This window comes from Taudactylus pleione, unplaced genomic scaffold, assembly GCF_031769625.1.
Source record: "Taudactylus pleione unplaced genomic scaffold, aTauple2 ptg001224l, whole genome shotgun sequence".
In the NCBI taxonomy this organism is placed as follows: domain Eukaryota; kingdom Metazoa; phylum Chordata; class Amphibia; order Anura; family Myobatrachidae; genus Taudactylus; species Taudactylus pleione.
In genome coordinates this window covers 793541-937719 of record NW_028285624.1, presented here as the reverse complement: position 1 = coordinate 937719, position 144179 = coordinate 793541, and the positions used below count along the sequence as shown (strand labels likewise).

The 144179-nt window shown below is 44.8% G+C and overlaps 1 protein-coding gene across 1 annotated transcript; it reads left to right on the top strand.

Annotated features, from left to right (window-relative positions):
- Positions 1-27232: 27232 nt before the first annotated feature.
- On the top strand, positions 27233-138647 carry LOC148451006 (sialic acid-binding Ig-like lectin 14). Its single transcript, XM_088462402.1, has 9 exons — positions 27233-27245; positions 40236-40607; positions 65556-65591; positions 73602-73856; positions 115244-115423; positions 121446-121571; positions 127085-127190; positions 129407-129503; positions 138495-138647. Exons 1-9 carry the CDS (start codon positions 27233-27235, stop codon positions 138645-138647), a joined length of 1338 nt encoding a protein of 445 aa, XP_088318528.1.
- The last annotated feature ends 5532 nt before the right edge of the window (positions 138648-144179 follow it).

Here is a 144179-nt window from a genome sequence, read left to right as displayed (position 1 = left end):
ACAACCTTTAGGCATGGGCCCCTACCACTGCCTATCCCTGGTGGGCCCTTTATGCCCCAGGACGACACTGGTGGCAATACAGTATGTCTGCACTGTGCTATATAAGCTGTCTCCATAGGAGACTGCAGATTATTGGTTTGTCTACCAGAGTCCTCTGAAAATAAGTCACATCATCAAACAAAGCTTGGATCCTTCCCAGGTCATCAACAGATGATGTATAAATCATCCATTTTAAATAAAGTTCTCCAGTGATGATGGTATTAGTTAGGATCCTCTGCTTACTCTGCTTAATATGTATCGGGATGGATACCAGTGGCTTTTGAAAAAGGTATCTATACCAATACATATTAAGCAGTTTGAGTAGAGGATCATAATCAACATAGATACACCTCCACTTTCAGTTGAAGGGGCATAACTGAGCGGTACCAGGGTATTTGCACTTAGGCAATGTTTATTGAGGGTGTGTTGAGGGCGTGCTGCTGGAACTGAGGGCTATGCAGAGTTATTCCTGTTTTGAGCTGAATCATACTGATAATGGCAATGGCTTTTGGAACCAAGTGTATGGATAAAGGCAGCGTGGTCACATAGGTGTGTACAGCGCTGCATACAGACGAAGATCCGCATTGCTCTTGCGTGCTTGCAATGTTTTCACCATTGCTTTGGCCCCATAGTGTCCTCCATCACCACTTAATTAGTCAATTACAGTGCACATGTACAGCGGTGTCATTTACTACTGTGGCACCTGGTGTGGCTTGTTGTAGGACTCCCTTATGTGTGCAAATCTAGGGGGCATGACCGCATGTCACGCCCCCCATTCTCGGCACAACTACACACAGTGGGCTTGCTTACCAAGCGCTCCAGCAGCTGCTGTGGGCAGCCCACAGCCTCTCCCCTATCTCTCTCTGCTCAGTGACACCATCCGACGGGGTGACACCAAAATAGCAGAGCAACACTGCTATTTTGGTGTCACCCCCTCGGATGGTGTCACCCGTTGTAGCCCGCACCCCCCTAGTGATGCCAGTGCACATGTAAGAGTCATTCTCTAATGAATACATAAAATATAGAGATAAAATTATATATAAACAATACATACAGTAACACACAATAAAACAGCATTAATCATAAAACTATCAATATGTCAAATATGGGATAAAATTATGATTTTCATTATAACTAGGGGTGTGCACCGGCCACTTTTCGTGTTTTGTGTTTTGGTTTTGGATCTGGATCTTTCTTCGTGTTTTGGATCTGGATTGGTTTTGCCAAAACCACCCTTCCGTGTTTTGGGTTCTGGGTTTTGTGTTTTGGATCTGTATTTTTTTTAAAAAAGCATAAAAACAGCTAAAATCACAGAATTTGTAGGTTGTTCTGCTCCTATGCTATTATTAACCTCAATAACCTTAATTTCCACTCATTTCCAGTCTATTCTGAATACCTCACACCTCACAATAGTGTTTTTATGTCCAAAAGGTTGCACCGAGGTAGCTGGATGACTATGCTAAGCGACACGAGTGGGCGGCACAAACACGTGACCCATCTAGGCATGAAACTGCAGTGGCAGACAGGATGGCATTGAAAAACTAGGCCCCAAACTGTACATAATGCAAAGAAAAAAAAGAGGTGCAAGATGGAATTGTCCTTGGGCCCTCCCACCCACCCTTATGTTGTATAAACAGGACATGCACACTTTAACAAACCAATCATTTCAGCGCCAGGGTCTGCCACACAACTGTGGCTGAAATGATTGGTTCGTTTGGGCCCCCACAAAACAAGCTGGCAATTTATCTGTCCCTGCACAAACTGGCTCTACGGAGGCAAGATGTCATCCTCATCCTCCACATCCACCGATTCCTCACCCTCTTCAGTGTGTACATCCTCATCCTCACAGAGTATTAATTCGTCCCTGCAGGAACCACAGGTCCCTCTGTACGTTCTGGAGGCTGGTCTCCCTGGAAGAGTTGATAATTCATTTTATGAACATCATCTTCTCCACATTTTGTGGAAGCAACCTCCTACGCCTTTCGCTGACAAGGTTCCCGGCTGCACTAAACACTCTTTCGGAGTACACACTGGAGGGGGGGCAACTCAGGTAAAATAGAGCCAGTTTGTACAGGGACCTCCAAATTGCTTCTTTTTCCTGCCAGTACAGGTACGGACTGTCTGACATGCCTACTTGGATTCTGTCACTGATGTAATCCTTTAACAGACAGACGCACGCTTGTCGCTGCTGCTTTGAGGATTCAAGTGCGGCTACAGCCCACACAATTCACAAAGACAGAAAAAAAAAAAGAATATTTTTATTGTTTGTGGAGCACACTTTGAGGGTTACACCACCCTTTAACAGTCAGACGCACGCTTGTCGCTGCTGCTTTGAGGATGCAAGTGCGGCTACAGCCCACACAATTCACAAAGACAGAAAAAAGAAGAAGAATATTTTAATTGTTTGTGTAGCACACTTTGAGGGTGTCACCACCCTTTAACAGACAGACGCACGCTTGTCGCTGCTGCTTTAAGGATGCAGGTGCGGCTACAGCCCACACAATTCACAAAGACAGAAAAAAGAAGAATATTTTTATTGTTTGTGTAGCACACTTTGAGGGTGTCACCACCCTTTAACAGACAGACGCACGCTTGTCGCTGCTGCTTTGAGGATGCAAGTGCGGCTACATCGCACACAAGTCACAAACACATTAAAAAAATAGTTTTTTATTTTTTGGAGCACTTTGAGAGTTACACCACCCTTTAACAGACAGACGCACGCTTGTCGCTGCTGCTTTAAGGATGCAGGTGCGGCTACAGCCCACACATTTCACAAAGACCGAAAAAAAAAGAACAATATTTTAATTGTTTCTGTAGAACACTTTGAGGTGTCACCACCCTTTAACAGACAGACGCACGCTTGTCGCTGCTGCTTTAAGGATGCAGGTGCGGCTACAGCCCACACAATTCACAAAGACAGAAAAAAGAAGAATATTTTTATTGTTTGTGTAGCACACTTTGAGGGTGTCACCACCCTTTAACAGACAGACGCACGCTTGTCGCTGCTGCTTTGAGGATGCAAGTGCGGCTACATCGCACACAAGTCACAAACATTAAAAAAATAGTTTTTTATTTTTTGGAGCACTTTGAGAGTTACACCACCCTTTAACAGACAGACGCACGCTTGTCGCTGCTGCTTTAAGGATGCAGGTGCGGCTACAGCCCACACATTTCACAAAGACCGAAAAAAAAAGAACAATATCTTAATTGTTTCTGTAGAACACTTTGAGGTGTCACCACCCTTTAACAGACAGACGCACGCTTGTCGCTGCTGCTTTAAGGATGCAGGTGTGGCTACAGCCCACACAATTCACATAGACAGAAAAAAAAAGAAGAATATTTTTATTGTTTGTGTAGCACACTGTGAGGGTGTCACCACCCTTTAACAGACAGATGCACGCTTGTCGCTGCTGCTTTAAGGATGCAGGTGCGGCTACAGCCCACACAATTCACAAAGACAGAAAAAAAAAAGAACAATATTTTAATTGTTTGTGTAGCACACTTTGAGGGTTCACCACCCTTTAACAGACAGACGCACGCTTGTCGCTGCTGCTTTAAAGATGCAAGTGCGGCTACATCGCACACAAGTCACAAACACATTAAAAAAATAGTTTTTTATTTTTTGGAGCACTTTGAGAGTTACACCACCCTTTAACAGACAGACGCACGCTTGTCGCTGCTGCTTTAAGGATGCAGGTGCGGCTACAGCCCACACATTTCACAAAGACCGAAAAAAAAAGAACAATATTTTAATTGTTTGTGTAGCACACTGTGAGGGTGTCACCACCCTTTAACAGACAGACGCACGCTTGTCGCTGCTGCTTTAAGGATGCAGGTGCGGCTACAGCCCACACAATTCACAAAGACAGAAAAAAAAAGAACAATATTTTAATTGTTTGTGTAGCACACTTTGAGGGTGTCACCACCCTTTAACAGACAGACGCACGCTTGTCGCTGCTGCTTTGAGGATGCAGGTGGAATCTAGACGGGATTTGGAACCGAGGACATACTACCTCCATCAATTGTCTAAATCCCACTGCACTAATGTCGGATACCGGACGCACGTCTAACACCAACATAGCAGTCAAGGCCTCAGTTATACGTTTTGCTTCAGGATGACTGCTGTCGTACTTCATCCTCATCGCTAGGGACTGTTGGAGGGTCAATTGTTTAGTAAAAGTAGTGATGTTCCTACTTCCTCTCTGGGATGATGAACAACTCCCAGCAGCAGCAACAGCACTAGGAGGAAGTGGTTCTTGATCTTTCCCTATTTTATTTTTATCGGAGAAAGTTTGGTCCTCCATTTATGTTATATTGATATATATACGTGCGGCTAAAGCGCACACAAACACAGAAAATATTTTTTTATTTTTGCTGGAGAGTAGTGCACTTTGTGGGTTACACCACCCTTTAAGAAATGAGCCAGCCGGCTCTTTACTTATGGGACACAGGCGCACGCTTGGCGCTGCTCCTTTGTTGATGCACGTGCAGCCACAGTGCACACAAGTCACAAACACAGAAAATATATTTTTTTTTGGTTTGGAGTGTACTTTGGGGGTTACAGAACCCTTTAACGGTCAAGCCAGCCGGCCCTTTACTTATGACACAGGCGCACGCTTGGCACTACTTTGTTGATGCACGTGCGGCTACTGCGCACACAATTCACAAACACAGAAAATAATTTTTTTTTTGGTTTGGACTGGAGTGTACTTTCGGGGGAAACAGCACCCTTTAACGGTCTAGCCAGCCGGCCCTTTACTTATGACACAGGCGCACGCTTGGCACTACTTTGTTGATGCACGTGCGGCTACTGCGCACATAATTCACAAACACAGAAAATAATTTTTTTTTTGGTTTGGACTGGAGTGTACTTTCGGGGGTTACAGCACCCTTAACGGTCAAGCCAGCCGGCCCTTTACTTATGACACAGGCGCACGCTTGGCACTACTTTGTTGATGCACGTGCGGCTACTGCGCACACAATTCACAAACACAGAAAATATATTATTTTTTTAGCACTTGGGGGGAGCACCCCTGATGGACAGAGCACCCCCTGGACAACACTTCAGCACCCCTTTAGGACTGGGACACTGCACAGGACTTTGGAGTGGACACAGCCCCTATGGAGAACTGACTGCACAACACAGTCCAGCCAGCCCCTATGGACTTTGAAGTAGTGGACACAGCCCCTATTAACAACAGCAGCACAGCACAACACAGCCAGCCCCTATGGACTTTGAAGTAGTGGACAACAGCAGCACTACACTACACTACACTACACAGCCCTAACTCCCACCCTCCCTCTTCACTGTCCACAGCCGAGTGAGAAAATGGCGCCGACGTGTGTACCTTATATAGGATCCAAAACCCGCGAGACTCGGAAGGCGGGAAAATGACGTTTTGCCTCGATTTCAGATCCGAGTCAGGCGGGAAAAGTCGAGCCTGACTCGGATCGGACTCGGATCGGGGGGGCTCGGGGGGGTTCGGATATCAGAAATCCGAACCCGCTCACCCCTAATTACAACCCAAAGGTATTAACGTTTCCTACTGAAGAATCAATGATTAACCCTTTCTTACATATGGATCAGATATATTATTTAATGAAATACACAAGTCATCATCATCAACATGTAAATTTGCACCAAGCTTATGAAAGAAAGTAATCCTCCTAATGGGTGCATAGTGTATAAAGGTTTTTGCAGTTCTAAATAGGACTGATCTCAAAGGGACATGATCACCATACAAGTGCACCACCCTCTGCCTGCTCTCCAGGCACATATGTATATAACATGTGACTGTAAATACCGTCAGAAGATTTAGCACTTACACAGTGCACGGAAATGCATTGTTACTGTATATTGAGCTAATAGACCTACATGTAACTGTAAAAGTACCCAGTAAATCCATGCCAGCTCATTTGTGGCTACTAAGAGAAGATGCAGCAGATTAGTGGTGTTAAAATTCTCTGTAAATAGAAGAGGGAAATAGAGGATAGAAGAACACATGAGAAATGCTAAATGTTTCTTATAGTCAGAGGACACCAAGTAGAGAGACTCGGATCATGATCTGTGAGTACAATGTATTATAGTTTTTAGTTCCCAAATTCCAGGTATTGATTGTTATTATCATTGATGTATTTGTAGTATGTATATATATATATATATATATATTATATAGTATTAGTATAATTTATCTAGTCCTTGCACAATGTGAGGAATTATTATAACCGTTATTATATGTAACTGCTATCGTACCGTACCGTACTGAGTGCAGGAATTATGCTATAACAGGCAGACAGTGGAACATATAGATCAGCAGTGCTCTGATCAGTAGAAATAAATAAGTATATATTGAGTTTATTAAGTCAATAAACTATATTGTAATATTATAATCCCAGCAATAGAATCACAAATGCACACACAGATATATCTGAATATTTTTCTACAGACCCCAAACCAAACCTCATTATATGGGGGCACTTCTGACTACATGACATTGGACAGATTCAGGCATTTATTTTCTAAGCTACACAAGGACAACGTACAATAGTATAATTTGATTTGCCGCCATGGACAGAACCACCTTTTCCCTTTACACAAGTTTTTATAAATAGGCCCATGCAGTACACAACTAGAGATGAGCGCTGACCCCTGTGTTTTGTTTTTGTTTTTGGATCTGGATTCATCTTTGTGTTTTGGTTTTGGTTTTGCAAAACCACCTTCAAGTGTTTTGGTTTTGAATCTGGATTTTTTTTTTAAATGATCAAAAGTTTTTTTAAAAAAAGCAAGTCATGTAAATTGTGCAATCTGAAACCCAAAAATTCAGATTGAAAACCGAATTCCGAACCACTGGAAGATCAGAACTGCAACTCTTATTTATCTGGCTCTCCTCGAGAGATCAGGACCACGACTCCGATCTGTCTGGATTCACGAAACTCGGGTGGATTCGGATTTCTGGAGAACCGAACCACATGTCTCTATACACAACATAAATTATCTTTCAGGCTTGCACTTATACAGTATGAATCACTGAATTATTAGAACTGCACATGTTTGTAGAATCATCTTAATGATGGACATAAAGTAGATAAGAAAAACAATTCAGCAGGATTTAGAATATGGCAAGGTATGGCTATTTTATCACAAATAAAACCATGGTGCAATAACTTTGTTTTAAATATATATGTGCGCCGACTGTTTTGGTTTTGGATCTGTATCTCCTTGTGTCTTGGACCTGGATTTGGTTTTGCCAAAACCACCCCTTGCGAGTTTTGGTTTTGGATCTGTATTTATTTTAAAAAAATTGATAAAAACAGCTAAAAATCACATAATTTTTTTTTTTTGTTCCTACAGTATTATTAACCTCAAAAACATTAATTTCCACTCATTTCCTGTCAATTTTGACCACCTCACAGCTCACAATATTGTTTTAATCTGTGTTAGGCCCAAAATTTGCACCAAGTTAGCTGGCTGACTAAGCTAAGTGGCAGCAGTAGGAGGCTCAAACACGTGGCAGTTCAACTTCCAACATGGCATATAAGGAAACATATATTTTAATTAATCAAGAGGCTGAACAAATTTATGAGGGAGGAGGGAAGAGCATCAGTGAACAATATATCCCATGTTTTGCCCACAAAATCAATTTGATAGTACAGAATATTTTTTTAAAATTTAAAGGGGCATGCAGGAGATGCTGTCTGTGGCCATAAACTTTTCTGGACATTTTTGGCATTTAGCAACTGCTTCTCAAAGATTGCAGCAGCAGTGGCAGTTCAACTTCGAACATGGCACATCAGGAAACACATGTTTTTATTATTCAAGAGGAGTTGGAGTATGTATGTAGTTGAAGGCAGGCAAATGAAGATTTGATTAGTAGTAAATGTAATTTCATTTTTGATTCTGAAGCAAATTTATGAGGGAGGAAGGGAGGTATTTACAAAAAATATTTTACTCATTCACATCAGTCCTTGCCCCAGAAAATCCTTGAGCGCTATGCCTGCTGCTGCTGGAAGTGGATTTTCATCCCAGAAGGGGACCAGGAAGACTATGACTAGTACCTTAAAATTGACTGTTAAACAATCCTATGCAATGGGGAGCAAGTATGACAACAGTCACCCAGTTGAACAGCAGATCACTGATGCCATAACATCTATGCTGTTCTATATGCTGGTTACCTGAGCCTGTGCCATCACCCCAGATTATACCAGCACCCAAGCCGATAATGTCATCCCATTCTGTTTTGTGTATAAATTGCGCTCCCGTTAGATTGGGGATTCATAGTACACTTTCGTGGATGTGAGCTCCATTCTCATTGATATCACCGCAACCCCTACACATCTTCTGACCTGGGCTACAGGAGGAGCCACTGCACTCTGCAATATGGTTGCATGGAGTTGCCCCATTGACTTGCTGAAATTCAGGTAGAGGGGCCATGGGTAGGGACACAATATCAGAGAAAACAGTATTAGCAGCTTTAATCCTTTTGTAAAACATTTCCTTTAATTTCACCTTTTGAAAATGTTTATGTGAATCTCAGCTGAGGCATTTGTGATGTCATTATGTTTTATATATTGCTAACAATATTTAGCACTTTGTTGTGGTCTTGTAGTCGGCGTGTACACTAATCATTTATTCACGATTGAGAAAGGAAGTGAAAAGTAGCATTTTTTATTGCTAATTTTGTGTTATTAAATTGTAAAATTGTGAATATTACACTGCTGTTCCACTTACAGTGTCACAAGATTTATTCTGAATAAGAAAAGAATAACACACTGTGCTACAACTTACAATGTCACAAAATTATTTATGAATAAGAATAACACACTGCGCTGCCTTACTGTGTCACAAGATTATTTATGAATAAGAATAACACTGTGCTGCCACTGACAGTGTCACAAGATTATTTATGAATAAAAATAACACACTGCACTACAACTTACAGTGTCACAATATTTTTTATAAATACACACCATTTTCTACTTACAGTGTCACAATATCTTTTACGAATACACTGCGTTTCCACTAACAGTGTCACAATATTGTTTACGAATACACTGCATTTTCCACTTGCAGTTACGCGAGCCACAAACATTATTAGTGTCCTCTAAGGATACTACTACCTGAATGACAGCTCCGCTGTGGGATTTCAGTCCAGAAATCCCGGTGCGGAGCGCTCAGTGGCTGAGAGAGGTGAGCCTTCCGCCTCTTAGCCAATGAGCGGTTCTCACCATTGACTTCTATTGTGAGAACCAAGCATGCCCTTTTCAAAAATGGTGCCTCAACTGCATTTTTTTAATTTAAAGATAGCCACCGCAAGCCAATCATGGCTCATGACATCATCGCTCTTTGGCTGGCTTATATAAAGCCAGCGCGAGGCAATATTCAGTCACTCAGTCCATTAGCCGGGTAGCTGGAGAGAAGACCAGCTGAAGCAGGAAGATGCAGCTGAAGCCCTGGATGGGTGGTGGTGGCCATGCAAAAGAGCTTAAAGGCTGCCTCCCTCCAGGTGAAGATGCCGTGGAAGTCCTGGGGGAAGCGGCAGCCATCAAAAAGAGCGTAATGGCTGTCGCCTCCCAGGTGAAGTGTGTTTTATTTTGATTTTTTTTTTGCAGGGGTACTATTGGTACCATTGGGCCCTTAATGCCCCTCCTGCTGGTACTTGTGGTGCGGGGATGCCTGCTGGGACCTGTTGTACTACTATAAAATACAATGTTTATATATTCATATGTACCACACTACATAATCAACCCAGCACCCACCACCCAGGGGTGCCGGGGATAACCCCGGGCTATCAACCTGGGCCTGGGATGCGCTCAGGAGGGGGACCCCTTTATTGGGTGATCCCCAGTTCCCCAGGGATCCCTGGCTTGGGCTGACTAGTGGTCAGGGGTGATGCTGCAGCTGGTGGGCCTGGTGAAAGGGCTCCCCTGGCTGTGGCATCAGCCCCCACTAGAAAGGGTCCGGTGCTAGTTCTGGTAAATACAATGGGACCCTATGCATTTTTCCCCCTGTATTTCAAGAACCGGGACCAGCTCGGAGCCCATTGCTGGTTGCGCTTAATATGGGACACCCTATGTCATTTGTCCCCCGTATTTTGACAACCAGAACTGGTTCTGAAAAGCCTGGTGCTGGTTGTGCTACTTACAAGGGACGTACGTCATTTGTCCCCTGTATTTAGCACAACCAGTACTGGGGCTCCAAAGCTCAGAGCTGGTTGGTCTTTGGGGGTGGGGGGAATGCCATTTTTTTCTTAAACAAGCACAGACAGGTCTCATTGATCCTGTCCATGCTTCTGTGTTTATTTATATGCAGATACAGGTATCACAGATCGTTCAGATCTGAGCCTACATCAGTCTGCTGCTACATCCCCTGGGTCCTGCCGCTTGCACCACCACCACCACTAATGCCCATGGGTCCTGGCCGCAGCTAACGTCTGCTATCACCCGGATTCCGGCCGCAGCTTACAGCTGCTTCCTTCCCCCGAGCCCACCGCCGCTACCGCCTGCACTGACCTGCTATCTTGTGCACCCAAGTGAAGCCACAGTGAGTACACCTGATGGAGGCTCCTACTGAGGCTGCACATGAAGTTGAAACTTTGTATCTCTATAATGGTGGATTTGTGAGGGAATAGTTTAAAAACTATAACTTTCTCAATTACCTAAACCCCAAAAGCACCTACCTTGGAACAATAGCTACCTAATAAAACAAACCCAAAGTTTAAATATGCCCCCTACCCTGAGTTACAGTATGCCTACCCAAAAATCCCTAATAGAGAACTGCAGAAAAGTGGTCCTAATTGAGTGTCAGAAAAAACTGACAGTTGGAAATTTAAATTACTCCCAAGTCCTCATTTTTTATGTTTTTGCCCTGAAATTTGGCATGCAGCACCGAGCGACAGTTATACCAGTCCATGCCATATTTCAGCTCCGTACCGCCAATAGCTTTTGAGGTGTAGCCCTTTAAACACCATGCCCCATCGGAATTTCTCTTAGGGAAAATTCTGCTTTTTCCGAGAGGACCCCTACATCGCTCGTCCCCTGTATTTTGGCAACCAAGACTGGCTATGATTAGCCTGGTGCTGGTTGTGCTTAATACAGGGAACTCCTATGTCGTTTGGCCCCTGTGTTTAGCACAACCAGCACTGGGGCTCCAAAGCCCAATGCTGGTTGTGCTGTGGAGGCACGTCATTTTTTTTTAATATTACACATTAATTTTTTTAAACAATACATGGATGGATCTCACAATACGTCCATGCATCTGTGTCTTATTGATTTGATTTTCTCAGGTGCATGCCCAGCACCAGTGAGTCCCTCTGTCGCTTCTGTCGCTTCTAATGCTTCTGTGCACGCTTGTTGCTGCCACTGCTCTGCCCCCCCACTGCTGCCACTGCCCTACACACCCGCAGCCTGCCCCCACAGCCGTCTCTCCCTCTGCACCCTTAAAACACCTCCTGTGTGCCGTCTGCTCCTCCACCCATGTTAGTGTACCTATTTGTTGTCCTTCTGACCTGCAGGTGGCCCGGTTTGCTCGTCAAACCCTGATGGTTAATAAATTATAAAAAAGCTATGAAATTCCATAGTTAAAAAACCTTACAGTTTTACATGTCCCATTAAGGCTTCTTAGACATAATCTGAAATTTCAAGTGACCTTGTCCCCACCCGTCCAGACGTGGGAGAATCCAGAAGTGCCACTGGCACGTGCAAGCATGGTGGCAGCGCTGTTGTAAATAAAACAACAGCGTTGGCAAATATGCACCTGCCGCGGCTATTACAAACCCCGACTTCCTTCAGCAGGCAAAAATGTGGGTACCCATAGTGATCCCCCATATCGGGACATCTTTAGGGGGGTCCCAGGCACATTTCCCGAAAAATTCCCATTTTTTTTTTCGTAGATCCAATTTCGCCGGGTCCGGTTTTTGCTACTTTTAAATTGAATACGGGGATAAGCGGGCGCACGCCCTATAATTTATCTCCACTCTAACCTCCGATGTGGATCGAAAAGGCAAGCACAGACTTTTTGATCCCATATTGAATATGGCCCAAAGTCTGTGAGAGATCTGGGCCACCCTGCGTGCATGAATCAGAGGAAACCGCAGCATTTCACCCACATGTTGGGCTTGTTTACTTCCTGCCTGTGTCACTGTCTCTCCCCATACAGGTTTATATGAGTCATCAACCTATCCGGATATTCCACTGGGGGTTGCTAGAGTACTCCCACTAATATACAGAAAGTGCCTGTTTTCTGTAGCACAGGGTAATGATCACAGCTGGTCACCAGACAATAGCTAATGGTTGGCCATATAATTTGAAAGACTGAAAAAAGGGTCTCCCTCTTTTCAATTTGGGTGTTTCCATGGTTGCAAGTGTCATTATGGGGGTGAGAGGGTGCTCCTCCATATACGGGTAATGTTGTGGTTACATCACAAGTGATCGCCAGGCAGTAAGTACTAGAAGACCCCCTGTCATTTCAAAGAGGGGATCTCCATTGTTACGGAGGGTACTCCTATCTTTTTAATTTCTATGGTGGGGGAGAAAGAGGGACTTTTACCTCTCCTTATCTTTTTCATTCTGTTTTATTTTTTTTAAGCCTGCACCCCTAAACCCCAATTCTGCACCTTTTTGTTTCGCCATGTAAAACATGGTGAAAAATTATCCCTGTTTTTTTACAAAGACTTTTCAGGGATAATTGAAACATGCGAAAATGACATCATCAGCGATAATTTATTGCCGATTCCAACTTTTCGCAGCCAAATTGAATACCCCCCAAAGTCTTAGAAGATCATTTGGTGACTGCAAATCAGCCACGGAACCTATGTATTTCATATGTGTCCCTAATTAAAAGTAGAGATTTTTCCGTGAAAAACAAACACACTGGAACTTAGGGGTTCAGAATTGAACTAAGCTGGAGCTCCAGTTTTCCTGCCGGGTTCAAAACCCAAAGCGAGGCAATACACCATCTTCCCTGTGCAGATCTTGTGTGTTTTGGATTGCATATAAAAAGTCCCTCCCTCATGAGGGAGAGGGGCAGATTATGGTTAAATACCCCCTGGGGAGGTTTAGGCTATGGGGAGGGGGTAATAGGGTTAGGCACCCCGGGGAGGGCTAGGTTTAGGGTGCAGGTAGGGGGCGTTAGGGTTAAGCACCCCCAGGGGGAGGTTAGGGTTATTCACCACCGAGGGGGAGGTTAGCGTTAGGCACCACTAATGGAGGGTTAGAGGGGGGAGAGGGATAGGGTTAGCCTACTTACCACCCCTGTTGGCATCTTCATTGTTTGGGCTTCCCGCCTCGGGATATGAACCTACGGCTATTCAGCCACCGGGATTTCATACCCAGCCCCTCTACTGGGGCAGGGACTGATGTGAATGGCCAAATATTCTCAGAAAAGCACTGCGGAATATGTGTGCGCTATATAAATAAATGGTTATAAATAATAAATAAATAATGTGGAAACACTAATGTGGAGTGTTGGGAGAAACTGCCTGGCTGAAAATAGCCCAGTGTGGAAAGGAAGTGTATGAAGTGTCCAGGCAACCAACACAAAACACTGGTTGTGGAGTTTTAGCCAAGGTTTGTCATTGCTTTGCAATTCTGTAGTGATATGATGAAATATATGTCCCTTTTTTCTCATTTAAAGGCTTTGTTGCTCTTATTCATTCAGCTTCCTTTTCTGCCAAACTTTAGTCAAATGTCTCTCCAAATAGGGCTTTACACCAAAGGAGTTACATATAGTGTATGATGCTAGACACTACATGGTACCTGTACCTTCCTTGTGTGCAGAATGAATATGAGGAAGGAGTGGGGGGTACTTTATATATGTTACTCCTTTGTCTACATATTAGCGCCTCTAAGTTGCAATAATCTTTTCTCCACCCTTAGGTGTGTAGACTTATTTGGAGATATGTATTGCAGGTACAAAGATAGTGGAGAGGATAGCATGGTGGCATAGTGGTTGCCATTGCTCTCTCACAGCCCTGAGGTCATGAGTTTGAATCCTGTTAAAGACACTGGGTAGGATGTGCTAAATGGAAAATGCAATAAAAACCCAGTTTTGGGGGTTTTATCGCATTTTCCATATGTACTATTGGGTGGCCGCCGGAGTTCTGACGCGAAGGTTAAACGCCAGCAATAGCTGGCGTTACCGAATACTGTAGAAGCTTATGGGCTTCTACCGCATCCTGCTGGTATGAGGGATCCGATCAGTTCCCTTCCAGCATGCCCCGCAGCTGCAGCGTCATTCTACGCATTCGCAAAAGGACTCTCGGTTCATAAACCCGGAAGTCCATGGCGCAGTGCTGATCACAAAGTACAGATCTTATCGGAAGAGCTGTCCTTTGTGCTACTGATCGCATATGTTAGTACACATGCGAGCAGTAGGGATTCCATGTCTGGCAAGACGTACCGCACAATGTTAGTACATCCCGCCCACTGTCAGTGTGGAGTTTCTATTTTCTCACCATCTTTGTGGTGCATAATATGTCTGTGCTGTATAAATAAGTATTAGAAATTAATGGGAAACAGTCAGGAAGCTGACGGATGGAATCTAATCCCGGCAAGGGGTTAAATAACAGGCGTCGAAATCCCGACGCCTGTCATTTTACCTATGCCGGGAGCCTGACACTCGGCATACCGATTGAAGGTTAGCCGGGCGCCAGGCACGGACAGCCGCGCGGGGAGGAGGGTTAGGTTAAGGGTTCCTGGGGGGGATTTAGGGTTAGGCACCCCCCTGGGAGTTTAGGGTTTGGCTAGGGGAAGGGAGGGTTGAGGTTAGGCACCCCCGGGGGGAGGTTAGGGTAGGCAACCCCCGGGGGACTTAGGTTTAGGCAGCGGGAAAGGGGGGGTTAGGTTTAGGCACTTAAAGGGGGGATTATGGTTAGGCACTTGGGGCGGAGGTTAGGGTTAGGCACCCCTAAGGGAGGGTTAGGGTTATGGAGTACAATAGGGTAGGAAATACTTACCTTGGGACGATCGGGATTTTCACTGCTGCTGGGATGCCGCTGTCGGGATTTGAACCGCCAGCCAGCATATTAAGATTAACAAAAAAAAACATCAGAGCATGGCTATTTTAATGAATAGGGCAAGGGACACAAGCATACAGGCCACTATTCCACATGATAATGTAGCCTGGATAGGGAAGACTATAAAGTAAGTTCTATTGTAGCCCCTGGTGTCCAAGGGTCTGATTCTGCAAGGATGGCTAGAATAGTACGCACGGAACGCGATTGCTAATATCAGTGGTGATATGTAAATGTTTGCATTCGCAATGCGATCGCAGCCTGACATAAAGACGCCCACTTCCCCTTACTCACATCCGTATACTTTGACAACATAGTGAAATAATTAGTAACATCGAGTAACATCGGACCCATACGCACAGCTAAGGCAGGTCAGACCTCACTCAGGATTTAAGTTATACAATAAGTCACCAAGGGTTTCCTATAGCGCTATGGAAAAGTTCACAACATGAGTTTGTTCTTTCTTTCAGAAAGTGGATTCCACGTCTTTCATCTATAGAGAACTATTTCCTGTGTTTGGTGACACAGTTACACTAAAGAGTTCCATCAGCTGCTTTCTAGTGCACTGACCTATCCCACATTTTTTTCCTGTACTCACTCAGGATTTGCTTGCTTCAGCGCATGCTATGAGTCCTCAGCCGGCATCTGGTATCGCAATGGCTAATTTATGCCCATGCAACGGCGTTGAAAAGCACTGACGCGCCTGCATTTGCCCAACCACCCCCCCGTCACCACCCACAATTGGCGCTTCCTGTCAATCACTCTGACATGGGTCTGCGTAGCCTTTGCGATTGCTGTCCTGACCACAGCATCTGGTCTACGCCTGCGCAGTGCGAATTAATTGGCCGATTGCGTGTGTATAAGCAACTGCGTTCTTTGATGAATCAGGCCCCAAGTCCCCTCATGTTTAAGAGGTGCGTCTCCAAGTCTGCAAGTTGTGAGGAACCTTTATAGCATCATTTGTGAAAGTGTTTTTGACTTGAAACAATTCTGTGTTACGTTGTATGCAGTGCGTGGTTAGAGGGCTCATAAATGTTGCTCTCACTGATTATACCCCTAATAAGAGATAAATAGTGATCTATGTATTAAATATATTTTTGTACATATAATAATAATAATAATAATAATAATAATACACATGATTCTCAGTATATATAAATGTGTAGCAGAAAACATGAAAAGGGGAAGCAGAGCGGAAAGGAAGAACATAGAGATAAAATGCTGAGAATGTAAGATTGGGATTATTAAGCAGAATAGAGGAAGCGCTATGACAGAACTCGCTGCGGTTACAGTCAGTCAGTAGTATGCAAATTGAATTTTCAGTATCTGTGAATTATCAGTGAGATACGTCCAGTGACAGTGAGTACTGAGTAGGTGCTATAATATCAAGGGCTGGACTAAAGCTGTTTATCACAGGGCATCATTTCTTATCAGATGAGTAGTTTACAAAACAACTAAGGGCCTGATTCAGACCCGGATGCTAAGCCGCGGACGCACGCTATGGGCGATTGTCACCCGTCTGCGCATGCGGCAAAATACGCATGCGCGTACAAGTCACTGCGTCCGGGAATCGTGTCCTTGTAGTACACAGACTGAGCACTACCTTGAGTGACAGAATGTGCCGTTTGTGGGTGGTAACAGGGGGAGGTGCTTGTGAATGGGGGAGTGGTGCTGCGAACGCAGGCGTGTCTGGGCGTATAAACAGCGTTTTATGGGTGTGCATAAAATGTACTTGGTTGTATTCCCGGCTGCAGTGATCGCAGTGCTTGCGGTGGGGTAAGGTCAACCTCAAGGGATGCGAGCAGCTCCGATGGCTCTCGATGGTTCTGATTAATCATACACTTCCTGGAGATGACGTGTGTTAAGAAAGAATGTGGGCGTCTTTATACCGGCGTGTGTTCGCTCTTCCGTCGATCTCAAAGACATAGAGGGCGTCTTTACACCAGACAGTGCGATCGCAGAATTTGCATACCCGGCATCTTTTGGCTGCGAGAGAGCGCAGCTTAGCGTCCGGGTCTGAATCGACCCCTAAAATCTCTCTGATAAGAAGCAATTTAATTAGTTCATTCCTTGCAGTGTTTAGTAGTGTGCGGAGAAAAACTGCCCAAACTATACATATTACTAACATATTTTAGTCTTCGCTGGCAAGGTTTGTGACATTACCCACATTTTAGTAACAATACAAGACAAATATAAGGCACTTCTGGGTGTGTGTCAATTAATTTAATTAATCTAAATGCTACTGCCCAAAATAGGGGTGGCTATCCCCTAAAAAAACCTCAGGAAAAAAAAGAGAAAAAAATGGGGTCACAGGAATATTACTATAAATTAAATTTAATTGCACGAATAATATAGGTACACTTTAAAAATATATATATTCATAAAAATAGAAGGATTCTACAGCACCAAATAGTGATTAAAAAATGGAATAAATACTGTAAGCACTGGTGTCTCCTGACACTGTATCAATATTATAATCTTCCAAACTTCAGAAGATATAATGTTGCATTAGCTGATACAGTTTCACATTATGCAAATCGGAATAATAGTGCCTGTGATAAGTCTGTTTGAACAAATTGCAACATGCACTCTGAGTTTTATAATCACCCCTGTGAGACCCATATAAAATGTTCAGAGTGTATAAAAAGTGAAACCCTAGGATGGCTAGGCATACTCGCACATAAAGTGTATATATATATATATATATATATATATATATAACAGGGTAAAAGCAGCTGCTGCCCTTGGTAACCACTGGGATTAGAAATTGACCCGTGTCCTCCAAGTAGCAATTTCTCCAAATGACTGGACACAGGACCTCATTCAGAGTCTCTAGCTAGCGCTGTGCACTCACAAGCAGTCCAATGGTTTGCATGCGCGCATGTGCACGCTTCGTTCTGCGCGTTCGTAAACTACTCTTTGCGATCGCAGGCCACTCGCTCGCCCAGCAAAGACAGCCCAGTGAAATGAGTGACAGGAGAGCCTGTTTGTGGGTGGTAACAGGGGCAGGACACTAATAACGGGGGAGTGGATGTGCAAACTCAGGGGTGCCTGAGTGTTTCAACGCCATTTTAGAGGTGTGCATAATTAACACGCAGCGTCATAGTACACGTCACATGCCTGTTTTTTACACTGAAGTCCTAGCAGTGCTTGCGGTAAGGTAAGGGAACCACAAGCGCTGCGATCACTTCCGATTGTCCTCGATGTACCAATGTTTTCATACACTTCCTGGAGATGACGTGTGCTGGTGGTGGCTCTGCCTGTGCGATTGGGCGTACGCTGGCCGCTCGCTAAGACATGATGGATGTGCTTACGCCTTGGCGAGTGATCGCTTCCCGTGGTGTCACTTTGACAAATTTGCATATGCTGGGGGCGAGCGATCGCATTTAGTGAGAGACTCTGAATGAGGTCCACTGTGTGTGATTGCCTAGAAGTGCTACACTTTGATGTTGACCTAGATAGGGGTCACCTGAGAACAGGATCCGCAAATGGGGAACCTAAGTGTCGCTGTTAGCAATGTCAGCAGTGGCTGTGTCTGTGCGCATTCACTGAACAAAATCTGAATGAAAATGCCAGCAAGGTCCGCCGCGGCGGTAATTTATCCACGACACACATTTAGGCTCACAGTGTAAGAAAGGCAGCCCTAGGGTGCTTAAAAGCACTCTTGAACCCCACTAAATCCAAGAGGTGCAGCAAAGTGCCTGTACGTGTTTCTCAGTTGTAGACAAGGCTGGCCATTCTATCAGAAGGAAAGATGAAATGGCCACAGTGTTTCCATCAATTACTACTGATGTAAGGCTTGCTTCCACTTTTGTGCAGTGAGACCACATTTGTTCTTTTCCAGTCCTATAGAATGACTCCTGTAATCATTTTGTTAATGGTGTTACCAGTACCCTTTAAGCTCTCTTGGATGTATCTAATCTGGACCCATTGATTTAGCCACTTTCAGCTTTGAGAGTTATTATTATTATTATCGTTTATTTATATGGCGCCACAAGTTTTCCGCAGCGCCTTGCAAAGTACATAAACAAATAGATTGATTTACGGTGACTTACAGTACATTACAATACAATACAATACATTACAGGACATGGATAATATACATTGCTACATTCACGACCATAACACCCAGATAAGCAACAATGCAAAGCAATCAAGTGTTAGGTGCCCTGGTAGAGAGTAAGAAGTAGATGAAGGTATAGTAAGGAGATGCACAAGAGGGTAGAGGGCCCTGCTCATAGGAGCTTACATTCTAAGGGGGAGGGACAGACAAACAGGGATGACACAGATGGGGTAGGCAGGGAGGAAGGAGTATGTAGCAGCAAGTTAAGATGAGAGCTGGAAGGCTTTGATGAAATAGTGGGTCTTGAGAGCTCGTTTGAAGGATTGTAGAGAGGTGGAGAGTCTGATGGGAAGCAGGAGAGAGTTCCAAAGGTGGGGAGCAGCATGGGCAAAATCTTGGAGGCGGGAGTGGGAGGAAGTAATCAGCTGGCATGAAAGGCAGCGTGCATTTGTTGAACGAAGAGGGCGGACAGGAGAGTGAAGGGAGATGAGATCAGAGATGTAAGTGGGAGAGGAATGGCTGAGGGCTTTGTAAGTCAGCGTGAGAACCTTAAATTGGGTTCTAAAGGGGAAGGGGAGCCAGTGGAGGGCTTGTAGGAGAGGGGAGGCAGATGCAGAGCATTTTGAGAGGAAGATGAGCCAAGCAGCAGCATTAAGGATAAACTGGAGAGGAGAGAGATGGGATTTGGGGAGGCCAGATAGGACAAGGTTACAGTAGTCCAATCTGGAGATGACCAATGAGTGTATGAGGGTTTTAGTGGCATCCTGGGTGAGAAAGGGTCTAATCTTGGAAATATTTTTAAGATGAAAGCGACAGGACTGTGAGAGATTCTGGATATGTGGTTTGAAGGAGAGGGTGGTGGAGTCCAGGATAACTCCAAGACAGCGCACTTTGGGGCTAGAGGAGATAGTTGTGCCATCAATTGATAAAGAAATGGTGGGAAGTGTGGTTATGTAAGGGGGAGGGAAGATGATTAGCTCAGTCTTAGAAATATTAAGTTTAAGAAAATGCTGGGACATCCAGGAAGAAATGGCAGAGAGACAGTTGGAGACACGAGTGAGGAGAGAGGGAGAGATGTCAGGGGAGGAAAGGTAGATTTGAGTATCATCAGCATAGAGATGATATTGGAGGTCAAAAGAGCTGATGAGTTCACCTTGTGAGGATGTATGTATAGAGTGAGAAAAGGAGAGGTCCAAGAACAGAACCTTGGGGAACACCCACTGTAAGAGGCTGTGGGGGAGAAGAGGAGTCATGAGAGGAGACAGAGAAGGATCGGTCAGAGAGGTAGGAGGATAGCCAGGAGAGGGCAGTGTCATGCAGACCAAGGGAGTGAAGGATTTGCAGAAGGAGAGGGTGGTTCACAGTGTCAAAAGCAGCAGAAAGGTCAAGGAGAATGAGCAGAGAGTAGTGGCCCTTGGATTTAGCAGCAAGGAGGTCATTGCTGACTTTTGTGAGGGTAGTTTCAGTGGAGAGGAGAGAACGGAAGCCAGACTGAAAAGGGTCAAGGAGGGAATGAGAGGAAAGAAAGGTGGTAAGGCGCTTGAAAACAGCACGCTCAAGGAGCTTGGAAGCAAAAGGGAGGAGAGAGATGGGACGGTAGTTGGAGAGAGTGTTGGAATCAAGGGTTGGTTTTTTTAGTATGGGGGAGACAAGGGCATGTTTAAATGCAGACGGGACAGTGCCTGATGATAGGGAGAGATTAAGCAGGTGGGCAAGATGGGAGCAGGCAGAAGGAGAGAGGTAGCAGAGGAGACGTGAAGGGATAGGGTCAAGGGGGAGGTGGAAGGGGGGAAGGACTGGATGAGGGACATGACTTCCTCTCCAGATACAGGGGAGAAGAAAGTTAGAGTCGGTAGAACTGAAGGAGAGGGGTGATCTGGGAAGAGAGGAGGTGGATAGCAGGGGGACTGGTGGGATATGATGTCCTGACATATGGAGTCAATTTTAGATGTAAAGTAGGTAGCAAAATCAAGGGCAGAGAGCAAGGAGGGGAGGTGAGGAGGGGGTGGGCGGAGGAGGGAGTTGAAGGTGGTGAAGAGACGTTGGGGATTTGAGGACTGAGAGGAGATGAGGTTCTTGAAATATGACTGTTTAGAAAGGGAAAGGGCAGCACTGTAAGATGAGAGCATAAATTTGAAATGGAGAAAATCAGCCTTAGAGCGTGATCTTCTCCACTGTCGCTCGGCAGTTCGCGAACACTTTTGCAGGTATCTGGTGCATTTGGAATGCCAGGATTGAGGTGTAAATCTGCGGGGGTGAATAGTGATCGCCGGAGTCCAGAGCAGAAGGGAGGTATTGTATAGGAAAATGGTTTGTTCAGGGCAAGAGAGAGAGAGGATAGGGGAGAGAAGTGAGTCAAGCTGGGAAGAAAAAGAAACGGTGTCAATAGCATCAATGTTACGCTTAGTAGCCATAGGAGGTAGAGGAAGGGAAGGAGAGAGGGATAGGTTAAAAGAGAGAAGGTGATGGTCTGAGAGGGGGAATGGGGAATTGGAGTAATCAGAAATATCACAACGGTGAGTGAAGACCATGTCAAGCGAATGCCCACTCACATGGGAGAGTGAGGAGGGAGGGAGAGTTCTGTTAGTGCCTTCTCCTCTATAAATGTCCTTGTATCTGCATTATTATTATTATTATTATTATTATTATTATTATTATTATTATTAATGTCTTTGAAAATTAAATGCAGTCCCTTCCCCCCACATTCTCTAATGAATACTGAGCAAAAATAATTATTAGATGATCTGCTATTATCTTATCTCCCTCAACAAGACTCACTTGCTGTATTTAGTCTTATTACTCATCCTTTTGTTTCTCTCCTATCACTTATTATATACCTAAAAAAAGGTTTGCCCCTTTACATACTGACTGGGCCATTTTCTCTTCCGCTTGTGTCTTTGCACATCTGATCACCTTCTTAAGGTGCATACACACGTAACAATTTTTTTCAACGATTTAACTATAATGACGTCGTTATCGTTCAATCGTTCAAAAAATCGTTCAGTTTCTGAGTTATAACGATGAACGAAAATCATTCATGCGCGATCCCGTTTGTAGTTTGTACTGTAGTTCATCGTCCATTTCTTACTGACCAACTTAACGATTTTCATTAAGGGAAGGAACATTTTTCGTTCATCGTTGAAAAAATCGTTCAAAAAATTGTTCATTACACTTCAAAATATCACTTTTTCAAAGGAAAAACTTAATGAAAATCGTTCACTAACAAAATCGTTATGTGCGTATGCAGCTTTAGCCTCCTTCTGTCTAACAAAATACACCTCTTTTTGGGGGGATTCCAACTCGCCATGGGGTTTAGCCGGCGGCTAATTACCTGCACCATGCGGGGAAATGCTATTCATTTAAATAGCATTTCCCCCACACTGTAAACCAGAGGATAATGCACTAACCCATTAATTCCACTTACAGTGCAGAATCGATGGGTTTTCCCATGTGGTAAACCCCAGAGGGAGCCTTATAGGATTGGGATTGTAAAACAGTGGCTGTTTAGCTGCCGGTTCAAATACCAACAACGCTAGCCCAACTATGGAGATCCCGACAGCAGAGGTAAGTAACCCTAACCCTCCCCTCTCCCCCCCTAACCCTCCCTTCTCCCCCCAAACCCTCCCTTAGGAGTGCCTAACCCTAATCTCCCCCCCCAGTACCTAACCCTAACCTCCCCCAGTAAGTGCCTAATCCTCCCTCCTGGCTCCCTAACCCTAACCTCCCCCCGGGGTGTCTAACCCTAACCCAGGGCAGTTTCTAGGGTCTGAGGTTCCCAGTGCGAGAAGTCAAAATGCGCCCCCCCTCCCCCAAGAAGCAGTAATTTTGTGGAGTGGGCGTGGCCTCATCATGAGGGGGTGTGGTATCACAGTAAGGGAGCGTGGTCTCAAAAGACCACAGAATGTCAGCTGCTGTGACTACTGAGCCCAGGGGTAACTAAACTGTCAGAGGCAAAGCACTGAAAAATATATGTAGTTAAACTAAAGACTGACAGCATGCTGAGCACGTTCAAAAAATGGGGTGTGGTCTAGCTGTCACAAGCCCACACCACATTTGTGTGTGCATGCCTTTGGTGTGACATTTGCAGGAGTAAGACCTCGTATCACAACCGTTTTTAGTCACGTTGGGGGTGAGCCCAGCACATTGAAAATACAAGTCAGATCCACATAAAATACACTGAAATAAGCCAGATCCACAAAAAATACACTGAAATAAGCCAGGTCCACATAAAATACACTAAAAAAGCCACTTCAGGAATACACTGCAACAAACCACTTCCGCAAAAAATATATTGGAAATGCCAGAGCCACATAAACTACGATTTAAAACCACATCCACCTCAAATACATTATTAAATCCAGAACCACATAAAAAAACATTTTGAAAACCAGAACCACATAAAACACATTGAAAAACAAGATTCACATAAAACACACTTCATTCCAGCCCCCTCCCTTACCATTCCAGACCGACAGGTCTTAGGCTTCCCCCCCACTGGCTCTCAGGCCAAAGTTCCCATTATGCAGTGCCCCCTGTAGTTGTCCCCATATGCAGTGTCCTGTAGTTGTCCCCATATGCAGTGTCCCTGTAGTTTTCCCCATATGCAGTGTCCCCTGTATTTATGCCCCTTATGCAGTGGCCACAGTGGTAGTGCAATTTTTGCAGAGCCCACAGTAGTGGTGTCCTTTATGCAGTGCACCCAGTAGTAGTGCCCCCAGGAGTCATGCACCCTATGCCATGCCCCCATTAGTAGTGCCCCCTGTAGTCGTGCCCCCTGTAGTCGTGCCCCCTGTGGTAGTGCCCCCATCAGTTATGCCCCCAATAGTAATGGTCCCTATAGTAGTGCCCCAGTAGTAGTGTCCCCAGATGTATTGCCCCCAATAGTAATGCCCCCTGTAGTAGTGTCCCCTGTATAAATTCCCCAGTATTACTGCCCCTGTATAAAGGCCCCCAATAGTAATGCTCCCTCTGTAGTAGTGCCCCAAGTAGTAGAGCCCCAAGTAGTAGTGCCCTCAGAGTAATGCCCCTAGTAGTAGCTCCCCTGGGCCCTAAGCAATGCCTCCAGTAAAAGTGCCCCCCCAAGTAATGTCCCCAGTAGTAGTGCCTCCCTCAGTTGAAGTGCCCCCTTGTAATGTCCCCAGTAGCAGTGCCCGGGTGCCCCCAGTGGTTGTGCCTCCCCCAGTAGAAGTGCCCCCTTGTAATATCCCCAGTAGTAGTGCCCAGGTGCCCCCCAGTAGTAGTGTCTCCCCAGTAGACATGCCTCCCTTGTAATGTCCCCAGTAGTAGTCCCCGGGTGCCCCCAGTGGTTGTGCCTCCCACAGTAGAACTGACCCCTTTGTAATGTCCTTAGTAGTAGTGCCCGGGTGCCCCCCAGTAGTAGTGTCTCCCCAGTAGATGTGCCCCCCTTGTAATGTCCCCAGTAGTAGTGCCCGGGTGCTCCCAGTGGTTGTGCCTCCCCCAGTAGATGTGCCCCCCCCAAGTATTGTCCCTACTAAAAGCCGCCTGCACAAAAAAAAAATACGCTAACACTTACCTTAAGCCCCGCTTTGGCGTCCGGTCCACTCGGCTGCTCCTCTGCACTATGAGAAAGACGTCATAGTGCACAATGCGGGAAAAGGAAGCTGGAGCTCACGTGTAAGCTCCAGCCTCCGTCTCCGGCTGCTCTGCAGGGATGGGGAAGCTGGTAATTGAGTCTCAGCGGCTGTTTAGCTTACCCGGCAGGAGGACGTTCGGTCCGACATCCTCTCGGCAGTGCGGCGTCAGGATTATCACAGGCGTCGGGATGTCGATGCCTGTCATACATCCCTCGCCGGCATTGTAGCATCGGTATTGTGACCGGCGGCCTTCAGGCCGCCGGTCACATAACTTAATCCCACCTTATATACTGTTTATAATGAGTTGATGAAGATGCACCTATAAAACAAAACTAAATGATATAAACATGTGGGAAAAGCAACGTGACTTAAGCCGCATACACACTAGACAATAAGTTTGATATGAATGATAACTATCGTCCATCACGTTCAATATTGTCCAGTGTGTATGCAAAACATTGCTAATGATGTCAATGTCCTTCATTGCCCGTACTTAGAGGGCAACCTGACAATATATCAGGTTCTCCAAGTACAGGGATGAGGGAGAGTGCAGTCACTGGACGATATTGTTAACGACATTGAGCCCGGCAGTGCAGGGGGAACACTTAATCATATCGCTCATGACGCATTTCGTTAAGTGTGTATGCGGCTTTTACACATACGCTAACATTACCAGACCATCATGGCAGTATGCCACAGGGATGATCCTACAAAGGCAGATTAGGAAATCACTGACATCCCCCATCTCATCTACATTGGTTCCGTACCACCTAATGCTCAGGCAACACCTGTTACAATGAATTTGCTCCTAGCTATCCAAATGTGTTTGTGTCAGAATTAGTTGCAGAAAATATGAAACAATAGCTCTTTCTTAGGATCTATCATCTCCTGGTCATGGTGCATAGACATGCTGTACATTTGGAAGGCAACATAGAAACAACTCTCTTAATTTCTGCTATATATTAACTAAAGCAACAAATCTTTGGGGTTTACAGCAAACCGCAGTCAAAAGAAAGATGAGCTTCTGGATGTATTGTAGAGTTATGTACACACCAGCAGATGCTTTATCACTACGAACAGCCTAGTTGCTTAAGCAGTAAAATGGTTTAATTGAAGGACAAATGAGGTACAGCCATATTCACTGTGATACACACTGGTTTGGATGAAGCAGAACTTGAGCGGAGCAGGGTGTCATACAGCAGGTGAGAGTATGTAGCATGCAGGTAGCGATGCAGGATGCTATAACAGCGGTAAATGCAGGTAATAGTGCAGGTCTCACCACAGCTAAGTGGAAGATGGATGAGGCAATCTAACACAGGGACAAGATGGCGCCAGGCATGTGCAGTACTAACCTCAGTGCCATCTTGGAACCAGTGAATGAAGTGACCCTGGAGGAACAAAATGGAGTCTGAGCAGTAGTGCACTCCACTAGCAACAGCACCCCCCCCCTCTACAAGCTTCTCCATGTTACACACACATTCAATTTGAGATTCCCCGTAGCAACCTGAATGAAAAACAAGATATCACTTGATTTTGTCTATTCGTCTTAATAAATACTATACATCAGTAAGAGTCCCTTCACTGACAGTATGGACTATAGTAACAGTCTCTTGACTCATAAACTGAGGACTGATGTCACTGTAATGATTCTTGATGTCTTTTACACTTGTAACTTAGATTTGCAAAGTCTCTTTGCCTCTCTTGGATTTCTACTCACCAGTCAGCTCTTGGCTTTGGCTTCTGGATATCCTAATGCTCACTGAATGCAGTATCTGCTTATTCCTCATCGTACCTATTTGGTGGTTTGCCAATATTTGATCTCGCAGAAAACCTTTTCTGTGGGTATATGCAAAAAACCCTACAAATCCAATTACTAACACTGTCTACTCAGCGTTCACTGACCTATTCCCATGTGTCTGAAAACCCACCAGGCATAGTAAATGCCATCTGTCTCTCGTTCCCATGCTATTATGATAAACAATGTTTTTGGCCCTTTTTACAAGGTGTAATGTCATATTCTGCAGAGCAGATTTTGTTTGTGTAACTGCAATGTCAGATGAAGCATTGTATTAGCAAATGTCAGGGAAAAATTCATTATACGGCTGTCTGTAGGATTTCTGTTTTTGCATTAATAATAAGCTTATCAGGCCAATACAAACCATTCTATTGTGTAATCAACAGCTACTATAGATCTTGTTTACGCACACAGTAAACAGAGAGTCCTGGTAGTCTGAGGTAAAGGGACCCATACATCTGAGGCCCATTTCCCCATTTCCGGATCCAATCTGTTCCGCGGCCATCAATGATCTGCAAACCGTCAGGTAATCTGGAAAATTCTGCATGTTAAATATCCCCAATTGCCAATTCCAACCATTCCGAATCGAGATCTTTCAACATGTTGAATATTCCTGATTACCCAACCCAGGATGGGTTTTCCGATGCGGAAAGACTGAATTGGGATTAAAGATAGTCATCTACTGTAAATCCCAATGCCTATCTAGCTTGATGTTGAGATCCCGACAGCCGCCATGCCGAACAAAGGTAAGCGGGATATGTTAGGTGTTAGCCGAGAGGGAAGAGGGTTAGGTTTAGGGACCCTGGGGGAGATTAGGGTTAGGTACCTCCCCGGGGAGGGTTAGGGATAGGATACAGAAAGGGGGGGTTAGGGATAGGCATCAACGGGGGGGGGGAATTTAGGGTTAGGCACCCCCCTGGGAAGATTAGGTTTAGGGTGCGGAAAGGGGGGGGTTAGGGTTAAGCACCACTTGGAATAGGTTAGGGTCAGGCACCACCGGGGGGAGGTTTGGGTTAGGCACCACTAAGGGAGGGTTAGGGGAGGGTTATGGCACTAACCAGCCCCATTCTGCATGTAGAGCATTTGCTGAATGCTATGAATGTATCTTTTTAGCTAAAAATTATCGTTTGTGTATTATTTATTGTTCGTATAACCTTTACCATGGATTGCTGCTACACTGTTTTTTTTAGCGTGTTTTGTGCAATGTAATTTCGTCTGCCAAACTTGTTTGCTGATGATAACAAATAAATTCAAATTCAAATATATATATATATATATATATATATATATATATATACTATATATGCAAATAGTGAAATTTGTTAAGTAGCGACCAACGTTTTAAAAATATAAGAATATATGTGTGTGGATGTGACCTTATAAAGTGCAAATACCGTGTAGGAAATAAATAGTTCATGTGGCAAGAAAAAGGAGCTCCTTCTTCTTGTCATATGAACTATTTATTTCCTGAATTCAGATAAGCAATAGAAATTGTATTTTTTAAACAATTTTTTTTATTCCTGATTATGAATTGTTTTTTATTTATTCTTTTCTGTTAGTTTCACATTTGTAAAAAGTTATTGTATTTTACTTATAAATTATTAACTCTTTGGGCCTGATTCAGACCCACTCGCGAGCGGCTGTCCGCTCGCAAGTGGGTCGATGTTATGGACTGAGCATGCGCACGACGGAGGAAGCTCCGTCGTGCGCATGCGCCAGACGCGACGAGCGAAGGAAAGTCCTTCGCTCGTTGTGTCCGATCAAAGGGGGCGTGCTGTCAATGTTGATTGACAGCACGCCCCCTTTGGAGGGCATGCCGGGGGCGTGCCTCCCTGACGGGGGCGTTCCCACGGGAACGCCTGCCGTCAGAAGCCGGCCCACTGACATCACTAGTGATGTCAGTGGGAGTGATTTTGGCTCTGATAGAGCCAAAATCACTCCGGAGCTTGCGGTTGAAAACCTCAACCGCAGGCTCTGACTCGCAATTTCGATGGTCGCGATGGTCTCGACCATCGCGGCCATCACAATGCACGCTCGTATAGCCTGTGGGTGGTGACCCACAGCTATACGAGCGTCCAGGAGGACGCTCCATGAAAATGGAGCCCGGCCCTCATTCAGAGCATGCGCTCTGCTCAGAGCGTACGGCTCTGAATGAGGGCCTTTGTTAGTTATTCTCTGTACGGTATTTGCAATTTATAAGGTCACATCCTCATAAATATATATATATATATATTCTTATATTTTTAACATGCTGGTCGCTACTTGACACATTTCACCATTTGCAATTTAATTTTAGTATAACACCAATGCTATATTCCTGTTTAAAGCTGACGCCTCTATATGGAGATATTGCGTTTTTTGTATACGTGTATATAGACAAGTTTGAGCCTGATTATTTATTGATTATTTAAGTATTTATTCATTTCATACATGTTTGGTGCTGCTCCATTCATTTTCTCCAAATCTATATATATATATAGAGAGAGAGAGAGAGAGAGAGAGAGAGATATTCATGTATGTATGTTTATATATATATATATATATATATATATATATATATGTATATAATATACACAATACGATGTACTGGCACTCCTGCACTCTGTGTAGTGGGGCATATAGCCCTAATTTGCTCCGGTGCCCTCCAAGGAGGACAGCACCCCCAATTTATATATTTGTTGAAATGTTATGTTTTACTTTGTTTTGTTGTCCTGAGGAAGGGGTGAACTGCACCTCGAAACGTTGACCCATTAAATCCCTCCGGTGAGGGTATTCTGTTTATTAGACTCCGAGTGCCACCTGTTTGTTGTGGCTACTATATATATATATATATATATATATATATATATATATACCATGTGACCCGGCACTCCTTGAATGTATACGTTACTTGGCTGGTTGCCCACACTCGTATGCAAATTCACAAAACCCTCATCTGTGTGGCACTCCACGCAAAAGAAACACTCTGCAGTCGTGGCTGAAAAGTCAACGTTTCAATGCCTATATATTTGGCATATATATATATATATATATATATATATACACATATATATATATTCTCATTACATTATATTGAAGGGATTTGGAAAATGAGATTAGTGTGCTTTGTACAATAAGAATGTGCATGATGTGTATGATAGATGTGCAGGAGAATTCTCAGATTTTATAATCTATGTTTCAGAATCCACTTACATGCAAAATAATCATTGTGTTCCGCCTAGTATTTGGAAGTGGTTGAGGACAGGTCTGCGACATGTGGGTGTATCATGTGATCATCATTCTCTCCCTGCTCTGGCAAGGTAAGTGTGATGTACTGACATAGAGTTTTCTACAGTGAGTGCACCTGCCATGTGCTTATATTGTGATATGTGATAGTAACATTCGGGAAGCCGGCTTCCCGACTGTCATATTCCGGCAAGGGTCTAAAGACAGGCGTCGGTATGCCGACGCCTGTCATTAGACATACGCCGGGAGGCCGACGCCCGACATCCCGATCAAGAGACGCCGGGGGCCGAGTGCAGATAGCTGCGGGGGGGAGGGTTAGGTTTAGTGTTCCCGGGGGGGACTTAGGGTTAGACACCCCCCCCGGGAGGTTAGGTTTAGGCTAGGGGAAGGGGGGGTTAGGTATCGGCACCCCCAGGGGGGACTTAGGGTTAGGCACCCCCCAGGGGGGACTTAGGTTAAGGCAGTGGGGAAGGGGGGTTAGGTTTAGGCACTTAGAGGGGGGATTAGGGTTAGGTACTGGGGGGAGGAGGTTAGGGTTAGGCACCCCTAAGGGAGGGTTAGGGTTAGGGAGGGGGAATTAGGTTAGTAAGTACTTACCTGGGGACGATCGGGATTTCCACTGCTGCCGAGATGCTGGTGTCGGGATTCCAACTATATCTATAATCATACCGATTCCGGCAGCACTTGTCCTTTATTAAACTACACAGCCCCCAATGTCATATCATGTGATTGGCCGCGCTGCATGTCCAATCACACGATATTGCATGTAACCCGCGGGAATGCACAATCGTGGGCACACAATAACGATGTGCCTGATATATTGTTCCGATCCGCCTCAAAACAATATATCGGACGATATATTGTCTAATGTGTACCCAGCCTTACCCTATCCTTCCTTCCCCCCCAGTACCTTCATACCACTCATGGGTCTCCGATCCTTACCTATTCTATCCCCTTCTTCTATTTAATTTGTCCGATTGAAGCTGATTGTTTTCCTCACTAACTGGGGGCTGCTATAGCCTATTACTTTGGGACTTTTGTATTCCTGTCCACCTGCTTTAGACTGCAGACACGGCTCTATTGGACTTTTTTAGAGCTGTCTTCAGGGGTCATTATACCAGTTGTCATTTATCTGATTGCAAAGAAGGACTACAGCTTCACATATATTTTGTAGTGGAAATGTTTCTTATTTTACTGTGAACCTGCACCCCTGAACCTTGGCATTGATAGTTACTCAGTTCTATACTGGTTTATTGTATTATTCACTGCTAAAATTTAGTCTTCCTCCATATTCCTGCTCACGTGTACTGTATGTCTCATGTTCAACAAAATATACAAACTTAGAAATTAGATTTATTTTTAACTTATTGTTCAGCTGAACCTCATATCTCACTATAAGATGGGATAGCATTGGGGGGGCTGGGATATTTTTCTGTGATCCTCCACTGCCACCTAGTGTTAGGTTCCATATTTGCAAGTCCTCTACTGTATATGTATGTAAAACTGTATAACTGTCTATATTAACTGTATTTGCTATTTGGCCTTCACTTAACTTTTGCATTATGTGCTGAAGTCTATTTATTTTTTCATGACAATGTGAGGGTAATACCTATAAGATGTTTATAGCCTAAAAACCTCAAAATAAGTTTAGCTAACTAAATAATACTAATAACACCAATAACAAGAAATAACAAAATCAGACACAGGAGATGGAATTTAATAAAGGTCACAGCTTTTATTTAATTTTCAATTCATAGAAAAGGTGGCTTAAGAAAGTATTGCTAATCTCATCTCTAGCCCAGATATTATTCACTATCAATGGGGGAGCGACTGTATGCCCCCAACACAAACAGGCTTAAACTCTCCCCTCTTAATAGAGGAGCCCAGGTCCCCCCTTTGGGCAGAGACAGCTCACCCTGTGAAAGGGAAGGTGCAGCTATCACTTCCGCCCACTATTAGCCACTGAGAAGCATTACTTTCCTGCCTTGCTAGGGGTGTATCTAGGGGTCCGAGCACCTCTGGCAAAGTAAGGGATAAGGATTCATAATCATCATCATCATCGATGGTTTAGTTCTGATGTTGAATGCTTTTGTCATCGATGAGGGAGAACCAGATGGTTTCCCTCCATTGATGTCTAATCATAACCAAATGTTTTTTTGTTTTCTTTACAAGGTGCGGGGACGTGGAGCATAGTCCCGCCACTGGCACCCATGAAGCCCCACCCACAGGTTCTGAATAGCCCATGGGCCAGTCAGTCAAAAAACAGGGATGACCATTGGTTGGTGAAACAATCAATGGTCATCCATTGCATTGTTGGTAGCCATCGATGGCTACTTGCTATTTTGCTATAGATGGTGACCATCGATAGTAACCACACTGATGGCCATACCTAGTAAGGGATTGGCTCCCCATGTGTCACTCCAGACCTGAAGTCATGAAGATGCACTGCTGCACCGAATAGGGTTTGCTTGGTACTGTGGAAAAATCTCCCTTCACCCAATACAGACACCATAGCTCTAGACAGTGGTGTAGTACAAAACCACAATCTCCAGCACATCAGAACTCCCAATATTTTATATTTCAATCACCCAGCACCATGCAAATCTGTGCTGGGGGCATGAGACCCTTTCCAAAATTAGAAAAACTACACAGCCAGAAAACTCCATAGAGAGGAGAAATAGAATTTTTAGGTCCTCCTTCCAGGGCCGGTGCAAGATTTCTTTGCGCCCTAGGCAAAGCTCCACATTATTGCCCCTTCTGTCCCACAACATTTACACTTCCGCAAACCTGTCCTACATCATTTACACCTCCGCATACCTGTCCCACATCATTTACACCTCCACATACCTGTCCCACATCATTTACACCTCCACATACCTGTCCCACATCATTTACACCTCCACATACCTGTCCAACATTATTTACACCTCATCATACCTGTCCCACATCATTTACACCTCCACATACCTGTCCCACATCATTTACACCTCAACATACCTGTCCAACATTATTTACACCTCCTCATACCTGTCCCACATCATTTACACCTCCACATACCTGTCCCACATCATTTACACCTCCACATACCTGTCCCACATTATTTACACCTCCTCATACCTGTCCCACATCATTTACACCTCCACATACCTGTCTCACGTCATTTACACCTCAACATACCTGTCCAACATCATTTACACCTCCTCATACCTGTCCTACATCATTTACACCTCCACATACCTGTCCCACATCATTTACACCTCCCCATACCTGTCCCACATCATTTACACCTCCACATACCTGTCTCACGTCATTTACACCTGGGACATCATTTACCTGTCCCACATCATTTACACCTCCACATACCTGTCCCCCATCATTTACACCTCCACATACCTGTCCAACATTATTTACACCTCCTCATACCTGTCCCACATCATTTACACCTCCACATACCTGTCCAACATCATTTACACCTCCACATACCTGTCCAACATTATTTACACCTCCTCATACCTGTCCCACATCATTTACACCTCCACATACCTGTCCCACATCATTTACACCTCAACATACCTGTCCAACATTATTTACACCTCCTCATACCTGTCCCACATCATTTACACCTCCACATACCTGTCCCACATCATTTACACCTCCACATACCTGTCCCCTATCATTTACACCTCTGCATACCTGTCCAACATTATTTACACTTCCGCATACCTGTTCCACATCATTTACACCTCCACATACCTGTCCCACATCATTTACACCTCCACATACCTGTCCCACATCATTTACACTTCCACAAACCTGTCCTACATTATTTACACCTCCGCATACCTGTCCCACATCATTTACACCTCTACATACCTGCAATGTGTGTATGGAATTTAATTGCAAATGTAATTTGCAGTGTGAGTTCACCGTATGTGTCTCACATAACCCAACTCGAACCTAACAGTCATTTTCACATTCCGCCTGACACCCATTGTGACCACCACCACAATAGACTATATCAATAAATAATGGAGTATGGGGAACATCAGTGATATAGAGGCATTGTGGTCCCTTGAGAAATAATGATTGGGGCCTTTAAAGATATTAGCCAGTAGGCAGACAGTTTTAGGGGGAAATATATCAAAGCTTGGAGACAGAAGAAGTGGAGAGAGATAAAATATCTCTTTTTGTTTTATATCTCTCCAAGCTTTCATAAATACCCCGCTTAGGGGGAGATGTACCAAAGCTTGGAGAGAGATAAGTGGAGAGAGAGAGAGAGAGAGAGAAAGTACTAATCAGCATCTGTCATTTTTCAAATGCAACAAAGAAAGGTTGATAGTATGGGCTGCACTATTCACGCAGGGGTAAAAACTCAAGTTGCAGCCATATATAAATAAATCCTGACGATGTACCCGCTATATCCCTGACGATGCACGCTCCCGGGCATTGTCAGCAACAGCACCCATCGATGTTGCATGCAGGACCGATGGGCGACATCGTCAGCGAGGACCATGCTCCCTAATGCAGCATGGCCCCCGCCGTCGCTTCGTCACTGCCGGCATCGGCAAGTGTGTACGCACTTGCCGATGCAGGCACCCTGCCGGGTTCTGTCGCTAACGAGGTCGGTAGACACTAGTCATCGCCTAGTGTGTACCGGCCTTTGGAAGCATTTTAGGCAAAAGAAGAAGCAAAAAAGATGCCCGGCGCTAGCAGAGTCTTATGGGACCAGGCGCTTTAAGAGGGACTGTTTGGCGCAACTGCAGCAAAGATGATTGAGGACATATATGTACCGCCATCCACTTTTTATATGTTTTTTGTCATCTCTTTTATCAATTTGTAGTGTGTCATGTTTTATGTTTTACTGGTATTAGACCATTTTTTATGTGCTTGCACTTTTGTAGATTCAATTTACAGATGTTTTTACTGTACATGGGTACCTCTTTTTTATTTTTTCTTCTTAATGTACTTATGAGTCTATAAGCCGGTGTAGGATTTATTTATATATGGCTGCAACTTGAGTTTTTACCCCTGCGTGAATAGTGCAGCCCATACTATCAACCTTTCTTTGTTGCATTTGAAAAATGACAGATGCTGATTAGTACTTTCTGATGTGATGTGCTGATGTGACCGATATGTTGCTCCGATCCACCAGATCGAATGACATATCGATTAGTGTATACCCGGCAAAAGTCTCAATGCGATGCAACTACAACACACCAGTAGACTGTGCTGATTAATTTGATATGTGCCACCTGTGCGACCTAGGCCCTGATTCAGAGGTGTTCGCTGCTGCTGCCCGCACGCAGGGATTGTGGGAGGTTTTTTTTGTTCTCCGGCCATAGCAAAGCTGTGGGAGACCACCAGTGGCGTAACTAGGGTATTTGGAGCCCAGGGCAAATTTGAAAAGGGAGGCCCCCCCCCTAACATCCCGAGATGCGCGCGCGCGGAAAAAAATGGGCGTGGTCACTTAAAAATGGGGCATGTCAACATGGCACACCCCTTTATTTTCACGCTGAACATTCCTATCCATATGCACCTTAACCCCAGTTGTACCCCTTATACAGTACCCCCAGTATGCAGTTGTGGTCCCTCTTATGCAGGCCCAAAGTAGTGCCCCTTATACAGTATCCCCAGTAGTGGTCCCCCTTATACAGCCCCCAATTAGTTCCCCTTACTCAGTACCCCCAGTAGTGGCCCCCCAAATGCAGTGCCCCACGTAGTGTTCCCCCTTATGCAGTGCCTCCAGTAGCAGTCCCCACAATGCAGTGCGCCCAGTAGCGGTATCCCCTTATGCAGTGCCCTTTATATGGTGCCCCCAGTAGTAGTCCCCCTCCCCTATGCAGTGCCCTTTATATAGTGCCCCCAGCAGTAGTCCCCCCCATGCAGTTTTCCCAGTAGTGGTCCCCTTATGCAGGCACCCTGTAGTGATCCCCCCTATCCAGTGCCCCCTGTAGTGGCCCTTCCTATTATTGCCCCCAGTAGTGGTCCCCCGAGTGCAGTGCCTCTAGTAGTAGGCCCCTTTTATAATGCCCCCAGTGGTAGTTCCCCCCCAAGTAGTAGTCCCCAGTAGAGTAGGTTCTCCCAATGGCGCCTCGAATAGTAGCCACCCCTCCCCCAGTAGAGGTCCCCCCAGTAGTAGCTTATACTTACCTGAACCTCTGCTCCTGGTCCCGGTCCTGGTCCTGCTTGCGACGCCGCTCCCGCCCAGGCTGGCGCGCTCAGCATTATGGGACAGACGTCATGACGTCAGTCCCATTACCCACTGCAGGAGCCAGACGGAAGTCCGGCTCTTGCAGTGGGTGCTGCAGCAGTCAATGAGAGTCTATCTGACTCTCATTGGCTGCTGTTTAACACACGCATCGCCGCCAGCGCGGTCCAACGGCGCCCAGGGCACGCACCCCGCTCGCCCTGCCCCACCCAGAGCTTGTGCGAGCGGCCAGGAGACCATCACGATAATCGCGACCATCGGCCTTTCGACAAGACCCTATGGTAGGTCTAGGCTTCCGCAAGGCCAAGTGGACTCCTGCTCTAATAGATCAGGAAGTCCACTACTGACATCAGTAGTGATGTAAGGAAGACCTCCCTACAAACGCCAGGTGTTCCTAAGGTAACACCTGCGTTTGTCCAGCCATCCCTCCTACCCGCCCACAAAACGGGGCGAGCTGTCACTCACAATCGACAGCCGCCCCGCCGGACCCGGCGCATGTGCAGTGCATAAACATCGGGCCGCTTGCAAGCTGCTCTGAATCAGGGCCCTAGTCTTTCAATCAGCATGTAAACTGCTATGATGCAGCATCCACAGCTTTTTTTCACACAAAGTTCAGTTTTCAGTCTCCGTGGCACACAGATATGCAAGTATCACATATCAAATTGATCAGCACAGTTTTGCCAATGCGATACTTTTCCCTGTTTTCAAAGTATCGCCCTATTTAATTCCATTAAGTTTTCGCATGTGTGAATACTCCATAGGTAAAAAATCCCCCCACTAATGTTAATTAAGCCAAAAAAATACCCCCAAAAACTAAAGATCCCCCAAAAATGCCATATCAATTTTGGGGCGAAAAGTAAAAAGTGATGGAAAAAGTGTCTAAATTACTGGGACAGGTATACTGGGGTGCAGTACGGATGGGACAAATGTTTTTAGGATTGCAGGGGTCTGCAGCAGTTGCTAGTAAAAATAATGCACATTATTAACACCAAAATATACTAGTACCCTTTTAAATGTACCCCCAAATTAACTCCAGCAATTATTTAACTCCAAAGAAATTGCCTTCTCTCATTTTTACACACTAAGGCAAAAGTGCATTTAACAGCCTTGTGACTCACTTTTGGAGCACAAAATACTTTCATTACAGCGTATAAAACACTTCTATAATGATTACCAGGGTTAGTAATGCTTAATTTGGGGTACAGACTGATTTCCCCAAAAAAGGCATTCCTGTTTGTTCGCTAGTTACCAACATTCACCGCATTTGTACGTTCATGTTTTCACCTGTTTTGGATTTGAATAGGGTGAAAAAACGGGAGCGTGCAATGTGTAAGTATGCGATAACTTCGCAAACAAACAGGTGAAGGAGGCGAAAACATCACACCGGCAATACTTTTTCACCGCCTGCGACTTTTTGCCTCTAATTGAATCCGGCCCTTAGATGCAGTTAAGGCAAAAAAAGATGCCCAACACTAGCAGAGTTGCATGGGACCTGGCGGTTCACTCACGGCGTATTGAGGCTAGATGAGAAAGGACACATCTGTACAGTATGTAACATTGATTACAGCCTGAGCTGTGATAGATTTATCAGTCCCCTCTAATATAGCATGTAAAGCTTGTGCTGCTTCTGATGACCATTGCTCAGTTTGCATTTGAGAACTCACGTTTGGAAACTTGGTTTATTTTTTCCATGTTTCATATTTCCTTTCCCTTATGGTACAGTAGTAGTAATAATTTAATGCTTTACCTTCCATTAAATAGTACTACAATTCCAATGACCTGTACTGGCCTTGGGCCTATGAATCACTGGTTGGAGAAGTTTGTTATTAACTTATTAAATATCAATTTCTACTTTCTACAATTATCAATATCTATTGGGTTGAAGCCCATGATTTGTTGGTTGGAGAAGTTTGTTATTAGCTTAATAATTATCAATTTCTACTTTCTACAATAATCAATTTCTGTTGGGCTGATGCCTGTGATTTACTGGTTGGAGAAGTTTATTATTAACTTATTCATTATCAATTTCTACTTTCTACAATTATCAATTTCTATTGACCTGAGGCCTGTGATTTGCTGATTGGAGAAGTGTTTTCGTAATATATTATATTTTGTTCTACTAGGCTTTCACTTTAAGGCTTTTAGTTCTTGATTAATTAAAACATTCTGTAGGACTGTATAGTTTTTTTTAAAATAATCCTGTCTGCCACTGCAGTGCCAATTTGTTTCCTAGATGTGCTATATTATTTTTAACAGCCATAAGTTTGTGCCGCTGCTCTGTCATTTAGTTTAGCCAGTCAGCTTGCTGCAGCCCTTGGCTAATATTATTAAAAACAATTTTGTGAGTTTTCATTTTAGCTGTTTTTATACATTTTTAAAGAAATCCAGATCCAAAACCAAAACATGGGGGTCTGAGCTAATATCTGCTATTGGTGTATATCTTCGTCACATATATACTGGAGCTATTCAATTAGTGGCCCACAGTAAGCCCGTGACTATCCCCGAGGCTGCACTTAATGAGGATTTCTGCTTGCAGCTCTGTAGATTAAAGTGTAAAGGAAAAATTATATAAAATTGTATTAGACCCTGTATCAAAATATGCATTCAGTATATTGGGTTATCCCCTTCATTGATATTAATTGTATGTAATAATTTAAGGATTTAGCACAGGCACACAATTTAAGCTGAAGTCTATGTCAGAAAATAGTCTCAGTTAATGTGGAAAAGTAATATTAGACTTGTGTCAGATAAACTTCAGCTTCTGCTGTTTGCAGTGTGCGTATCATAGTGAACCACAAATGAGAGATCTTAGTCGTTCAAATGAGCAACTTGAAAGAATGAAATATGCACCTATTAGCAGTCATGCATCATAGTGGTATCCAGTGTGGCTGTTCAGAACCTCTGTGCTGACAATGGTATGCAGTCATTTAGTCAACAGTCATACTGTTGACACCAGAAGGTCTATATTTAATAAAGATTACATCATTAATGTCGACACCTGAAAAATGTTGACATTGACAGAATGCCAACATATGAAATGTTGGCAATATCATAACGTTGACTTTTACATTAGCATTATGGTTACCATTAGGGTTAGAGATAGAATTACACCAAAAACTCATTGTTGACATTTTAATAATGCCAACTTTACACCAGTGCCGACATGCTGAATGTCAACATGATCAATGGTGACAATATGAAAGTGTCAACATGTTCAGTGTCAACATAAGGACCATGTCAACTTTGTCATCTTTTGATAAACAAGTTAATATACAGTACCACATGCTTGACAAGAGTGTATATAAAAAAAATAAGGTTGTACCTTAAGTGTTGTAATAACGGTTCATTCATTGGAGGTGTGCTGTAAAGGGGACCCTATTTCTGAATGACATGCATTTCGCCATATCTGGCTTAGTCTGTGGGTGAGCTCAGGTAGCTATATCTTCTGTCTGAATAAATATTGGTTAGAGGCACCAGTGAGATTTCCCTGTGTCACCACAAGCCCAGCTGCTTCCCGTACTTGTCTCTTCGTGTGCAGGTGACTAAGATACCTTCTGTAACCATAAAGTGTGCCCTCTAAGTCATCAAAGCAACCTGCTCTGTCTCACTTTATTGTATATGATTTATTTTACTATTGCACACTGTTCATGAGAGTGCACTATAGCATTTACAACACCATATTCACAGGCACTATCAACCTGGTTTTGTTTTTTAAATGACTGCTATTTTAATACATCAGGCAGTCTCGCAAGGGACTCACTGGTACTTGAAGTCACCAGCCTATTACATATACCCCGATATATGATTGATGTTTGTTAAATTAGTTTGATGTTGTTCCAGCAAATGCCATATTATAATTATAATAACAAGGTGCCCTGCAACAGAGTCTCTCCTTACCTTTGACTTCATACCTACAGTAATGGGCCTGGCAAGCAGTACGACTACCCCGACTACCATTGCTGGTTAGTGATGTACTAGAGCTGCGCATTACTCGCCTGCCCTAGTGACCTTTTTTGTAAATTGCTGATATAGGCATTGATAGAAAATAGGGTTATCTCATCAATTTCAGGGTAAGAGATGTATAATTGTTTTTTATTGAGACCCACTGAAAATATTTTCTATTCCAAAATCTTTTCAGTAAGGTCTCATTATTAAGACATTATACATATTTTACCGTGAAAATTCTACTATAATTTATCGATACAACTCTGCTATTTATAAATGTCTCTTATTGTGTATATTATGCTGCATTGCAATGTATCATGTCAGTATGTGAGTAATCACTTAGTACATCTCTCCACAGATACCACATGTCAGGAGCTGGCTGGTTATACTATCCAGCTGAAAGGTGACGTCACTGTACAGGAGGGTCTGTGTGTCACCATCCCTTGTACTTTTACTACTGCCCATGGGAGGACATTCACACATTCCACAGGATACTGGAAGATAAGTGAGAAGGAGATTGTAGCCTCTAATAACAAATCTGCTAAGGTGGTAAAACCAAACTTCCATCTGACAGGAAATACAGACACAGGAGACTGCTCACTGACCATAGCCGCTGCCAGGAGAGAAGATAGTGGGATATATTATTTCAGGTTTGAAGAAACTCCAGACAGTCCCCACAATTATAACTATAAAAATTCAAAAGCATCTGAGATATCTGTGACAGTGACAGGTAAGTTCTGCTTTTATGTATCCTGTGTGAATGAATATGACTATTCAGCTCTAGCTTAGTGATCATGCAGCTCCCCCACAACATAAACGTTTTATCTCCATCCCTCCCTTCAAGTCTTCACAGTATCTTACTAGTATCCATCAGTGTGTGATAGTTTTATTTCAAGGGTTCCTGTGGCAGATGAAAGGTGGGGTATTAATAATGCACCAACAAACATCATAGTGATGAGTACTGACCTATATCTCACATATTATAATTATTTTGTAATACTGCTTTTTACTTAGTTTGGTGACTGGCACAGCTTTATATTAATCTATAGGATACAGATTGTATGAAAAAATGGTATATGTTAAAATCTAACCTTTAATCAGTATAATAAAAATAAATGAAAACCAGAGCACTGGTGTAAAATAATACCTACAAAAATATCACACTAATTAATAGAGGATATATCATGTTAGCTATACAGTTATTATGGAAAACCCAAAAGACACTATATATAGATAATTATACATGTGCCAATAGAAAGGAATTTTTAAGTCAACATGTAGCCATATGAATTTATGGCTAAAAAGAATACATGAATATAGGCCAGTGGTACAGGACACACACAAGGGTTAATATATAAATTATCTGAATGTTTAATAATAGGTTTATACTATAATCATTATAGAGAAATGAATGTAAATAATATAAATGTATGTAATTACATTTCCGTATTGTGAACATATAGGTCTGGGGTATTAGCCAGTGCAGCGGCACGAGGTAGTTTAGAAAGTGCCAGAAATGGCATGAGCTCTGACCAGTGGCAGTTAGGTGACCAGTGGCAGTTGGGTGCGGGAGGGATGCTCGTGCTGCGGGGGATATATAGGGGTGCTGGCGCAGCGCAGAGTCCAGTCTGCAGTTCCCCCAACAGTGCTCATGCTGGGAGTCTCTCTGGCGCTACTTTAGGAGTGAGCGCTAGTAGCGGCAGCGGCCGGGAGCTCCAGCACTGAAGCCAGAGCGGGCATTACCTTTGTGTTTGCCGGAGACAAAGCTGTGTGTTGTGGCTTTGGCTCCGGTGATAAGCGGCAACAGGAAGCCGCATCATCGGAAGGGGCATCCCCTGATCTGAGGTCACGCAGGAGGCGGAGAGAAGGAGAGGCGGAGCCTGATGTGTGAGCAGGAGCTGGAGATACGCTGACAGCCTGAGAGCTACGGAGTGTAGCCAGCGCCTCAGCAGTTGATACAGTGTAACCCTTTCAGTCCCTGACAGCTATCCAGAGTGGGTGTGAGTACTATAAATAAAACCCCACACCACACTTACAAGCATCATTAGTAAAGCAGACTGGCATCATTTATAAGTATACAGCAGGGGATATATCAGAGAGAATCCCTTTCTTGTCAGCAAGGCACTATGCATTAAGGGATATAATACTGCTATATGCACCTGTATAGCCAACGCAGGAGAAAAGTATCAAATAGAAGAAGGATACAATTGTAGCAAGACTTTACACCTCTATAGTACAGTGTGAATTCTCATCTCAAGTTTGGAATTCAGAGTAGGAGTATTGCAGTAGATAAAGCACTGGCTACTACACTCTAGAGACTTATATGTATATCTTTATGTAAGTTACAGAGTCAGAGGATTTTCGTACATATATATAAGCCCTAAAAGGATGCATAAACTTGGATAAATCTGGGGCTCATCCTATAAACTTATTCTTTTGCCTAGGATAATCCTGGATCCTACTCTTTAGGACTAAGACATTTTAGTTGAAGAGACAGGACTCTTGATATAGACTCATCTTCATTTATTCTCTTCACAGAATTGACTATTATATATTTTAACTGTGAATGTTATTTACAGAAATCCATCAGCATTGTTTCATTACAGTATAGCGGATTTATTGCATGGGGAGGGAATGTTCATGGGAATTGTATTGTGATATTACCTGTATATTTATGCGTATACTTTGTGAGGCCTGATGTATGATGACAATATATGTATAAAAACAATAACCGTGTATAGAACTACTTACCTTAAAGTATCTGACGGACATCTTTCATCGGGAAGCCGTGAAGGAAGAAAGGAGACAGGTGTTGATTTAAGTGCAATGTATAAATGTCGATTTATAAGGACTGTGTAAATATTTGAATCCAAACAAAACATTTCATTATACAAATTATATATTAGGGCAACCCTAGGATAGCACTTATAAAATAGCCTAGGTGGAGGCACACAATATAAGGATAAAATATATACATGTATAGCTACCATCCTTAGAATTGGTGGGGCTACAAACAATTGTGAAGCAATTACTTATTTGACTGGGTCAAAATATTAATTCATAGAATCTCAGGGGTCAGTGTTAAGAGATAAAGTGAACGATGATAAGGTACCAGCCAATCAGCTCCTAACTGCCATTTTTCAAACACAGCCTGTGACATGGCAATTAGGAGCTGATTGGCTGGTACCTTATCACCGTTCACTTTATCTCCTAATACAGCTTAGTAACTAGACCCCACAGTGTTGGTGAGAAGCAATTCAATACTTGGAGAGAAATTGTGTATGCATCATAGAAACACTGGGCCTGATTCAGTAAGGAACACTATTGCGATTGCAATACCGATTACGCACGCAGTCTCACTGTGAAGATATGCTAATTATTGCAATCGCAATGCCGTCGCAGTCTTACACACATCCGTAAGACTTAGCAAAACTGCAAAACTATCAGAAATATTGAGTACAACCGGAGCCTCACGCACACATGCATAAGGTCTGACCTTACATAGGAATTGCTAACCTCATTCAGGCAGTGAAAGCCCAAGCTGTGTACGGCATCACAATGGCTAATTTGCAATGGCGTTCAAAGGCACTGGCACGCCTGTGTTTAGCTGACCACCTCCCCCCTAACAGTACTTCCTGTCAATCACACTGTGATGGGTTTGTGTAGTCACTGCAATTGCAATCCTGATCGCTGTGGGGTGTTCGCACACTGTGATGTATAGGCATGCGCATAACACAACAATCGGCCCATAGCATGCGTAATCGCAGTTGCGACCTCTGATTAATCAGGCCCACTAATTGTTATACCGTAATTGCTGACTTACAATCACTTGTGAACATTATTGCCGCTAATATACCATATTTACTATGTCTACTTCCTATTTGCAGTACCAATAAATATCGTTATAGCCACAAATTGCAATAGGATAAACCTTTATAGTCAAAGACTGCAGTAAAAATGTATCATACAGATGATTACCTCCAAAGCCACCCTGGGATCACTTACAATTATGTATACTGCAGAAATATCTCTATATAATGCGGTTAAGGTACATTAATACTGTACATTCATTAGCATGTCAAGAATTCATGAAAAAACAGGGTAATCATAATATTTGTACAACCTGTTCTGGCTTGGAGAGCAACACTTTATTTTGTAAATGGGCCCCACACATTACCATGTGCCGGCAAGTTGGTCCTTCCTCCTCCAAGGTGCCATCTTCCCAGTGATATTTGGGAAAATTGTGCTGCGTAGGAGGCGGAACCTACTTGCCGCCATAAAATACAGTATACTATGGGTACAGTGTTTGCGGTGCTGTCCCCCTCCTGGACCCACCTTGCACCCATTATATATATATGTAACTAACCCAGATACAGTGTCCTATACTATCATAGTGCTGTGCAGTAGTGTTGTAGTAATGGATTGCTGCAGGTGTTCCTTTGTAAGCCATCACAGTGGTTTTTAGAATAGCCCCTGTACAGTACTCACATGTGCAGCATGCAGAGTCGAATATTTAGACAATACAACTGCCTCCTTATGCTTCTAGTGAGCCTCCATGGGGTGTTTGTAAGCACGGACGTTTCTTAGCTGCTGGCTTCAGAGCTTTTAGGTAGTGTGTAATGTGCAGCATGTAGAGCTGTCGTCTTTATCAGCTAGACGGGCAATGTAATAAGCGGTTCTGTCATGTGTCTGGTGTACCAGAGTGCACCAGCTCCAGCTGTCAGGGTTGTACAGGTGTTAATTGACAGCTGCTGCCAAATCACACTAGGCCATAGTAGGCCAACGTTCCAAGGCTCAGATGCACAACACAACAGAAAGAACTGAGAGGTCCCTTGGCAGCCAGATAGTTTGAGTACTGTGGGGGCATAATTCTCCTTGTCATATTAGGAAAATAAATGGTCTGACAGTCTAGTGGGGAGGGCTAAGATAGTGAGTTGGTATCCCAACAACGGAATCCAGACAGTAGTCAGAATCTCTGCTCCAGAATCCTGACGGCTGCAAGAGTATTATGGTTATGGGGAGGTTTAGGGTTAGAGAGAGAGTTAGGCACTAGGGGGAAAGTTAGGGTTAGGCTGCTGGGGGGAATGGTTAAGGTTAGACTGTGAAAGGGGAAATTAGGGTTTCGCTGCTGGAGTAGTGGGCTAAGGGTAGGGTTAGGGGAAGGGTTAGAATACTTTCCTGCATGCGTCAGGATTTCCACCATCAGTATTCTTACTGCTGGCATTATCAGTGCCAGGTACGCATACCCAACCCCTAAGGTACTGCTGAACTGGATCAGTGCTAGCACAGTGCTACAGAGGTAGATCTTCCTATAGAGGTCTGTTTCCCGCATTATTATGATGAGCTCAGAGCTCTCATCCAAGCAACACAATTGTACAATTTCCAATTAAATATAAGTAGTACAATATCTGATGATGGAACCGGAGGAACACAGGACATGCTCAAATAAAAACAATAAAAAAAATGGATCTATAGTCAGTATCGAATAAATAACAAGCTTTAAGTTTAAAAGAGATAAAGTGAACGATGATAAGGTACCAGCCAATCAGCTCCTAACTGCCATTTTTCAAACACAGCCTGTGACATGGCAGTTAGGAGCTGATTGGCTGGTACCTTATCACCGTTCACTTTATCTCCTAATACAGCTTAGTAAATAGACCCCCACAGTGTTGGTGAGAAGCAATTCAATACTTGGAGAGAAATTGTGTATGCATCATAGAAACACTGGGCCTGATTCAGTAAGGAACACTATTGCGATTGCAATACCGATTACGCACGCAGTCTCACTGTGAAGATATGCTAATGATTGCAATCGCAATGCCGTCGCTGTCTTACACACATCCGTAAGACTTAGCAAGACTGCAAAACTATCAGGAATATTGAGTACAACCGGAGCCTCACGCACACATGCATAAGGTCTGACCTTACATAGGAATTGCTAACCTCATTGCAAGCAGTGAAAGCCCAAGCTGTGTACGGCATCGCAATGGCTAATTTGCAATGGCGTTCAAACGCACTGGCATGCCTGCATTTAGCTGACCACCTCCCCCCCCCCAACAGTACTTCCTGTCAATCACACTGAGATTGGTTTGTGTAGTCACTGCAATTGCAATCCTGATCGCTGTGGGGTGTTCGCACACTGCGATGTATAGGCATGCGCATAACACAACAATCGGCCGACAGAAGAGGGAAGTTTCCCCACTGATCCTGTGGATACTTTTAAACTTTTAAAAGTATCCACAGGATCAGTGGGGAAATTACCCTCTGACGAAACCGCCAATATTCACAGCGGAGAAACGTCTAAGGGTTTCCCTTACATACCTACCAGCTAGTTTCTTCCACACTTTGCCAACAACGTATGTTCCAGCAATCTCCGGGGATACACGTGTGAGACCTGTCACATCAGCCCAACTGAGGTTAATTCGGCTTTGCGAGTGATGACTGGAGAGTCCCATCTGTTTTCTGCTGACAGAGCAGGACTTTTTGTGTAACAGCCGGCCGGCGGTAAGACACATTATTACAACTGATTTATGGGAACCAGTCTTTAACACACGTGTATGGACTAGGGGTGTGCACCGGCCACTTTTCGTGTTTTGTGTTTTGGTTTTGGATCTGGATCTTTCTTCGTGTTTTGGATCTGGATTGGTTTTGCCAAAACCACTCTTCCGTGTTTTGGGTTCTGGGTTTTGTGTTTTGGATCTGGATTTTTTTTAAAAAAGCATAAAAACAGCTAAAATCACAGAATGTGTTGGTTTTTCTGCTCCTATGCTATTATTAACCTCAATAACCTTAATTTCCACTAATTTCCAGTCTATTCTGAACACCTCACACCTCACAATAGTGTTTTTATGTCCAAAAGGTTGCACCGAGGTAGCTGGATGACTATGCTAAGCGACACGAGTGGGCGGCACAAACACGTGACCCATCTAGGAGTGATACTGCAGTGGCAGACAGGATGGCAGTTTGAAAAACTAGGCCCCAAACTGTACATAATGCAAAGAAAAAAAAGAGGTGCAAGATGGAATTGTCCTTGGGCCCTCCCACCCACCCTTATGTTGTATAAACAGGACATGCACACTTTAACAAAGCAATCATTTTAGCGCTAGGGTCTGCCACACAACTGTGGCTGAAATGATTGGTTTGTTTGGGCCCCCACAAAACAAGCTGGCAATTAATCTGTCCCTGCACAAACTGGCTCTACGGAGGCAAGATGTCGTCCTCATCCTCCTCATCCACCGATTCCTCACCCTCTTCAGTGATGTGTACATCCTCATCCTCACACAGAGTATTAACTCATCCCCACTGGAATCCACCACCACAGGTCCCTCTGTACGTTCTGGAGGCTGGTCTCCCTGGAAGAGTTGATAATTAATTTTTATGAACATCATCTTCTCCACATTTTGTGGAAGCAACCTCCTACGCCTTTCGCTGACAAGGTTCCCGGCTGCACTAAACACTCTTTTGGAGTACACACTGGAGGGGGGGCAACTCAGGTAAAATAGAGCCAGTTTGTACAGGAGCCTCCAAATTGCCTCTTTTTCCTGCCAGTACAGGTATGGACTGTCTGACATGCCTACTTGGATGCTGTCACCGATGTAATCCTCCACCATTCTGTCAATGGTGACAGTATCATATGTAGTGACAGTAGACATGTCAGAAATTGTTGCCAGGTCCTTCAGTCCGGACCAGATGTCCAAACTTGGTCCTGCCTGCCCTGCATCACCGCCAGCGGGTTGCTTAGGATACCTAAGTTTTTCCCTGGCAGCCCCAGTTGCGGGAGAAAATGAAGAAGGAGCTGTTGACGTGTCACGTTCCGCTTCAGCTGACAGTGTGTTCACCAGCAGGTCTTTGCACCTCTGCAGGCTTGTGTCAGCCGGAAAGAGAGACACCACATAGGCTTTAAACCTAGGATCGAGCATGGTGGCCAAAATGTAGTGGTCTGATTTCAACAGATTGACCACCCTGGAATCCTGGCAAAGCGAATGAAGGGCTTCATCCACAAGTCCCACATGCCGAGCGGAATCGCTCCGTCTTAGCTCCTCCTTCACTTTCTCCAGCTGCTTCTGCAAAAGCCTGATGAGGGGAATGACCTGACTCAAGCTGGCAGTGTCTGAACTGACTTCACGTGTAGCAAGTTCGAAGGCCTGGAGAACCTACCACTACACGGAAATCATTCTCCACTGCGCTTGAGTCAGGTGCATACCCCCTCCTTTGCCTATATCATAGGTGGATGTATAGGCTTGAATGGCCTTTTGCTGCTCCTCCATCCTCTGAAGCATATAGAGGGTTGAGTTCCACCGCGTCACAACCTCTTGCTTCAGGTGATGGCGGGGCAGGTTCAAGAGTGTTTGCTGGCGCTCCAGTCTTCGGCACGCAGTCGCTGAATGGCAAAAGTGGCCAGAAATTTTTCAGGCAACCCAAAGCGTCTCCTACACGCCCCTGTCGCTTTTCAGAAAATTCTGCACCACCAAGTTTATTGTGTGAGCAAAACATGGGACGTGCAGGAATTTGCCCAGATGTAATGCCCGCACAATATTGGTGGCGTTGTCAGATATCACAAATCCCCAGGAGAGTCTAAGTGGGGTAAGCCACTGGGCGATGATTTCCCTCAGTTTCTCTAAGAGGTTGTCGGCGGTGTGCCTCTTACTGAAACCGGTGATACACAGCGTAGCCTGCCTTGGAACGAGCTGGCGTTTCTGAGATGCTGCTACTGGTGACGCTGCTGCTGTTGCTGCGTAAGGTGATACATCTACCCAGTGGGCTGTCACAGTCATATAGTCCTTAGTCTGCCCTGTTCCACTTGTCCACATGTCCGTGGTTAAGTGGACATTGGGTACAACCGCATTTTTCAGGACACTGAGGACACTTTTTCTGACGTTTCTGTACAGTCTCGGTATCGCCTGCCTAGTGAAGTGGAATCTAGACGGGATTTGGAACCAGGGACACACTACCTCCATCAATTATCTAAATCCCACTGCACTAATGGCGGATACCGGACGCACGTCTAACACCAACATAGCAGTCAAGGCCTCAGTTATACGTTTTGCTTCAGGATGACTGCTGTCGTACTTCATCCTCCTCGCTAAGGACTGTTGGAGGGTCAATTGTTTAGTAAAAGTAGTGGTGTTCCTACTTCCTCTCTGGGATGATGAACGACTCCCAGCAGCAGCAACAGCAGCAGCGGCAGCAGTAGGCGTAGCAATGCAGGATCCTCCGGAAGAATCCCGGATTGGAGAGTCAGTCATGCCAGTGACATGGCCTGCAGAACTACTTCCGATCCTGACTAAGGAGGAAATTGACGAGGAGGGAGTTGACGGTGTGGTTTGCAGGCGCTTGGATATAACAGGATAACGGGATTTAGGTGTCCCTGGACTGCTTACGGTCTTAGCCAAAGTTTCTGAACTTGACAGTAACTTATTATGAACGCGCTGCAGGTGCCGTATAAGGGAGGATGTTCCTAGGTGGTTAACGTCCCTACCCCTACTTATTCCACCTTTACATATGGTACATATGGCAAGACAGTTGTTGTCCGGATTTGGATAGAAATATTGCCAGACCAAAGAGGTGGAATGTTTGGTCTTCTGCCCAGGCATGACCGTGATGGGCTTTTTCATCCCACGGACAACAACTGTCTCCCCCGGAGCCTGATTTAAACAAACCACATCACCATCAGAATCCTCCTCGCCAACTTCCTCCTCAGCGCCAGCTACACCAGTATCCTCATCCTGTTGTACTTCAACAGTGACATCTTCAATTTGCATATCAGCAAGTGGACTGTGGGTGCTCCTTTCAGCACTTGCAGGGGGCGTGCAAATGGTGGAAAGAGCCACGTCTTCCCGTCCAGTGCTGGGAAGATCAGGCATCGCAACCGCCACCACACTTGGACTTTCCTTGGGGATTTGTGATATCTTCTTAGAACGCACAGTTCTTCGCTGTGCTTTTGCCAGCTTAACTCGTTTGATTTTTTTAGTGGGAGGAGGGCTTCCATCGTCATGTGAAGCTTAGCCACTAGTCATGAACATAGGGAAAGACCTTAGCCGTTCCTTGCCACTCTGTGTCATAAATGGCATATTGGCAAGTTAACGTTTCTCTTCAGATGATTTAAATGTTTTTTTAAGGTCATTTTCCTGAACTTTGTCATTTGGGATTGTATGTGGCTTCTACTATGACATTGGGCATCGGCCTTGGCAGACGACGTTGATGGCATGTTATCGTTTATGTCATGACTAGTGGCAGCAGCTTCAGCACTAGGAGGAAGTGGTTCTTGATCTTTCTCTATTTTATTTTTATCGGAGAAAGTATGGTCCTCCATTTATGTTATATCGATTTGATATACACGTGCGGCTAAACACAGAAAATATTTTTTTATTTTTGCTGGAGAGTAGTGCACTTTGTGGGTTACACCACCCTTTAAGAAATGAGCCAGCCGGCTCTTTACTTATGGGACACAGGCGCACGCTTGGCGCTGCTCCTTTGTTGATGCACGTGCGGCTACTGCGCACACAATTCACAAACACAGAAAATATTTTGTTATTTGGTTTGGAGTGTACTTTGGGGGTTACAGCACCCTTTAACGGTCAAGCCAGCCGGCCCTTTACTTATGACACAGGCGCACGCTTTGCACTACTTTGTTGATGCACGTGCGGCTACTGCGCACACAATTCACACACACAGAAAATATTTTGTTATTTGGTTTAGACTGGAGTGTACTTTGGGGGTTACAGCACCCTTTAACGGTCAAGCCAGCCGGCCCTTTACTTATGACACAGGCGCACGCTTTGCACTACTTTGTTGATGCACGTGCGGCTACAGCGCACACAATTCACAAACACAGAAAATATTTTGTTATTTGGTTTGGAGTGTACTTTGGGGGTTACAGCACCCTTTAACAGTCAAGCCAGCCGGCCCTTTTCTTATGACACCGGCGCACGCTTGGCACTACTTTGTTGATGCACGTGCGGCTACTGCGCACACAATTCACAAACACGGAAAATATTTTTTTATTTGTTTTGGACTGGAGTGTATTTTGGGGGTTACAGCACCCTTTAACGGTCAAGCCAGCCGGCCCTTTACTTATGACACAAGCGCACGCTTGGCACTACTTTGTTGATGCACGTGCGGCTACTGCGCACACAATTCACAAACACAGAAAATATTTATTTATTTGGTTTGGACTGGAGTGTACTTTGGGGGTTACAGCACCCTTTAACGGTCAAGCCAGCCGGCCCTTTACTTATGACACAGGCGCACGCTTGGCACTACTTTGTTGGTGCACGTGCGGCTACTGCGCACACAATTCACAAACACAGAAAATATTTTGTTATTTGGTTTAGACTGGAGTGTACTTTGGGGGTTACAGCACCCTTTAACGGTCAAGCCAGCCGGCCCTTTACTTATGACACAGGCGCACGCTTTGCACTACTTTGTTGATGCACGTGCGGCTACAGCGCACACAATTCACAAACACAGAAAAAAATATTATTTTTTTAGCACTTGGGGGGAGCATCCCTGATGGACAGAGCACCCCCTGGACAACACTACAGCACCCCTTTAGGACTGGGACACTGCACAGGACTTTGGAGTGGACACAGCCCCTATGGAGAACTGACTGCACAACACAGTCCAGCCAGCCCCTATGGACTTTGAAGTAGTGGACACAGCCCCTATTAACAACAGCAGCACAGCACAACACAGCCAGCCCCTATGGACTTTGAAGTAGTGGACACAGCCTCTATGGACAACAGCAGCACAGCGCAGCACTGCACAGCACAACACTACTCTGCACTACACTACACTACACTACACAGCCCAGCCAACCCTAACTCCCACCCTCCCTCTTCACTGTCCACAGCCGAGTGAGAAAATGGCGCCGACGCGGGTACCTTATATAGGATCCAAAACCCGCGAGACCCGGAAGGCGGGATGATGACGTTTTGCCTCGATTTCAGATCCGAGTCAGGCGGGAAAAGTCGAGCCTGACTCGGATCGGCCTCGGATCGGGGGGGCTCGGGGGTGTTCGGATTTCAGAAATCCGAACCTGCTCACCCCTAGTATGGACAGTTCTTTATCTTACTGTGACTAAGGTTCATACCATTGAAGATATGCTGAAGAACCTCAGAATCACTTGCTACAGATAACTGACATTAATTGGTGCTTTGGCCCTCATTCAGAGCCGTACGCTCTGAGCAGAGCGCACGCTCTGAATGAGGGCCGGGCTCCATTTTCATGGAGCGTCCTCCTGGACGCTCGTATAGCTGTGGGTCACCACCCACAGGCTATACGAGCGTGCTTTGTGATGGCCGCGATGGTCGAGACCATCGCGACCATCGAAATTGCGAGCCGGAGCCTGCGGTTGAGGTTTTCAACCGCAAGCTCCGGAGTGATTTTGGCTCTATCAGAGCCAAAATCACTCCCACTGACATCACTAGTGATGTCAGTGGGCCGGCTTCTGACGGGAGGCGTTCCCGTGGGAACGCCCCCGTCAGGGTGGCACGCCCCCGGCACGCCCACCAAAGGGGGCGTGCTGTCAATCAACATTGACAGCACGCCCCCTTTGATCGGACACAACGAGCAAAGGACTTTCCTTCGCTCGTCGCGTCTGGCGCATGCGCACGACGGAGCTCCCTCCGTCGTGCGCATGCTCAGTGCATAACATCGACCCACTTGCGAGCGGACAGCCGCTCGCGAGTGGGTCTGAATCAGGCCCATTGTTATTAAGTACCAACTTCAAAACAAACGTATTTATACCTTCAAGGGTGAGATTTAAATTATAGTGACTCTGATGTCAGAAACACATTACCTACCCGGATAATCAAAACCATATGGTGGAACAGATTTTTCTTAGGGCAATTTTTGAGATACACCTACTGCAGAGGTGTACCCAATTTGCTTAGTTAGACTATTCTCATATTAATCACCAGCTTTGTGTATGTTTATGTGTGTGTTATCGATGTGTTATTTTTATGTTATTTTTATCTAATTATGTATTAAATTGACTTTCATTAGAATTTAGCGTTCTTTGTTTGGTTGGTCAGAGTTGTCAATTACACTACTGATGTATCACTTTTTATTTATTCGATACTGACTATAGATCCAGATTTTTATTGTTTTAGTACATTTAGGTGTGTAGTACAGATTACCACATTAGGAGCTGCTTTCTTCTTTTTTAGACATCATCAAGTATATAGTCATTTTTTATGTGCGCCTGAATATTATATGTACACACATATAATCATTTTGCCATGCTCAAACAACTTGGCTTTCAATACTACAGTACATTATTTTAGATTTTTGCTGCTGTATATATTGTTGTTGCAATGTCATTCTAGGTTATTGTGTGTGCTATTGTCAATAGATTCCCATTGTTATCTCATGTCATATTCTCTTCTGACATTTATTGTATCATTCTATTTACATTGGACAAGAGTTTGCATTTGTCACATTTATCCTTAAAAGTGTCACTTTTATACCACTGTGCACCTTATTCCACTAATGTTATCAAGGGAACAAATTTTCAAATACAACTCATTACTTATCAGTAGAGATGAGCTGGTCTGCTTCTCTGAGAACTGGACCCACCCGAACTTCGCGCTACGAGCTGAGATCAGAGCACGGCTCGGGTTTTCCCTCCTAACTTGGATCTGAAAACGATACAAAACGTCATCCTCCCACTTTCAGATTCTCGCAGGTTTTGGATTCTATAAAGGTCACAGTTATCGGCGCCATTTTCATTCAGGCTGTTGAGAGTGTGCAGAACAGACATGCTCTGTCTGCAGGGCTGGATTAATAATGGGGTGGGTGGAGCTGCAGCTCCAAGCCCACCATTTAAATAGGCCCACAAGATCCAGTCACTGCTCCCCCTCGGCCGTCTGAAGCTCCGCCCCTTCAACCGTCCGAAGCTCCGTCCCCTCGGCCACCCGAAGCTCCGCCCCTCTGCCATTTGAAGCTCCACCTCCAGGTCGCCCGATACTCCGCCCCCAAGCCAGGTCATGCTAAAGCAGCTCTCTTCGGCCGCCCACAGTTGCCTCCCCTAGGTCACCAGAAGCTCCGGTACCCGGGCCATCTGAAGCCCCGCCCATTCCCCTTACCCAGGGTAGACAGCTGGCTCTAGGCTTGGACACAGAAATGATCAGCGCTGTAGGTGGAACGCAGAGGCTGGGCTGAATGGCAGCTGTCACCAGCCATGAGGAAAAAGCAGCATGCATTACCAAACAGGTTAGTCTGGTATGTAAGTGTTAGTGTATATACATATATATCACACACACACTGTCTATTTGTCAATTTGTATGTATGGTATGCAGTCGGGAAGCCGGTGGACGTAATCCCGACCGCCGGCTTCCCCACTACTGTATCCCGCCGAGGGATAAATAACCGGCGTCTACATCTAGACGCCTGTCATTTTACCGACGCCGGGAGACCGGCACCCGGCATCCCGATCGAAGGGATGCCGGGCGCCACTGCGGACAGCCACGCGGGGGGGGGGAGGGTTAGGTTTAGAGCTCCCGGAGGGGACTTAGGGTTAGGCAGTGGGGAAGGGGGGGTTAGGTTTAGGCACAGAGGGGGGAATAGGGTTTGGCACAGGGGGGGAGGTTAGGGGGAAAAAAATAGGTTAGTTTATACTTACCTGGGGACAATCGGGATTTCCTCCTCTGACGGCCAGACGCTGTCGGGATATGAACCGCCGGTGGTAAAGCATACCGATTCCGTATGTATATATGGTCGTGTCTGCATGTGTATATGTGTGTATATGTATGTATTTACATGTATGTATGTAGGTCAGGCTTGACTACCCTCCCAATTTGGCCGGGAGCAGCCCGAATATCGGGTGTTGGTCCCGGCCCCCCGAAAAGCCAGGCATGCCTCCAGTGCCTACAGTGTACTTCCGGTCATGGTCCGGTGACTATGTGGTGGTTTCCTACTAACGGGTGAGTGGTGTGGGGCCTTGGTAGTGGCTATCAGGGGTACTGTGGATGCTGGAAGCAGGTACACAGTACTCACATAACCTGTTTTGTTACTTCCTGTCATAGTGTAATCCAGTGGAGCGCACATAGGAACCGTGGTGCTGAGCAGAGCTTTTATACAGGAGGGGGGATCTTTGCCCTCCAGCCTGACACCGCCCCTGCACTGTGATGGACAACTACCCCCCTCCCCAATGCCACATCCCCTGATCGGCACTCTACCTTGACCCAAAGCCGTGTCCCCTGCCAAGCACCTCCCCCTGCCCCAATGCCGCGTCTCCTACCAGGCACCTCCCCCCACCCCAATGTCGCATGTCCTGCTCGGCACCTACCCCTGACCCAATGCCGTGTCTCCTGCCCGGCACCTCCCCCCACCCCAATGCGCCGTGTCCCGTCACCTGGAACCTTCACTAATATGTCCTTACTGCTGGCGGACACGGAGCCTCCAATGTGAAGAACGCAACGTCGGCGAAGCTCGGCATCGCATGCGGCATCAGTGTCCATGGCAACAAGGACACATTGAGGTTGAGCGGGAATTCGGTGCATTGGGGGCGGGGGGAAGTGCCGGGCGATGCGCCCGCAGAAAACAGCCTGGGGAGAACACTGACTATGGTGCTAATCACACCCCACTGCGGCAGCACACAATAGGCCCTTCATGAATTACAGCTCCAGGCCCATGTGGACCTTTATCTGGCACTGTCTGTCTGTGCTGCTGTTGTTCAAGGGTGCAGTGTTGTCAGGCTGGGGGTCTGTGCTGCTGTTGTTCAAGGGTGCAGTGTTGTCAGGCTGGGGGTCTGTGCTGCTGTTGTTCAAGGGTGCAGTGTTGTCAGGCGGGGGGTCTGTGCTGCTGTTGTTCAAGGGTGCAGTGTTGTCAGGCTGGGGGTCTGTGCTGCTGTTGTTCAAGGGTGTAGTGTTGTCAGGCTGGGGGTCTGTACTGCTGTTGTTCAAGGGTACAGTGTTGTCGGGCTGGGGGTCTGTGCTGCTGTTGTTCAAGGGTGCAGTGTTGTCGGGCTGGGGGTTTGTGCTGCTGTTGTTCAAGGGTACAGTGTTGTCAGGCTGGGGGTCTGTGCTGCTGTTGTTCAAGGGTGCAGGTTGTCAGGCTGGGGGTCTGTGCTGCTGTTGTTCAAGGGTGCAGTGTTGTCGGGCTGGGGGTTTGTGCTGCTGTTGTTCAAGGGTACAGTGTTGTCAGGCTGGGGGTCTGTGCTGCTGTTGTTCAAGGGTGCAGGTTGTCAGGCTGGGGGTCTGTGCTGCTGTTGTTCAAGGGTGCAGTGTAGTCAGGCTGGGGGTCTGTGCTGCTGTTGTTCAAGGGTGCAGTGTTGTCAGGCTGGGGGTCTGTGGTGCTGTTGTTCAAGGGTACAGTGTTGTCAGGCTGGGAGTCTGTGCTGCTGTTGTTCAAGGGTGCAGTGTTGTCAGGCTGGGGGTCTGTGGTGCTGTTGTTCAAGGGTGCAGTGTTGTCAGGCTGGGGGTATGTGCTGCTGTTGTTCAAGGGTGCAGTGTTCAGGGCTGCCACCAGGAATTGTGGGGCCCGGTACTATTAAAATAGGCAGGGCCCCCCGGGGGGGGAGCATAGGGCAGGGAAGGCTGAACCTTATTGGGGGGGGAGGTTGGAGTAGGGGAGAGGCACAGGGCAGGGAAGGTTGTCTGGACTTTGGGGGCGGACACGCAGTGAAAGGTCCTCCTAATGCAGCTAGTCTATGTACTTACCAAACTTCAGCTGGTCCTGAGAGAGCGGGGGGCCGGGTGGCAGCGCCGCAGTAGTTCAAATATGCACCGGCATGGCAGCCAGCCAGAAAGCATTAGTGGCACCGTCCGCGAGCCAATCACAACTCGTGGACCAGCAGCCAATCAGGAGCAGCCACTGTTGAAGCATGTTGTTACAGTGTGTCCGTGGCCCTTATTGGATTTCTGCGGAGAACATCGTGGGACAAAAGGTGAGTATTGGAACTTTTTTCAGGTACTTCCATAGGATACTTTACAGTGACAAGGGGGCGTGAACATCGGGGAGCAGGTGAGTATGTGTGAGTGAGTATGTATGTAATAAAACTTTATTTTCATGGTGTGTGTCTTGTGTTTTTGTACACATTTCTATACAGGTGGACTACACATACCAGCGAGTCCTTAATGCCCCGCATGCTGGTACTTGTGGTTCTCCAAGTACCAGCATGCTGGGGAGGCTTGCTGCGACCTGTAGTTCCATTGTAAAGAAAATGTTGTTAAATCTAATTTTTATACACTACATCAATTATCAACCCGCCACCCACCACTCTAGGGTGGCGGGGATAGCCCCAGGGCAATCAGCCTAGGCCAGGGGTGCCCTGGAGAGGGGGACTCCTTTATTGGGGGGTCACCAACTCCCCAGTGATCCCTGGCCTGGGCTGACTAGCGGCCAGGGCTGATGCTTTGGCTGGGGGGCCCGGTGAAAGGGCTCCCCTGGCTGTGGCATCAGTCCCCTGCTAGAAAGGGTCCAGGGCTGGTTTTAAATATAGGGGGAACCTCATGCAATTTTATTTTCTCCCTATATTTAACACCAGCTCTGTCCCTGCTGCCTGGTGCTGGTTCTTAAATTACTGTGGAACCCTACACATTTTGTTCCCTGTAATTTTAAGAACCAGGATAGCCGGGGTTAGTCTTTTGGGGGGGGAACCTCACGTCATTTTTTTAAATAAAATAACCCTTTTTTAACAATTTACACAAAGAAACATACACAAATCACAATGATTTGTGTATGTTTCAGGCAAACCCCCTGCTCCGGAGGTGAGTGTTTAAAACTTCAATTTGGCAGAGACTTTGCAGGAATCTCACCCGAGATTGTCATCTCGATTCTTGGTAAATTTGCGAGCTGTATCTTTTAGGTGAAAAGTACTTCTGAGTTTGCCCAATGGTGATAAGAGTTTGCTATCTCACCCAAGTTTTACGAGTGAGAAGAGAGAAATCGCTCTCTAACTCACACAACTTTGCCTTTAGTAAAGTTGCGAGTTGAAAATCATGCGTAAACTCTCCTGAGATTGGCATCTCGACCATTCTCGATTCTTAGTAAATTTACCCCTCTGTGTTAGCGCAGTGTAATATTCAACTTTTCACTTCTTTCCTCAATCATTAATGAATAATTAGTTTACACACCAACTACAAGACCACAACAAAGTGCTAAATAACAAGCTTAATATATAAAACATAATGACATCACTGTAAGTGGCAGCGCAGTGTGTTATTCTTTTCTTATTCATAAAAAATATTGTGACACTGTAAGTGGTAGCGCAGTATTTTACTCATAAAAATATTATGACGGACAAGGCATCTAAAATCAAAGAACTTATCTTTTACATTGATGAATAAAAAAATATGTTAAAGAAAAAGATTTTTGACTCCACTCAGGTGCCCTGCAGGAATCACCATGAAAACCATAAATCCATATAAGTTTTTTTTTTTTTTAAAAAGTGCTCCGTGAATATTCTTCTCTGTGTTTCTGTATTAAATGTTGATATCCCTTAATTCATGTCCTCACCAGAGAACACCAGGAAATATGTAAATAAACAGAAAAACAATAGTGCAGAGATTTCTAGACAAACAGAATAAGTTTTAATTCACAATGGTTGCACTCACATAACAAATAAAATAACAGGCATATAAGCAGAACATCTGCTAATGTGGCATATGCCCTACCACTATTGCTGAGATGTAAAGACAGCCAGGGTAGAGCCCATATTTCCTGGTGTTCTCTGGTGAGGACATGAATTAAGGGATATCAACATTTAATACAGAAACGCAGAGAAGAATATTCACGGAGCACTTTGTTCAAAAAAACTTATATGGATTTATGGTTTCCATGGTGATTCCTGAAAGCGCCTGAGAGGAGTCTTTTTCTTTAACGTTGTATTTATGGGAGAAAGGTGCAAACTTCCTTTATCTTTTGTTCTTCACTGGCTGATTTTGGGGATTTATTGCGCACAATATTACCAGATTTGTAAAGAATAAAAAAACATCAAAGGGAAAGTTATCTGTAGAAAGGCATGCCTTTCACCACATGAAGTGGCAAGGAAAGTCTAAGGCCTTGGCCTTTATTTATGACTGTTGGTTCTGCCTCTTATGATGATGTAAGCCCTTCTTGCTGTAGATGTTTAAAAAAAATTAATTGTTAAGGCACAGTAACCAACTGTGCACTCAGAAATGTCACAAATCCCTGAGGAGAGTCTAATGTGTCAGCAGGTGCCATGTGTGAGCCTGACCTTTCCAAAACTGTACTCGAAGAGGAGCCTCCTTCCACCACTGGTGCATCCTCTGCAAATGTGGGGATGAGCAGCATAAGTCAACATGCTGACATAGAAGTCAAAGATGCTTCTGTGGAAGTGCACCAGGATGAGGAGGAAATTTGTGTAGCTGATGCTAATGAGGATGCTGATGATGAGTATGTTGTTAATGAGGATATGGTTTGTGTAAATCAAGCCCCAGTGAAAACATTTGTTGCCCATAATAAGGAAAAGCCCATTGTCATGCCTGGGCATAAAACAAACAAATCCACTTCTTATGTTTGGATTAATTTCTATCCAAATCTGGTCAACAATTGTCAAGCCATCTGTACACATTGTCATGCCAGAGTAAGTAAAGCTAGGGACCTTAACCATCAATGAACCTCCTCCCTGTTACATCATCTACAGTGCATCCATCCAATGTATTTGAAAAATTCTGAACCTTTGGCTAAAAAAGTAACAACAAACAGTCCAGCATCAGCTAGCTCCCTTCTCTCTGCTAGATCCAAGCACCTGGCATCTTCACCACCAGCACCTTCATCAACAATATCCTCAATAATGATTGGAATTAGTCCTGCATCCAATTTGATAAGGCTAACTCAGTCCTCCCCTATCCTGGATACCTCACAAGAATCCTTGAGCACTATGCCTGCTGCTGCTGGGAGTGGATCTTCATCCCAGAAAGGGACCAAGAAGACTACTATTAACAGTTCTAAAAAACAATTGGCTGTTAAACAATCCTTTTCAAGGAGGAGCAAGTATGAAAGTAGTCACCCAGTTGCACAGCGGATCACTGATGCCATAACATATATTCTGGTATTAGATGTGCATTCGATATCTGCCATTAGTGCAGTGGATTTTATACAGATAATTGAGGTCCTTTGTCCCCGATACCAAATCCCATCTACAGTAGGTTCCACTTCACTAGAAAAGCAATTCCCAGCCTGTACAGGGACATTAAAAAAAACTTAATTAGTGTCCTCCAAAATGCCATTATACCACTGTCCACTTAACTGCAGATATGTGGACAAGTGGAAAAGGGCAAACACAAGATTACACAACTGTAACAGCCCACTGGGTGGGTGTATTGCCTTCACCACCATCAACGGCAGCAGCATCTATGAAACAGCAACTCAGTCAAAGGAAGGCTACTCTGTGTACCACCGAATTCACTAAGAGGCATACCACTGACAACCTCTTAGAAAAACTCAGGGAAATCATTGCAAAATGGCCTACCCCACTTGGACTCGCCTCAGGATTTGTGATTTCTGACAATGCCACCAATATTGTGAGAGCATGACAGCAGGGTGAATTCCAACACGTCCCATGTTTTGCTCACACAATCAACTTGGTGGTGTCATTTTTTTTTTTAAATGACAGGTTCATTCAAAATCTCTGTGGCCTGCAAAATTTCTGGACATTTTCGCCATTCAGCAGGTCCATGTAGAAGATTGTAACACCTGCAAGAAATGTTGAATTTGCCCTGTCACCAGCTGAAGCTAGAGGTAGTTACAAGGTGGAACTCCACCCTTTATATGCTACAGCGGATGGAGGAACAGCAAAAAGCCATCCAAAGCTACACAACAAACTATGACATAGGAAGAGGATGGGGAATGTACCAAGTTCAGTGGAAAATACTTTCCATGTTATGCAAAGTGCTGAAACCCTTCAAAGTAGTCACCTGTGAGGTGAGTTCAGAGACTGCCAGCCAGGGGCGTCTCACACTGTGCGGGGCCCCCTCCTCTCTCCCCGGTGACCAGCAGCCGACTGATGAGTCTGTCCTGCTCCTTCACGGACCCCTAACACTCCGTCACCATCAAGTGGACATGCACTGGCACCCACGCGTTCCAACCCGCCCTGGGTTTTTCTCAAGGTAAGCCTGGTTCATGAATGCCTGCCCCAGTCCACCAAGGGCATATAAATATCAGTCTCCCTACAAGGGATTGGTCCCCGCGCATCTGATCCCTAAATAGCAGTCACCTACAAGTCCTGTGATTCTGTGCACTGAGACCGCTCCCGTAACTATGATGCGCATCCCTGTTGCCATGGTGAATCATTCTCTTTGAACTATGATATATCCTTTTTCACCGCGTATGTAGTTTGATCCGGTCAACTATGTTGATTGTAATGAGGAAATGTACAATTCTCTCGTTTTTTATAGAAGTGGTTTCTTTGATATGCTGACGTTTCTCCTCTGGTTAGCACTTCAATTCACACACATTATGAAGCATAATAGATCCTTCCCATTTTTTTCTGTGTATAGACCGGGTTGCATATTATTAAAATCGGGGCATGCGCATCACCTTCCTTACAAGGTCACTATAAATACAAACTGAATATCAGCTCTAACATAGTAAAAAGTGCCCTCCCACCCACTAAACCTATATCAACTTTCAGTACTATAGGTTCATAGTTTCGGTGTGATCTCAGCACACAGAATCACAGGACTTGTAGGTGATTGCTATTTAGGGATCAGATGCGCGGGGACCAATCAAACCTTCCTTTCCCTGCCTTTAACTACATACATACTCCATCTAATGAAAATGAAAACATATGCTTCCTTATGTGCCATGTTGGAGGTTGAACTGCCACATGTTTGTGCCACCCACTGCTGCTGCTTAGCTTTGTCAGCCGGCTAGCTTGGTGCAACTTTTGGGGCTAAACTGTAAAACAAATATTGTGAGCTGTGAAATTGGTCAAAATTGACTGGACATGAGTGGAAATTAATGTTATTGAGGTTAATAGTACTGTCGGAACAAAAAAAGCCCAAATTATGTGATTTTAGCAGTTTTTATCAAATTTTTGAAAGAAAATACAGGTCCAAAACCAAAACACGCAAGGGCAGTTTTGCAAAGCTAAATACAGATCCAAAACATCAAAGGAAATACAGATTCAAAACCAAAACACGGGGGTCGGCACACATCCCTACTATAAGGTGTTAGGCTATACGTCACCAGGCCATTATCTTAATAATTGTGCTAAGTAGCTAATTCCTTTCATCTGTGAACATGTGTGTGCTTTGGTGAGATGAATGGAGGTGTGGTGGGTACAGGTGTAGTCGGGTATTTACCCAACACACTCTCACCTTCTGGCCTATGAGATGTACCACTGATATGTCTGTGAACTACATTGTTCACAGACATATCGCAACAGTTGTGCTGCACAGCAAAAGGACGGATATATCTGCTGATATATCTTTCCATCGGCAATTGTACACATGTAGTGGCAGCTGTTGGGGGGGGGATGGACCTGCAGCTGCCTGGAAGGTGATGGTCGTTCAGTGTATATGAATGACCATCATCTACAGATATATTTGCAGATCACTCGATCTTCAGATATATCTGCTAGGTGTGTAACCATCTTTACAGATGGTCCTGGAACTCTGGACAGCTTCTCTCTGGAGAAGAGACAGATGTGAGGACAGTAGGGGTGTGCACCGGCCACTTTTCGTGTTTTGTGTTTTGGTTTTGGATCTTTCTTCATGTTTTGGATCTGGATTGGTTTTGCCAAAACCACCGTTCCGTGTTTTGTGTTCTGGGTTTTGTGTTTTGGATCTGTATTTTTTTTTTTTTAAAAGCATAAAAACAGCTAAAATCACAGAATTTGTGGGTTTTTCTGCTCCTATGCTATTATAAACCTCAATAACATTAATTTCCACTCATTTCCAGTCTATTCTGAACACATCACACCTCACAATATTGTTTTTAGTCCAATAGGTTGCACCGAGGTAGCTGGATGACTATGCAAAGCGACACGAGTGGGTGGCACAAACACGTGGCCCATCTAGGAGTGACACTGCAGTGGCAGACAGGATGGCAGTTTGAAAAACTAGGCCCCAAACAGTACATAATGCAAAGAAAAAATAGAGGTGCAAGATGGAATTGTCCTTGGGCTCTCCCACCCACCCTTATGTTGTATAAACAGGACATGCACACTTTAACAACCAATCATTTCAGCGCCAGGGTCTGCCACACGACTGTGGCTGAAATGATTGGTTCGTTTGGGCCCCCACAAAACAAGCTGTCCCTGCACAAACTGGCTCTACGGAGGCAAGATGTCGTCCTCATCCTCCTCATCCACCGATTCCTCACCCTCTTCAGTGTTGTGTACATCCTCATCCTCACAGAGTATTAATTCGTCCCCGCTGGAATCCACCACCACAGGTCCCTCTGTACGTTCTGGAGGCTGGTCTCCCTGGAAGAGTTGATAATTCATTTTTATGAGCATCATCTTCTCCACATTTTGTGGAAGCAACCTCCTACGCCTTTCGCTGACAAGTCCTGGAGACGCACAACGCAGGTGGGGTTGCAGGGGGGATAATATTTACTAGGATGACTGCTGTATGTACATGCCGGCGGGGGAGAGGGGGGAAGATCTTATGACTGCTGCATGTATATGCCGGGGGAGGGTGAGAATAATATTTATTAAATGGTGCCAGATCGACTGCTGCGTGTACTTGCCGGGGGGCTGCTGTTTGTATTTAACTACTTGTATTTTGGGTCTGCATTCGTGTTTTTCAGGTGAGGGCTGCGTTGTGTGTGTGTCAGTGTGTAATCTTTGTAAGTATGTGTGTGTCAGTGTGTAGCCTTTGTCAGTGTGTATGTGTGTGCGCAATGTGTAGTCTTTGTCAGTTTGTGTGTCAGTGTGCAGTCTTTGTCAGTGTGTGTGTGTCAGTGTGTAGCCTTTGTCAGTGTGTAGTCTTAGTAAGTATGTGTGTGTCAGTGTGTAGCCTTTGTCAGTGTGTAGTGTTTGTAAGTATGTGTGTGTCAGTGTGTAGCCTTTGTCAGTGTGTAGTCTTAGTAAGTTTGTGTGTGTCAGTGTGTAGCCTTTGTCAGTGTGTGTGCAATGTGTTGACTTTGTCAGTGTGTATGTGTGTGCGCAATGTGTAGTCTTTGTCAGTTTGTGTGTCAGTGTGCAGTCTTTGTCAGTGTGTGTGCAATGTTGAATTGTCCATAAAAATATATATATATATATAAAATCCCCAGTATAGTGTAAAGGCACTCCGTTACTGGACATATATATATATATATGTATATATATATATATATATATATATATATATATATATATATATAAATCTCTCGGTCAGTTTGGAAACCCCCCTTTCAAAATCTTGCGTTTGCCACTGGGCCCCCCATGCTAGACCAGGATGTAGTTACAAGGCAGACAGCTGGGAAGCCGTCTGTCAAAATGCCAGCATCTAAAGGGTTCAAAGAGGGTGAGTTAGGATTAAGCACAACCAGGGGGGGAGGGTTAAGGTTAGGCCATACTTGCCTACTTTTGAAAAAGCATTTCAGGGAGATTGTGAAAGCAGCACCTATGAGCGTGGCGGTAAAGTGGGCGTGTCCTGCTACATCTGAGAGGCGTGTCCTAAAATTGACTTACATCCACATGTAAATGAGCCCCAAAGCAGTTAGTAAGATCTACTTATTCATAAAAACACACTGATACTTCTCAGAAAATACATGTAACCATAGGGATCATTGTGCCTTATAACCAGATGCAGGGAAATTATACTAATGATCCCATTTGAATGTATATATATCTCTGTTTTTCTTTTATATAAGTGTCATAATGGGGGTAAGGTGAAATGAGGGAGATTGGTAGACTCTTCAGGGAGACAGGGAGATTACTACTATTTCAGGGAGTCTCCCTGACAATGAGGGAGGGTTGGCAAGTATGAGTTAGGCACCCCCCAGGGAGGTTAGGGTTAGGCACCACCAAGGTTAGGATTACGGTTAGGGGGAGAGAAGGGTAGGTTTACATGCTTATGTGCCCCTGTCAGGATCTCTAACGATTGGGCTTCTGGCGTCAGTATTTCACCTGGCAACTATTCAGCTGCCGGGACTTCATACCCATTCTTTTAGACCCAATATAATTGGGGTTCTCTATGAGGCTCACTATTTATCTGACCCTTCTTTTTTCATCACCATTTAGGCTTGTTTGTTTATTTATTAATTATTGATTTAATACAAGCTGACCATTTCCCGCTAATACATGTACCTGTAGTGTTCATTCTAGCACCCTGCACCTGTCACAACCTGTTCAGTTCCTCTTTCCTGCCTGGGGTGTCACTCTCTGCTCTGGTGCTTCTAGCACACTCTGGTCTGGATCTCAGCAGTTTGTTACATCAGCTAGTGTGCTAGAATCACCAGAGGAGAGAGCGACACCCCAGGCAGGAGAGAGGAACTGCACAGGTTGTGACAGGTGCAAGGTGCTAGAATGAACAATATACCTGCATTATTATTTAATAAGTTTAGTAGATCTAATTTGTTGTTTTTAACTGCATTTGGGTCACAGTAACTTGATGTGCTGTCACAATTCCACAGTGTCAAACATATTGATGATTGTACTGGCACTGCAATTAGCACATGGGAATAATTGAGTTTATAAAAACAATATCTATCAGTGGCTAATGTATATAAGTAAACAATATGCACTTATATTTCTATAATGTATTCTCTGTTTATGTTACAGATTATCTAACCATAACTATCACAGTAGAGATCACAGGTAAGTACAGTTCTAGTTCTGACAGCTGAACACAGGAACATTGGTACTTAAGGTGGCGGGCACTCATTTCTGTCACACAAATGGATACTTTTGTGGCCTTGCAGGGATGCATTGTTGGCAAGAAACTCCCCTCTCAAACAATGAGGCCAATATTTACAAAGAGGCGGGTTTTGTAAGCATCTGCTTCTATGCTGGTTGGAGTTGAAAATTTAAAACGGCACTAACATTCAATGTAAAGCACTGTTGGCTTTATATAGCATGCTAGTGCCGCTTTAAATTTTCAGCTCCATCCAGTCAAGAATCCGGTTGTGTCTGAGAGCTACTTGATTTTTGTATGTAATGCCTTAGACAGTTAGATCTGCCTTTCATTCTATTCACATGGAACAGCTCAGCTGCAGTTTGCAGAGTTGCACATGTGGCTGATATTGTCACCCTCTCTCTGGGCCAGATTCAGCACGAATAGCAGATGCGATCGCGGTTGCAATAACTCACGCAGTTCTGCTGCAAAACTATGCTAATGACTGCGACCGCACTGCCATCACAGCACAATATAAGGACGCCCACTTCCCTCTCTCACATCCTTTTTGATGTAATGGTGACTGGAATAGCCATGAGTGATACAGAGAGATCGGTATATGAGTTGTGTAATGGGTAAGCAGACCCACTGTCTCTTTCCAATGTCAGCAACAAGAGCTGAGGCACCACTGGCATTGGTGCATACAGACGTGTGTGGTCCAATGGAAGTAAACTGGATATGAATATTTCCTCACATTAATCTGTGATTTCACAAGAATGACACACATTTACTTCATCAAACTCAAGAATATAATGAAGTGGTCTGGTAGAGACTCAAATGGATCAGAAATTAGAAATCTTGAGATCTGACAAAAGCGGAGAATATGAAAACAAGAATGTAGCATTCTTCCTGAAGAGATATGGCATGAAGCACCGGTTAACCATTGCAGGCATGCCAAAACAAACTGGCATCTTCAAGCATGCAAACCACACAATTGTGGAGAAAGCACAGATTATGGTGGAGTGATGCTGGCATGGAAAAGAGTTTTTGGTCAGAAGCAGTGTCTACTGCAGTGTACTCAAAGAATCATGCATCCCACAGTTGCTGTAAAAGGTAAAACACAGCTGAAGACGTGGTCTGGGAGCAAGCTTAATGTCAATAATTTCAGCTTTGCATTTTTTTCTGCATTTGGATGCAAAGCTTATACACACATTTAAAAAAAAAAAAGAGACCCAAGCTTGATCCCAAGTCAGTGGAGTGTATCATACTTAGATACTATCAAGAGAGTAAGGGATACAGATTATGGGACATTACAAATAAAAATAAAACATATAAAGTCCAAGGATGTAGTCCTCTGTGAAACAACACCACCTTACGTGAGGCTGGACCAAGAATCACAGCACAAGTTTGTTTAGTTGGATATGCCTGTAGCTGGAAGTGTGTCTGAATTTGGGAGACTGCTAGTGTGGATACCCAATCGCAGAACATCAAGAGATATCATGAGGAGTTTTCAACCATCCCTTTCTGTGAACCCCAAAATATCTAAGAGGCAAAATCAAGCAGCAACTTGGAAAAATGGAAGGCAGCAAAAGACAAAGAAATGGTATCATTGTATAAGAATAATATGTGGACTCTTGAAAACAGACAAGAAAGAGCAAGTGGGTCTAATGTAAAATGTTACATGCAGATGGAACTGTTGCCCATTACATAGCCCATATGCAGAAATCCAGGATTGACTATAGTAAAGCCTTCTCATCTGTGGCAAGGTGCAGTACACTGCATTTAATTATAGCCATTTCTGCAATTTATGACTTATTGCTGTACCAGTTACATTTTGATTCAACTTTTCTGAACATTATAGTGTTAACATGTTCCAAGAAGAAAAAGTCTGTTTATCAAAGAAAACATTGTACGGTCTGAAGCAGAGCAGCCGCTGCTGGTATGTTACGTTAAACACAGTATATTTGCAAATGGACTTTGTATGTTAGAAATAGATCACTGTATATACCACAAAACAATCGAGCAGAGACTAATTTTATTGTTGTGTATGTATATGACTAGTTACTAGCAGGTCAAAAAAAGCACATAGCCAGTATCAAGCATCTACAGTATTACAGCAGAAATTCAAGTTCAAAGACTTAGAGCCTGAACATCACCAGTTAGGTTTAAGATTCTTGCAAAACTTGACTAAAGGAATGGACACAGTTGATCAACATGGATATATTGATGCAGAACTAAACAAGCATGAAATGTGAGATCAAAGTCAGCAATACTCCCATTGACAAAGGTACAAAATTAACAAAATCCATGTCACCAACAAGTGAAGAAGAAATAGAGGATATGAAAATAATTCCTTATCAGAGCGGTGTTGCCACAATGTATGAAAGTATTGGAAGTTAACATGACAATATACATGCTGTAAGCTGAGTGAGTCATTTTACCATTAATCCAGAGAAGAAATGCTTGGCTACAGTTGAAAGAATCCTGAAGTAGCAAAAGGGTTCAAATTCTGTTGAATTTAGAGTATTCAAAGCATGGAAATTCTAAGCTGAAATCCTTCAGTCATGCCAACTGGGAAGCACATAAACTAAGTTCCCAATAATCTGGTTCTACACGGACATAAAAACTGTGCAACCTGTCTTGAGTTGAGGTGACAGACTGGCAGGAGCGGAGCAGAGGGTTGGTGAAGTAGATCGGTCAGGGTGGGATGTAATGGCCATTACTGTGTGGCATAATGTGTCATGGGCATTACTGTTTGCACAATGTGCTATTAGGGGCATTGCTGTGTGGCATTATGTGTTATAAGGGGCATAATGTGTAAGGGGCATTCCTTTGTGGCATAATGTGTTGTATGTGGCATTGTGGTGTGGCATAATGCAAAATAGGGGCATTACGGCATGGCATAATTTGTTATAAGGGCATTACTGTGTGTCATTATGTGTTATACGTGCCATTATTGTGTGGCCGGTGTAAGTGGCATTGCTATGTGGCATAATGTGTTATAGGGGCATTCCTGTGTGGCATAATGTGTTATAAGTGCCATTACTTAGTGTGTCATAATGTGTAAGGCACATTACTGTATCATGAAACCACACACCTTAAACATCGTCTTTGGGTGTGTTTGTTTTTTGGGCGACTGAAACTTTTTTGGCATGAGGGAGCAAAATTTGTAGTTACGCCACTGGAAATGGTGGTATATGTACTAAGCTTTGGAGATAGGTAAAGTAAAGAGAGCTGAAGCACCAACCAAACAGCACCTGTCATTTATCAAATATAGCCAGTAATGTGACAGTTAGGAGCTGATTGGTTGGTACTTTATCTCTCTCCGTTTTATCTCTCTCCAAGGCTTAGTGCATCTCCTCCATAATTAAATGTTAATAAAAGAGCAATGGAGTTGGAACCAAAGAGGGGATTCCAGTCTGCAGCCTAAAAAGAAACAGGGTCTCCCAAACCCTGGGCATGGTTAATAAATAAACAGTACTCTTTGGCACTGATAGGAATTCTAAGTAAAAGTTTAAGACCCATATTTACTACAATCTGCATTTCAAATGCGGTTGTATTGTGATATTGTGAATTTAGGAAATATCACATGAATGCATCAAAAACCACTTACAGGGACAGAGCTTGCAATAAAGCTCTGTCCCTTCTAATCGCTTCCGCACACTTTTCACTGTATTCTTTGCAATAAATACAGTGAGAAATTGGCCATGCATGCGCCATGGCTCAACAAACACCACCCTGCGATCGCGATTAACCCCCCTGTGCCCCCCTGCTACCCCCGCACTTCCCCCGTCCAGCTTACACTTACCTGCCCGGTGATCCATGCTCCAGTGAGGTCCACTGAGATTCCGGTCAGTTGGTCCCCGGGTTCCTGCACTGTGACCTCAGTCAGCTCCTCTATCCTGCAAACTGAGATGCCGGCATAGAATAGCTGACCAGGGTCACAGTGCAGAAGCCCAGAGACCAGCTGACTGGAGCCCCAAAAGACCTCACCGGAGCACCGATTAGTGTTTTTTAAACTATTTTTTTAAGTGACCAGCTTGTGGTTCCCAGGGAACCTGGGGGAAGCCCTGATAACATGTAGGGCCGACCTGACGATGCGACTGCCGACCAAACGGGAGTGCGCATGGCCCGAAATACAGAATACACATTAGCCAATCTTGACGCTATCTCGGACTAATCCATCGGATCATCCGAGAAATCGTCTAATGTGTACCCACCTTTAGTTTCATGAAAGAACAAAGTGCACCATATGTGTATAGATCAGGATGCTGGTATTTCACAAAAGGCTTACCACCAACCCAATAAATATGCAAACAATATAAAGAGATGTGAATGAGTGCTCCCAAATTAGGAAAAAGTTTGTACCAGCAAATATGATATAATATGTCCTATATACCAGTTCAGCAAATTTCTGATAAACCTTAATAAAGACTTTTAAGAGTCAAAATGCATTGGTGAAGTACAGGAGCTGCTGTCCTTTCTGGGGACCTCTAAAGGTGGTCCATCTACAGTGTCTTAGTGCCTTGGTTAAGGCCCAAGTTGGCACACAACCATTTTTATCATTATTTCTGATTATCACTATATAAAATGGAAGTATATTTTATCATATTTTTAACATGGAACATTATATCAGACACCCGCTGGACTGGCACAGACTTTTTCCTAATTTGGGAGTGTTCCTTCACATCTCCTTATATTGTTTGTTTTACCTAATGTTACCGAAGCTTTGGGCCTATTTCTACTTATTTATACCTGGGCTTTGCAACACCAGACCTCGAGTACCCCCAATACTAGGTTAATGGTTGATTGAATCTATTTTGCTCAATCAGTAATTATCCCAACTGTTACCACAAAGAGAAATCCGGAAACAATGATCTGTTGGAGGTACTTGAGTACTGGAGTTAAAATCCACTGATTTATTATAGTGACCTCTCCCATTGCAATTATTATTATATGACTACAAATGACCTCTGCATTGGTTATTAATAGTTTTATTATAATATTTGTACCACTTTAGTGGAAACATTAACAACAGATTACAATGATCAACACACATTTTATTGCCAATCATATTAAACACGACTGTGGGGTAACGTTGTTGGGCTAATTCTGATATGACATTGGCCCTCATTCAGAGCCGTAGGCTCTGAGCAGAGCGCACGCTCTGAATGAGGGCCGGGCTCCATTTTCATGGAGCGTCCTCCTGGACGCTCGTATAGCTGTGGGTCACCACCCACAGGCTATACGAGCGTGCTTTGTGATGGCCGCGATGGTCGAGACCATCGCGACCATCGAAATTGCGAGCCGGAGCCTGCGGTTGAGGTTTTCAACCGCAAGCTCCGGAGTGATTTTGGCTCTATCAGAGCCAAAATCACTCCCACTGACATCACTAGTGATGTCAGTGGGCCGGCTTCTGACGGGAGGCGTTCCCGTGGGAACGCCCCCGTCAGGGAGGCACGCCCCCGGCACGCCCACCAAAGGGGGCGTGCTGTCAATCAACATTGACAGCACGCCCCCTTTGATCGGACACAACGAGCGAAGGACTTTCCTTCGCTCGTCGCGTCTGGCGCATGCTCAGTGCATAACATCGACCCACTTGCGAGCGGACAGCCGCTCGCGAGTGGGTCTGAATCAGGCCCATTGTCTTGCTAGACTGGCTCTAATTTTTGATATACATGGATGAGAAAATATAAGAACACAGTATACAACTGTGAAGTGACTGCTGCTTGGGCGGCCGATCACTTATATACAGAGGGGGAATATTCTAGAACGATTGTGGAGTGAACACCTAGAATATTCATGTGTCTCACCTTCTAGAATGTTCCGATAGATTCCCGTATGCACGCATTATGGCTAAGGGTCTCATTCAGACCCGCTCGCGAGCGCTGTATGCTCGCAAGCGGGTCGATGTTTCCCTAATGCGCACGACGGAGGCTGCTCGGGGTCTCGCACCAAAGGGGGCGTGCTGTCGATTTGGTGGGCGTGCCGGGGGCGTGGCTGCCCAGACGGAGGCGTTCCCATGGGAACACCTACCGTCTGGGTCCGGCCCCACTGACATCACTAGTGATGTCAGTGGGAGTGTTTTTGGCTCTGATAGAGCCAAAAGCACTCCGGGCTTGCGGCAGATGAGACCCTACTGCAAGGGTCTCGTCGCAAGCCCGATGGTCGCGATGGTCTTGACCATCTCGACCATCTTTTTGGCCGCTCGCATAAGCTGTGGGTGGCTCCAAATTTAACTAGGACGGCCCTGATTCAGAGCCAGCGCTCTTGTCAGAGCGTCCGGCTCTGAATCAGGCCCTAAGTTCCTTATTGCTTAATTATCTCAAGAAATAAAGCCAATTTGAAAAACCTATTTGCTGCTTTAAATTTTGGGGTCAAACTCGCCAAGAAGTGGTGGCTGACAAAAATCTCCACTCCTTATACATACCCCTAAATGTCATGATGTAAATACAAAATAAAAAAAATACTTAACTACCTTGTTCTTAAATCAAAGTTGCTATTATTCCTGTGCACATTCTAACTCTTGCACATGTAAAATCAATCATACTAGTGGTCACAAGATAATATGATAAAGATAATGGGGCCTATTCATCAACACTAAAGTAACGTTTTTAAGGACATTTTCCTTAATTAACGTTATTTTAGTATTCATGAAGCCACTTAGCACAGGAGATATCACTGATATCTCCTTGCTAAGTCCCCCTGCGTTAATTTCCACACTCCCCATACATTAGTACATTAGTATGGGGATATGGAAGTTATGGTATTCATCAAATTCCGAATATTATGTATTTTCGGAATTTGATTTAGTTACTATTCGTCACTGTGAAGTGGCGAATAGCAGGACAGACTTACCTGCTTCCAGCTGTGAGTCTTCCTCCGGGGCTCTGGTGCGTCCTCTGGCTCCGTCTGACATGCTGACATTGTGTTCTACCAGCAGGACACAATAGAGTTTAAAACGTTTTTTTTTTTTTTCTAAACTGCACTGTGGGCTGCTGGGAGACCACATGACAGACCAGCAGGATGGAGCCGGAGGCGCTGCAGCGGGCAGGTAAGTGCAGGACGGGGGGAGGTGAGTGGAGGGCGGAAGGGGTTGGGGGGGCGCACACAAACTTCCCACAGCTGTAAGTAGTGCTGAGCATGCGCTGGGTTTACAATTGTAACAGCACATGCACAGTACGGATTCCAGCTGCGGTAAGTTAGAGTAGACAGGGAAAAGTATCTATTTCCCGAAAAGCTGTCATCGCAAAAATGACAGCTTTTCGGAATAGATAGTTATAGGGAGGAGGAATGATGAATTCCTCCGGTAATTAGGTAGAACTCCATGCGCGTTCTAAACCTAATTACCTCCCTCGATATTTTAGGTATGATGAATAGGCCCCAATATCGCAAGATAATAAAGATAAAGCATTATAGCGTTCCCGCTAGGCTGTTTTAGCGAGGCACGGCGCCCTGCCCTACTTTTGGAAGGCAAAAAGCGCCCTGCCCTCCAGAAGGAGGGCAAAAAGCACCCTGCCTTAACAGCCTGCGGGTGCCGTCTTCACCCATGGGTCGCAGTGTCCCGCGGGTGAAGAAATGTGCGGTGGCCCGGTCACCGCCGGAGAATAGATGCCGGGCGCATGCGCCCGGCATCTATTCTCCCTGTCTGCAGCGCTTGGGGGCTGCCCGGCGTGTCCGTAAGTGCCGGGCACGCCCCCAAGAGTGACGAAGAGGGGATGCAACTTATAGACACGCCCCCTTTTCAATTACCACGCCCCCTTCTCGGTCGCGCGTGCACCTTCGGCTCGCGCACAAACGTGCCCTCTCTAGCTCCGGCGCCCTGCCTGCTGCCGGAGCTAGAGAGAACATTGCATTACATGGATAAAGCATCCTTTATCTATGACTTGGGTTGATTTTCCTTATTTGTAAACCTGTATCAGGGAGTGCCATCCCCTTGTGTAATCTTGCTGAAGACCATATACTTACGTAATCATTGTTTTATGACTTTACAGGAAAAAAGGGACAGAAAAGTGAAACAGTGAAAGTGCTGGAAGGAGACTCGCTGACATTAATCTGCTCGGTAGACAGTAACCTGGCAGCCGATATCACCTGGATGAAGGGAGGAGAGAATGTTCCCAGCAGTAATACTAGACAAAGGCAGGAGCTCCGTCTGTCGGACATAAGGACCAGTGATGCAGCTACATATTACTGCTTAGCAGAGAATAAATACAGGAGATTGAGCAAAAGTGTCAACGTAACTGTACAATGTAAGTTTTTATTACAAAATAGCAAAAAAAACTAACTGAGGTGTCACTATAACTGTGCAATGTAGGTTTTATTACAGTATAATAAAACAGAACTAAAACATTACGGGCCTGGCTCTGAGTCGCAGGCAAAGTGAACGCAGCGGCGTGTAGTGGTGGTCGCCCATCTGTGTGTTTATGCAAATTGCCTACAGACGCCTTCCCTTGTGTACATCCGTGTGGTCACATGTGCCAAGGCAGAGATGGCAACTGGGGTTTGGGCGCCCAAAGCAGGACTTTAAACCCTGTCTGTTTGGGCGCGACATGCGTGATATGCATATATCGCACCCTGATCCCCCGTCACTTTAGACGGGAGATAGGGGGTGCTATAACAATTGAATCGCCCCCCTAAGTGTCTTATACTTGGTGAATCATGTATTGGTAAATCCAATGGTCGTGTGAGGGGGGCCCCATTGATATCAGTGTACCGGGCCCCAAGATTTCTGTTGCCGGCCCTGGCAGCACCCATCACTTTTCTGACACCTTTCTGGTACCGTCTGCCCTGATCACAACAGCACCTCTATGCGCTCACTCTGTGTAACGCAGGCACCGTAGGGAGTTTCAGAACTTTTTGCGCATGCAAACAAAGGCTCGACTACATGAACATGGGCACAGCGTGCAGGTTGACTGCGGCTCAGAATCAGGACCTATATATTTTGGGCTCCTGTAATTTGGAAGTGAAAATGTAGGAGACCTGATGTTTGCTCAGTATGCAGAATCCCACTATTCCTCCTTTTAGCTTCCTGATACATTAATACGCTTATAAAATCCAGCTCCATCTGCGCAGATGATTCTACCTGTGAACTGCTTACCTACAGATACCTACCTGTGAGTAAGTAGCAGCTTGCTGCCGGTATCAGCAGTATGCAGGCCCCATTTAAGACACAGGAGTTGCCTGCCCAGTACCACCCTCTCATAGTGACCACCTATTATGGGCAGCACAGATGGAGTAATGGTTAGCGTTACTGCCTCACAGCACTGAGGTCATGTGTTCGATTCCCACCATGGCCCTACCTGTGCGGAGTTTGTATATTCTCCCTGTGCTTGCGTGGGTTTCCTCCCACACTCCAAAAATATACTGGTATGTTAATTGGCTCCCAACACAAATTAACCCTAGTGTGTATGTGTGTGCGCATGTGATAGGGAATATAGATTGTAAGCTCCACTGGGGCAGGGACTGATGTGAATGGCCAGCTATACTCTGTAAAGCGCTGCGGAATATGTGTGCGCTATGTAAATAACTGGTAATAAATAAATAAATAAATAAATATTATGTTAACTGACTGTCAGGCCGGCACTTCCTGCCTGCTTCCAATCATGAACCTGCTGTGCCTGCCATACAGCTTGTATAGTAAGAGGCGCACACAAGTTACCCTTATGTGACACTGCCCCATCCCTCACCACATGTGCCTCTCCCCAAGCCCTCACCAAGAGTGCCTCTGCCCCAGCCCTCACCTAGAGTGCCTCTGCCCCACCCCTCACCAAGAGTGCTCTGCCCCAGCCCTCACCACGTGTGCCTCTGCCCCAGCCCTCACCAAGAGTGCCTCTGCCCCACCCCTCACCAAGAGTGCCTCTGCCCCAGCCCTCACCACGTGTGCCTCTGCCCCAGCCTTCACCAAGTGTGCCTCTGTCCCCCTTTCAAGTGTGCCTCTGCCTTCAACCCAGGAGTGCCTCTGCCTTGGCCTTCACCAAGTGTGCCTCTGCCTTCAACCCAGGAGTGCCTCTGCCTTGGCCTTCACCAAGTGTGCCTCTGCCATATTCTCCCCAAATGTGCGTCTGCCTCCCCCAAGTGTGCCTGTGCCCCATCCCACTTGTGTTCCTCTATCCACCTCCCTTTCTCTGACCTTGTCTTCACCCCATTCCCAAATGAACCTTTTACCAATCCCCATGGCTAGTGGCTGTGATCAGAAGTAGTGCGGATCATCGCCACATAAACCTAAAAATGACAGGAAAGTGACCAGGTTTTTCTATAACTCAGCTATGAGGTGCCTGTTAGTAGTATGGGGATCATCATAACATGTGCTTGCTTTGGGTGACAGCGCTCCATGATACACCTCTCCCACAATTTCTGATGGCAGCCCTGGTATTGGGAAATCTAAGTTACATGGAAATATTAAATATTATTGTATTCTTTATACATTACTCCATTGCTTTATAAGTAGATCATATGGTACTCTCCCAGAATTTACTGTAATCTCCCGAATTTTGTGATGCTCTCTCGAAAAAAATAAGGTCAGCCTCCTGTGAAATTCACCAGTGAATTTGATGGTCCGCGGGCTTGATACTTGAATTGCGGAATTTTACTATAAAGCATGCGCAGGGTTGAGGTGATGTGATTCTTTGTGACATCCCCCCTTCCCTTCCCACCTCGGCTCCCACCCTTACAGGATCTCCTAGAGGAGGACACAGAAAAGTCACCAAGCATGAGGTACAGTCATACATGCCTAACTCTCCCGGAAGTTGCGGGAGGCTCATGATTTTTCGGGTAACCCCACGCACCCCTGGTATAGTAGGTACTTCTCCTGCTTTCCTGCCCACTTCCTAGTGAAGTGGGCAGAAGGCAGAGAATTTCCACGGAGATCGGGGGTCTCCAAGTAGAGGGTGGGGCTTAATGATGCGATTCCACAAAAATTGCGTCATCTGACCCTGCCCCCTATTTAAATATGCACTACTTGTGGCAATTTACCAGGAGAGGGCGGGGCTTAATGACACGATACATCAGGCCACACACCCCCATCAGTTTTCACCGGCTTCTACCCCTCTTTGAAATTCTTTGTATAAGGTTGTTGCTCTGCCTGTGCTAGCCGCATTCCGACCTACCCTACTAATGTCACTCAAAGCACCAGGACTGGATTATGGCTTGTGGGGGCCCTGGGGCAACTAAGTTGAGGGGGCCCCACCAAACCACACAGAGCCTACTCCCCCCACCCCACCAACCACACGGAGTCTACTCCTAACCCCCCATGTTTGTGTTAAACATGCGCACACACATATATAATATATACAGTATATATTAGAAATGTGTGGTTCGGTTCTCCAGAAATCTGAATCTGTCCGAATTTCGTGAATCCTGGTAAATCCGAGTTACGGTTATAATCTCCTGAGGAGATCCGTGTAAATTCGGGTCGCGGTTCTGATTTATTTGCGGTTCGGAATTCGGATTTTAAAACCAAATTTGGGGTTTTGAATTGCATAAATTAAATGTTTTTAGCTGGTTTTAAAACTTTTTAGCTATTTTTTTATTTAAAAAATCCAGATCCAAAACCAAAACACTTGAGGGTGGTTTGCAAACCAAATCCAGATCCAAAACCTTGAAGGAGATACAGATCCAAAACCAAAACACGTCCCTAATATATATGTAGCAAACGTATATATTATATATAACGTACTAACACACACAAATACAATATACACACACATAAACACATACTAACACATATACATACACAGTATACACACAGTAACACATACATACACATATATACACACTAACACATACACAGTATACACACACTAACTGTATATACAATAGCACATATATATATATATATATTAGGGGTGAGCGGGTTCGGATTTCTGAAATCCGAACCCCCCCGAGCCCCCCCGATCCGAGTCCGATCCGAATCAGGCTCGACTTTTCCCGCCTGACTCGGATCTGAAATCGAGGCAAAACGTCATCATCCCGCCTTCCGAGTCTCGCAGGTTTTGGATCCTATATAAGGTACCCACGTCGGCGCCATTTTCTCACTCGGCTGTGGACAGTGAAGAGGGAGGGTGGGAGTTAGGGCTGTGTAGTGTAGTGTAGTGTAGTGCTGCTGTTGTCCACTACTTCAAAGTCCATAGGGGCTGGCTGTGTTGTGCTGTGCTGCTGTTGTTAATAGGGGCTGTGTCCACTACTTCAAAGTCCATAGGGGCTGGCTGGACTGTGTTGTGCAGTCAGTTCTCCATAGGGGCTGTGTCCACTCCAAAGTCCTGTGCAGTGTCCCAGTCCTAAAGAGGTGCTGTAGTGTTGTCCAGGGGGTGCTCTGTCCATCAGGGGTGCTCCCCCCAAGTGCTAAAAAAATAATATATTTTCTGTGTTTGTGAATTGTGTGCGCAGTAGCCGCACGTGCATCAACAAAGTAGTGCCAAGCGTGCGCCTGTGTCATAAGTAAAGGGCCGGCTGGCTTGACCGTTAAAGGGTGCTGTAACCCCCGAAAGTACACTCCAGTCCAAACCAAAAAAAAATTATTTTCTGTGTTTGTGAATTGTGTGCGCAGTAGCCGCACGTGCATCAACAAAGTAGTGCCAAGCGTGCACCTGTGTCATAAGTAAAGGGCCGGCTGGCTTGACCGTTAAGGGTGCTGTAACCCCCGAAAGTACACTCCAGTCCAAACCAAAAAAAAAAATATTTTCTGTGTTTGTGAATTGTGTGCGCAGTAGCCGCACGTGCATCAACAAAGTAGTGCCAAGCGTGCGCCTGTGTCATAAGTAAAGGGCCGGCTGGCTTGACCGTTAAAGGGTGCTGTAACCCCCAAAGTACACTCCAGTCCAAACCAAAAAAAAAATTATTTTCTGTGTTTGTGAATTGTGTGCGCAGTAGCCGCATGTGCATCAACAAAGTAGTGCCAAGCGTGCGCCTGTGTCATAAGTAAAGGGCCAGCTGGCTTGACCATTAAAGGGTGCTGTAACCCCCAAAGTACACTCCAGTCCAAACCAAAAAAATATGTATTTTCTGTGTTTGTGAATTGTGTGCGCAGTAGCCGCACGTGCATCAACAAAGTAGTGCCAAGCGTGCGCCTGTGTCATAAGTAAAGGGCCGGCTGGCTTGACCGTTAAAGGGTGCTGTAACCCCCGAAAGTACACTCCAGTCCAAACCAAAAAAAAAATTATTTTCTGTGTTTGTGAATTGTGTGCGCAGTAGCCGCACGTGCATCAACAAAGTAGTGCCAAGCGTGCGCCTGTGTCATAAGTAAAGGGCCGGCTGGCTTGAACGTTAAAGGGTGCTGTAACCCCCAAAGTACACTCCAGTCCAAACCGAAAAAAAATTATTTTCTGTGTTTGTGAATTGTGTGCGCTGTAGCCGCACGTGCATCAACAAAGTAGTGCCAAGTGTGCGCCTGTGTCATAAGTAAAGGGCCGGCTGGCTTGACCGTTAAAGGGTGCTGTAACCCCCGAAAGTACACTCCAGTCCAAACCAAAAAAAAAATTATTTTCTGTGTTTGTGAATTGTGTGCGCAGTAGCCGCACGTGCATCAACAAAGTAGTGCCAAGCGTGCGCCTGTGTCATAAGTAAAGGGCCGGCTGGCTTGACCGTTAAAGGGTTCTGTAACCCCCAAAGTACACTCCAAACCAAAAAAATATATATTTTCTGTGTTTGTGACTTGTGTGCACTGTGGCTGCACGTGCATCAACAAAGGAGCAGCGCCAAGCGTGCGCCTGTGTCCCATAAGTAAAGAGCCGGCTGGCTCATTTCTTAAAGGGTGATGTAACCCACAAAGTGCACTACTCTCCAGCAAAAATAAAAAAATATTTTCTGTGTTTGTGTGCGCTTTAGCCGCACGTATATATATCAATATAACATAAATGGAGGACCAAACTTTCTCTGATAAAAATAAAATAGGGAAAGATCAAGAACCACTTCCTACTAGTGCTGTTGCTGCTGCTGGGAGTTGTTCATCATCCCAGAGAGGAAGTAGGAACATCACTACTTTTACTAAACAATTGACCCTCCAACAGTCCCTAGCGATGAGGATGAAGTACGACAGCAGTCATCCTGAAGCAAAACGTATAACTGAGGCCTTGACTGCTATGTTGGTGTTAGACGTGCGTCCGGTATCCGACATTAGTGCAGTGGGATTTAGACAATTGATGGAGGTAGTGTGTCCTCGGTTCCAAATCCCGTCTAGATTCCACCTGCATCCTCAAAGCAGCAGCGACAAGCGTGCGTCTGTCTGTTAAAGGGTGGTGACACCCACAAAGTGTGCTACACAAACAATTAAAATATTGTTCTTTTTTTTTCTGTCTTTGTGAAATGTGTGGGCTGTAGCTGCACCTGCATCCTTAAAGCAGCAGCGACAAGCGTGCGTCTGTCTGTTAAAGGGTGGTGACACCCTCAAAGTGTGCTACACAAACAATTAAAATATTGTTCTTTTTTTTTCTGTCTTTGTGAATTGTGTGGGCTGTAGCCGCACTTGCATCCTCAAAGCAGCAGCGACAAGCGTGCGTCTGTCTGTTAAAGGGTGTTGTAACTCTCAAAGTGCTCCAAAAAATCAAAAAAAATTTTTTAATGTGTTTGTGACTTGTGTGCGATGTAGCCACACTTGCATCCTCAAAGCAGCAGCGACAAGCGTGCGTCTGTCTGTTAAAGGGTGGTGACACCCTCAAAGTGTGCTACACAAACAATAAAAATATTCTTCTTCTTTTTTCTGTCTTTGTGAATTGTGTGGGCTGTAGCCGCACCTGCATCCTTAAAGCAGCAGCGACAAGCGTGCGTCTGTCTGTTAAAGGGTGGTGTAACTCACGAAGTGCTCCAAAAAATAAAAAACTATTTTTTTAATGTGTTTGTGACTTGTGTGCGATGTAGCCGCACTTGCATCCTCAAAGCAGCAGCGACAAGCGTGCGTCTGTCTGTTAAAGGGCGGTGACACCCTCAAAGTGTGCTACACAAACAATAAAAATATTCTTCTTTTTTCTGTCTTTGTGAATTGTGTGGGCTGTAGCCGCACCTGCATCCTTAAAGCAGCAGCGACAAGCGTGCGTCTGTCTGTTAAAGGGTGGTGACACCCTCAAAGTGTGCTACACAAACAATTAAAATATTGTTCTTTTTTCTGTCTTTGTGAATTGTGTGGGCTGTAGCCGCACCTGCATCCTTAAAGCAGCTGCGACAAGCATGAGTCTGTCTGTTAAAGGGTGGTGACACCCTCAAAGTGTGCTACACAAACAATTAAAATATTGTTCTTTTTTTTTCGGTCTTTGTGAAATGTGTGGGCTGTAGCCGCACCTGCATCCTTAAAGCAGCAGCGACAAGCGTGCGTCTGTCTGTTAAAGGGTGGTGACACCCTCAAAGTGTGCTACACAAACAATAAAAATATTCTTCTTCTTTTATCTGTCTATGTGAATTGTGTGGGCTGTAGCCGCACCTGCATCCTTAAAGCAGCAGCGACAAGCGTGCGTCTGTCTGTTAAAGGGTGGTGACACCCTCAAAGTGTTCTACACAAACAATTAAAATATTGTTCTTTTTTTTCGGTCGTTGTGAAATGTGTGGGCTGTAGCCGCACCTGCATCCTTAAAGCAGCAGCGATAAGAGTGCGTCTGTCTGTTAAAGGGTGGTGTAACTCTCAAAGTGCTCCAAAAAATAAAAAACTATTTTTTTTAAGTGTTTGTGACTTGTGTGCGATGTAGCCGCACTTGCATCCTCAAAGCAGCAGCGACAAGCGTGCGTCTGTCTGTTAAAGGGTGGTGACACCCTCAAAGTGTGCTACACAAACAATAAAAATATTCTTCTTTTTTCTGTCTTTGTGAATTGTGTGGGCTGTAGCCGCACCTGCATCCTTAAAGCAGCAGCGACAAGCGTGCGTCTGTCTGTTAAAGGGTGGTGACACCCTCAAAGTGTGCTACACAAACAATTAAAATATTGTTCTTTTTTTTTCGGTCTTTGTGAAATGTGTGGGCTGTAGCCGCACCTGCATCCTTAAAGCAGCAGCGACAAGCGTGCGTCTGTCTGTTAAAGGGTGGTGACACCCTCAAAGTGTGCTACACAAAGAATAAAAATATTCTTCTTCTTTTTTCTGTCTTTGTGAATTGTGTGGGCTGTAGCCGCACTTGCATCCTCAAAGCAGCAGCGACAAGCGTGCGTCTGTCTGTTAGAGGGTGGTGTAACCCTCAAAGTGTGCTCCACAAACAATAAAAATATTCTTTTTTTTTTTCTGTTTTTGTGAATTGTGTGGGCTGTAGCCGCACTTGAATCCTCAAAGCAGCAGCGACAAGCGTGCGTCTGTCTGTTAAAGGATTACATCGGTGACAGCATCCAAGTAGGCATGTCAGACAGTCCGTACCTGTACTGGCAGGAAAAAGAAGCAATTTGGAGGTCCCTGTACAAACTGGCTCTATTTTACCTGAGTTGCCCCCCCTCCAGTGTGTACTCCGAAAGAGTGTTTAGTGCAGCCGGGAACCTTGTTAGCGAAAGGCGTAGGAGGTTGCTTCCACAAAATGTGGAGAAGATGATGTTCATAAAATGAATGATCAACTCTTCCAGGGAGACCAGCCTCCAGAACGTACAGAGGGACCTGTGGTTCCAGCAGGGACGAATTAATACTCTGTGAGGATGAGGATGTACATAACACTGAAGAGGGTGAGGAATCTGTGGATGAGGAGGATGAGGACGACTTCTTGCCTCCGTAGAGCCAGTTTGTGCAGGGACAGAATAATTGCCAGCTTGTTTTGTGGGGGCCCAAACGAACCAATCATTTCAGCCACAGTTGTGTGGCAGACCCTGGCGCTGAAATGATTGGTTTGTTAAAGTGTGCATGTCCTGTTTATACAACATAAGGGTGGGTGGGAGGGCCCAAGGACAATTCCATCTTGCACCTCTTTTTTTTCTTTGCATTATGTACAGTTTGGGGCTAGTTTTTCAATGCCATCCTGTCTGCCACTGCAGTTTCACGCCTAGATGGGTCACGTGTTTGTGCCGCCCACTCGTGTCGCTTAGCATAGTCATCCAGCTACCTCGGTGCAACCTTTTGGACATAAAAACACTATTGTGAGGTGTGAGGTATTCAGAATAGACTGGAAATGAGTGGAAATTAAGGTTATTGAGGTTAATAATAGCATAGGAGCAGAAAAACCTACAAATTCTGTGATTTTAGCTGTTTTTATGCTTTTTTTCAAAAAAATACAGATCCAAAACACAAAACACAGAACCCAAAACACGGAAGGGTGGTTTTGGCAAAACCAATCCAGATCCAAAACACGAAGAAAGATCCAGATCCAAAACCAAAACACAAAACACGAAAAGTGGCCGGTGCACACCCCTAATATATATATATATATATATATATATATATATATATACACATTATACAAGCTCCCAGTATATTATTTCAAATACAGGTCTTACACTGGGAGCTTATTATATTAATCTCAATCCTCCATTGTCAGTTGTATCGTACATATACTGTATTAGGGATTGAAGTACAGTAGCAGCAAACTATTGTCAGAGTTGATGGCTCTAGACAACCAATGAACAGTAAGGGGCTGAGCACATCACATGTAATTATGGTAGAGCAGCAGAAGCAGTTGGTATGTCCCGCTGTCCCAATGGGACATTGCTCACATCATTTGTATTTGAATATACCCCCAAGTGGAGTGTTTTTATAGCTACCAATCCCCATCAGTAAAGCTGTACAACTTTCATGGGTTTCATCTGGTTGGTTAGTAACAGCCACATTTGTTGCATGATGTCTGTTGCCCATTAATCGATGCCACAATTATTTAATTTCCAGTAACTACGTTTAAGTAAAAGAAAAACATTATATACAATTTCTAAAATCTCATTTCATTACAGATCCACCGAGAACACCAGATGTTACCATTTCCTCATCTAAAGGTATAGTGAGGTGTTTGACTATTATAGTTTTTGGCCAGTTCCTTCAATATAGAATAAAAGGTGTTATATTCAGTCATTAGTATATTCTGTCTGGCCGCATCAGCCTGCTCACTATGTTATGCTAATGCCAGAATCCGGCTGTGTATACTAAAAACTCTCTGCATGTGGCAGCCTATCCCGCCCACTGTTCTTACATCCTCAGCCGTCATCATTAGTATAGGACTTATACCTGATTCATGCTGAGTGCAAAAGACACCCACTTCGCAGGTGAATCACCACACATGGACGTTTAAGAACAGTCAGTGGCGTCACAAGGGGGGTGCGGGCCGCACCCGGGTGTTACCCGCCGAAGGGTGACACCAAGGTGCAGACTGACACTCCCCCACAGCGACAGGAGCCGGGTGCTGCACTGTAGTATTAAGTGCAGCACCCGGCTCCTGACACTGTGAGGGAGCCGGCACACACCCCCTGCGTAAAGTAAAGACCAGGACCACGGGGGATCAGGCCGTGAGGCCACGCCGCCATCCTGCGAGGCCACGTCCCGGCCCGCGAGGCCATGCCCCTTTTCGGGGCATGCGCGGCTTCGCCGTGCTTACAACGTCCCTCCCCGCACCGGGTGACACCGCGGGGAGGGACGCCACTGAGAACAGTACTTTACATGTAGTGCAGATCCAGCAGGTGATAGTAGTACAGTTATCAGTGATAAAATCAATGTAGACCAGACCACCTCCCCTGATAATAATAAATGAGGTAGGATTTATTTACATATTCCAACTTCACATTCCAACACAGTTCATAAAAATTTCTATAGGCATCACAGTTATTTGGCACATGAGCTTACCTCCTCATGTTGTGGACTATCCCCCAAAATTTCTTTCCGCTGTGCAGCTGTGGTCAGCTTACTCACCCACACTGTGTCACGCCCCTGGATTTTAGACCCTCTTTCTTCACCTGGTATTGCTGATTCACTGGCTGGCATATCTCTGATGGCCAGTCATTTCAGGATTTCCCTGTTGCTGCAGTCCAGGGCTGCATGGGTGCCATCATCTTGCTTGAGGTCAGCTGATACCATTGCAGCCATTCACAGAGACTTTCTTCTCACATGACTCCAATGTCCAATCTTGGTGCAGATTGCCCTATGTAAACCATTCTCAGGCACTTGTGCTTTACCAGTTCAGCTAGTCTTCTTGGAGTTTCTGTCTCAGAAGCTTGCTTTCTAGCTACTCCTTAATATTTTATATTTTATTATACTCCTTAAGCTGGGTACAGATTTAATGATGTGTATCCAGCCCATAGTTGCCTACCTTGAAAGCTCTCTACCGGGAGAAGCCCAGGTAAGAGAAGCAGGAGGGTGGTGACGGGGGCGGGACCTGATGAGTCGCGTCATTAAGCCTTGCCCCCAGCGGTAAAATTGACGTAATTGACTATAATTTACATAGCGGACAGGGCCAAATGATGTGATTCATGCAGAGACACGTCATTAAGCCCTGCCCCCTACACGGAGACCCGCGATCGGTGCTGGAATTCTCCTCATTCTGCCCACTTTACTAGGAAGTGGGCAGTATGCGGGAGACATGCCTACATTCGGCAGCATGGCCCTTGCTGATGATGTCGCTCATCGGACCTGCATGTAGGTCCGATGAGTGATGTCACTGACGACGTGCGGCAGTGCACATCGTCAGCAACATTGAATGCACACACTAGATGATGTTGCCGACATGGACGACATATCATCTAGTGTGTACTGTTCAGGGCTGTAACTAGGGTGGTGTGACCTGCGCCATGGCACAGGGCACTGCAGGGCAGGGGGCGCTGTTTGGGTCTGTCAATTTTTCTATTTATTATCAGTCTCACTTGTAGCTTCCTCTTCTTTTATCCCCAGCATCTCCTGGCCTCCCCATCTCTTCCCTGGCCCTTCCCCATGAGGCCATGGTCCTTTTTCAGGTGCACTGCAATGCTCTCTCTGGCACAGGGCACCAAAAAGTCTAGTTACGGCTCTGGTACCGGCCATAAATCCTGTGTCACCTTTGGACTCTGGAGATCTTCTACTGATGGATTTGAAGTCGAGGTGCTAGGGTGGGGAGAGAATAGAAGATGAGGGGCCTGGATATATGTCTTCTTCGTCCATAACTACGGGATGTTGGCTAGACCAGATCAAAGGCACAGAGTCTAACTTACTGGGAGGTGTTCACCAATGACCCCTCCAATTTGGATTTGGGTTTAAAATAGGGATTAGCGGTCTGGACAGAATCCAGACTGCTCCAAACATCGGGGATCCGAGTCCACCCGAGCCTCGGCTCGGGTGTTCCCACCGACTTGGATCCCTACTGCGAGGCCGAACGTCAGCGTCCTGACATTGGATCCCTGCAAGTGTGCTGAACTCTCACGAGAGGCGAGAGTTCGCCTCTACATAAGACTACACACTCCACAAGCTGCGCACTGCTCTGCTTATATTACTGCTGGCTGTGTACAGGGACTGGCTGTGCTGGCAAAGTGACAGTATAGAGGGCACACTGCACGCTGATGTATGCTGCTCTGAGCTCTGCTGATTAAGTGGTTGTGTCCAGAGACTAGTGGCTGTGCTGGCAAAGTGACTGTGTAAGGGGGCACACTGTACTCTGATGTATGCTATGCTATACTCTGCTGATTAAGTGCTGTGTCCAGAGACTCACAAGTGGCTGTGCAGGCAAAGTGACTGTGTAAGGGGGCGCACTGACTGCACACTAATTTATGCTGTGCTTTACTGATTAAAGTGTCAAGACTCACAAGTGGCTGTATGTAAAAAAAAAAAAAGTAAAAAATTTAAAAAGTAAAAAAAAACAAAAAAATATTTTTAGTGCTGTACCCCACTGTGTAAACAGGCACCTTGACTCCATGGAACAAGTACAGGTGGGATGGCGCTAGTAACACATGTTAAACATGAGATAAGTATAATTGCGTAAATTATTTATTGAAGATAAAAATATACAATGCTGATATCCAAAAATAAATAGAATATAGACATGTATGGATATAAAATAACTCTGCATCAATGTTTAACGTAAAGACAAATGTTGTATCAACTAATGTATCACCTGCCACAATAATTGCAAAATAATATTATGTTGAAACAAATAGACGTCTCTTCCCAGTGGAAGAAAAATATATTGAGCTCCAAAGTAATAAATGTAAATGATATTGAGATTTAATTTAAGTCCAGTGGGAAGCAGAATAAAAATAGGGTACCCTTGTTAGGAAAAACAAAAACTGTATGATCGGTGTATAATAAAAAATGTAGATATTTAGGTGAATAAAAAAGAGTCAATCAGAATAAGCAAAGTGATCCGGATAGCGTGTAGGCATTCCTGTATTTGGTTACTCGCACGTGTTGGCTCACCTCTCGGCAATGGTGATAGTATACTCCAGATAGGGATGTGGTACCAGCCTGATGGTAAGAGGCTGGTTCGCAGCTGGAGAGTGCCGGGGAGTAGGACAGAGTTAGTACACACGTCTGTGCCAGGAGAGCTGTCCGCTCTGGAAATCCAGAGATGCGGCTGGACCACGCTACAGAAGCTGGAGGGCGATGAGGAAATGCAATTCCCAGCAGTGTAGTCACTCTCTCCAGAGAGATTTTGCCACGTGTGTGTTCCTCGCTCTGCTGAGCCGCGGCTAGAGGGCAAACCTGGTGTAGCTGAAGCTGGACTCTGCCACAGTGGAGATCAGGATACTGTGTGAACCCGCTGGCTGGATATATAATACAATAAAAGTGCAGATGCACAAAGTGATTATATAATCTGTATTCCTTAACGCGTTTCACTACATGCAGTAGCTTCTTCAAGAAGGCCTTGACTCTATGGGCCTTAGCCCTCTGTGTATGCAAGCACCGTGACTTTGTGGGCCTTAGCCCTCTGTGTATAAAATACAAGCACCGTGACTCCCTTGGCCTTAGCCCTCTGTGTATAAAATACAAGCACCATGACTCCATGGGCCTTAGCCCTCTGTGTATACAAGCACCGTAACTTTGTGGGCCTTAGCCCTCTGTGTATAAAATACAAGCACCGTGACTCCCTTGGCCTTAGCTCTTTGTGTATAAAATACAAGCAATGTGACTCTGTGGACCTTAGCCCTCTGTGTACCAAATACAAGCACCATGACTCCGTGGGCCTTAGCCTTCTGTGTATAAAATACAAGCATCGTGACTCCCTGGGCCTTAGCCCTCTGTGTATAAAATACAAGCACCATGACTCCATGGGTCTTAGCCATCTGTGTATAAAATACAAGCACCATGACTCCATGGGCCTTAGCCATCTGTGTATAAAATACAAGCACCGTGACTCCCTTGGCCTTAGCCCTCTGTGAATAAAATTCAAGCACCATGACTCCATGGGCCTTAGCCATCTGTGTATACAAAGTAGATAAAGATATAGGTAGGCACTACTAAGGTACTAGTTTTACTCCAGCTTCTGGTCACATTAGGACCTTAGCCCTCTGTGTATAAAATACAAGCACTGTGACTCCATGGGCCTTAGCTCTTTGTGTATAAAATACAAGCAATGTGACTCCGTGGGCCTTAGCCCTCTGTGTATCAAATACAAGCACCATGACGCCGTGGGCGTTAGCCCTCTTTGTATAAAATACAAGCACCGTGACTCCCTGGGCCTTAGCGCTCTGTGTATAAAATACAAGCAGCACGACTCCATGGGTCTTAGCCATCTGTGTATAAAATACAAGCACCATGACTCCATGGGCCTTAGCCATCTGTGTATAAAATACAAGCACCATGACTCCATGGGCCTTAGCCATCTGTGTATAAAATACAAGCACCGTGACTCCCTTGGCCTTAGCCCTCTGTGAATAAAATAAAAGCACCATGACTCCATGGGCCTTAGCCATCTGTGTATACAAAGTAGATAAAGATATAGGTAGGCACTACTAAGGTACTAGTTTTACCCCAGCTTCTGGTCACATTAGGACCTTAGCCCTCTGTGTATAAAATACAAGCACTGTGACTCCATGGGCCTTAGCTCTTTGTGTATAAAATACAAGCAATGTGACTCCGTGGGCCTTAGCCCTCTGTGTATCAAATACAAGCACCATGACGCCGTGGGCCTTAGCCTTCTGTGTATAAAATACAAGCATCGTGACTCCCTGGGCCTTAGCCCTCTGTGTATAAAATACAAACACCATGACTCCATGGGCCTTAGCCCTCTGTGTATACAAGCACCATGACTTTGTGGGCCTTAGCCCTCTGTTTATAAAATACAAGCACCGTGACTCTTAGCCCTCTGTGTATAAAATACAAGCACCATGACTCCATGGGTCTTAGCCATCTGTGTATAAAATACAAGCACCATGATTCCATGGGCCTTAGCCATCTGTGTATAAAATACAAGTACCGTGACTCCCTTGCCTTAGCCCTCTGTGAATAAAATACAAGCACCTTGACTCCATGGGCCTTAGCCATCTGTGAATAAAATACAAGCACCATGACTCCCTGGGCCTTAGCCCTCTGTATAAAATACAAGCACCATGACTCCATGGGCCTTAGCCATCTGTGTGTACAAAGTAGATAAAGATATAGGTAGGCACTACTAAGGTTCTAGTTTAACCCCAGCTTCTGGTCACATTAGGACCTTAGCCCTCTGTGTTTAAAATACAAGCACTGTGACTCCATGGGCCTTAGCTCTCTGTGTACAAAATACAAGCAATGTGACTCCGTGGGCCTTAGAACTCTGTCTATCAAATACAAGCACCATGACTCCGTGGGCCTTAGCCTTCTGTGTATAAAATACAAGCATCGTGACTCCCTGGGCCTTAGCCCTCTGTGTATAAAATACAAGCACCATGACTCCATGGGCCTTAGCCCTCTGTGTATACAAGCACCATGACTCCCTGGGCCTTAGCCCTCTGTGTATAAAATACAAGCACCATGACTCCATGGGTCTTAGCCATCTGTGTATAAAATACAAGCACCATGACTCCCTTGGCCTTAGCCCTCTGTGAATAAAATACAAGCTCCATGACTCCATGTGCCTTAGCCATCTGTGAATAAAATACAAGCACAGTGACTCCCTGGGCCTTAGCCCTCTGTTTAAAATACAAGCACCATGACTCCATGGGCCTTAGCCATCTGTGTATACAAAGTAGATAAAGATATGGGTAGGCACTACTAAGTTACTAGTTTTACCCCAGCTTCTGGTCACATTAGGACCTTAGCCCTCTGTGTATAAAATACAAGCAATGTGACTCCGTGGGCCTTAGCCCTCTGTGTATACAAGCACCGTGACTCTGTGGGCCTTAGCTCCCTGTGTATAAAATACAAGCACCATGACTCTGTGGGCCTTAGCCCCCTGTGTATAAAATACAAGCACCACGACTCTGTGGGCCTTAGCCCCCTGTGTATAAAATACAAGCATCATGACTCCGTGGGCCTTAGCCCTCTGTGTAAAAAATACAAGCACCGTGACTACATGTGCCTTAGCCCTCTGTGTATACAAGCACTGTGACTTTGTGGGCCTTAGCCCTCTGTATAAAATACAAGCACCATGACTCCTTGGGCCTTAGCCCTCTGTGTATAAAATACAAGCACCATGACTCCATGGGCCTTAGCCCTCTGTGTATACAAGCACCGTGACTTTGTGGGCCTTAGCCCTCTGTGTATAAAATACAAGCACCATGACTCCCTGGGCATTAGCCCTCTGTGTATAAAATACAAGCACCATGACTCCATGGGTCTTAGCCATCTGTGTATAAAATACAAGCACCATGACTCCATGGGCCTTAGCCATCTGTGTATAAAATACAAGCACTATGACTCCATGGGCCTTAGCCCTCTGTGAATAAAATACAAGCACCATGACTCCATGGGCCTTAGCCATCTGTGAATAAAATACAAGCACCATGACTCACTGGGCCTTAGCCCTCTGTGAATAAAATACAAGCACCATGACTCCATGGGCCTTAGCCATCTGTGTATACAAAGTAGATAAAGATATAGGTAGGCACTACTAAGGTGCTAGTTTTACCCCAGCTTCTGGTCACATTAGGACCTTAGCCCTCTGTGTATAAAATACAAGCACTGTGACTCCATGGGCCTTAGCTCTTTGTGTATAAAATACATGCAATGTGACTCTGTGGACCTTAGCCCTCTGTGTACCAAATACAAGCACCATGACTCCGTGGGCCTTAGCCTTCTTTGTATAAAATACAAGCATCGTGACTCCCTGGGCCTTAGCCCTCGGTGTATAAAATACAAGCACCCTGACTCCATGGGTCTTAGCCATCTGTGTATAAAATACAAGCACCATGACTCCATGGGCCTTAGCCATCTGTGTATAAAATACAAGCACCATGAATCCATGGGCCTTAGACATCTGTGTATAAAATACAAGTACCGTGACTCCTTTGGCCTTAGCCCTCTGTGAATAAAATACAAGCACCATGACTCCATGGGCCTTAGCCATCTGTGTATAAAATACAAGCACCGTGACTCCCTTGGCCTTAGCCCTCTGTGAATAAAATACAAGCACCATGACTCCATGGGCCTTAGCCATCTGTGTATACAAAGTAGATAAAGATACAGGTAGGCACTACTAAGGTACTAGTTTTTCCCCAGCTTCTGGTCACATTAGGACCTTAGTCCTCTGTGTATAAAATACAAGCACTGTGACTCCATGGGCCTTAGCTCTTTGTGTATAAAATACAAGCAATGTGACTCTGTGGGTCTTAGCCCTCTGTGTATCAAATACAAGCACCATGACTACGTGGGCCTTAGTCTTCGGTGTATAAAATACAAGCATCGTGACTCCCTGGGCCTTAGCCCTCTGTGTATAAAATACAAGCACCATGACTCCATGGGTCTTAGCAATCTGTGTATAAAATACAAGCACCATGACTCCATGGGCCTTAGCCATCTGTGTATAAAATACAAGTACCGTGACTCCCTTGGCCTTAGCCCTCTGTGAATAAAATACAAGCACCATGACTCCATGGGCCTTAGCCATCTGTGAATAAAATACAAGTACCATGACTCCCTGGGCCTTAGCCCTCTGTGAATAAAATACAAGCACCATGACTCCATGGGCCTTAGCCATCTGTGTATACAAAGTAGATAAAGATATAGGTAGGCACTACTAAGGTACTAGTTTTACCCCAGCTTCTGGTCACATTAGGACCTTAGCCCTCTGTGTATAAAATACAAGCACTGTGACTCCATGGGCCTTAGCTCTTTGTGTATAAAATACATGCAATGTGACTCTGTGGACCTTAGCCCTCTGTGTACCAAATACAAGCACCATGACTCCATGGGCCTTAGCCTTCTTTGTATAAAATACAAGCATCGTGACTCCCTGGGCCTTAGCCCTCTGTGTATAAAATACAAGCACCCTGACTCCATGGGTCTTAGCCATCTGTGTATAAAATACAAGCACCATGACTCCATGGGCCTTAGCCATCTGTGTATAAAATACAAGCACCATGAATCCATGGGCCTTAGCCATCTGTGTATAAAATACAAGTACCGTGACTCCTTTGGCCTTAGCCCTCTGTGAATAAAATACAAGCACCATGACTCCATGGGCCTTAGCCATCTGTGTATAAAATACAAGCACCGTGACTCCCTTGGCCTTAGCCCTCTGTGAATAAAATACAAGCACCATGACTCCATGGGCCTTAGCCATCTGTGTATACAAAGTAGATAAAGATACAGGTAGGCACTACTAAGGTACTAGTTTTTCCCCAGCTTCTGGTCACATTAGGACCTTAGTCCTCTGTGTATAAAATACAAGCACTGTGACTCCATGGGCCTTAGCTCTTTGTGTATAAAATACAAGCAATGTGACTCTGTGGGTCTTAGCCCTCAGTGTATCAAATACAAGCACCATGACTACGTGGGCCTTAGTCTTCTGTGTATAAAATACAAGCATCGTGACTCCCTGGGCCTTAGCCCTCTGTGTATAAAATACAAGCACCATGACTACATGGGTCTTAGCAATCTGTGTATAAAATACAAGCACCATGACTCCATGGGCCTTAGCCATCTGTGTATAAAATACAAGTACCGTGACTCCCTTGGCCTTAGCCCTCTGTGAATAAAATACAAGCACCATGACTCCATGGGCCTTAGCCATCTGTGAATAAAATACAAGCTCAGTGACTCCCTGGGCCTTAGCCCTCTGTATAAAATACAAGCACCATGACTCCATGGGCCTTAGCCATCTGTGTGTACAAAGTAGAAAAAAATATAGGTAGGCACTACTAAGGTTCTAGTTTAACCCCAGCTTCTGGTCACATTAGGACCTTAGCCCTCTGTGTTTAAAATACAAGCACTGTGACTCCATGGGCCTTAGCTCTCTGTGTATAAAATACAAGCAATGTGACTCCGTGGGCCTTAGCCCTCTGTGTATAAAATACAAGCACCATGACTCCATGGGCCTTAGCCCTCTGTGTATACAAGCACCGTGACTCCCTGGGCCTTAGCCCTGTGTATAAAATACAAGCACCATGACTCCATGGGTCTTAGCCATCTGTGTATAAAATACAAGCACCATGACTCCATGGTCCTTAGCCATCTGTGTATAAAATACAAGCACCATGACTCCATGGGCCTTAGCCATCTGTGTATAAAATACAAGCACCGTGACTCCCTTGGCCTTAGCCCTCTGTGAATAAACTACAAGCACCATGACTCTTTGGGCCTTAGCCATCTGTGAATAAAATACAAACACAGTGTCTCCCTGGGCCTTAGCCCTCTGTATAAAATACAAGCACCATGACTCCATGGGCCTTAGCCATCTGTGTATACAAAGCAGATAAAGATATAGGTAGGCACTACTAATTTACTAGTTTTACCCCAGCTTCTGGTCACATTAGGACCTTAGCCCTTTGTGTATCAAATACAAGCACCATGACTCCGTGGGCCTTAGCCTTCTGTGTATAAAATACAAGCATCGTGACTCCCTGGGCCTTAGCCCTCTGTGTATAAAATACAAGCACCATGACTCCATGGGCCTTAGCCATCTGTGTATAAAATACAAGCACCATGACTCCATGGGCCTTAGCCATCTGTGTATAAAATACAAGTACCGAGACTCCCTTGGCCTTAGCCCTCTGTGAATAAAATACAAGCACCATGACTCCATGGGCCTTAGCCATCTGTGTATAAAATACAACACCGTGACTCCCTTGGCCTTAGCCCTCTGTGACTAAAATACAAGCACCATGACTCCATGGGCCTTAGCCATCTGTGTATGCAAAGTAGATAAAGATATAGGTAGGCACTACTAAGGTGCTAGTTTTACCCCAGCTTCTGGTCACATTAGGACCTTATCCCTCTGTGTATAAAATACAAGCACTGTGCCTCCATGGGCCTTAGCTCTTTGTGTATAAAATACAAGCAATGTGACTCTGTGGGCCTTAGCCCTCTGTGTATCAAATACAAGCACCATGACTCCGTGGGCCTTAGCCTTCTGTGTATAAAATACAAGCATCATGACTCCCTGGGCCTTAGCCCTCTGTATATAAAATACAATCACCATGACTCCATGGGTCTTAGCCATCTGTGTATAAAATAGAAGCACCATGACTCCATGGGCCTTAGCCATCTGTGTATAAAATACAAGTACCGTGACTCCCTAGGCCTTAGCCCTCTGTGAATAAAATACAAGCACCGTGACTCCATGGGCCTTAGCCATCTGTGAATAAAATACAAGCACAGTGACTCCCTGGGCCTTAGCCCTCTGTATAAAATACAAGCACCATGACTCCATGGGCCTTAGCCATCTGTGTGTACAAAGTAGAAAAATATATAGGTAAGCACTACTAAGGTTCTAGTTTAACCCCAGCTTCTGGTCACATTAGGACCTTAGCCCTCTGTGTTTAAAATACAAGCACTGTGACTCCATGGGCCTTAGCTCTCTGTGTATAAAATACAAGCAATGTGACTCCGTGGGCCTTAGCCCTCTGTGTATCAAATACAAGCACCATGACTCCGTGGGCTTTAGCCTTCTGTGTATAAAAAACAAGCATCATGACTCCCTGGGCCTTAGCCCTCTGTGTATAAAATACAAGCACCATGACTCCATGGGTCTTAGCCCTCTGTGTATAAAATACAAGCACCATGACTCCATGGGCCTTAGCCATCTGTGTATAAAATACAAGCACCGTGACTCCCTTGGCCTTAGCCCTCTGTGAATAAAATACAAGCACCATGACTCCATGGGCCTTAGCCATCTGTGAATAAAATACAAACACAGTGACTCCCTGGGCCTTAGCCCTCTGTATAAAATACAAGCACCATGACTCCATGGGCCTTAGCCATCTGTGTATAAAATACATGCACCATGACTCCCTGGGCCTTAGCCATCTGTGTATAAAATACATGCACCGTGACTCCCTTGGCCTTAGCCCTCTGTGAATAAAATACAAGCACCATGACTCCATGGGCCTTAGCCATCTGTGAATAAAATACAAACACAGTGACTCCCTGGGCCTTAGCCCTCTGTATAAAATACAAGCACCATGACTCCATGGGCCTTAGCCATCTGTGTATACAAAGTAGATAAAGATATAGGTAGGCACTACTAATTTACTAGTTTTACCCCAGCTTCTGGTCACATTAGGACCTTAGCCCTCTGTGTATAAAATACAAGCACCATGACTCCGTGGGCCTTAGCCCTCTGTGTATCAAATACAAGCACCATGACTCCATGGGCCTTAGCCATCTGTGTATAAAATACAAGCACCATGACTCCATGGGCCTTAGCCATCTGTGTATAAAATACAAGTACCGAGACTCCCTTGGCCTTAGCCCTCTGTGTATCAAATACAAGCACCATGACTCCGTGGGCCTTAGCCTTCTGTGTATAAAATACAAGCATCATGACTCCCTGGGCCTTAGCCCTCTGTATATAAAATACAATCACCATGACTCCATGGGTCTTAGCCCTCTGTGAATAAAATACAAGCACCATGACTCCATGGGCCTTAGCCATCTGTGTATGCAAAGTAGATAAAGATATAGGTAGGCACTACTAAGGTGCTAGTTTTACCCCAGCTTCTGGTCACATTAGGACCTTATCCCTCTGTGTATAAAATACAAGCACTGTGCCTCCATGGGCCTTAGCTCTTTGTGTATAAAATACAAGCAATGTGACTCTGTGGGCCTTAGCCCTCTGTGTATCAAATACAAGCACCATGACTCCGTGGGCCTTAGCCTTCTGTGTATAAAATACAAGCATCATGACTCCCTGGGCCTTAGCCCTCTGTATATAAAATACAATCACCATGACTCCATGGGTCTTAGCCATCTGTGTATAAAATAGAAGCACCATGACTCCATGGGCCTTAGCCATCTGTGTATAAAATACAAGTACCGTGACTCCCTAGGCCTTAGCCCTCTGTGAATAAAATACAAGCACCGTGACTCCATGGGCCTTAGCCATCTGTGAATAAAATACAAGCACAGTGACTCCCTGGGCCTTAGCCCTCTGTATAAAATACAAGCACCATGACTCCATGGGCCTTAGCCATCTGTGTGTACAAAGTAGAAAAATATATAGGTAAGCACTACTAAGGTTCTAGTTTAACCCCAGCTTCTGGTCACATTAGGACCTTAGCCCTCTGTGTTTAAAATACAAGTACTGTGACTCCATGGGCCTTAGCTCTCTGTGTATAAAATACAAGCAATGTGACTCCGTGGGCCTTAGCCCTCTGTGTATCAAATACAAGCACCATGACTCCGTGGGCTTTAGCCTTCTGTGTATAAAATACAAGCATCATGACTCCCTGGGCCTTAGCCCTCTGTGTATAAAATACAAGCACCATGACTCCATGGGCCTTAGCCCTCTGTGTATACAAGCACCGTGACTCCCTGGGCCATAGCCCTCTGTGTATAAAATACAAGCATTATGACTCCCTGGGCCTTAGCCCTCTGTGTATAAAATACAAGCACCATGACTCCATGGGTCTTAGCCCTCTGTGTATCAAATACAAGCACCATGACTCCGTGGGCCTTAGCCTTCTGTGTATAAAATACAAGCATCATGACTCCCTGGGCCTTAGCCCTCTGTATATAAAATACAATCACCATGACTCCATGGGTCTTAGCCATCTGTGTATAAAATAGAAGCACCATGACTCCATGGGTCTTAGCCATCTGTGTATAAAATACAAGTACCGTGACTCCCTAGGCCTTAGCCCTCTGTGAATAAAATACAAGCACCGTGACTCCATGGGCCTTAGCCATCTGTGAATAAAATACAAGCACAGTGACTCCCTGGGCCTTAGCCCTCTGTATAAAATACAAGCACCATGACTCCATGGGCCTTAGCCATCTGTGTGTACAAAGTAGAAAAATATATAGGTAAGCACTACTAAGGTTCTAGTTTAACCCCAGCTTCTGGTCACATTAGGACCTTAGCCCTCTGTGTTTAAAATACAAGCACTGTGACTCCATGGGCCTTAGCTCTCTGTGTATAAAATACAAGCAATGTGACTCCGTGGGCCTTAGCCCTCTGTGTATCAAATACAAGCACCATGACTCCGTGGGCTTTAGCCTTCTGTGTATAAAAAACAAGTATCATGACTCCCTGGGCCTTAGCCCTCTGTGTATAAAATACAAGCACCATGACTCCATGGGTCTTAGCCCTCTGTGTATAAAATACAAGCACCATGACTCCATGGGCCTTAGCCATCTGTGTATAAAATACAAGCACCGTGACTCCCTTGGCCTTAGCCCTCTGTGAATAAAATACAAGCACCATGACTCCATGGGCCTTAGCCATCTGTGAATAAAATACAAACACAGTGACTCCCTGGGCCTTAGCCCTCTGTATAAAATACAAGCACCATGACTCCATGGGCCTTAGCCATCTGTGTATAAAATACATGCACCATGACTCCCTGGGCCTTAGCCATCTGTGTATAAAATACATGCACCGTGACTCCCTTGGCCTTAGCCCTCTGTGAATAAAATACAAGCACCATGACTCCATGGGCCTTAGCCATCTGTGAATAAAATACAAACACAGTGACTCCCTGGGCCTTAGCCCTCTGTATAAAATACAAGCACCATGACTCCATGGGCCTTAGCCATCTGTGTATACAAAGTAGATAAAGATATAGGTAGGCACTACTAATTTACTAGTTTTACCCCAGCTTCTGGTCACATTAGGACCTTAGCCCTCTGTGTATAAAATACAAGCACCATGACTCCGTGGGCCTTAGCCCTCTGTGTATCAAATACAAGCACCATGACTCCATGGGCCTTAGCCATCTGTGTATAAAATACAAGCACCATGACTCCATGGGCCTTAGCCATCTGTGTATAAAATACAAGTACCGAGACTCCCTTGGCCTTAGCCCTCTGTGAATAAAATACAAGCACCATGACTCCATGGGCCTTAGCCATCTGTGTATAAAATACAACACCGTGACTCCCTTGGCCTTAGCCCTCTGTGAATAAAATACAAGCACCATGACTCCATGGGCCTTAGCCATCTGTGTATGCAAAGTAGATAAAGATATAGGTAGGCACTACTAAGGTGCTAGTTTTACCCCAGCTTCTGGTCACATTAGGACCTTATCCCTCTGTGTATAAAATACAAGCACTGTGCCTCCATGGGCCTTAGCTCTTTGTGTATAAAATACAAGCAATGTGACTCTGTGGGCCTTAGCCCTCTGTGTATCAAATACAAGCACCATGACTCCGTGGGCCTTAGCCTTCTGTGTATAAAATACAAGCATCATGACTCCCTGGGCCTTAGCCCTCTGTATATAAAATACAATCACCATGACTCCATGGGTCTTAGCCATCTGTGTATAAAATAGAAGCACCATGACTCCATGGGCCTTAGCCATCTGTGTATAAAATACAAGTACCGTGACTCCCTAGGCCTTAGCCCTCTGTGAATAAAATACAAGCACCGTGACTCCATGGGCCTTAGCCATCTGTGAATAAAATACAAGCACAGTGACTCCCTGGGCCTTAGCCCTCTGTATAAAATACAAGCACCATGACTCCATGGGCCTTAGCCATCTGTGTGTACCAAGTAGAAAAATATATAGGTAGGCACTACTAAGGTTCTAGTTTAACCCCAGCTTCTGGTCACATTAGGACCTTAGCCCTCTGTGTTTAAAATACAAGCACTGTGACTCCATGGGCCTTAGCTCTCTGTGTATAAAATACAAGCAATGTGACTCCGTGGGCCTTAGCCCTCTGTGTATCAAATACAAGCACCATGACTCCGTGGGCTTTAGCCTTCTGTGTATAAAATACAAGCATCATGACTCCCTGGGCCTTAGCCCTCTGTGTATAAAATACAAGCACCATGACTCCATGGGCCTTAGCCCTCTGTGTATACAAGCACCGTGACTCCCTGGGCCATAGCCCCCTGTGTATAAAATACAAGCATCATGACTCCCTGGGCCTTAGCCCTCTGTGTATAAAATACAAGCACCATGACTCCATGGGTCTTAGCCCTCTGTGTATCAAATACAAGCACCATGACTCCGTGGGCCTTAGCCTTCTGTGTATAAAATACAAGCATCATGACTCCCTGGGCCTTAGCCCTCTGTATATAAAATACAATCACCATGACTCCATGGGTCTTAGCCATCTGTGTATAAAATAGAAGCACCATGACTCCATGGGCCTTAGCCATCTGTGTATAAAATACAAGTACCGTGACTCCCTAGGCCTTAGCCCTCTGTGAATAAAATACAAGCACCGTGACTCCATGGGCCTTAGCCATCTGTGAATAAAATACAAGCACAGTGACTCCCTGGGCCTTAGCCCTCTGTATAAAATACAAGCACCATGACTCCATGGGCCTTAGCCATCTGTGTGTACAAAGTAGAAAAATATATAGGTAAGCACTACTAAGGTTCTAGTTTAACCCCAGCTTCTGGTCACATTAGGACCTTAGCCCTCTGTGTTTAAAATACAAGCACTGTGACTCCATGGGCCTTAGCTCTCTGTGTATAAAATACAAGCAATGTGACTCCGTGGGCCTTAGCCCTCTGTGTATCAAATACAAGCACCATGACTCCGTGGGCTTTAGCCTTCTGTGTATAAAATACAAGCATCATGACTCCCTGGGCCTTAGCCCTCTGTGTATAAAATACAAGCACCATGACTCCATGGGTCTTAGCCCTCTGTGTATAAAATACAAGCACCATGACTCCATGGGCCTTAGCCATCTGTGTATAAAATACACGCACCGTGACTCCCTTGGCCTTAGCCCTCTGTGAATAAAATACAAGCACCATGACTCCATGGGCCTTAGCCATCTGTGAATAAAATACAAACACAGTGACTCCCTGGGCCTTAGCCCTCTGTATAAAATACAAGCACCATGACTCCATGGGCCTTAGCCATCTGTGTATAAAATACATGCACCATGACTCCCTGGGCCTTAGCCATCTGTGTATAAAATACATGCACCGTGACTCCCTTGGCCTTAGCCCTCTGTGAATAAAATACAAGCACCATGACTCCATGAGCCTTAGCCATCTGTGAATAAAATACAAACACAGTGACTCCCTGGGCCTTAGCCCTCTGTATAAAATACAAGCACCATGACTCCATGGGCCTTAGCCATCTGTGTATACAAAGTAGATAAAGATATAGGTAGGCACTACTAATTTACTAGTTTTACTCCAGCTTCTGGTCACATTAGGACCTTAGCCCTCTGTGTATAAAATACAAGCACCATGACTCCGTGGGCCTTAGCCCTCTGTGTATCAAATACAAGCACCATGACTCCGTGGGCCTTAGCCTTCTGTGTATAAAATACAAGTATCATGACTCTGTGGGCCTTAGCCCTCTGTGTATACAAGCACCATGACTCCATGGGCCTTAGCTCCCTGTGTATAAAATACAAGCATCGTGACTCTGTGGGCCTTAGCCCTCTGTGTATACAAGCACCGTGACTCTGTGGGCCTTAGCCCCCTGTGTATAAAATACAAGCACCATGACTCTGTGGGCCTTAGCCCCCTGTGTATAAAATACAAGCACCATGACTCTGTGGGCCTTAGCCCCCTGTGTATAATATACAAGCACCATGACTCCGTGGGCCTTAGCCCTCTGTGTATAAAATACAAGCACCGTGACTACATGTGCCTTAGCCCTCTGTGTATACAAGCACTGTGACTTTGTGGGCCTTAGCCCTCTGTATAAAATACAAGCACCGTGACTCCGTGGGCCTTTGCCCTCTGTGTATACAATCACCTTGACTCCATGGGCATTAGCCCTCTGTGTATAAAAGCACTGTGACTCTGTGGTGTCTGTGCTGCTGCTCTGTCACTTGGTAACCAGTTAGCTCACTGCAACCTTTTGCCAATAATGGTCAAAAACAATATTATAAGCTGTGAGGTGGTCTAAATTGACAGTAAATGACTGGAAATTAATGTTATTGAGGTTAATAATACTCTAGGAACAAACAAAACGCCAAACTATGTGATTTTAGCTTTTTTTGTAATTTTTTGTAAAAAATCCAAATCCAAAGCCAGTCATTGCAGGTTTCACAAATCCAAATCCAAACCCGGACGATGAATCAGAGCCAAAACTAAATCCAGCAAAAATTGTCAGGCTCTCATCTCTAGTTTAAGTTTCACCGAGCAAGCAGGTCGTGGCCCTTTGGTCAGGTATCTGGTACAAGTGGGAAACAGAAGAACACAAACAGAGAAAAAAGCACAGGAAGAGTCTTAGAGGAAAGTAGGAGAACAGTCCTGTACTAAATGCACTGAGAATCCAGACGCAGGATGTTGGAATATATGCACTGAGAATCCAGACGCAGGATGATGGAATATATGCACTGAGAATCCAGACGCAGGATGATGGAATATATGCACTGAGAATCAAGATGCAGGATGTTGTAATGTATACATTAAGAATCCAGACGCATGATGATGTAAATATACTGTACACTGAAATCCAGATGCAGGATGATGGAATACATGCACTGAGAATCCAGACGCAGGATGGTTTAATGTATACACTGAGAATCCAGACACAGGATGATGTAAATATGCACTGAGAATCCAGACACAGGATGAGCACAAGACCAATGTACAGGAAGTCAGAAATGAATAGGGATTTGGCCAAAGTCTAGTAGTCTAGTACTAAAATATAAGTAGGGATGACCCCCGTGTTTTGGTTTTGGATCTGTATCTCCTTCAAGGTTTTGGATCTGGATTGGGTTTTGCAAGCCACCCTCAAGTGTTTTGGTTTTGGTTTTGATCTGGATTTTTTAAAATAAAAAATAGATAAAAAGCTTTAAAAACAGCTAAAATCATATAATTTATGCAATCCAAAACCCGAAATTTGTATTTAAAATCCGAATTCTGAACCGCAAAAAGATCAGAACTGCAACCCGGATTTACCCGGATCTCCTCAAGAGATTAGAACCGTGACTCGGATTTACCCGGATTCACGAAATTTGGGTGGATTCGGATATCTGGAGAACCGAACCGCACATCTCTAAAAATAAGTAAAAGACACCAAGGAAAATCAAAAAGGAAACAAGGAAATAACACTGGAGATCCAGACGTGGACGAAATAGCACTGGAAGGTATTCCGGAAGATGACCGAGAACAATCACAGAAAACACACGGTGGAGCCTGGAACGAAACCACAGCAAAGTATCACTGAAGTAGCGAAGTTGTTCAGGCAACTTCCTGTTGCCCGTAGCCCGGCTAAATATCCTTAGGTAGCGATCCATTGGAGGATGGTGTCAGCTGACAGCTAATAATGCTACCATTGTCAGGTGATGTAGACTGTCATGGCTGTGTCCATGACGGTAACCGCAGGAACCAAATCACGGAGTAACACATAGCAGACCCGAGGCATAATCATCAGCGCGTCACTCGTCACCGCATCTGTTGTCTAACCACCTGGGAAATCAGAAGAAACCGGCGCTGAGGTAAGTAATGGCTGATGCTACAGTAGACCGCAACATGAGTTCCTGTATCTACAAACTTGTACAGTTTCCATTCTGCAAACCTATGCAGATCCAGCCTGCAATCTCTTGTAGTTTCCACACTACAGGCATCCGCAGCTCCATTCTGCAAAGAACCTGCAGTTCCAATTAGAGATGTGCGGTTCGGTTCTTCAGAAATTCGAATCTATCCGAAATTCGTGAATCCAGGTAAATTCGAGTCGCTGTTCTGATCTCCTGAGAAGGTTCAGGTAAATCCAGGTCGCGATTCTGATCTTTTTGCGGTTCAGAATTCTGATTTTAAATCAGAATTTCAGGTTTTGTATTGCATAAATTACATGATATTAGCTGTCTTCAAAACTTTTTATATATTTTTTTTTTAAATCCAAAACCAAAACACTTGAGGGTGGTTTTGCAAAACCAAATCCAGATCAAAACCTTGAAGGAGATACATATCCAAAACCAAAACACGGGGTCGGCACAGATCCCTAGTTCCAATCTACATACCAGCTATCTATTGAAAACCTAAAGGTGCGTATCCACTAAGCGAGATTTGCAGGCAATTGAACTATAACAACGTCATTATCATTCAATCGCGTGCAAATCGTGCTTGCATCGGGCACATTTCTGGGAGTAGCAGTGGGAGGCAGGGGGCAGGATGGGAGTAGCAGTGGGAGGCAGGGGGCAGGATGGGAGTACCAGTGGGAGATGGGACAGAATAGGAGTAGCAGTGGAGGCCAGGATGGGAGTAGCAGTGGGAGGCAGGGGGCAGAATAGGAGTAGCAGTGGAGGGCAGGATGGTAGTATCAGGGGAAGGCAGGGGGCAGGATGGGAGTAGCAGTGGGAGGCAGGGGGCAGGATGGAAGTAGCAGTGGGAGGCAGGGGACAGGATGGGAGTACCAGTGGGAGGCAGGGGACAGAATAGGAGTAGCAGTGGAGGGCAGGATGGGAGTAGCAGTGGGAGGCAGGGGACAGAATAGGAGTAGCAGTGGAGGGCAGGATGGTAGTATCAGGGGAAGACAGGGGGCAGGATGGGAGTGTTGGTGGGAAGCAGAGGACAGCATTGGAGTGGAAGGACTCACTGGGAAGGTCACAGTAAGCTGAAGGAGAATCTATGGGGTCAGAGCCGGCTTTATGGGTGTTCGACCAGTGTGGTCACACAGGGGCGCCACCCGTAGAGGGGCGGCACCCCTCCCCAGCATCCTGATTTCAGCGGAACAGTACTGTCCCGCTGTTCCACCCGCGGGCCGAAGTGGCCCGCGGGTGGTCAAATCGGGAGGTTGGGGACCCCCGCCGCCGCAGCTGTGCAGCGGTGCCGGACCCTCGGAGTGTCCCCGGAGTGTGAATGGAAGCCGCGCGCATGTGTGCGGCAACCATTCACTGATGGGAGAGGGCTGGGGGAAGCCCAGCCAGTGACGGAGTGCTAGGCTTTACCCCCAGCCTGACATTGTTTGGAGGCGTGCCTTTGCTGGCACGCCTCAAAATAATGGCACACAGGGGGCGTTGCCTATGGTAATTAGGCCATGCCCCAAAATTTGGTCGCGCGGGGCTTAGCCGCGCACGATGTTAGGGCACCCTCTGAAGGGCCGTCACAGGGTGCTCCAAACCCTGGAGCCGGTCCTGTATGGGGTCACCTCATCTCTGCTGCTCCCAGGTCCCAGCCGCTATCTCTCCATCCATGAACAGCGCTGACTGCAGCAGCCTCACACAGAATAGACAGTGTGACCAGAAAGCTGCACCTGGCATTTTCTGCTCCTCCCATCCACACCGCAGCATGCCAGCTCCTACCCCTCTCCTGAGTCTCCTCCCCCTCTGCTCCTGGCGTGGTTCAGCAGACCTCCTGGGAGCAGCTCCAAAGTACAGCGTGACCCATTACATAAGTGGGTAGGCAGGCAGTGGAGGCTGAGGGAGTGAGACACTACTTAGGACAGCTATCGGGTTGTGTTCCACAGGCGAATGCAAATCCCCGGAGCGCACTGGATGACATGAATCGGCCTGTCACTGTGCCATGTAGAATGTACATTGCACTGGTGTAACAACGGGCCCTGCGCCTCCCACCCTTAATCGCCCCCATGTATTGACAGAATGGATTTATTAAATCTCCCAACCAAACGGAAATCTAGAAACCATATAGACAAATCTAATATTTATGTCTCCAGATATAATAGTTGTGCACGGCAAATCAAAAACATCTATAATAAAAACTTTAGGATACTACACATGGAACCCCTCATGAAATCTGATCTGAAGTTGGGTCAAACTGCAAATAATTTAAAGAATATATTGGCCCCTAGTCTCTTTAGAAACAAACAAAAGAAGCAAATTAGTGTGATTGATAATATTTCCGATCTACCTCCAAAAATTACTGGGTCATACTTGTAAAATATCTAAATACCACGCTGATGAAGGAAAAATAAAGCAGCTCAATTCTTAAGTAATGCAGTATTTAAAAGAGCGCTTGAGGGTGATGTACAGTATATAAGGAAATTGAGTGTAAATAAATGTGTAGCGCAATACCTGTAAAAAAATGGGTTAATAGGCATAAAAGAGTGCAGACGCGGCTCCTGTGTTTGGGTTCGTGGTGTTCAAAGATACACTTCCAATAGCTTCCAACGCGTTTCAGGCAACATGCCCTTTATCAAGGATAGCTTGCATTGTATAAAATCTCTTTATATTGAAGAAAAACTTTATTGACAATTCTGATCTTCCTGAGATAAAAAGCGGCTTCCGTGTGGTTCTTTTCATTTCTCTATGTTGCTGCAAAAGGTAATTGTCGAGTTCTATTAATTTCTCTATACTTGTTGTATCACATGTGGTTTTATTGGACATAGGACTATGTTTTTTACCACCAAGGAAATGGAAAGAAAATTCCCAATAAAATTGTTTATAAATTGCAATAATACATATAATATTTATTTGCTCCAGTGTAAACTGCAGTATATTGGGTGGAAGACCAGATCTCTTAGAATTAGATTCTGTGAACACAGGAGGAATTCCCTCAACTGGTATGAAAAGCACAGTGTTTCTAGACACTTTAGTCTAGTACAAGCAAAAGACCCAAGATTGTGGGTATATATATATAGTCCAAAGTCATGTGGCACTCACAAAATTATTAGTGTCAAAGTTGCTGGGGTGCACTTTCTCAGGCAAAAAAAACAGAATCCATCCGTAGTTTAGCCATCATATAATCCATAGAATTAGAGAGCACTCACCAGTCATCTGAGTATAGACAAAGAGGTATATTTTATTACTCACATCATATAAAAAGAAAGATGTAGACGTTTCGGACCATAACTGGCCCTTTGTCAAGACCCAGAGACCAGAGTATCAAAGAAGCATGTCCCACTACCTGCCCAACAGGGCCTATATATACCAGAGGCATCCCAAACAGATCCCCCCAATTAACACCAGGAAGTCTAGCACATAAATATCTAACACCAATTGCATCTTTTTTTAAAATAATATATTTCACTTTTTTTTGTTTATTATGTAGGCGCTATGAGGCATCCCATATAGACACTAATTTGATGGCTGTGCCCTTGGTGCCATATTACTATGGAGATCTAAGTTAGCTTGCACTCCAGAGATGTAAATGGAATGCAGGCTGTCAGCAGTATTGGTGATAGGAGTATGTTGCAGCTCTAGCGCTCGGTTAGCATGTAATCCCCGATGATGCAAATTTGTGGGTGGAGTTATGTGCTTTTGCCCATCGTGTGTGAGTTCCAGGTGGTGCAGCAGCTATCACCACTGAGTGGAGTTCAACCAACAAGGAACCTGTGAGTATGGGTTAGGTGAGGAAAGCTATTTTACTTACACCATCATGCCGAAGGGATTAGTGACTTCCGGTGGTGCGCTCCACGGCTGTGGCACACACGAAAATGATGGCATGAAGGTTTCTGATGATTTGAGCAGCTAGTCAGTGGTAATGTATCTATATCTGCTTTGGTTTCTATTAGCGTTAATTAAATAGATGCCTTGCATTGTGTGATTTGTGTCTACAGATACAGTTATTGGTGTTAGATATTTATGTGCTAGACTTCCTGGTGTTAATTGGGGGGATCTGTTTGGGATGCCTCTGGTATTTATAGGCCCTGTTGGGCAGGTGGTGGGACATGTTTCTTTGATACTCTGGTCTCTGGGATTTGGGTCTTGACAAAGGGTCAGTTATGGTCCGAAACAATAATAATAAAGTATACCTCTTTGTCTATACTCAGAAGACTGGTGAGTGCTCTCTAATTCTATGGATTATATATATTGTTGCATGGTCGGGGAACTGATGCCATCTCCTGGGGTAGATGGCACTGCACAGCAGCTGAGAAATCACACAAAGTCCACTGGTCTGGTGCAACTGGCCTCCAGCAGTTTTATTAGGCAAACAAACAAAATAAACAGAAATAAACACCTTGTCGTCTGGCACTAACTATGCAGAAGTTATCCTAACTCATTAATAAACAAACAAAGTATAAGAAGTTTTTTCCAGGTTTAGTTTACCTGCTTTCATCAACCTGATTCTCTCACAGAGACACGGAAGACTGTCCTTTGCCCAGGCAGTGTCTCCCTGTAATGCTCAGCCTCACCGCACTAAAAAACAGCCACACAGCTGAAAACCCTAATTAGCCTCCTGTGAAGCTAATAACCCAAAAAGCTCCTAACACAAACACTTTGCTGAGGTTTCAAAAGACATAGGTCAGGAATCTAGGGCAAATATACCTGCCTTCCACTATGATGTCAGTGACCTTGTCACATATCCCCCTCCCCTGTTTCGATACAGGGGGCAGAACACTTGCAGCCCCTAACAAAAGATGCGGGACAACACTTCTGCATTAGCCAGTTGGGACCCAGGCCTATGTTCCACAGTAAATGTAAATTCCTGCAAAGCTAAAAAACCTCTTGTTACCCTGGCATTTAGGCCTCACTTTACAGACATCCATTTTAATGGGGCATGATTCATTATGAGCTTAAACCGTCTGCCCAAGAGGTAATATCTCAAAGTGTCCAATGGTCAACGCCTCTATTTCAACAACAGCGTACTTTTTTTCATGGTCATTGAGTTTTCTGCTCAGATAAACAATGGGGTGCTCCTCCCCATCCCTACTTTGGGACAACACTGCTCCTACGCCTACCTCTGAGGCATCCGTCTGAACCACAAACTCTTGAGAAAAGTCTGGTGTTATCAACACCGGTTGTGAACACAAAGCCACTTTCAATGCCTAAAATGCTTCTTCAGCTTCAGGGCCCCATTTCACCAAGTTAGACTGTTTCCCTTGTAAGGTCTGCTAGTGGCCCTGCTGTAGTGGGAACATTTGGGATAAACCACCTGTAGTACCCAGTGATACCTAAAAAAGCTCTAACTTGTTTTTTGTTTATGGGACAGGCCAGTTTTGTATGGCTTCAATTTTGTTTCACTGGGGATTAATCAAGCCTCTCCCTATGTTGTACCCCACGTATTGAACCTCTTCCATTGCAAGGCAACATTTCTTAGGGTTGGCTGTTAGGCCGGCCTTCCTAGTTGAGTCCAGTATCACCTGTACTCTGACTAAGTGAGATTCCCAGTCTGGACTGTGGATTACCACATTGTCCAGATAGGCCACTGCATACTCTCTGTGCATTTTCAAAATTTTATCCATTGTACGTTGGAAGGTTGCTGGGGCCCCATGCAACCCAAAAGGCAACATCCTATACTGGAATAGCCCTTCTGGAACAGAAAATGCTGTTTTTTCTTTCGCTCTATCAGTTACTGGTGTTTGCCAATAACCCTTTGTCAGGTCCAGTGTGGTGAGCTACCTGGCTGTCCCTAGCCTCTCTATCAACTCATCTACACGTGGCATGGGATACGCATCAAATTTGGAAACTGCATTTAACTTACGAAAATCGTTACAGAACTGTAGGTTGCCATCAGACTTCAAAATCAGAACTATGGGATTGGATCGCTCACTATTAGACTCCTCGATGACACCAAGTTCTAGCATATTCTTAACCTCTTTAGAGACAGCCTCACGCTGTGCTTCAGGAATTCTATATGACTTTAGATTAACCCTAACTCCTGGCTCTGTAATGATATCATGCTTTATTATGGCCGTGCAGCCGGGCAGTGCTGAAAACAAATCTCTGTTCCTAATAAGCCTCATTCTTTTGAGCGGCTGACAGGGTTTCGGACACTTTTACTTCTGGAACCAAAGCTACTGGTGGGCTTGGTTCAGCTAACAGCGCTAACCTATCTTTCCAGGGTTTGATAAGGTTAACATGGTAAATTTGTTCAGGCTACCTCTTGCCTGGTTGGTATACTTTATAGTTAATCTCACCCACTTTCTCCTTAATTTCATATGGACCTTGCCGTTTAGCCAAAAACATGCTTTCCACTGTGGGTATCTAAACAAGCAGTCTGTCCCCAGGGAAAAATGTACATACCAAGGCATTCCAGTTATACACTTTCTGTTGGGCTTGTTGGGCCTTCTCCATATGTTCTTTGACAATGGGTACCACGGCTGCAATCCTATCTTGCATCTGAGACATGTTCAATTACACTTTTATAGGGTCTCGGTTGTCCTTCCCATGTCTCCTTAGCAACATCTAGTAACCCTCTGGGATGTCTTCCATACAACAGATCAAAAGGAGAGAATCCTGTGGAAGACTGTGGTACTTCTCTAATAGACATCATTAAATATGGCAACAAATAATCCCAGTTTTTCCCATCCTTGTCATCAACCTTTTTAGCATACTTTTTAAAGTTTTGTTGAATCTCTCGACCAAACTATCCATTTGAGGATGGTAAACGGAGATTCTCAAGTGAGTAAATGTAAACAATTTGCACAACTTCTTCATAATTGTGGACATAAAGGGGGTGCCTTGGTCAGTTAAAATTTCTTTTGGTATTCCCATCCTGCTGAAAATATGCACCAGCTCTCTAGCTATACCCTTGGTTGACATATTATGCAAAGGGATTGCCTCAGGATATCGAGTAGCATAATCCACTATTACGAAGATATACTGATGACCCCAAGTAGACTTTAACAAGGGCGCAACCAAATCCATGGCTATCCATTCAAATGGGACCTCTATAACAGGCATGGACACTAGAGGACTCTTGAAATGGGGTCTAGGAGCATGATACTGGCACTCCGGGCAGGAAGAACAGAATTCAGACACATCTTTATACACCCCTGGCCAAAAGAACCGCTGCAAAACCCTTTCAATGGTCTTTTCAGCCCCTAAGTGTCCTGCAGTGATATGACCATGAGCAAGGTCCAATACAGTTCTTCTATATGTCTGGGGAATAACAAGCTGTTCTACCACATCCTCACCCCTTTTTTCTCTTTTGTCACTTGATACAAGAGCTCATTGTTAAGGGCCATGTGTGGAACGTAAGCTTGCTATCTTGGTCTAACGGGTACCCATTAACAACTTTCACATTTTCTCAGGCTCTTATCCTTTAACTGTTCAGTTGCAAACAAATTATTTCTCACTTCAAGGGGAGGTATGCTTACTGCCCTGTCCATCACCTCTGCCTCCTCTGGAGGAGGTACCTCACTTTGTTCCTCATCATCTACCACTTCCCCAGCCATACTAGCAATTGGGCAAGGGTCTGAGGGTTCCGGGGTAACACCTGATGGCAGCATATCACCAGAATGGTCTACTGGTTCTATACTGTTTACCACTGTGACCACATGGGACTTCCACAATTTCCAAAACTGGGGAAAGTCTCTCCCTATCATAACATCATGTACTAAGGAAGGGACCATTCCCACTTTAACCACAGCTGAGCCACAAGAGGTCTCAACATTTACTTCAGAGGTATTATAATAACGTGTGTCACCATGTATGCAAGTTACACCAACAGTTGTTCACTGGCCCTTTAAAGCATATACCAACCCATCTTTCACAAGGGCGATTACACTTCCTGAGTCCAACAACGCCTTTACCCGGTTACCTCCCATAACAACCTCACACTTTTGTTTTTCTGACTCAGTGGAAGGTGTAACAGTACAGGCTAAAATGGCAAAGAAAGACATTCTGCTACGTTCAAAGACAGCATCACATTGCATAGATTTTTGAACAACTGGACAATTAGCAACCACATGTCCTGGCATACCACACCTAAAACATTTAATCACATAACTGTCAAGTCTTTTAGGCATGTGAGACCTTTCTGACTCCACTGACCCATTTTTAAACTGAGCACTCACAGACTCTTCAGTTTTAAGTTCTCCTAACCGCCCAGGACCTTTTTCCCATGGAACAGTCTTACCGAGTTTCACCGAAGTGCACTGTCATGGATCTAGGGGCCGCTGAGGTATAGCCAGCAGTTCCTCTGCCACCAGACACCTTTCTACCATCTCCACTATCTGGTCAGCTGTCTTAGGATCCCACTTACGTAAAGCCATGGGCAGGGACCTCAAGTAACGGTCCATGACAACTCTTTCAACCATCTGAGGTCCAGTTAGTGTCCCTGGTTGTTACCATTTTTTAGTCAGGTGAATTAGGTTGTGCATTTGTGAGTGGGGAGGTTTGTCCATGTAGTACACCCAGCAATGCAAACATTGCGCTTGGACTGACAACGTAACTCCCAGACGAGTCAGAATTTCTACTTTTAGCTTTTTATAGTTCAAAGCATCCGCTGTGCTTAAGTCAAAGTTTGCTTTTTGAGGTTCGCCAGAGAGAAAGGGGGCCAGCAATCCAGCCCACTGATCCTTAGGCCAACTCTCCTGCTCAGCTGTCCTCTCAAAGGCAGTCTAGTACGCCTCCACATCATCAGTCTCTGTCAATTTTTGAAGGATATCGCTTGCCCTTATGGAGCAGTTTTGAACATTTGGGGAAGCATTTCCAGGCCATGCTGCAAGATGCTGCACCACCTCTTTTAGGATCTCATGGTCCTAGTGCTGTACCCTAGAGACTTCCTGCAGCACTGCTGTTGCTTGTAGCAAGGCCTTGACAACATCCTCCATGTGGCTGGGTTTTTCCAGCAATTTTGTAGCCACTTTTACCCAGGACCTGTATCAGTATTGGTTTCCAGCAAAAAGGAAAGTCTGGCCCTTTAACTGAACCAGATCCACAACTCTGCAGGCAAAGCACCATCTGGACTTGCTTCTATGTGTGAGGCACCACAGCTTCCAACATGTCCCACTGTGAAAAAGCCTCTGCAGAGTATTGCACCTGCAGTTTTACTTTGTGCCACATTTAATTTCAGTCCAGACAAACACAGACCTGCTTTCTGCAGAACTCTCAAAACTGCTTCTCTCTTCATCTATGCACAGACCACAAATGCCCACATTCTCCACCACATGTAGCAAGGTCGGGGAACTGATACCATCTTCTGGAGTAGATGGCACTGCACAGCAGCTGAGAAATCATACAAAGTCCAATGGTCTGGTGCAACTGGCTTCTGCCAGTTTTATTAGGCAAACAAACAATATAAACAGAAATAAACACCTTGTCGTCTGGCACTAACTATACAGAAGTGATCCTAGCTCACTAATAAACAAAGTATAAGAAGGGTTTTCCAGGTTTAGTTTACCTGCTTTCATCAACCTGACTCTCTCATAGAGAAACAAAAGACTGTCCTTTCCCCAGGCAGTGTCTCCCTGTAATGCTCAGCCTTACAGCACTAAAAAACAGCCACACAGCTGAAAACACTAATTAGCCTCCTGTGAAGCTAATAACCCAAAAAGCTTGAGTCCTAACACAAACACCTTGCTGAGGTTTCAAAAGACATAGGTCATTAATCTAGTGCAAATACAGTATACCTGCTTTCCACTATGATGCCAGTGACCTTCTCACAATATATATAAAACAGAAAACACTTAGAGGGCGCACTAAGCATGTAAAATCTTAAACTGAAGACAATAGCTTGTACTTTATATTGTAGCAATAGGAGAAAAGTCCAATCGGAAATGTCAATGCTGGACACTGATGAAAAATGTTCCTTACTTTGAACTGTCTTCTACGGATTTTTCTGACAATTTCTCAACAAAGGTTTCTAACAAAGACCCTCTCATGAACACCCAGAAAAAAAGGCCAATAGGGCCTCACTTTAGATTCAGTCAAAAGTTTTTTATTAAAATTCTCTTGTCAGGAGACACACATTTCTAAAATATTACTTCCTTAGTAAAAATAATTGCTTACATCAACAATAATCCATTGCCACAGTATGAAAAATTGTGAATCTTGCTGCTACCCACATAGGCCTGGATCTTTTACAGCAGATTCCTCCAGTAGGGCAATCGGATTCCAAAAATTAATAAACCTACGCATTTTGTCTGTGAGGACTTCATCAGGGGTAAACAATTCTTAAGATAAAACACATACAGAATGTCAAAGAACAGGGTGTACATATTCAAAGAGGGGTCTATTATAAAAATTAATGTTTTTGTGCATACCAGAACAAAAGATGAAACTGATCATGATAACAAGTAAATAGGATATATCCTTATGCCAATTTGAACCTACATTGCAACAAATTGGCTTTCATGTAATCCCCATTCACAATAATTCAGAACAGCAAATATTACAGTACAAAAACATTACATTCAAGAATTAAAAAAAATATTTTCAATATTTGTCAAAGAACAGGGTGTATAAATTCATCAACGGTTTTTATAATAATTTATTTATTTTTACATACCAGAACAAAAGATATAACCAATCCTGGTAATAAAGAAGTAGGATCATTTCCTTATGCCAATTTGAACCTACATTGCAACAAAATGGCCTTCCTGTAATCGCCATACACAATAATTCATTACAGCAAATATTACAATACAAAAACATTACAATTAAAAAAATTTATATTTCCAATATAATGAATTCATTAAATGGAAAAAATATATATACTACAAATAAGTGCAATAATTAAAATGGACTATATATATAGAATCCATAGTACTTACTTTTGAGGTGAACCCAATTCACTCCTGTGATAAGCTCTGACCTGTTCCCAAGGTAAGGCTGCAATGAGAGGTGAAACTACAATCCGTGCTTATATACCTAAAGGGACGCAACATCACTTCCTATTCTCAAAACGTGAGCAACTCAGCATCTATATACTGTACAGAACCAATGTCATCAATGCCTACACTGCGTTACATCTGCGTCTGATTAGCCAACCCGCTGTAACTGCCTAGGAATGCCTAACACATTTCTAATACACTGCAATGCGTTTGAATCTGTACTGCAATGCTGTACGAACACCATCGGGAAGCATGCACAGTGATATTTAGACAAATGCGCAGACAAAAAACATAGCCCAAGAAAAACATAAGCACATTGGCCCCCACAAAAAACAATAAAACACATTGGACCCCACAGGATAAAATCATAACTTGGCCCCCATAAAAAACAACAAAACACATTGGCCCCCACAGGATAAAAACATAAATTGGCCCCCACAAAAAACAATAAAACACATTGGCCCCCACTGGATAAAAACATAAATTGGCCCCCACAAAAAACAATAAAACACATTGGCCCCCACAGGAAAAAAAACAAACACATTGACCCCAACAGGAAATTAAAATAAAACCAGCAAATTGGCCTCCACATGAAAAAAAATAGGATGGATGGTGTATGTCCCTGGGTTGTTTCTAAGGGACTGTGGGGGGGGGGCAGGCAGTTTATATCCCTGGCTTGGGAGGGGCTGTGTCTACGGGACCAGGGGGGTAGGGTGGGGAGTGTATGTCCCTAGGTCCGGGGGTTGTTGTGGCTTGCTAGTGTATGTGATCAGGGCTGGGGGGTATGGTGGTCAGTATACATCTCTGGGGCCAGGGAGGGAGGAGGGTAGTGTATGTCCCTTGTCTGGGGGGTACTGTATATCTAGGGGGATAGGGTGGGTTACATGTCTTGGAGGCGGTAGTAGTGGTTATGGTGGATACTGTACTGTGAGGCCTGGGGATTAGGGTTGGTTACCCTATCAACCCCCACCAGAGCCAGCGCTTCGAGCACAAACCCTCCTTACACTCTGTCACCGCTGGTGCCAGGATGGGAGTAGTAGAAACAGGAAACGGGGCAGGTTGGGAGTAGTAGTGAGAAGAAGGGGTCAGGACAGTAGTAGTGAGAAGCAGGGATCAGGATGGGAGTAGTAGTGGGTAGCAGGGATCAGGAAGATAGTAGTAGTGAGAAGGAACTTTACACAGCTCCCGGATCCTGGCTGGCGGCCACTGCTCTCTTCCAGGTGAGAAGTGCGAGGTGTCTCCTGGCTGCTGAGGGGTTAATGTAAGCACCACCTGATGAGAGGAGACCTTCATACAAAGTAGACTGCAGGGCAGCAGCAGGGACACCATGTAGCGCTGCTCTGTAGGAGACCAGCGTTATGTCCTTATTGTTGCCGCTGCTTCACTACTACTAGGCTCCTGTCATGGGGAATCCCCACGCAGTGCACAGGCAATGGACATCTTGGGAAGGACAGGGGACTCGCCCTGTTGCAGTGCTCCTGTGGGAGACCCACTGTAACATCCCACAGAGGCAGGGGGTGGCCATGGGCAGGCAGCAGAGGCTGAGGGAGGGGACACAGGACACACCTGAGTCCTACAACATTTCCATGAGGCGAATCAGTTCCGCGCATTCGTGTGGTCACCATCCAGATACCACCCAGAAATACTCATTTCATGGAAACTGTGGTCCATAGATGGATGGATCAATCTGTACAATATCCGTTCGTGTGAGTTTGCCTGATCCAGCAAATGTGCTGTCGTCAGTTTCTTCATGCACAATATCCTGAAATCCGAGACATTCCTCCGCATTTGCACTGGTGTCCGAACACAGAATCAGGCCCCTAAGTATATTGCTGACTATTTCTCTGGGCACCGGAATATACTATATTGAATATTTATTATACAGTTAGTTTGATTCTTTGTATCTAGGTGGACAACGTGAAGAAAACCAGTCTGTGATCACAAATGAAGATGGAGGTCTGACTCTAAACTGCTCTGTGGACAGTAACCCACCATCTGTTATGACATGGAAAAAGGGAGAAGATATAAACAATGTGATTGGTGAAGGATTTATGTGGTCACTGGTAAAAATAGCATCCTCAGAGGCAGGTACCTTCAGATGCTCAGCAAGGAACAAACATGGGTCCAATAATGACACGTGTATCCAAATCATCAGAAAACCAGGTAATATTTTGTCATCATTTTAGTTATGTTTGTTTAATTTTAAAGTTACATTATATTTAGACATTTCCTGAATGAGTTTATATGTTATATTGAGGACAAGTGCTTTTTCACGGTAACAAAATGTTTGAATAAGTTGCATGATCTAAACTACTCAGTGGCATCACTATGGTCAGCAACACCCAGTGCGGCCAATAGATTACCTGCACGCGTCGGAGGCGTGCGTGCCCAAAATAGGGCATGGCCTCATGGTCAAATGGACATGGCCTCTCTGCACCCTCCCCTCCTGTATCATCACTTTGAGGGGGTGCCCAGCACTCCCAGAGATGGCGAGATGCCCCCATAAACTCTCTCTGCATTGCCGCAAAAAAAAAAAAACATACAGTAACTCTAACCGTGCCAAACTTTTCATCAAACTACATGTCTAAATCTTCCTGAACAGTCTCCTGGATTTACATCTTGTGCCCCCCTAGGTAACTTTTCCATGCTGTCCTTCTAAGGCAGGGATGGGGAGCCTCAGTCCCGGGGGCAGTATAAGGCCCGCGGAATCATTTGGTTTGGCTCTGAGCTTTGTTATGCTAGCCTCATCTGGCTAGCAGGGTGCCTAGAATGGAACCCTGCAGCCAGAATCTACGCAGCATTGCCGCCTGGAGCATCCTTAGGACGCTTCAGATGGTCACACCGCTGCACTTATAGCTCCCCAGAGCATCCTGCATTGCTGTAATCGCCGGCGATTGTGGCCCCATCACACAGAGGGGGCTTGGCCTGCACCAGGTCCGCGAATATATATTTCAAAATGGCCCTTGGCAGAAAAAAGGTTGCCCATGCCTGTTCTAAGGGGTACATACCCAACGCCTCCATAGTACATTAATAGTACTATTTGCATGTATCCACTGAAATCGGGTATTATTGAGTAATATGCCTCAAATATTTAATGAAGTGTTCCTTAAAAAAATTATTATTTGTTACCTGTAAACTACTATATCTAAAACCAAAAACATATAGGTAAAAACTACAATTCTGTTGTCTCTAATATATATATATATATATATATATATATATATTTATTATTTATTTATTTATTTTATAATAAAAATTATTTTTCTATACAGAAGTTCAAATAATTATATCACATAGTTAAATTTTTTTACAGCAATGAGAAACAAATATGTGCATGAGAATAATTGGTCTTAGAAAACCAATATTTGTCAGTGACTAATGTATATTAATAAACAATACGCTATTCTTATCACTTAATCGGTTTGTGTTACAGATCCACCATCCATCACTATCACAGGAGAGGTGAAAGGTAATACTGTACTATAATTAATTAATACAAGAGATTCTAACTTCAAAGTGCAATTTAGGACAGGACACCTTGTGATATCAAACATTAGATAAAATGACAACAGGGCTGATTTTGAGTCGTAGGCAGCGGCGTCCATGTCTGCGTCTTTTGGTAGACGCACATCTGCGACTTTTTGCATATGCCGCTACAAAGGCCTTCCCTGGTGAACAGCCAGGTGTATGTATGTGCAAGGACTGAGATGCCCGCTTTAAGCTTGGTGTGTCTTTATATGCAAACATCTGCTGCACCATGGAAACTTGCACCAGCCAGTGGCGTCACAAAGGGGGGTGCAGCACGCACCCGGGTGTGACAGTGACAGGAGCCGAGTGCTGCACTGTAGCATTACATGTAGCACACGGCTCCTGACACAATGATGGAGCTGGCACTGCAAACAGACTGGTCCCGAAGGTAGTACGCATCTCCAGGACCACCGGAGTGACTAAAACAGGGGACACACCCCCTACTCACAAAGCCATTCCTCTCTGCCCACGAGGCTGACGATATTAAAATGAACCTCTATATACCCCTGCCTGTACCTTCTCAAATCCTACCTATAAACCTCTAAGGATGATGCTTAATTTGCGTACGTAGTCATACAGTAAATAGAGACTCCAGACTTAAAACATGTGGTTCCAAAGCACAAAGTATTATTCAAGTAAAAAGTACAGTCAGTTACACGCTATGATCTGTGTACAATTTAGCGCAAAGGAATTATACAGACCCAAGTACAGTATACATACGCAGCGCCTCTAGACCAGATCCCGGCATTCAGAAAGAAAACCTCCGTCAATCAGCATTCAGCAAGAAGACTAAAATCCCAGCATTTGAGCACACATATTTATACCCCCCCAGAATAGATAGGACAATAGAGACGTTTGTTGCTGATATCATTGGTTCCCAGGGGAGAAGCATATGTTACAGTGCATTTAACAGGCTGGTTCAAATAGACTCGCCCAGCCTCTAACAACTGAGGGTCTCCGCCTCCCCGCCCCCATGCTACATCCTAACAGTTGTTCGTAAAATATACATTTTGTTGCTTGTAGTCTCTGCGGTCCATAAGTTGGGAATGCATGATGCGATCTCCCCACCGATAGTACCGGAATTCTGTTGAAAGAGTATGCATCAGTACGAATCCAAACACTGCTGTCTTAACATGTATAGAACCTTAGTTATCAAATATCTTTATTTCACAGCATTTAAACTAACTGAACCAACTTAAATCATATACTTTAAAGCTTATTAAACATTATGTGTGAATTGAATATGTAATGTGTGAGTATTCGGGGTTTGATATAAAGACGTATTAATGTGTGTATGAAGATGGGTGCACTTAACTCTCACTAAGTGAACATCTTAGCAGAGTGGCATGCTGAGCCAGATAGTTCCACATGCCCTCTGTCAGCAGGCCCCCACCTTTCCTGTGTTCAAAGGAAAAATCTCTTTTGTTCTCCCAGTCTCTTGTGTGAAATGCAAATAGCCCAGCTACAAGAGACAGACCTAAGATGACACTCTACTCTTTGAAATCATGTCATTGCAGGAAGCTTGCTAATGTAAGGTGTGTATTCGAGCCAGACCACCTGTAGTGAGGGCAAACACTATCCAGGAAGCTTATCTACACAAGCTAGTTGTGACGTGGCCATTTGCTCTAATGCAATTTTGGCATACTGTAAAGCCATTTCTGAAATATATATCCTTTATTATAATACGTAAAGTAATGAAATGGGCTTTTGGTGAATCGCCGTAACCTATGGCGATGGTCACAGATGCATTCGCATGATGCTAATAGTATTATCGCCACAAGTACTAAAGTGTGAGTTTATCTAAAATGGCGCTTTGGCGGCCATTTCGCAAAATGGCGTCTTGCGGCCAGTCGCAAGATGGTGTCGCTGCGATTCAATTTTAAACTGATCTTGTCTCAGCCAATAATCCAGTTTTGACAAGGCCATGCCCCCTTTATGCTGGCGTGCGACTTCGGCGTGCGCCCTACAACCAACCCAGCCATGCCTGTACCGGGTGTCCCCACAGGGAGGGACAGCACTGGCACCAGCCCCATGCTAGGTGCAGATTCTCCATCAAAGTAAGGCCACAAATGTGATTGATAGTGCATTTGAGTTCACAACAGTCACATGCCCCCGACACAGTGAAAATTCCATTGGTACTCCACCTTCAATGGCAGCAATGTTTTTTTTCTACTGGTAGGCCCACCCCCTCCCCTGATTGGTCTACTGTCTGCTGTTCCCCACAGCAGTCATGTTCATCTATGAGCACAAGCCATCAATGGTTCCCCAGGTTGAGAGTGGGGAAGGGTCCAGATGTGAGTAAATCCCCCTCTAAGTCAGTGGATCAAATCATGTACACCCCCCCAATTCTGTAAAGTATATAACAGGAGCTTTGCGTTTGTCGAAAGGAGAGTGTGGCCTCACAGAAAAAGACTAACTTAAGCTGCACAATTACGACGCCGTCGTCTCCCGCGGGGTAAACTGCATACACTTAACGTTCAGACGTTCAGTGTATGCAGATCAATCATCCCCGAACATGGCAACCTGATAGCGGTCGTCAGGTTGACTGTCATGTTCGGGCGATGATTGATGTTAAAAACGACCAACAGGCGCGCACATCGCTGGTCGTTTTTTAACCTTTCACTGCCCGATTTGCGGGCGATTACCAAGCGATGGAGCGATAACGAGCATCGTTATCGCTCCATCGCTAGGTTTAATCGCCTAGTGGATGGGCAGCATTACACCGTAGGTTTGCACAATGCACCCTCACAGATTGGCCACCACAGGAAAAAATAAAATACTGACCCTGATGGGAAAGCAAACAAACACATTGATCTCCATAGAGAAAAGCACACAAAGTGCCTCACAGTAAAAACAAGAAAATACAATGGTCTCCACAGTAACACACATTAGTTGTCTCCAGCCCTCCATAGAAGACTTACCTGCTGTCGGCAGCACTGCAGAGGACAGCTCCCAGGCCTTTCCTCTACCTCAACCATAGGCAGCAGTAGCAGCAGTCAAAGCAGGGTAGGGTGAGGCAGGGCCGTAACTAGGGTAGTGCGGCCGGTGCCATGGCACAGGGCACCGCAAGGCAGGGCCATAACTAGAGTAGTGTGACCAGTGCCATGGCACAGGGCACCGCAGGGCAGGGGGCGCTGTTTGGGCCTGTCAATTTTTCTATTTATTATCATTCTCACTTGTAGCTTCCTCTTCTTTTATCCCCAGCATCTCCTGGCCTCCCCTATCTCTTCCGTGGCCCTTCCCCACGAGGCCATGACACTTTTTCAGGTGCACTATCTCATGTCCCTATTTAAAAAATGGGGGGGGGGCGCCAATGCTATCTCTGGCACAGGGCACCAAAAAGTATAGTTACTGCACTCTGGGTTGAGGTCAGAGACATGCATGGGTAAGTTGAGGTCAGAGGCACACATGAGTAGGTGGGTTTAGGAGCACACATGGGGAGGAGAGTCAGGGGCACAGTGGCACAGTTTGGTAGGAGAGGTCAGAAAAACCCTATGGGAGGGAGTTAGATGCATACATGGGCAGGGGGTCAGAGACAGACGGGTAGGGGGCTCAGGAAGTGGGTAGGTGGGTTCAGCAGCACAGTTTGGTAAGAAGGGTCGGAGGAACACTATGGGCAGTTATTGCTACCACTGTCCCTGCAAGTTAGTTTTAGTACGTAGTGGGGATATTCATTTAATAAACGATTATCCCCTCTGCGATGTACAATGAAAACAATTGTGCCATTTCCACGGTTTTTCCGTACATATGCTCCTAAGTATTTTTGTGTTACTTCCCATAGATATCTTATTGTGAATGGCTGGGTACATGCGGCAACTGTAACTCCATTTCTCAAATTTACTGTACGAGCACAGGGCCTGTTTCAGAGATGCACATAAATGCAATATTTACATATACTGTATCTCCAATGTTTGCAGGAGATGCAATGCACATGTGCAGAATGGTTTCAGCGATATCAGTCGCATTGCCATGCTGAGTGCTGCTGGCATTTGGGGTTGGCGATGTCAGAAAACGGGGAATATCGACCCCATTTTCTGTACTTGCCAAAGCCAGTGGTTAGGAGGTACTGTATCTTTTTCTCACACAGCCGCTGCGTACAAGTCACTGCTCCTAAACATTGTTTATTAACAGTTAACATTTAGAATTTTTAACACTTTATAGAAAAAGTTATCCGATTTCTTTTTGATCTATACTCTGTTACTGTATATACTTGAAAATACACGGCTGTATCACTAAAAAATTATTGAAATGAAAAAACTAAAATGTAACATTCAACAAGGAATTACACCATCTTTACAAAGAAAATATAGATTTTTTTTTTTTGCACCTCAAACAAACACTGGTGCGTGGTGTTGTTATAGGTGAACACCCATATGCACATTACAATTACTTTACACATAACATCTGTCTAGTGACAAAAAGTTCAGATATAAAACTCTTTACTTTTTTTTATATGGCTATAGAATCCTCTATTTCTGGCATTGGCTCATTATTAAAATCTGACAAAACCAAGAGAGTGGTGTAATCATTCTGCAGAGCGTAAATACTGTATATATAAAATCATAGTAATATGTTTTTCTAGGACAAAGAATACAGATAATTGAATCTGTGAAGGTGCTGGAAGGAGACTCGCTGAGATTAATCTGCACGGCAGACAGTAACCCGGCAGCTCATGTGACCTGGATGAAGGGAGGAGAGAATGTTACCAGTAATGTGATTGGACAAGGGCTGGAGCTCAGTCTGACAAACATAACAGCTAACGATACTGCTGCATATTACTGCGTAGCATGTAATGAACATGGGAGAGTGAACAAAAGTGTTGACGTAACTGTACAATGTAAGTTTTTGCTTACAAAATAGAAAAAAATAACTGGAACTTCACACACCACGGCCAGCTCCAGTGGTTGCCTTGCCCTGTACCGGTCCGGTCCCCGTAGCTCCTCCCTGGGGTGTGGCATAATTACCATAGGTCACGCCCCCTATGTGACGTTATTTGGGGGCGTGCCTGCATGGCACGCCTCCCTTGTATCGTCAGGCTGGGGGCAAGCCCAGCACTTCTTCACTAGCTGGGATTCCGTTCCCCCAGTCGTCTCCCGGCACTGAATGGATGCTGCGCGCATGTGCACAGCATCCATTCAGCTGCTGCGGGGTCCGGCACCAGCACAGCTGTGGCGTTGGGGGTTCCCAACCTCCCTACCAGACAGAAGAGTCCCACGGGTGAAACAACGGGACTGTGCTGTCCTGCTGAAATCGGGATGTTGGGGAGGGGTGCCCCGTCTATAGGGTGCGCCCCTGTTCGACCACCCCTGGTCGAACACCCCAAGGGCCGGCCCTCTCACACACAGTATTTAGGGCTCCCATCATTTTTACAGTAAGTAAAAAAGTAGGTCGCCCGTGTGACATGAATACCACCCCACATCACGCACCACCCTCCCCACCAGTGGTTGCACAAATAGGCACCTCTGGCACCCTATACTACTGCTGAAGGTCCTGCAACTCACCACTGCCGTACCCCACTCCATTGCCTGAAGACCCGCAAATTGGCATGTCCGGCACCCCCCTTCCCCTTAATGAAGGTCCCGTGCACTCCATCAGAGGAACAAGGGGCCCTATTAATCAATATTATTTTCACAAAAATAATGTGAAAGTGTTTTTTTTGCAGCCTTTTCACATTATTTTAGTATCACATTAAAGTATTAAAGGGCTTTTGGAGCAGTTTTAATGAAAAACTACTCCAAGTTTTTCTTTATGCATATTTTTTAGTAAGCAGACTGCATTCCCCATACTTGGAATGGGAAATGTGATCTGCTCAGATTTACTAATAATAAACTGTGAAAAAAAAATAGGGGAAAGCCCTGTGATAATAATGTTATCTTCAGATGGCATTTTCCCATTTCCCCGACTGACATGCAGAGCAGATCCGGGAGCTGGCCGTCTGGTTAGCTGCTCTATGCTGCAAACTGAGATGCCAGCATAGAGCAGGAGATAGGGGTCACCATTCCGGAGCCCAGAGACCAGCTGACCGGAGCCCGAGACGACCTCACCAGAGCACCAATCACCGGTCCCTGGATGCAGGTAAGTGCTTGTTTGTTTGTTTTCTTTATTTTTTATTTAAGTGATCAGCTTTGTGGTCTATGTAGACCACAAGCTAATCACTTAAAAAAAATAAATGACACGAAAAAAAGAATGACGCGATTCTATGAAAATTTGTGTCATTTAACCCCACCCCCTTAATTTAAATAAGCGATGTTTATGGTGATTTACAGGGAGGGGGAGGGGCTTAATGATAGGACACTGTCGGACAGCCCCCAACTCCGCCCACCTGCTTCTCCTCCACGGAAACATGTATAAGTCGGTAAGCATGCTATGGAGGGAACTCAAAACTAAATAGGCTGAGCCGGTTTCCCGCTATAAAAGGGAGTTGCAAAAAAACACAGTGCCAGCTCCCACCCGAAAAAGAAAAAAAAATACTGGGGTTCTTCCTGTGCAGCCTCATGGAGGCCGGTGTTAAGAAAAATATTAACACCCTTTGATTCACAAGTTTGTAACCTCAGTCACCTAAATGTTATGGTCATAGGGCCTGATTCAGCAAGGAACGCCCGCTAGCAGACGCACGCACCCAGCCGCTGCAAGGATATGCTAATCAATGCATACGTACGGCAGCACATGAAGCAGACACACAGCAAAACATAAAGCCGCCCAACTTTGCCATGATTGACAGCGTAAACATCGGGAACATCGAGTGCCATAGAAGCTGCGTGCAAGCTAAGGGTAGACCTGACCCTACTGCGTGCGGCGCTGCTGAGAATAATTTATGCACGCCCCTGTAACAGCGTGCAAACGCACAGGCACGCATACGTTTGGCCGACAACCCCCCTGTCACCACCCACAATGTCACTTCCTGTCAACATCAGAGGTCTCTGCGGGCTCCCTGCGTACTCTGAGAGAGCCCTTACCGTACTCTGCAACCTGTTTGCGCACGCGCAATGTGATGCATACACATGCGCAGATAGCAAACATCGGCTCGCGCCGTCCGTTCTCTCACTTGCGTTCCTTGCTGAATCAGGCCCATAGTGTCCCTCGATGTAGAATAGATAAAAAAACACACAGGCTGATTAAAAATAAAGTTTAAATAAGGAATCAATCTCCAGTTTCCTCTCACTATCCATAAAAATACTAATATGATAATTGGTTGCTGACTAAAAATGTATCCTAGTGTGTATGTGTGTGTCCATGTGATAGGGAAATATAGATTGCAAGCTCCACTGGGACAGGGGCTGATGCGAATGACAATTATTCTCAATACAGTGCTGCCTAATTAGTCTGTTGTTCATTTATCTATGCAACAGTTATCTACTTTATACTATACTACAAAAACAAACCCACAATATTATATAATATAAAAAGATGCACATTCAATTCTATAACAGTTTCACCATTGTTGTTTTATTACAGACTGGCGTAGAAAACCAAATTATATAAGTAGTACATCCACAGGTAAGGTGATATATTTGTTTTCACACTAGTATAATTATTTGCTTGGCCTGTTACTTCAATATTAAATAGCAGGAGTATCATTCAATAGGGTGCAGTATGAAAAGTCGACACCAGAATGTCAGCAGGTTCTGAATGTCGATGGTCAGAAAGTCAATAAAGACATTAGGTTGACAAGCAATATGCCGACAAGTTCATGTTTTAGTCTAAACCTAAACATGACATTTGAACCAAGGGGGTCATTCAGACCCGCTCGTGAGCGTCAGGACGCTCGCAAGCGTGTCGATGTTCCCCACTGCGCATGCGCACGACGGAGGGAGCTCCGTCGTGTGCATGCGCGAGACCCGGGGAGCGACGGGCTCTCCATCGCTCCAGGTCTCGCACCAAAGGGGGCGTGCTGTCGATCTTGATTGCCAGATGGAGGTGTTCCCATGGGAACGCCTACCGTCTGAAGCCGGCCCCACTGACATCACTAGTGATGTCAGTGGGAGTGATTTTGGCTCTGATAGAGCCAAAATCACTCCAGGGCTTGTGGCAGGGAGACCCTACCGCAGGGTCTCCATCGCAAGTCCGATGGTCGCGATGGTCAAGACCATTGCGACCATCATCATGGACGCTCACCCACAGCTATACGAGCGTCCAGGAGGCCGCTCCATTTTCATGGAGAAGGGCCCTGATTCAGAGTGAGCGCTCTGGTCAGAGTGTTCAGCTCTGAATCAGGCCCTAAGTCAACACTGACTTTTTGCATTTTGACCTTATGTCCATACATCAGGAGGATGTTTGCTAAAATACATGAGTTTAACTATATTCCAGCCATCAAACAACTTATAGGATGCAGCAATGTGATCGGATCCCTCCCAGCACCCCCTGCGGCATGTATGTCATTCTGCTCATGCACAGAATGACACCAGGGGGGCTTCTGAGTAATAGACCCAGAACTCCTTTATTCACAAAGTACAACTCTTACTGAGAGAGCTGTGCTTTGCGATTTTCTTCATGCATACCCGCGTAACTAACGCCGGCATGCATGCGAAGGGTGTCGAGTTGTATCACATCCCCAATGCGATGCGTCATTCATCCCGCCCATAATGACAGCTCAGACATCAATGACTTAAGTGGAGTCTAAACAGCTATTTTAAAATGGCTAATGGAAAATGGCCCCCTACTTCTAGCCTTGGAACCAGTCTACGCTGTATAGTTTCTGGTTTCAGTATTGTGCTCAGGAACCTTCTTCGTTATTCTCGTGGCCAGGTGGTCACTATGACAGATTACCCAGCTTTCAATATGAACCTGGTGGCAGAGTTTATTTAGGATGAGGACGGCCATGTTAGAGCAGCAAAGAGACGACCAATTGTGCTGTATAAATAGATGACTGATAACATCACTACATGACATATCAATGACTACTTACTCCAGTGATACAAGGGGAAAAGTCCTTTCCACCCCAGACATTGGGCCTGATTCAGCAAGGATCCCAGTTGCTAATATGCATGCAACAGGCCGATAGTTGTGTTCTGCTCATGCGTATGCATTGCATAGCGCATACGCGAGTACTCCACTGTGATCGGGACTGCGATCGCAGTGGCTACACAGACCCAACAAAGAGTGATTGATAAAATGTGTCATTTGTGGGCAGTGACAGGAAGTGATCGGCGAAACTCAGGCGTGCCAGTGCGTTTCAACGCGGTTGCAGGGGCATGCATAAATTATCCGCTGCAATGCCATACACAGCCTGAGGCCTGATAGCATGCGTGGTTGTTAGCAATTTCTGAGTAAGGTCAGGGCTTGTGCAAGTGTGCGTGAGGCTGCGATGGTACTCGATGGTACCGATGGTGTTGCAGTCTTGCTAAACATTACAGATGTGTGTAAGGTAAAGTGGGCATCCTTTTGTAGTGCTGCGAGGGCATAGCAATCGCAATGGATTACAATACTATCGCAGTTGGACTGAATGCGTAATCGCAGGTGCGATCGCAATAGCGATCCGTAATAAATCAGGCCCATTGTCCCCAAAATGTGAAACATAAAACAAAGTCAAATAGAAAATGTATCTCACTGACACATTTTGCATGTACAGTATGTCTTACCCAAAACGTGTTTCCAACAGGCACATGCAGTTCTTTAGATAGATGCATTTTGAATTGTAGCCCACCTTCAATTCATTCATATTAATTAAAAGTTTAAAAAACTCAATTTATTAAAATGGATACTAGCACGCTCCTTCACCCCAGAAGCATAAAATGAACTAAGCATACAGTATAAATTAAGTTAAAATGGGGTGAAGGAAATGGAAATAGTAAATATTGAAGGTCTACCCGGGTGAAACCGGACACGTCAGCTAGCCTATAATAAATTTAATTTTGAAATAGTACATGAACAAAAATGAAATTGGAGAGAAAAGCTAATACAATTGTGTTGCTTATTACCTTTGTTTTGTAGATACTACATCCCCAATCCTTTATATAACAATCGGACTGATATGTGGAATCGCCATTGTTCTTGCTGCACTTCTTCTGTCAAAATTATTTGCAAAGTAAGAATTTATATGCGGTATATGGGGGAGATGTACTAAGCTCTGAAAAGTGATAAACTGGAAAGTGATCAACTGCCAGCCACTCTCATGTTACAGGCTGTGTTGATTGGCTGGTAGTTTATCACTCTACAGTTTACTATATCACTTCTCAGAGCTTTTAAGTTACTTGTACTATGGTTATAATTATATGTGTATAGAGCATAAGAGAGCAATCTCCGATGTGGATGAAATGCCGATATTTTCGCAGTTGAGTGATTATCGTCTGACTGCGCATGTGTCACTGACGGAGTGCCAGGTGCCAAGGTACAGTACCTTTATGATTCCGCTCGCAGGGGATTTAATTGCAAAGTGATTGACATTCAGGGACCATTTGGTGGTGGTTACGGGGCGCAGCGACAAAAATGGAGGCGTGTTATGACCATTTTTGGGTAGTGTGTCTGACTACCTCTACATAAACGTAAAATATGGCGCCAGCGTCTCCGTTCTCGCGGCTATTCCTTGTGATCATAGAGTTACTCAGGACTGCTAACATTGAATGATCTGGGACTTTTGCAGGCAGTGGCATCACAAGGGGGGTGTGGGCTGTATCTGGGTGTCACCCACCGAGGGGACACCAAGGTGCAGACTCCCCCTCAGTGACAGGAGCCGGGTGCTGCACTGTAGTATTAAGTGCAGCACTCGGCTCCTGATACTGTGAGGGAGCCGGCACTGCTCACAGGACAGGGCAGTCAGCACCTCCTGCACCCCCCACTCGGACCCCCCCAGGTAAAAAGCATGGGACAACAGGGTACGGGCTACAAGGCCACACCCCTTCCCGCAAGGCCTTCCAGAGGCACGCGTCAGAGCACATCATCCTTCCCTGAACCAGGTGACGACGTGGAGAGGGACACCACTGTGCGCAGGTGCTTGGATTTGCAAAGCCACCGGTGGGCGTCTCAAAACATTTCCAAGTGGCTGCAGCATTAGCAGATTTTTGCAAAGCAGCTGTAATTGCATTAGCATCAGCATGGATCATAATTGCAAACGCATACGCAGATCAGCTGATGGTGCGTAATGTGCATACGAAAGCACTGCAGTGCACGTGCGCAGGATAGCATTGCGATCAGGCATGCACATAGAAAGCCATCACAGAGTGAGTGACGGGATGTCAGCGTTTGGGGGCGGTGGTGACAGGGGAGTGGTCAGAGAAGCTCAGGCGGGAACGCCGTTACCTGGGCGTGCATAAATTAGTCACTGCGACGGTATACGCTGCTTGTGTACTCACTGCGTGCGACGAGACTTGCAATTTCTGAGACCGGTCAGAGCTGCTGTAATTGTGCTTGAGGGTCCAATGGGCTGCGAGGTCTTACGGATGTGAGAAAGTGGTAGTGGGCGTCTCTGTGCTGGCTGAGCGGTGGCAGACATTAGCATATTTTCACAGCAGGATTGCGTGCGATTACGGAGCTGCGATCACAATAGCGATCCGTGCTGAATCAGGCCATACAGTAGATAGGAGAAAAGCTGTATATTGCATTCAATAAATGGAATAAAAACTAAAACCATATTGGGATACGGGGTGTACATTGTGTTTGGAGAGAAACTGATGGCATGAAAAATATGGACAGCAATATACGTAAAATAAGTATTTTAATTATAAGTATTTTTTTTTCTGAATTGAGCACATTATGCATTTAAAATATATTTTCAAAGAATGTTACCAATTAATACCTTAGAAAAAACAGCATGTTGTATTTATTATATGTTACATACAGGTTGAGTCTCCCATATCCAAATATTCCGAAATACAGATTTTTTTTTGGCATGACAGATAGTGAAAACTTTGATTTTTGATGGTTCAATGTACACAAACTTTGTCTAAGGCACAAATATTGTATAAAATTACCTTCAGGTGTGTATAAGGTGTATATGAAACATAAATTTCATTTTTGCACACAAACTTTGTTTGAGCCACAAAATTCATGAATATGTTCTATAAAAGTACCTGCAGGCTGTGTTTAAAAGGTGTATATAACACATAAATGTATTCTGTGTGTATATTTGAGTCCTATTCCCAAGATGTCTCATTATGGTATGCAATTATTCTAAAATACGGAATATTCCGTTATCCAAAATACCCCTGGTCCCAAGCATTTTGGATATGGGAGACTCAACCTGTATTTCTGTTTAACCTTTCAACCATTTCCATGAGGTGTAATAATTAGATTTATTTTAATACAAATGTTTTTATAAGAAATATAATAATGCAAAAAATATTTTGGCTTAACCCAGAGAGATTAAAAAATGAATTATTGAAGTACAGAGTAACCCTGGTTATTACATTTAATTCAGTTGTTGATTGGCGACATATTGAAAAGCACTTACCCTGGATACAGCCACTTCTACTTAAAATGCCTTCAATTATATGCTGTTCTCAGTTACCAACTCATTGATTTAAAATTATCATTATTATTTTTATTATTATTATTTGTATTATTATTGATCATTGATATGTTCTAATTCACCATCCCTGTTATTGGTAGGAAGCAGAAACCACAAAATGATCCCAAGGTGGAACCAGTAACAGATGACCCAAGGCAGTTGTACATGAATGTCAAGAACATACCGGAAAGGTCTGAGGTGAGTGCGGTTAATGGAATCTATAGAGTCTACCATTGGTCACACTTTGGGACTGGATCTGGATGGGACGGATCTTTGTGTCGGACACGGATGGCAAGCTTTTGCATACAGCACAGGTGCAAATTTATGCATTTTTGCATGTCCGACCTAATCACAGTTATACGGTACGTGGCCAGATCTGTCTTTTGGGGCGGCAACAATAAGATGGTATGGAAGTGCCCTGGCTTATCGGGAGCGTCGCAGGCGTGTATCTAAAGCTCTGTGTGATTCTGATTCATGCATACGGGGAACGGAAGTCTGTTTCTGGCGGATCTCCTGCACCCAGTATAGGTCTGGTGCACATGCCGTACTGTACTAATAATCCAACTTAGGGGAGATGCACTAAGTACCAACCAATCAGCTCCTAACTGCCATGTTACAGACTGTGTTTGAAAAATGACAGTTAGGAGCTGATTTTATGGTACTTTATCACTATCCAAGGCTTAGTACATTTCTACCATGTTAGGTGAATAAACTCACAGCCATTAACTCCTCAGTGAACTTCAAGAAAATTCACAAATATGGCAAATATGTAAGGCTGCGCTTAACCTGTTTGTTTAAAGGTAGCTGCTAGGAAAAATAAAATAGGGATCCACCTGCCCTGTTCATAAAGAATGGATAATCTGAAAAAAGGGGGCATTTTCCAGCACTCACCATTAAACTATAAAATCACCAATGTGTAGAAATAAAGGCATCTCTGACACATTTAAATTGAATATAACAATGGTTGAATACTGCGTTCTGGTTGGAGCGGGGGAGGGCCTCGTGTCCTTGTCGCTTGGGTGTTGGGTCCAACACCAGCGCACCCAAGCAACAAGGACATGAGGCTCCAGCTGGACCCCTGCCCCACCCACCACACTTACCGGTAAGTGATAAAGTCTAAGTGGGACGCCGCTCTAGCACTGGAACACCCCGGACTGTGCATCCACGGAGCCAGCCAGGCTACCCCCACCTTGGAACTATTCAAACCCTCTCACCAACAGGGTATGGACTTTTCCCCTTGGACTGTAACAAGCTTCATACGGTTCTGAGCCCAGGAGGGACTTGCACAAGTACTTTGAGCACTGTCTCTTATTTGTACACTGCAATAAACACCTGTTCACCCTGTATTCACTGTCCAGTATTTATTCACGCCAGCATCACACCCCACCCCACACCAGTATAGATTACCACACATAGCTACTCCACCTCACGAGCTTCCCCCATCTCCCCATCCACTCAATGCCCTCTCCCCCCCCCGTACACCCTCATCCCCCCTTCCCCCACCTTTCCTTCAGTCACCACCATCCCCCACCTACACCTGTGCAGCGTTACCCTTCCAAACCTTCAGATACATTTAAATTAAAGTGTGTAGTATTTATTCTAGAACAATGAGGTACAGAGTAATTCTCTAATATGTCTAAAATGAATGTATGGTTCCTAATACCGGTACACTAAAAAAACTTAGACATTACAAACGAACAACATAAAATTTTGTATTCCAAATGAAATTCATATCAGTCATGTACGCTAAACAGTGACTTAAATTGTGCAGAAGGTTTGAAAGTAGATACAGTCAATCTTTAGATTTAAATCCAAACAGCAGTGTGTCAGTAGATGGATACTTTTGCAAGTGATTACCTGCAGTGAGGTTCTCTCGCAGTCAGGGGTGCGATATGCGATCCGTTCTCCGCAATATGCCATCTGTTCTCCCTTAATTAGGAGTACAGACAATCTAGTCTTGAACGGAAAAGCTTACCTTCTTGAGAGTGCTGGATATGTGAGGGGATAGTCCTCTTCTATGTCGCTTCTAGGCGATCCAGCACGGAAGAGTTATAGGTCTCTGCCGGCAAACTACGGGACACTGTTCTAAGATGAGATACCTGATCAGCGTCCCTCGATTAGCTTGGTAATCGACGCGTTTCGCCTAACCACAGGCTTTGTCAGTTGTGCCATGCCGAGGCGTGACTTAGTAGTGCCGAGTGTCTTTTCGTGTGTTTTTTTACCTTCATTTGTGTCTTATTCGCACAATGATGTGAATAGATAGCACAAGCAGCTTCTGCTGATTAAAATGATATGTTACAGTGTTACAGCTGCTGACACTGTAACGTAGCATTCTGCATGCAGATACACCCGCACTCGCTCACAGAACATAGGCATGCTAGATATCATCTTAATCAGCAGAAGCTGCTTGCGCTATCTATTTGCATCACTGTAAGATGCATTTTAAGGTAAAAGGATGCACAAAAAGATACCGAGCTCCCGCGTTATGTGTGGCGCGACTTGTAGCGCACGGAGGATAGATATATGTGGGCACATCTGTACAGGTGAATTTGGGGAAAATCTGTCTGTACCCCTTAAAATAGGTACCTGACATAGGTAATTAATTTCGAAGTGTATTTGTGACCCTAATAAAAGTATTTGGGGTTCTTAATTTGTGTCATAGGTAGTGCCAGATTAACGTCCACATGGACCTGGAGCTGAAATTCATGAAGGGCCTATTGTGTGTCACTGTTGTGGGTGTGACAAGTGTTGCAGCAGTGTGACTGGTGATGTGGGCTTGTGACTAGTGTGCTGTAGTCGTGGGCAGTGGCGTAACTTCATCCCAGGTGCCCGGAGGCAAGATAAATGTTGGTGCCCCCCCCAAACTAAAATGTACCACCCCCCAGCACCTATGCCAGCCCCAGCTGCCGCCGCCCCCCTTATGCAGTTCCTTTTATATAACGCCCCCAGTAGTAGTCCGTCTATGTAGTGCTCCCCAGTAATGGTTCCCCTATGCAGTACATCCAGTAGTGAGCCCCTGGTAGTTGCGCCCAGTAGTGAGGCCCCTTGTAGTTGCCCCCAGTAGTGAGCCCCCTGTAGTTGCCCCCAGTAGTGAGGCCCCTGTAGTTCCCCCCAGTAGTGAGGCCCTTGTAGTTGCCCCAGTAGTGAGCACCCTGTAGTTGCCCCCAGTAGTGAGGCCCCTGTAGTTGCCCCCAGTAGTGAGGCCCCTGTAGTTACCCCCAATAGTGAGGCCCCTGTAGTTACCCCCAGTAGTGAGCCCCTGTAGTTGCCCCCAGTAGTAGGCCCCTGTAGTTGCCCCCAGTAGTGAGGCCCCTGTAGTTACCCCCAGTAGTGAGGCCCCTGTAGTTGCCCCCAGTAGTGAGCCCCTGTAGTTGCCCCCAGTAGTAGGCCCCTGTAGTTGCCCCCAGTAGTGAGCCCCTGTAGTTGCCCCCAGTAGTGAGCCCCCTGTAGTTGCCCCCAGTAGTGATGGCCCCCACCGCGTGCGCGCGCACGCACACACACAAAAAAACAAACAAACACTTACCTTTATCCCCGCTCCAGTGCTGCTGCCGTCCACCCCTGGCGTCCGCTCCTCGGCACTATGGGAGTGACGTCATTACGTCACTCCCATAGTGCGCTGCGGGACCCGGAAGACGGAGCTCACTCCTGAGCTCCGTCCCTGGCGTCCGCTCCTCGGCACTATGGGAGTGACATTATGACGTCACTCCCATAGTACACTGCGGGACCTGGAAGACGGAGGGAGCTCACACACTGGTAACACACTGGTAACACACTCAGCGGGCGCCCCTTGCACCCTCCGTAGTTACACCAATGGAGGTGGAGCGCCGATCAGTGGCGCTCCTTCTCCATGCAGCTCCCGGGGACAATGGAGCCAGGTGCCCCCTTCAGGGCTGACGTCCGGCGGCAAATGACTCCATTGTCTCCAGGAGTTCCGCCACTGGTCGTGGGTTACATAGGGGTGTGGCCTGTGCTGTTGGTATGTTTAGTTCCATGGAAGATATTGCTGGTGCCTACCTGCACCCTAAGCAGCTACTGTTGGAAATCCGCCATTCTTTGTCCTTCCCCCCAAAAGTCCAGGAATGATGATGTTTGTCCATGCAAGATGACGTTTTGCCTCTTTCTGAGTTCCGTTTTTTTGGAGGGAAAAATCCGAACTCAGCGTGCAAACTCGAACCTATCCAAGCCTGCACATCCCTAATATATATATAACACTCCATGAAATGGCGGCACTCAGGGAGTTGAAATAAAACACAAGTAGCAGCAGTCTACATCGACGTTTCAATGCATCAGCATTTTCATCAGGACACAAAAAAGATAAATAATACACACCTTTAATAAGTGCTCCCCTTCACCAAAGTTCCATGTGCAACCACCCTGCTTCCGGCCGGGATCGCGCCATTGTGCACATAATGATGACGTCACCCATGTGCACCCATCCCCATGGTAACAACTAGTAAACAAAAACATACGCAGATACATGACAGAAAAAATCACAATGCAAAAAATACAACAGTACACTCTAAATATACAGAAATACTATCAATGATCTAAGATGCAAGCTAGCAGAAAAAACTTTTATACCAACAGAGAAACAAAAATCATCAAGCATGACCATACAATAGATAACACTATACTAGAATAAAAGTGATCATTCCAGCACCATATCGCACAAGGAAAAAACTGGTGCTGCTGTACCTTAATCAAAATCATGAGCAGGTTGTTTAAATATAGTGAAGCATCTTATTAACTTCAGTAAAGAGGAACAAATCAAAGGAAACAGTGGAGTCCCATAGTCTCATTAAGTCCCTTGGGCCTCAATGAGTCAAGGAGAAAAATCCATCTTGGCCCCTTTTGCAAAAGAATCCTAGATCGATTGTCACCCCTCACTAAAGGAGGTACATGATCAATAATCATGTGTCGCATTGCAGTAAGTGAATGCCCTGCAGTGGCAAAGTGTTTAGCCACAGGTTGTTCACTTATACCAGAGAGAATGGCGGCACGGATCGAAGATCTGTGCATCGCCATTCACTCTTTAAATTGACGATCGGTCTTACCGATATAGTATTTACCACAAGGACATATGAGGGCATAAACCACAAACTTACTGGAGCAACTTAAATGATGGAAAATTTTAAACCGTTTAGCAGAGTATGGGTGTTTGATTGTGTCACCGGTTAACATATAACCACAGGTGACACACCCCGCACACTTAAAGCAACCTTTTTTAAGGGGACCTAAAAAGTTTTTAGATGTTTTTTTACCCAAACAAGACACATCAGTGTGTATTAAATAATCACGTAAGTTTCTTCCCCGAGAGTAACTAGTGAGGATGCACTTATCTCGTAAAGTGGGCAGTTCCTTATCTATAGTGATTAGTGGCCAATGGTTCTTAATAGCTAGCCGAACTTTGCCACTAGCTGTATTATATCTAGTTGGCCATGGTAACCTTTTAGTAATACATTTGTTCTTTTTAGCAATAAGTGTTTTATCACGTGGTATAGAAATTACTTTTTCTTTTGGCTTGAGTAAAGTATGGTAGCAATACCCCCTATCCACAAATTTAGCAATCATTATATCCATTTGACGATGCATGTCTAACTCATTGTTACATATTCTCCGAATACGAAGGAGCTGTGAGAAGGGTAACCCCTTAAGTACAGTTTTAGGGTGAAAGCTAGATGGTAAAAGCAACATATTGTGATCAGTGGGTTTAACAAATAATGAAGTATGTAAATGATTATCAACAATGCTAATAGTGACATCAAGGAAATCAATACTGGTAGGTTCAATCCTGTAGGATACCTGAAAAGGGCCCTGTTTCTTGTTATGTGACTCAAGGATAGAACAAATCTGATCTTTACTACCTACCCACAACAGCAGAATATCATCTATATAACGTGTGTAATGCGAAATATTACTAGAAATAGCATCAACACTGAAAAAAAGATCATCCTCTATACTGAACATAAAGGCGTTCGCATACGATGGGGCCACAGAGGACCCCATCGCACACCCAGAAACCTGCACATGGGTGACGTCATCATTATGTGCGCAATGGCGCGATCCCGGCCGGAAGCAGGGTGGTTGCACATGGAACTTTGGTGAAGGGGAGCACTTATTTAAGGTGTGTATTATTTATATTTTTTGTGTCCTGATGAAAATGATGATGCATTGAACGTCGATGTAGACTGCTGCTACGTGTGTTTTATTTCAAGTCCCTGAGTGCTGCCGTTTCATGGAGTGTTGTTGTTCAGTGCAGTGATACTGCATGGTCAGCGGAGGGCAACGGGGTAAGCAAGCCTATTTTTTAGTAAGTGCCGGATTTTTCTCATTCTCTCTCTCTCTCGCTATATATATATGCACAGACATAAATACTCAGGGGCCAGACATTACACTGACCTGTGGGAAGTTAATCTGGACCTGCTGGACTGCCTTCTCTCCTGATTCCTGAGCTATGCAACAGGATGGTGGACACATCTTTAGAGCAGGACGGTCAGGGTGCAGAGCTTTGGAACGAATTGGGTGCGGAGCTTCGGCAATTCGGGGCTTTGGTTGACCGGTCTACCGGCCGAGGGGAACAAAATATCTAAATTTTCGGTTCATGGCCAGGAAAATCCCCAGACTTTAATCCCATAGAGAACTTGTGGTCAATCCTCAAGAGGTGGGTGGACAAACAAAAATCCACAAATTCTGACAAACCCCAAGTATTGATTAGACAAGAATGAGCGGTCATCAGTCAGTATGTGGCCCAGAAGCTGATTGACAGCATGCCAGGGCAAATTGCAGAGGTCAACACTGCAAGTATTAACTCTTTGCATAAACTTAATGTAATTGTCAATAAAAGCCTTTGACATTTTGACACTTATGAAATGCTTGTAACGTTACTTCAGTATACCATAGTAACATCTGACAAAAAGGTCTAAAAACTTTTGGCCACGGCTGTATGTATCATAATTTCACATAATACGTTTGGGTCCCAGTCATGTCTGAGAATTGAAGGTAATATAATAGTGAAGAGGTGTTTAGTATGCAGAGTCCCATCACTATATGGGTGCTCCACTTCTGCTTTCAATCTGTTTGCTGTGAGCAGTGGATGGATTGATGAGAGACTGGAACACATTTTTTTGAGTCACCAGTGTGGCTCATCACTTCAGCGGGTTCTGGCTGTTGCTGGGTAACTGGGATGCTGTGTAACACTGCCACATGGGCAGCTGGTCCCGCCGGTTGCTGAGCGACTGAGACCATGGGTGGCTGCAGGGCACTCTTGGTCTGAAATTACTGAAAGCCAGGGCCTAGCTGTATGTGCCTTTGTGCAGCTGCTATTGATATATCATTAGAGGGGCTGGTCCTCTCCTCAGCTGGCGATTGGGTCATACTCTTGTTATTACTCAGGTAGTGCTGCACTTCCACGCTGGTGATAGCTTATATCTCAGTGCTGCCGTCTGGTCCGCTCCATGTGTATTATTGTTTTGGTCTCCTGCTCTGAATATGCCCAGCTGTATCTGTTTAAAGTTTACTATGTTCATGCGGAACTTTTATTATACCCCTTTTCCACCTAAATTCCGGGTCTGACCCGGAGTTGGAACAAAGTTCCTATCCAGATCAGACCCGGAATTTTGCCGGCGCCGACTCGGGATATTCCCGAGTCAGCGCCGCTCACACCGCAGTCGGGTCTGCATAGACCTGGCTTTTGTGGAGTGAAAGTGGATGCTTGGAGATGACGTCATCTCCAAGCGCCACTGAAGCAGGACCAATCGGCCGGCTAGCAGCGCACTCCAGGTCATCGTGACCCAGAGTGCGCTGTTCTCATAGCAGGGTTTCATGGGCTATGCCCGTGTTAAATCCTGCTAGTTACCTGGGTTGGATTGCCGGGTCACTCGACCCGGCGATCCAACCCTCTCCCCTTTTACACCAGGGAGCTGCCCGGGTTAACCCTTCAAAAACAGGGGTTTTAGCTCCGGTGTAAAAGGGGTATTATTGTTTCTACCAACTGCAAGTACTACCAAATCTACACAGTGACCTCTATCTCTGCTGTCTTCCAACTGCAAGTTCTATGTACCGATACACACACAGTGACTGTCATCTCTGCTGTTGTATACAAATATCTGCCTTGCACAAGTGTATATATATCCACACTGTTTATCTCTGCAAGTACCTCAGTGAATGCTATTCTGCTAATTACCAACTTTGAGCTATAGTACCGCTGCCATTCAATACATATTCTGTGTTGGATTCTGTGTTGCTGTTACCCCTGCAAGTCTTGCTATTGTGGATAATTGTTGCTATCTGCTAATTCACCTGTTTGCTATCCAGACAATCTGTCCTGCATTTAACCCTGTTGATGCTGGTTCTGGTTCTGCAATAACCCTGACCCTTTAATGTATCTGTATCTACTCCAGCCAATATCCTGCAACCACCCTTGTATTGTATAAGCCCCAACTATCTGAGCTTAAGACCTGGTAACAATGGGTTGTTGTTATACAGTAAGCAGAAGATCTCAGTAGGAGGCTCTGGGGGTCTTATACATATGCAGGGGTGTTTCATAAATCACACTTCGGGAAGCCAGCGGATGCAATGCCGACCGCCGGCTTCCTGACTGCTTAATCCTGGCGAGGGATAAATGACAGGTGTATAAATCTAGATGCCTGTCATTTTACCGACGCCGGGAGACCCGATGCCCGGCATCCCGATCGAAGGGGTGCCGAGCGCGGACAGCCACGGGGGGGAGGGTTAGGTTTAGGGCTCCCAGGGGGGACTTAGGGTTAGGCACCCCCCTGCGAGGTTAGGGTCAGTCTAGGGGAAGTGGGGGTTAGGGATAGGCACACCCGCGGTGAGGTTAGGGTTTGGCACCCCTTCGGGGGACTTAGGTTTAGGCGGCAGGGAAGGGGGTTAGGTTAGGCACTTAGAGGGGGGATTAGGGTTAGGCACAGGGGGGGAAGGTTAGGGTTAGGCACCCCCAAGGAGGGTTAGGGTTAGGGGGTAGCCTACATACCACACCTGTCGGCATCTTCATCCTTCGGGCTTCTGGTGTCAGGATATGAACCGGCGGCTGTTCAGCCGCTGGGACTCCAAGCCCATTCCATAACAATGTGTTCCTGGGCCAAATACACCGGGCAACAGAACCCACAGTTATGGCGCTGATATTTAGCGTAAGAAATATTAATTTATTTTTTCTTTTCTTTTGGTCAGGAGATCAATGCTACCAGCACACAAGTGGAATCAAAGAACCAGACAGCTGTCCAAGAGGAGCTGCATTACTCCACCATAAACTTCCCGGCTGCTCCCTCCAGAATCTCCTCCAGCCTCACAGACACGGACTACGCAGTGATAAAGCTCAAATAGCCCCAGGATCCACCACTCTCAGGGGCTGATGTAGAGTTGGACGTCCACCTGTTTGCGCAGCATATCTTCTGTGCTTTTGCTCTGCGCATGCGCCAATGCTATGCGTGTGCAAGTACAGGCAATGCTGTGACTGTGTCTAAGGAACTGCGGATATGCAGACCTGGATGTAAATCTGCACTGGTGATGATGGTTAGTAACAATTCAATCATGAAAATAGGGGAAGGGGTACCGCAAGATGCATAGAACTCCGCTTATGGGCAATTCAATACATATTTGTGCATATGGTGCAAGACTACGACTTTTAGACGCTCCGCCATGGGTAGCAATTTCCGGACTTTTGTGCTTTCTACCTGAATTTATCATCTATAGCTGGGTACACACCTTTTTGATCTCTGAGCACTGTGCAGCCAGCATGACCCCCTGACAGCTGCCTTTGAGGCCTGTACACACTGTGCAGACATAGTTCAGCGTGTACGGTCTTCTATGGGATCAGGAGGTCGGACCGAGAAATATTACACAGCACAGATGATGCGACCTCCCGATTCTGGCTGCTGCAGGAGCGCTAAAAGCTATTTATCGGCTATTGCTCCTGCATATACACCTATATAATCATCGGGCCTATGACCCGATATCGGGAGATCAGACCGAGGATTGTAGACGTGTGTACCCAGCTTTATGCATAGCCACACACAAAGTTGATTATAGTGTCGTTGCAATTGGGATTATAGTATTTATCAGAAATTAATTGCTATAAAGTTGCAGGTTAAGCACAACAATGCGGCGGGTCGTGCGGCAGTAGATTCTGGCTTAGTGGCAGAATCTACTGCGCATGTGCGGATCTCCAGGAAAATGGCACTTGTGCTGTTTTCCCAGGGACAGCGGTCTGTGCATGAGCGTCACCGGGAAAATGGCCACCACCATTTCCCAGTGACTTTTGCTGCTCTGCAGCACTACTGGAGACAACGGACAAGTAAGTATAAAGAGATAATGGGTGCAGGGTGAGCGGTGTGGGCCCCCCTGGACCCAGGGGCCCATGTGCACTGTACACCCTGCACCCATTATAGATATGCCCCTGATCCAGACTTGCCTACCCTCCCGATTTGTCCGGGAACCTCCCGATTTTCGGGTGCCACTCCCGGCCCCGCTGAAAGTCAGGCAAACCTCCCGGAAGCCGGCATCCCTCCCTACCCCCCGCAGAGTTAATATCAAAACCCCCGCAGCGAGGGTGCCCGGTGCAATTCTTATCATCTGTACATTTCCCTTGGACTGTAAGTTCATATTTATCGTCGAGGCATAATCAAATTCAGTAATTATGACAGGAGCCCGAATGTAATAGCCAGTAAGATGCGGTAACAGCAAGATTTCGGCAATGCGGCCGCTAGTATTAAAGCGAAACAATTTATTTTAAATCAAAAAACAACCTGGTTTTGGATTAAAACATTGCTGCATTATATCTAGCGCCTACATCGCCGAAATCTCGCTTCTGCCCACGTCTCACTGGCTATTACATTTGGGCCAGAATGGGGATTATAATTTTTCAAGGTTTCTTTATTTCCAGCAATATACACTTAGCTGCATTGCTCAGTTGCAAGATGTTCCTTGAAACTATTTTAAAATATTAGCACCTATGTTATTTGTATGTTCAGCGTGTATATTATAGTCTATTACTGCTAAGCTTTGAATGCAGGGCACAGTTGTACAGTATCTATCTGTAGTGATAAAAATGTATTATGCAAAAAACCTGCAGACCATACTTACATTGGGCATGGGGAGACCACAGGGCCATATGGACAGGCTGTGAATATGGTCCAGCTCCCTGCTGTGCAGGGCTGCAATTGGCGTTATCCTGCACCAGGGGTAGATCAATGACATGATTCGCTTCGTTCATACCCACTTCACTAGGGAGGTGGGCAGGTGGCAGAGGAGCCACATACTCTTCTGGGAGTCTACTGCCCACAAATCAAGAGTCTCCTGGATACTAGAGGAGAATAGGAAAGTATGGTTCAGACATTAAAAATTGTGCAATTTTTTTTTAGAATAACAAATATCTGCACACAAATTAATAGTAGATAGTTATTGATTACTAAATGACCCCGTAAAATAGCGTGATATAGGGTATTCTCACAGACGGGGAGGAGGCTTAACAACCAGGATTTGACTTAAAATGTAGAAGAAAAGAGAGTGGTGGTATATACTAGGCGCACAAGAGCCACATTCTATAAAACTTCACTTTTAATTGAATATGTTTGAAATTGTTGTCCCATTTCCACTGGGTAGGATAAATTCAACAGTGAAATATAAAGGTTACATCAAAGAAAACACAAAGATATATACATGTAAATTGTGCTTGAATAATAAAGAAAGTGTATAAAACAAGTGCCTGTCTACTGTGTCTTATACATTGATTGGTTTCTCAATATGTAGCTGTTTGCTGGATATAATTTTCCTTCTTTATTACAATCCGTTCACCAGATCTAGAGTCAAGCTGTGCATATACATGGAGAATCTTTATTAATAGTAAGTGAGATAAGACCTATCAATAGGCTATTTTTCCCCTATTACTTGAGTATATTTTCATACATCCTGTTTAATCATACAACATATGTTGGGATATTCAGATTTACATTGGACTTAGCTGTAGAAAAAACTGATGAATAATTAATACACTGTGATCCCCCAAATGTTATGCATATTCAGGTTTAGTTGCAAACATCAATTTAATGGATAATTGGTTCACTGTAATCTCTCAAATTTATAAATCCGGAGTGTAGTGATACAGATAATATATGAGCAGTTTTATTGCCTTATTTTTTTTACACATCATTACACTGTGGTATAGGATTAGAGAGTTTCTTCATTGCATCTCGGGTATACATGGAGTTGTTTAAACAATACCGTATATCAGGAGATGGACATATAAATATCCCTTCACAGTATGACAGTAGTTGTAACAATTGGTTATAATTGAAACAATTGTATCTTTGTTAAAATAAACTATCTCCTGTTTATTTCACTGGGTAAAACCAGGGATGAAACCCAGCGTCTGGTGATGTCTATGCGTTCCAGACTTCAGGCTGTAATTGCCTGCAAAGGATTTGCAACAAAGTATTAAAAAGTGAAAGTTAGATTTAGGATTGTTTAGTTTGTCCCATTACTTTTGGCCCCTTAAAAAGTGGGAGGCACATATTGAAACTGTTGTAATTCCTACACCGTTCAACCGATTTGGATGTAATTACCCTCAAATTAAATCTGAAAGTCTGCAGGTAAAGCACATCTTGTTTGTTTTATTTCTAAACCATTGTGGTGGTGAATAGAGGCCAAAATCTGAAAATTCTGTCAATGTCCCAATATTTATGGACCTGACTGTATGTATCAGTCATCTAAAAAGCCATATTATGCTCACTGTAGCAAAAAAATAGGATACACAAATATTAATCCCTCATGGAGTGGATCACCGACGTTACACTTATTAATCAGAGTGAATTTGCTTTTATTGTCTTTTTCTGAATTGGAGTTAGTATGACTACATATAAGTTTCACACACTTTATGTAATTTCAAAGTGCCTGGGTCTCTTTCAATTATGATACAATTTCATCGACAGCTGTCATTATTAGTAATAGGTCTCTGTTTTACACAGGATCATTTTTAGCAGCAAAACTGGATCACCTGAATCATTTACATTGAACTTATAGAATAAACTGTTTACACAGTGAAACATGCATGCTGGTGGTGGATATGTGCCTGTACTAAAAGTGTCTATATTAAAAATGAATAGGATGAATGTATTTAAAATAAATTCTAGTTTTAATCATATACATGAGAGGGGTAAATTCCTCAATTGTTTTAATGAAATCATAACTGAAGATTTGAATAACTTATTGAAAAATATAAATAGGAAGAATAAAATTAAATGTAATCTAACCAAAAAAGTTTTTTGAAGTTATAATCCATTGAAGGATGACAACTAATTAATAATCAAGCCAGCAGATAAGGGTGGAGGGGTAGTTCTCATGAATAAATCAAATTAGATAAATTAAATTATGAAACAACTAAATTTGGGAAATACCTAAAAAAGTTAAAAACAGACCCCACCCAAAAAATAGCTAAGGCTCTACTAGATTTAACAAAAAAGGCATTTGAAGACGGGGTGATAAATAAGAAGGAACATGAGTTCCTAAATATAGAGGAACCTTCTGTTCCGATTATTTATATATTACCTAAGATTCATAAGGACCCCTTCCACGCACCTGGCCGTCCAATAATATCAGGCTGCAATAGCCTGACTTCAGATCTAGCAGCATTAATAGATCATATTTTACAGCCATTGGTTTTAAAAAGAAAATCTTTTTTGAAGGGTACTGGTGATAAATTAAGAAAATGGAAAAATATTTAGTGTACAGAAACAAGCATACTATGCAGCGCTGATGTTAGCATATTATACGCTATTATAAATAAAGGTAAAGGGTTAGAAGCAGTTTCCAATTCTTTAAACAAGAGAAATTATGATGAATTGACAAATAGCTAGCCGGCTCCGTCATGCGCATGCTCTGTGGGGACCATCGACCTGGTTGCGAGCGCATCGGCACTTGCAACCGGGTCTGAATGAGACCCATAGTCTTGTAGTCATAGAGAGGATCTATTGTCAGAACTTATAGATGTCGATTTAGGTGTAAGCAGTGTGCGATGAAGGCCAGTATACATGATAAATAGCTTAGCCAAGGATTGGTTTATTAACCAGGTAGAATACAGGATGTACGTTAACATAGGGTTAATCCAGCAGGTAAACAAATGCAGGATTGTAAGGGTAACAGGTCCAGCCAGGAATGGGTTAAGAGAGGTGTTGTGTGGTATGTGGAGCATACTCCTGTACATATACACTCAGTGGTGGCAGTGGAATGTATGTGCTGCCAAGCGGTGGTGACACAGCGGTATATGCAATCTTTATATGTCTGTAGACACAGTCTCACTCAGGAGCCTAATGGAGGACAGAGGAAGTAGACGAGCGAGCAAGGGGTGCATGCACAGTACCGCATTGGGTCGGAGGTCACTGTGATGTCAGTGCACCTCCGTCTCTAAGGGATGGAGTACGGGGACTCTGCAGCAGAGGAGACAGGGGATCCACTGACCTTTCTCTTTATTAGTTACCATCAGTTGGTGGATTGATGCCTCCACTCCCACCGAGAATGTCCAAGTGACATGCATGTATATGGTCATCTTGGTAATCACTGATCAGAGCAATGCTGCTAACAGCTATTAGTTAGCCCAGAACGTACCCACTCCCTGAAAACAATTAAGTTAATCAGAAATTTAATTCCCCTCCTAGTGTTAAATAAAAAAATTGTGATTTAGAACCTTCCAAAATAAACAGATTGCGTTTATAAATCAAATATTCAAATATAAAACGGCTAGTAATTCATATAAAATACATACACTGCATGGATACTCTCTCAAACTTATTTCACTGTTTGTGGGTTTATTATGAAACGTGTGTATATCGTAACAATCTGAGAAACTTTAGAAACAGTTTGTAG

What these genes read in the sequence shown, in the direction of transcription:
- LOC148451006 (XM_088462402.1), top strand. An exon ending in TATCACAGTAGAGATCACAG is followed by an intron (nt 65,592 to 73,601) that starts GTAAGTACAGTT and finishes ATGACTTTACAG; the next exon opens with GAAAAAAGGGACAGAAAAGT. An exon ending in ACATACCGGAAAGGTCTGAG is followed by an intron (nt 129,504 to 138,494) that starts GTGAGTGCGGTT and finishes TCTTTTGGTCAG; the next exon opens with GAGATCAATGCTACCAGCAC.